This window comes from Salmo trutta, chromosome 14, assembly GCF_901001165.1.
Source record: "Salmo trutta chromosome 14, fSalTru1.1, whole genome shotgun sequence".
NCBI lineage: Eukaryota > Metazoa > Chordata > Actinopteri > Salmoniformes > Salmonidae > Salmo > Salmo trutta.
The window spans coordinates 65821635-65964927 of record NC_042970.1 but is presented as its reverse complement, the minus strand read 5'-3'; the positions used below and the strand labels follow the sequence as shown (position 1 = coordinate 65964927).

General features: G+C 42.4%; 8 protein-coding genes across 17 annotated transcripts in view; 4 read left to right on the top strand and 4 right to left on the bottom strand.

The window, feature by feature from the left end:
- The window catches only part of LOC115208680 (keratin, type I cytoskeletal 18-A), a 25969-nt gene extending 4387 nt beyond the window's left edge, over positions 1-21582 (top strand). For all 3 annotated transcript variants that reach the window (XM_029776931.1, XM_029776934.1, XM_029776932.1), the window contains exons 3-10: positions 937-1019; positions 4474-4627; positions 6982-7263; positions 10361-10495; positions 11789-12009; positions 14403-14662; positions 16023-16125; positions 20970-21582. In XM_029776931.1, coding sequence (XP_029632791.1) covers positions 937-1019; positions 4474-4627; positions 6982-7263; positions 10361-10495; positions 11789-12009; positions 14403-14662; positions 16023-16125; positions 20970-21201 — 1470 coding nt within the window. In that variant the 3' untranslated portion in view covers positions 21202-21582. The remainder of the gene's footprint in view (positions 1-936; positions 1020-4473; positions 4628-6981; positions 7264-10360; positions 10496-11788; positions 12010-14402; positions 14663-16022; positions 16126-20969) is intronic.
- Positions 21583-23358: 1776 nt separating this feature from the next.
- On the bottom strand, positions 23359-35084 carry LOC115208679 (tensin-4). Its single transcript, XM_029776930.1, has 13 exons — positions 34931-35084; positions 31561-31830; positions 29281-29647; positions 28718-29064; positions 28483-28578; positions 28093-28224; positions 27484-27576; positions 26838-26915; positions 26615-26677; positions 24882-25053; positions 24683-24751; positions 24477-24503; positions 23359-24343 (listed from the first exon to the last, which is right to left on the bottom strand). The coding sequence occupies exons 2-13, from the start codon at positions 31817-31819 to the stop codon at positions 24211-24213; spliced, it is 1836 nt and encodes a 611-aa protein (XP_029632790.1). The 5' UTR covers positions 31820-31830; positions 34931-35084; the 3' UTR covers positions 23359-24210.
- Positions 35085-36940: 1856 nt separating this feature from the next.
- On the bottom strand, positions 36941-46045 carry LOC115208678 (C-C chemokine receptor type 7-like). Its single transcript, XM_029776929.1, has 4 exons — positions 45720-46045; positions 38928-38974; positions 38256-38671; positions 36941-37915 (listed from the first exon to the last, which is right to left on the bottom strand). Exons 1-4 carry the CDS (start codon positions 45733-45735, stop codon positions 37261-37263), a joined length of 1134 nt encoding a protein of 377 aa, XP_029632789.1. The 5' UTR covers positions 45736-46045; the 3' UTR covers positions 36941-37260.
- Positions 46046-57106: 11061 nt separating this feature from the next.
- LOC115208677 (SWI/SNF-related matrix-associated actin-dependent regulator of chromatin subfamily E member 1) lies at positions 57107-65526 on the bottom strand. Of its 3 annotated transcripts, none has more exons than XM_029776926.1 (11): positions 65420-65526; positions 64299-64351; positions 63906-63958; positions 63288-63392; positions 62322-62402; positions 61857-61988; positions 61487-61658; positions 59847-60019; positions 59511-59612; positions 58606-58846; positions 57107-58402 (listed from the first exon to the last, which is right to left on the bottom strand). In XM_029776926.1, the coding sequence occupies exons 2-11, from the start codon at positions 64303-64305 to the stop codon at positions 58179-58181; spliced, it is 1290 nt and encodes a 429-aa protein (XP_029632786.1). In that variant the 5' UTR covers positions 64306-64351; positions 65420-65526; the 3' UTR covers positions 57107-58178. The 3 variants fall into 3 exon arrangements, with proteins under 3 accessions (XP_029632786.1, XP_029632788.1, XP_029632787.1); XM_029776928.1 differs by lacking the exon at positions 65420-65526 and adding an exon at positions 65096-65304; XM_029776927.1 differs by lacking the exon at positions 65420-65526 and adding an exon at positions 65102-65304.
- Positions 65527-70557: 5031 nt separating this feature from the next.
- On the bottom strand, positions 70558-89997 carry LOC115208676 (insulin-like growth factor-binding protein 4). Its single transcript, XM_029776925.1, has 4 exons — positions 88956-89997; positions 79381-79544; positions 78678-78803; positions 70558-74676 (listed from the first exon to the last, which is right to left on the bottom strand). Exons 1-4 carry the CDS (start codon positions 89314-89316, stop codon positions 74539-74541), a joined length of 789 nt encoding a protein of 262 aa, XP_029632785.1. The 5' UTR covers positions 89317-89997; the 3' UTR covers positions 70558-74538.
- Positions 89998-91433: 1436 nt separating this feature from the next.
- Positions 91434-108330, top strand: LOC115208675 (zinc finger protein Aiolos). Of its 4 annotated transcripts, none has more exons than XM_029776921.1 (8): positions 91434-91631; positions 93819-93883; positions 94092-94247; positions 100793-101170; positions 101629-101796; positions 102565-102681; positions 103586-103705; positions 107001-108330. In XM_029776921.1, exons 2-8 carry the CDS (start codon positions 93832-93834, stop codon positions 107660-107662), a joined length of 1653 nt encoding a protein of 550 aa, XP_029632781.1. In that variant the 5' UTR covers positions 91434-91631; positions 93819-93831; the 3' UTR covers positions 107663-108330. The 4 variants fall into 4 exon arrangements, with proteins under 4 accessions (XP_029632781.1, XP_029632783.1, XP_029632780.1 ...); XM_029776923.1 differs by lacking the exon at positions 91434-91631 and adding an exon at positions 92790-93022; XM_029776920.1 differs by lacking the exon at positions 91434-91631 and adding an exon at positions 92790-93080.
- Positions 108331-111555: 3225 nt separating this feature from the next.
- Positions 111556-114677, top strand: LOC115207131 (lysozyme G-like). Its single transcript, XM_029774117.1, has 5 exons — positions 111556-111761; positions 112015-112098; positions 113522-113716; positions 114006-114144; positions 114238-114677. The coding sequence occupies exons 2-5, from the start codon at positions 112075-112077 to the stop codon at positions 114369-114371; spliced, it is 492 nt and encodes a 163-aa protein (XP_029629977.1). The 5' UTR covers positions 111556-111761; positions 112015-112074; the 3' UTR covers positions 114372-114677.
- Positions 114678-115015: 338 nt separating this feature from the next.
- LOC115208674 (protein AF-17-like) lies at positions 115016-142217 on the top strand. 3 transcript variants are annotated; one of them, XM_029776917.1, is made up of 20 exons: positions 115016-115507; positions 116870-116949; positions 117138-117192; positions 117498-117607; positions 119622-119725; positions 119869-119962; positions 120317-120436; positions 120562-120648; positions 121100-121250; positions 121484-122326; positions 122943-123109; positions 125691-125808; positions 126772-126838; positions 127475-127623; positions 129705-129923; positions 130166-130242; positions 131987-132351; positions 132696-132753; positions 138699-138878; positions 139115-142217. In XM_029776917.1, exons 1-20 carry the CDS (start codon positions 115399-115401, stop codon positions 139148-139150), a joined length of 3189 nt encoding a protein of 1062 aa, XP_029632777.1. In that variant the 5' UTR covers positions 115016-115398; the 3' UTR covers positions 139151-142217. The 3 variants fall into 3 exon arrangements, with proteins under 3 accessions (XP_029632777.1, XP_029632778.1, XP_029632779.1); XM_029776918.1 differs by lacking the exons at positions 138699-138878; positions 139115-142217 and having other exon boundaries at positions 132696-135433; XM_029776919.1 differs by lacking the exons at positions 132696-132753; positions 138699-138878; positions 139115-142217 and having other exon boundaries at positions 129705-129841; positions 131987-132124.
- Positions 142218-143293: the final 1076 nt, after the last annotated feature.

Genomic DNA, 143293 nt, shown 5'->3' with positions numbered 1-143293 from the left:
ATCGTGGGACGTCATCATGTAATAAAACGGACTCACTGAGCTGGTGGCAATCTGACAAGCATGAACAGGCAGAATATTATTATGCAGTCTTTTAAATGAATGTGAAGTGGATCAACCTCAAGTGATCTTTTTCTCTCAGAATAAAGAGTAATTCCAACTGGCTTGTCTAAATTGATAAAAGGGATACTTTGGGATTATGGCAATGAGGCCCTTTATCTACTTCCCAGAGTCAGACGAAATCGTGGACACCATTGTTATGTCTCTGGGTCCAGTATGAAGGAAGTTAGAGGTAGTTTCCTGAGTCAATGCTAACTAGCGTTAGTGCAATGACTGGAAGTCTATGGGTATCTGCTAGCATGCTGGTAAATACCTATAGACTTCCAGTCATTGCACTAACGCTGGTATCCACGAGTTCATCTGACTCTGGGGAAGTAGATAAAGGGCCTCATTGCCATAATCCCAAAGTATCCCTTTGTCTTATTCTTATCTCTGTTCCAACTTCCTTTCTTTGATGAACTTTCAAAGGCTTCTATCTTGTGCTAGTGTATTAGCCTTGTCCCATACTCTATGTGCTATAGCCAACTCTTCCATTGGTCAATGTCATGCCACACAGTATGAGATGAGGCTAGCTAGTGTAATTCAAGGAAGCGAAACCTTTATTACAGTTGTTCTATTGTGATAAGCCTCACCCACATGTTTTCACATTTTGAGAAAGACCCCGTTTGATGCAGCACCTGGTAATGTGAACTTCCAGTGTACTGAGGTGTATTCGTATGTGATTTCATGTTTCATTGTGTTTTTTTCTACCTATTGGGCCAATGACATTACATGGATCAACAAGATTGAACACATTCTGAAATCGATCATGTTTTTCACGCATCTTATTCACTTCCTTGTTATTTTGTCTTGTGTGTTGACTGTGTTTTGGTTCTGTAGGTTGGTAAACTGCTGATGGAGAATGCAGAGCTGGTGCTGCAGTCTGACCACATGATGTCCAGGGCTTCTACCATCCAGGCCAGGTCAGTAGTGTTTGGGACAATCTAGGTGAGGCCTAGAATACTATACTAATACAGTAACACATACCCTCATAGTATTTATTTTCATCATATCTAAAGAAAACACAGATATACCATAGCAGTTGTGAATGCCTTCTGGAAACATCTATTTTAAGAGCAAAAATCTATCAAATCCTACACCTACTATTAGTATAATACTAACAACCAATTTCAGTCTATAACACTTTAAATGCACCTCTTGAATAACAGTCAGATATTTTATTTTCCCTTGCAGCGATACTTTATCTCTTCTATACTGTAGCAGCAGTACAGTCCACACTTTGTTATAACTAGGCTAGTTCCCACTCCTGTTCAACAACCTGCATACAAATCGCAGCCTGGCTGTGTTGTGCCTGGTCGGCACTTTCCCATCTGTATTGATGCAGAGTGACACACCGGCCCCTCTGCTACTGCCAGAGATCTGCGTCCCAAATGGCACCCTAATTCTTATTTAGAGCAATACTTTTGACCAGGGGCCATCAGGGTACCCATAGGGTGTGGTCAAAATTTGTGCACTAAATAGGGAATAGGGTCTCATTTGGGACGCGGTTGGAGATCCATTAACCCCTGAAAGGCAAGGGAGGGCAACAACATGCAGGCAGCTATGAACTATGAATACACACCTCCTCTATTTATATACTGTGTCCTGCTGGCCTTACCTGGGCCACTGTCACGATGTTGTCTGCAACTCTGTGTCACAAGGTTTATATTGTATTTCAAAAAGATTTATATATTATTTGTGTACTTTTTGACATTTTACTGCATTGTTAGGAGCTAGTAACATAAGCATTTTGCTGCCCCCGCTATAAGATCTGCTAAACTGTGTACGCAACCAATAAACTTTGATTTGATGTCTGTGACTTTAGCATCTGTTGGAAAGTGAGGACTATTGCAACTACTGAATGACTGTTGCAAGATGTTTTTCCTACTGTATGATAAGGTCTTTTCTATGATTGGGTTAGATCTGATGAAGGGTCACTAAAACACATGGGAGCATAGATTGCAGTGTGCAGTCTATTTACCTTTACCTGAAAACACTTTTATATCTTAAAACCTTTTACTGCAGTGGGCTAAATCAGGGTCACACAGAGTGTTTCTTGGTAGTCTTAAACAAATCTACTTTGAAACAAAAGTATACACCTCACACACATGGTTATGGGCTTAAGAAAAAAGAAAACACCTGTACCATGTCAGATATATGAAATGTATTCCATTTTGAGTTTGCATCCCAATATTACACTTTATATGCATCACAGAAGACTGAAATATAACAAAACCATTTGACATACTGTAGAAACACTGGATTTACGTCAGTTAAAAAAAAAAGTTTACTTAATTAAGTAAGACAATTTGAAAAATATGAATAATATTTCAGCCATGAGACCAAAGAGGGTGCTTTGAGTCATTGACTGAAGGAAAGGGCTAGGCACCTGCTTAGATACAATGGATGTGCGGCTGTAACATTTCCATATACTGTGTCACAGTGTTTACCTACTGTACAGTCGTGGCCAAAAGTTTTGAGAATGACACAAATATTAATTTCCACAAAGTTTGCTGCTTCAGTGTCTTTAGATATTTTTGTCAGATGTTACTATGGAATACTGAAGTATAATTACAAGCATTTCATAAGTGTCAAAGGTTTTTACTGACAATTACATGAAGTTGATGCAAAGAGTCAATATTTGCAGTGTTGACCCTTCTTTTTCAAGACCTCTGCAATCCGCCCTGGCATGCTGTCAATTAACTTCTGGGCCACATCCTGACTGATGGCAGCCTATTCATGCATAATCAATGCTTGGAGTTTGTCAGAATTTGTGGGGTTTTGTTTGTCCACCCGCCTCTTGAGGATTGACCACAAGTTCTCAATGGGATTAAGGTTTGGGGAGTTTCCTGGCCATGGACCCAACATATCAATGTTTTGTTCCCCGAGCCACTTAGTTATCACTTTTGCCTTATGGCAAGGTGCTCCATCATGCTGGAAAAGGCATTGTTCGTCACCAAACTGTTCCTAGATGGTTGGGAGAAGTTGCTCTCGGAGGATGTGTTGGTACCATTCTTTATTCATGGCTGTGTTGTTAGGCAAAATTGTGAGTGAGCCCACTGCCTTGGCTGAGAAGCAACCCCACACATGAATGATCTCAGGATGCTTTATTGTTGGCATGACACAGGACTGACGATAGCGCTCACCTTGTCTTCTCTGGACAAGCTTTTTTCCGGATGCACCAAACAATCGAAAGGGGATTCATCAGAGAAAATTATTTACCCCAGTCCTCAGCAGTCCAATCCCTGTACCTTTTGCAAAATATCAGTCTGTCAATTATGTTTTTCCTGGAGAGAAGTGGCTTCTTTGCTGCCCTTCTTGACACCAGGCCATCCTCCAAAAGTCTTCGCCTCACTGTGTGTGCAGATGCACTCACACCTACCTGCTGCCATTCCTGAGCAAGCTCTGTACTGGTGGTGCCCCGATCCCGCAGCTGAATCAACTTTAGGAGACGGTCCTGGCACTTGCTGGACTTTCTTGGGTGCCCTGAAGCCTTCTTCACAACAATTGAACCGCTCTCCTTGAAGTTCTTGATGATCCGATAAATGGTTGATTTAGGTGCAATCTTACTGGCAGCAATATCCTTGCCTGTGAAGCCCTTTTTGTGCAAAGTAATGATGATGGCACGTGTTTCCTTGCAGGTAACCATGATTGACAGAGGAAGAACAATGATTCCAACCATCACCCCCCTTTTGAAGCTTCCAGTCTGTTATTCGAACTCAATCAGCATGACAGAGTGATCTCCAGCCTTGTCCTCGTCAACACTCACACCTGTGTTAACGAGAGAATCAATGACATGATGTCAGCTGGTCCTTTTGTGGCAGGGCTGAAATGCAGTGGAAATGTTTTTGGGGGATTCAGTTCATTTGCATGGCAAAGAGGGACTTTGCAATTCATTGCAATTCATCTGATCACTCTTCATAACATTCTGAAGTATATGCAAATCGCCATCATACAAACTGAGGCAGCAGACTTTGTGAAAATTAATATTTGTGTCATTCTCAAAACTTTTGGCCACGACTGTACATGCACAGTATGTGTAGCTGTTTCACCACCCATGTAAAGTACCCTGACTAGTTGACCCAGAGTAGGGAACATTCAGTAGACCTACATTGAAAAACACTTCCCTATGTAACCATCACCACCTCTTGGTAAAGTGTAGGCCTATAGCCGCTTTGCATAGACCACTGTGGTCAAGGCTAATTACTAGTCAATATCGCCGACTGAAACATGGTAACAGGAACTACCTGTCCAGTAACAAACACACATTTTTCTTCAGTTTTCCCATTTCAAAAAGTTTTAAAACATTTTCTATTGAGTGCTCTAATGAACACAACCCAGTTAATAAGATGAGATGTGTTCTGTGTCCTGTCATAGATGTGAGTTGGAAGAGAGGCAGACCAAGTGTCTGGAGCAACAGGTGGCTCTGCTGAGGGAGAACAAGACGAGGGTGGAGCATACCAATGTGCAGCTGGAGGCGGAACTACACAACTCCATGACAGAGCTGCAGGACATGCACCAGGACTATGTGGTACGGTCTTGTGCCAGTGTCCGTGCGGTTCCGTACACCTGCATTCGTTCAGTAAAAACCTCCGTAAAAGGTTGAATAAATACTTTTACATTAGTTTGTAAGATAGCCTTGACTTTTGGCTATTTACGGTATTACAAAAGTAACATTGAATTGTGTTTGGTTGACAACGCAAGCAAATACCAACATTTAAATGAGATGTGTCTAATGCTTGGATCATTTCATCTGAGCCACTGCCCACTGGGCACACCATGTCATTTAAACATGGATATTTGGGTAATATTTGGTTGAGATGTTGATCAGTGAGATTACAACCTATACTCACCCACTCAAAAAGACAGACAAAAGTTAGTTGAATTTCCAATGGGTTATCATTATGCTTTCAAACATATAAAAGCACAACCAAATTCCAATGAAAAAAACATATCTGTTTTTTGGTTTAGTTGTCACCAAATATCTCTCACTTCGCTTTAAAACCCTTTGAGGTTACATCATAGTTAAAATGCACACTTTATATAATTAAATAAGAAGAAATGTATAGTTGCAGTAACCTCAAAATGTGGCCATGGATGTGTTACTCATTTTAAGGTTGAACGTTACATTAGTTTGTAAGATAGCCTATCTGAGCCACTGGCTTAATCATTCTTCAACTTGAGTTGGAGACATGAGTCCAACATAATTTGTTAACATGTCGCCTATTGTATTTAAAAATAATATTGAATTTTGTTTGGTTGTTAACGCCCATTAATCAAAGTTTGTTTTGATTCAGTCATTTTCTTTAACTTTGATTTTTGGTTGAGATGCAGACGTGAATCCAACTTATCAATGATTCATTTGTAGACAAAATGGAATAAAAGTCAAACTAAGTCATTGTCACAGATGGAACTATCCAAGCAGAAGATACATCTCCTTCAAATGTTGATATTTGGTTGTGTTGACAACCAAAAACATTCCAATATCACTAAATATCATTACATTTGAAATCAACCAGAGCTTGAAGCCATTGGACTATTTTATTGTCGATTTTTAGTTCTGGGTTGAATTGAAACAATAACTATTGATGAATATCATAGCTAAGCAGGGCTGGGCTTGGGAGACCAAACGGTAGCTGTAGATATATACATTCTCTAGTAGGAGGTGCTGCACAGCCTAAGTTACAAATTCAACACATTTTATACAAGGTTTGTCTATGTTGAAATTTGGTTACCATGGTTACATAATCCTGTGGTTGAAGTTTCACCCTCAAAACAACATATTACGTTGATTTCTTTTTTCAAATCCAATGTATTTCCCACGTAGATTCCGCATCACAACATGTTGAAAAATGACATTGAAACAACGTTGATTCAACCAATTTGTGCCCTGTGGGAAGTGACTCTGGCAGGGGTTATCCAACTCTATGTCTTGTTCCAGTTAGGAGGAAATTCGTTAACTTTTTAATGATCGGCATCCAGTGTGTTTGCACAGTATACTCCATCTTTGAAAATTCCCATTGTCTCATTCTTTTTTTAATGTTTATGTGCGGAGGGGAGAGAAAGGTGAGACAAAAAAGAGAGAGGTGAGAGAAGAGAGAGATAGAAAGAGAGAGAGAAGAGAAAGAGAGAAGAGAGAGAAAGCAAGAGAAAGAAAAGAGAGCGAGACAGAAGAAATGTGAAACAAGTGAGAAAGAGAGAGAGAAAGACACAAGAAAGCTACTGTAAAGAAAGAACAACGTCTCAGAACACCTTCTCCTTATTAGCCCATTAACCAGAAGAATGCTTACTCCTGTTTTCTCACACCTCCCCTATTGATCTCAGTGGAAAGGCGTGTTAGGTTTCACACCATCCTTTCCCTTTCAATGCTTTCCTGTCATCCTCCCACCCTTCTCTCTTTCTCTTTTACTAACCCCTTTTTATTCCTGCTGACTAATACTCCCCTTCCCTTCCTCCACTCAGGTCTTTACGTGATCCAGCTTCTCTCTCCCACGCACGCACGCACGCACGCATGCACGCACGCACACACGCACACACACACACACACACACACACACACACACACACACACACACACACACACACACACACACACACACACACACACACACACACACACACACTGTCCCAGACTCACAGGCTCAGGCTCAATAACAGACTCTACCCCTCCCCTGCATTGCGTGTGTCTGCTCTCATACTGTTCTCTCTCTCTCTTGCTCTCTTCCTCTGCCCTCGTTCTCTCTCTGTTCCCTTTTCTCCTTCTCTCTCAGATCCATCACCTCTCGCTGTCACACACACACTCTTGTATACTCTCTTACATTCATATATCTCCCTGTCTCTCTCTCCCTCTTCTCTCTCCCTCTCTCTGGTTGGTTCATTGTGCAGGCAGCCCGTGCTCTGCAGCAGCAGCAGGCCGACTCCTGTGATGCGCTGCTAGTGACGGCCACAGCGTGGGAGGAGGATGGCACAGGGATGGAGCTCTCCCAGCTCCTCGACCGAATCAGGACGCAGTGCGACCGCCTCAGCCTCACCGGCCTAAATCAAGTCCCAGATGACCGACACCCCGGCCTGGCCGCCGCCCCAAATCAAACTCCATGCTCCGCTGCCGGGCCGAGCCGTTTCGGAGCCACACTCAGACCCCGAGCCCATGGAGGATCTCTCCCACAGGTACGCAGTGTCTCACTGCCTTCGTCCCTCCCCCTGTTTTCATTTCCTTCCTTCCATCCATCCCTCTCTCTGTCTTTCCTTTCATCCTCCCTTGGCTCCCTGCCACCTAGTCACACCCTGATCATAGCTCTATCTCTGCTGTTTCCAGGCAACACAGTGATATGTGGGAAGATAAGAAGAGTTGGTTTGTTTTGATTTGTTGTACTGAATTGGTGTCGGAGCTCTGAGGTGGTCTGAGGTCTGAGATGGGTTATTTACCTCTCTCCCTCTTTCTCTCTCCTTCCCTCTTTATCCTCATCACAGCCCTACCCACACAGAAAGGTGCCCCATAGACAATCCATTACCTCCAAAGAAGAGATCAACTTTTACTACGATATTGAAACGGCGCTCCTCTTTAGATATTGATACGTCGTAAACCACAACCGCAGCATTGCAATACATCACTTGTAACGAGCCTCTCTGATCTGCTTCCTGCGAAGTCCTTATAAGGCATCAGCTGAGGACAGTATTCTTTTCAGTCTTTGAAATAGGAGCATTTGGATTTCAGTTGAAAAGGATAACTTGCAATTGGCTTGTAGCATATAGCCATCTTCCATAGCTGTTGGTTTCGACAACATCACATCGGATGGGGACAGTATTTCAGGCTTTGAAATAGTAGCATTTTGATTTCAGGGAATATGATATATTTAGCAAATGACCTATAGCTTTCTCTCATGTTGTTTTCAACAATAACGCAGCCCGTCTAGTCAGTTTCGCTTATTACCCATGAGATTATATTTCCGCTCATATTTCAGGTTTTGAAATAGGAGCATTTCGGTTTCAGTGGAATAGGGGGAAAAGAATGAGTCACTCATCATGGCTGTGTTGTTTCCGTCTGGTCAGTTTTACCGTCTGTGGCACACTGGTTGCATCCAAATTGGCACCTTATTCCTTGGCACCAGGGCCCGTAGGGCTCCGATAGGGCTCTGGTCTAAAGTAGTGCAATGTTTAGGGAATAGGGTTCCATTTGGGATGCAGCCAGGGACTTTGATGTGACAGGCGTGATTAAGCATCTTGGCCCATGGCTGCAGGCAGGCAGCGACTGGTACTTAAGCAGCGTCTGCTCTACAGAATGACTTTGTTTGTTGCCCTCCTAGTTAGAGGCCCTTTATGTCAGAGTGGACTGGAGTCTGGAGTGGAATACAGCCCTGTTACAGCCTGGTTCCAGATCTGTCGGGGAAGCATAGTTGGCTAAAGCACATACAGTGCATTCGGAAAGTATTCAGACCCCTTGACTTTTTCCACATTTTGTTACGTTACAGCCTAATTCTAAATTAGAATACATTTTTTTTAAATCCTCATCAATCTACACACAATACCCCATAATGACAAAGCAAAAACAGGTTTTTTGAAAATGTTGCAAATGTATTAAAAATAAAAACAGAAATACCTTTTTTAAATAAGTATTCAGACCCTTTGCTATGAGACTTGAATTGAGCTCAGGGGCATCCTGTTTCAATTGATCATCCTTGAGATATTTCTACAACTTGATTGGAGTCCAACTGTGGTATATTCAATTGATTGGACATGATTTGGAAAGGCACATATCTGTCTATATAAGGTCCCACAGCTGACAGTGCATGACAAAGCAAAACCAAGCCATGAGGTCGAAAGAATTGTCTGTAGAGCTCCGAGACAGGATTGTGTCGAGGCACAGATCTGGGGAAGATACTCCTCAGTAAAAAGCACATGAAAGCCCGCTTGGAGTTTTCCAAAAGGCACCTAAAGACTCTCAGACCATGAGAAACAAGATTCTCTGGTCTGATGAAACCAAGATTGAACTCTTTGGCCTGAATGCCAAGTGTCACGTCTGGAGGAAACCTGGCACCATTCCTACGGTGAAACATGGTGGTGGCAGCATCATGCTGTGGGGATGTCTTTCAGAGGCAGGGACTGGGAGACTAGTCAGGACCAAGGGAAAGATGAACGGAGCAAAGTACAGAGATATCCTTGATGAAAACCTGCCCCACAGCGCTCAGGATCTCAGACTGGGGCGAAGGTTCACCTTCCAACAGGACAACGACCCTAAGCACACAGCCAAGACAACAGAGGAGTGGCTTCGGAAAAAGTCTCTGAATGTCCTTGATTGGCCCAGCCAGAGCCCAAACTTGAACCCGATTGAACATTTCTGGAGAGACCTGAAAATAGCTGTGCAGTGACACTCCCCATCCAACCTGACAGAGCTTGAGAGGATCTGTCAGGTTGGATCAAATACAGGTGTGCCAAGCTTGTAGCATCATACCCAAGAAAGCTCAAGGCAGTAACCGAAGGTGCATCAACAAAGTACTGAGTAAATGTCTGAATACATAGGTAAATGTCATATTTAAGTTTCAAAATCGAAAATCGAAAAACCAGTTTTTGCTTTGTCATTATGGGGTATTGTGTGTAGATTGATGAGGACATTTTCTTTAATACATTTTAGAATAGGGCCTGAATGGGGGTCTGAATACTTTCCGAATGCACTGTACATACTGTATGGGACAAATTCACTAGCTATTATGTTATGCTTCTTACTGTAAAATGACTGGTGAAGGTTAACACTTACAACAATTGCCCCTAATACGTTCTTGTTTACATGGTAATTACAGAGTAATTGATGTCTACAGGTTCGAGGAATCCACTAAGCACAATCGTCAGTTTCATGTTTAACTAACAAACTTGATTCAACATGTTTGTGCCCTGTGGGAATCTGTGGGGAAAATGATTACAGGTAGATTTATAAAGGTGTGAAGCCTATTTGCGTACCAGATAGTTCATCAGTTCGTGTTAACGCCTAGGGTGTCAGATTACCCTCATCGACCTGTCCCATATGTGCCCGGAATCCTCTGGCTCTGTGCCAATGTGTGTGGGTACCAGTTTTTATGAATGTGTGTTTGTGTGTGTCCCTGAGTTCCATGTGAACTGTTCCTGTTTGTGTTTGTGTCAGCATCTATCTCCATCAGAACTTTATTTTTGTGCTCTTCCATGTGAATGATGTGTGTAGGTGCGTGCATGCGTATTTGCGTGCGCACGTGTATGTGTGTGTGTGTGTTATATGACTTCCTTCTCTCTCCCCCAGCTCAATGCAGAAGAGGCAGCATGGGCCCAGGTGAACCTCGGAGGGACTGCCCTGAGGGAGGCGCGGGCAGAGCTAGCCGAGGCCAGGAAACAGTGGCACTGCCTGCAGGTGGAGATCGAGTCCCTACATGCTCTGGTGAGCACACACACACATGCACAGACACACCACTGTAGCCTCAGCATTGCGGCAGACACATACAGTACTTTCCTGTCTCTGCCACACACCCATAATGGATCAGTAGAGTTTGGAGAGCATTCATCTTTATTGATTCTGAAACACTATTGGTGATTCTCTCACTCTTGTTCTCTTGCCTCTTCCCCCTCTACCCCGTCCCCTCTCACTCTCTCTTCTGTTCCACCTTCTGTGTCATCCTCTCATCACCTTTTGTCCCTATCCACCCTCTCCTCTATCATATTCCCTCTTTCCCCTCTACGCTGCCCTCCCTCTTCATTGCTGTGCTTTACCTTCTTCATCCACTCTCTGCTCTCTCTCCCCCTCTCCATTTTTACAATTATTTAATCTCTCTGATCCTGCTATTTCCCTCTCTCCTCCATCCCCTCTCCCCTCTCCCCACCTCTCCCCTCTCCTCTCCCCTCTCTCATCCATCTCCTCTCCTCTCTCCTTCATCTTCTTTCCTCTCTCTCCTTTCCCCTCTCTCCTCTCCTCCATCTCTCCCCTCTCTCCTCTCCCCTCTCTTCTCTCCTCCATCTCCTCTCCCCTCTCTCCTTTCCTCTCCCCTCCTCCCTCCATCTTCTTTCCTCTCTCTCCTCTCCATCTCCTCTCCCTTCTCTCCTCCATCTCCTCTCCCCTCCATCTCCTCTCCCCTCCATCTCCTCTCCACTCTCTCCTCCATCTCCTCTCTCATCTCCCCTCTCTCCTCTCTCCTTTCCATCTCCTCTCTCCTCCATCTCCTCTCCCCTCTCCACTCTCTCCTCCAACTACTCTCCCCTCTCTCCTCCATCTCCTCTCTACTCCATCTCCTCTCCCCTTTTCTTTCCCATCTCCCCTCTCTCCTCTCTCCTCCATCTCCTCTCCACTCTCTCCTACATCCCCTCTTCCCTCTCTCCTCCATCTACTCTCCCCTCTCTCCTCCATCTCCTCTCCACTTTCTCCTTCATCTGCTCTCCCCTCTCTCCTCCATCTCCTCTGCCCTCTCCCCTCTATCTCCTCTCCCCTCTCTCCTCCATCTCCTCTCCACTTTCTCCTTCATCTGCTCTCCCCTCTCTCCTCCATCTCCTCTGCCCTCTCCCCTCTATCTCCTCTCCCCTCTCTCCCCTCTCCTCTGCCCTCTCTTCTCCATCTCCTCTCCCCTCTCTTCTCCATCTCCTCTGCCCTTTCTCTCCCTTTTCACCTGCTCCCTATCTCCTCTCTCTGTCCCACATCATTTTCTCCTGTCTACCCTCTCTTCCCCATCCTTCCCTTCCTCAGGAGAAAGGTCTAGAGAGTTCCCTCCACCACACCAAGCGTCAGTACTCCAGCCAGCTGCAGGGCCTGTCAGAGGTCATCCAAGGCCTGGAGGGCGAGCTGGAGCAGGTGAGGGGCGGCCTGGCCACGCAGCAAGAGCGCCACGGTCAGCTGCTCAATACCAAGATGAGGCTGGAGAAAGAGATCGCCACCTATAGGCGCCTGCTGGAGCGCGAGGAGGGCAGGTGAGGGGGCTAACGGTCACAGACAGGGGCTGTATGGGCCCTCAACAAAAATGTTGCACTAAAAAAGAAATAGGATGCCATTTGGGACAGATCCTGGGGCAGATGTAGCAGAGGAGGTTTGGTGAACTACATGGGGATGAGTAACCTTTCCTGAGATTTGACATGTGTAACCCCCAGAGCAAAAGGCTTTACTCTAGAATGGAGCAGCTGAGCTAGATTCGATTTCTGGTCAATTACACAGACATAGATGCTCACAGATGAATACACACTTACTAAGGGTGAGGTAGCTGATATAAAGTATAACGTTATATTGTGATATTAAACCGTTTCAAGCTACAGGGCATATTCACAGCAATGAGCTGGCAGGTCTTCATCCTAAACCGTAAACCTGAACTATAAATAAGAACCATAAAGCGCTGAGAGGTATAGAATTGCATGACCCGAAATTAACTTCTGCATTAAGAATGAAGATGGCTGAAATTAACAGGCAGGATAAGCTTTCGTACAACATTAAAATGTCCAAACAGAAATTGTATCACAGTGAAGTTCTTAACGAGACAGTGAAGGAACTTTAAGGTATTTTGCTAGAGAAACTTTTTGAGGGTACTATACATTTTAAACAAAAGGGATCAAAAGTGAAGGTTGTGAATCATTAGTCAGTATGAGAAAGATGATCTCAGGATCTGTGAGGACATGAGGAAGGGTGGAAACCCTTTTAAGTTGCATGAACTCTCCTTCAGTTTTTAAACGAAATGAAGATGCCCCAGTTGCTTTTAACAGAACATGAAAACATGCTATAAAAACTCTCCCATGAGCGTTCCACGCCTATAATGATCCATCTTTTGTTTCCCATGCACATTCAGACAGTCAAAACCTCATCAAAAAAGCACCACCTTGTTCCCAAACATTTCCAATGAAATTAAACATCCAAAACCATCCAAAAGGAGCTTAAAGGATGAAGTTAACTTAAAAAAGGATTCTTCTTATTTTATCCCTTTTGTTTCTCTGTCAAAACAGCTACATTTACTTGTCGAGTCTGTCTCTTTTGTTGAGGAGTGTGACAGATGACTTTCTTTACTGTTGCAGCTTAAGAAAGCCTTATCTGCATAGAGAATCAAAAATAATTGCAGGTTGAGACAGAGATGTTCTGGCGATGACTCAATATAATAGTGAATCTGTTGGTTACTGGAAATTCACCAGACTTGTGTTAATGTACACTGAGTATACAAAACATCAAGAACACCTGCTCTTTCCATGACATAGTCTGACCAGGTGAATCCAGGTGAAAGCTATGATCTCTTGTTGATGTCACATGTTAAATCCACTTCAATCAGTGTAGATGAAGGAGAGGAGACAGGTTAAATAAGGATTTTTAAACCTTGAGTGGGGTATGGTAGTAGGTGCCAGGTTTGTGTCAAGAACTGCAACGCTGCTGGGTTTTTCACGCTCAACAGTTTCACGAATCAAGAATGGTCCACCACCCAAAGGACATCCAGCTAACTTGACACAACTGTGAGGGAGTGCCCTTAATGTTTTGTACACTCAGTGTATTTACCTACATACAGTACAGGCAGACAGACAGACAGCCATGCAGGAAGGCAGACAGGCAGGATGACAGGCAGGCAGGCAGACAGACAGGCAGGCATGCAGGAAGACAGGCAGGAAAACAGGCAGACATGCAGGAAGACAGGCAGACACATTTCTCTGCATTGTGTGCACAGATATAAGACAGTTTTAAACTGCCAGCTGTTCTGTACCAGACATTCCCACATTCACCTCATGGCTTTCATTCACTCAGATCTTTAATGTCGTTTCCTCTTAACATTTATTAGGGAAGATTCCATTCAATTTACAGGCCTTAAGATAATACTCAATTATCATCACTGAGGCATTCACAGGCTGGTCACACGAATGCATTCAAGCACAGACAGTTCCCGGCCATTATGTTTGTACATCGCAGATCTGTCCGCACACTCACCCCAGCAGGCCTCATAATTATGTTTTTATTACCACCTTTTATTTACCTGGGAGGTGCCCAGCATTATCTAGTTTTATGACCATCCAGGTTGAGAAAGATGACGCTCGATGATGCATCCTAGATCTTCTCCCAGTCTATTGGATTTATATCTATATTCTCAGAAGATCACAATGCACTTGCTCAACTCAAGATGACAGGCTCTGTATTGTATCAATCTGCTCTGTCATATCATGATTTGGATGTGCTGACCACACTATAAGATATCCTTACGCCACGCAATTTCTTTGAGTGCACAGAAATGGCTATAGTTATCCATCAAATATGTAGACAGCATCTGAGACAGCTGCCGAAGGAGTGTCCCCCCCACACAGATTCCATTGAGTCCTACTCACCATGTTTTCTCATCTATTCACAGGTACCCAGGTGGGCGTAACGGACAGGCCATGGGGCTGCGGCGCTGGAGGGGCCCCAAAAGAGAGCCAGGCCCCATAGGGGAGGAGCCCAAAGAGAATGGAGTGGAGGAGAACGGCCTCAGTGACCCCGCGGTGACCCCTGAGGAGCCACTGTCCGAGCCCCTGCCTGAGAGACCTCAGCGGTGGTCTGTGACAGAGAACGGCCTGAGGAAGAGCCCTGCACTAACGCTGTATAGGCAACAGAGCCTGGTCATCCTTACAGGTGGGGGACGTGGTCAGATACATACACACACAGAATGGTATACACATATTCATGTTAAGGGTCATATACACACTCGTATACACACAATCAGGCAGGAGTACCATACACACACATTCAGCATGCTAAATACACTATATATACAAACATTTGAGGATTTGGATATTTCAGCCACATCCATTGCTGACAGGTGTATAAAATCAAGTACACAGCCATGCAATCTACATAGACAAACATTGGCAGTAGAATGGCCTTACTGAAGAGCTCAGTGACTTTCAAAGTGGCACCGTCATAGGATGCCACCTTTCCAACAAGTCAGTTCATCAAATTGTTGCCCTGCTAGGGCTTCCCCGGTCAATTGTAAGTGCTGTTATTGTGAAGTGGAAACGTCTAGGAGCAACAACGGCTCAGCCGTGAAGTGGTAGAGAACACAAGCTCACAGAACGGGACCGCCGAGTGCTAAAGCGCATAGCGCATAAAAATTGTCTGACCTCGGTTGCAACACTCACTACCAAGTTCCAAACTGCCTCTGGAAGCAACGTCAGGACAATAACTGTTAGTCGGGAGCTTCATGAAAAGGGTTTCCATGGCCGAGCAGCCGCACACAAGCCTAAGATCGCCATGCACAATGCCAAGCGTCGGCTAGAGTGGTGTAAAGCTCGCCGCCATTGGACTCTGTAGCAGCGGAAACGCGTTCTCTGGAGTGAGGAATCCTGCTTCACCATCTAGCAGTCCTACGGACGAATCTGGGTTTGGCGGATGCCAGGAGAACGCTACCAGCCCCAATGCGCAGTGCAAACTGTAAAGTTTGGTGAAGGAAGAATAATGGTCTGGGGCTGTATTCATGGCCCGGGCAAGGCCCCTTAGTTCCAGTGAAGGGAAATCTTAACGCTACATTATTCAATGACATTCTAGACGATTCTGTGCTTCCAACTTTGGGGCAACAGTTTGGGGAAGGCCTTTTCCTGTTCCACTATGACAAAGCCCCCGTGCACAAAGTGAGGGTCGTACAGAAATGGTTTGTCGAGATCGGTGTGGAAGAACTTGACTGGACTGCACAGAGCCCTGACCTCAACCCCATCGAACACCTTTGGAATGAATTGGAACACTGACTGTGAGCCAGGCCTAATCGCCCCAACATCCATGCCCGACCTCAATAATGCTCTTGTGGCTGAATGGAAGCAAGTCCCTGCAGCAATGTTACAACTTCTAATGGAAAACCTTCCCAGAAGTGTGTTGGCTGTTTTGGCAGCAAAGGGGGAACCAACTCCATATTAATGCCCATGATTTTGGAATGAGATGTAGTGTATGTGTGTGCGACCAATCAAATTTGATTTGATTTGAGTATGTGTTTTATGTGCAGAGCCAGAGAGAGACAATGATTTGAGGATTTCCACAGTGAAGACCCAGGAGATCCTCCAAGGCAACGTGGTGAGGGAGAGTGCAGAGGGCACTGGTACCGTGGAGTAAGTATTTATCAGACCTAGGGCTGTTGCGGTGACCGTATTACCGCCACACTGGCGGTCACAAGTCATGAGGGCAGTCAAGTTCCACATGACCGTTTAGTCACGGTAATTAGGCTTCTCTAAGCTCTGATGCTGCTGATGGTCATTAGTAGCCTAACAAACTTGCTAACTGCCCCTCTAATCACTCTGACATCAATAAAAATGAAATAGAAAATCTAATCAAACACTTCATGAGAGCCCATGAGCTCATGTTGCACAACATTTCTATAGGCTATGCAATTGTGTGAGAAAATAGAGTGATGGCCTCTATTAAAAAGATGATCCCATAAGCTTTCTACAGGCTTGACCTACTATATTTATTTCTCAACTTTCCTAATATTAAGCACATTGCTTCTCTTCACAACAGTATAGCCTACCTGGCTGGCATAAAAAAAATTACCACAGGAAAAGCGTCCTCCATTCGCTATTTAAGTGCACAGATAACATGTATTCTTTCCCCTGCCCGTTTCGACACAAGTGCATAATAATGGTCCATTCTGAATCAAAACAAATTTCACACATACACTACCGTTCAAAAGTTTGGGGTCACTTAGAAATGTCCATGTTTTTGAAAGAAAAGTTTAAAAAAATTGTCCATTAAAATAACATCAAATTGATCAGAAATACAGTGTAGACATTGTTAATGTTGTAAATGACTATTGTAGCTGGAAACGGCTGATTTTTTATGGAATATCTACATAGGCGTACAGAGGCCCATTATCAGCAGCCATCACTCCTGTGTTCCAATGGCACATTGTGTTACCTAATCCAAGTCTAGCATTTTAAAAGGCTAATTGATCATTAGAAAACCCTTTTGTAATTATGTTAGCACAGCTGAAAACTGTTGTTCTGATTAAAGAAGCAATAAACTGGCCTTTAGACTAGTTGAGTAGCTGGAGCTTCAGCATTTGTGGGTTCGATTACAGGCTCAAAATGCCCAGAAACAAATAACTTTCTTCTGAAACTTGTCAGTCTATTCTTGTTCTGAGAAATGAAGGCTATTCCATGCAAAAAATTGCCAAGAAACTGAAGATCTCATACAGCGCTGTGTACTACTCCCTTCACAGAACAGAGCAAACTGTCTCTAACCAGAATAGAAAGAGGAATGGGAGGCCCCGGTGCACAAATGAGCAAGGCAGTTAACCCACTGTTCCTAGGCTGTCATTGAAAATAAGAATTTGTTCTTAACTGACTTGCCTAGTTAAATAAAGATAAAATAAAAATATATTTTTTTTATTTTTTTTATTTCACCTTTATTTAACCAGGTAGGCTAGTTGAGAAGTTCTCATTTGCAACTGCGACCTGGCCAAGATAAAGCATAGCAATTCGACACATACAACAACACAGAGTTACACATGGAATAAACAAAACATGCAGTCAATAATACAGTAGAACAAAAGAAAACAAAAAGTCTATATACAGTGAGTGCAAATGAGGTAAGATAAGGGAGTTAAGGCAATAAATAGGCCATGGTGGCGAAGTAATTACAATATAGCAATTAAACACTGGAATGGTAGATGTGCAGAAGATGAATGTACAAGTAGAGATACTGGGGTGCAAAGGAGCAAGATAAATAAATAAAAACAGTATGGGGATGAGGTAGGTAAATAGATGGACTGTTTACAGATGGGCTATGTACAGGTGCAGTGATCTGTGAACTGCTATGACAGCTGGTGCTTAAAGCTAGTGAGGGAGATATGAGTCTCCAGCTTCAGAGATTTTTGCAGTTTGTTCCGGTCATTGGCAGCAGAGAACTGGAAGGAAAGACAACCAAAGGAAGAATTGGCTTTGGGGGTGACCAGTGAGATATACCTGCTGGAGCGTGTGCTACGAGTGGGTGCTGCTATGGTGACCAGTGAGCTGAGATAAGGCGGGGCTTTACCTAGCAGAGACTTGTAGATGACCTGTAGCCAGTGGGTTTGACGACGAGTATGAAGCGAGGGCCAACCAACGAGAGCATACAGGTCGCAATGGTGGGTAGAGGTATGGGGCTTTGGTGACAAAACGGATGGCACTGTGATAGACTGCATCCAGTTTGTTGAGTAGAGTGTTGGAGGCTATTTTATAGATGACATCACCGAAGTCGAGGATCGGTAGGATGGTCAGTGAGGGTATGTTTGGCAGCATGAGTGAAGGAGGCTTTGTTGCGATATAGGAAGCCGATTCTAGATCGATTGAATAGCATGTCTTTAGTTTTACTTGCGTTTAAGAGCAGTTGGAGGCCACGGAAGGAGAGTTGTATGGCATTGAAGCTCGTCTGGAGGTTAGTTAACACAGTGTCCAAAGAGGGGCCAGAAGTATACAGAATGGTGTTGTCTGCGTAGAGGTGGATCAGAGAATCACCAGCAGCAAGAGCAACATCATTGATGTATACAGAGAAGAGAGTCGGCCCGAGAATTGAACCCTGTGGCACCCCCATAGAGACTGCCATAGAGGTCCGGACAACAGCCCTCCGATTTGACACACTGAACTCTATTAGAGAAGTAGTTGGCAAACCAGGCGAGGCAATCATTTGAGAAACCAAGGCTGTCGAGTCTGCCAATAAGAATGTGGTGATTGACAGAGTCGAAAGCCTTGCCCATAGGCCTATATTTTGATAAGATTTGTATCAAAACTAAAGTGGCCAAATAACTTCTTAAAATTAAGCACATTAATCCACTTTACAAGGGGTGTAGAGCCTAACTGGCATACATAAGCAGCGAGTGAGTTTCAAGTTTGGGGAAGATAATTTACGCCATAAGAATGCACCTTAATAATGAAAGCATTACATACATAATCACATTTGCGGTCACTTTTGATATTGGTGTTTTCCCGCTAATGGAACATTCGCCCTTATAGCCTACTGCCGTGTGTGCATTGCTGTGCTTATAATGTGAATAAACAGCCTAATAGTTGATCAACATTTTAAGCTAAACGTTCTGATCTGTTGCGTCAGCCACATTGCATAAAACAGTTTTTGTTGATGCTAATGGTTGTATTCATTTGGAATCTATCACATCCCACAACTGTCCCAGACTATGTTTGGAATATTTATTTATTGCACAGAATAGATAAGACTTTTGTACTATGGGGGATAGTAGATTGACATAGGCTAGTGCTTTTGCTTGTCGTTAGGCCTACTAATCTTGTTGGCTGACAAAAAGTAAATGTGGACAGTTCTTCCAATATCTTCAATATGCACCTTGGAATTGGACAAGCAACTTTGTTCAAATCATCATTAGAGTGGCGTCATGCAGCCTTACAACGTATTAAACATCAACACATATAGCCCAACGTTTGTAGAACAACTAAAGTTACGTTAATAACTCTAAATGAAGCATATAGGAGTACCTATTTCTTTGTTAACCGCTCAACACAGAATAGCTGCATGTGAGCACTTCCTCAAATCGTTTGGAGGAAATATCATTTATATTTTATTCAGGTTTGTTCTATTGTATTCTTCATACTATAAAATAATATAAAATAATGCCACGGAATTCTAAGCAAGTCTTGTCTGCTAAATGAACTAGTGTAGCCCACAGCTATATGGCATAGCCAGATCTGGGTCTAACATAAGGTCAACTCAGAGTTTGCTATTCTGTTCTTGTGAAATAGACAAAAAAAATCTTCATATCATGTTTATTTATACTTGTATAAAATAAAGATTGGGTTTATTTTTAAGGTGTAGGCTATATTACATGGATTTATTAGACTTTTTAAAAATGTAGATGTTCTAAAGGTCTGCATCAGTGGCTTGTAGGCTATGTGTGGAAGCCAGCAGATGCTAAATGTGTTTATGTTAATTAATGGTCAATTATCGTGAGACCGGCAGTTATTTGGTTGACAAAATTTCGTCATCACCACATCCCTAATCAGACCTATTAATCGTGATCTTTGACCCAATGACACCACCACACCTGCTTCAGACAGTGTGAAAAGTAATCGTGCCTTAGTGCCCAGAAAGTGTCAACTACAATGAAGGGAGCAGGGATGCTTTACTTATGATATTATTAAAGAGACTATTATGGGATATGTTTTCAAACTGTCAAATGAGGTATTCTAAATATAATTCAGGACAAAGTGTTACCACTTTTGGTAGCAGCTGAACGCATCTTTCACATGAACCACCTTTCCCTGTGTGTTGTCTTTGTTAGACTAATGATGACACCAACACACACACCCACCCACAGGGAAGTACCTCTGCATGCCTAAGCCAGGAGTGATGAACAGCAGTTTATTCAGTTGCGAAATGTGGCATAAATTTGGCATGAGCTCTCGGTCTGGGGGTTGTTGGGAATCTTTCTCATTGAGAGACATTCCTTAATGAGCTCCATTAGATGTGGAGAGACACCGGCGTCTGTCATTCCTAAATTCTTTTTTTCACACATCTGGTGTTAAAACCACACGCCGTACCAACCGGGATGGGAATGGCCGCATAAATAGTTTTGCTTTCAGAGTCATCGTCGCCCAGTTGTTTTACTAACTGTGTCATCTCGTAAACTTTCCTTGACTCTGAATTAGATAATTATCACAATGAACTGTTAACAAGGCATGTACAATCCTTGTGTGTGTTTGGGAAGGGTTCTCTGACTTATACCTGTAAAAGTCCCACCCATACAATCATATAGGACTAATCATCAGTTAGAGATATCATATTACAATTTACCCCAGGTTTACTGTGGCCAGGGTACAATTCACAACACCAGCGTTGTAAATGATTGTTTGTTTGATTGTTTCTATACATGTAGTCAACATTTCTAGTTGTAGTCTAGCATCTATTGCATTTTAAAACCTAACTCATTGTTTTCCCAAACCCCGCCCCCCAGGACGGACAGGATCGACAAGGTGATTAAGCAGTGGGAGGGCTCCTTCTTCAAGGGGAACCCCAAGCTGCGGAAGAAGTCGGTGTCGCTACGATTCGACCTGCACATGGCGGCGGCGGATGAGGGCTGCGCCCAGACCAAGCAGGACAGCCTGCCCGACGTGGAGGTCCGCCTGGTGATGAAGAGGTCCCGCAGTATCCCCACCATCGCGGCAAATGTCGAAGCAACAGTATAGTCGAGGCAACAGTATACCTATCATTGATAGGTGATATCATCATAGAATTGCCTCCCTCATAAATGTTGTGATCTGGCAACAGCATCCCTACCCTTGACTGTGATATCACCATGAGATCAGCATTGCTTCCCATTGACGTAGGTTGAAGATGGGAAGGTTAAGACAATGAAGTAATTCCATGCGGAAGCTTTCGAATATATGGGACCGACCAGCTCCATTAACAACTATTGGCGCCATTGCTAACTAGCAACGCTGGTCCCATGAATTGCAAAGAGTTATGAAATATTATAAACTGGGTGGTTCAAGTCCTGAATGCTGATTGGCTGACAGCTGTGGTATATCAGACCATACACCGCGGCTATGGCAAAACATTTGTTTTTACTGCTCTAATTATGTTGGCAACCAGTTTATAATAGCAATAAGGCACCTCAGGATTTGTGGTATATGGCCAATATACCACGGCTAAGGGCTGTGTGCAGGCACTCTGCGTTGCGCATAAGAACAGCCCTTAGCAGCGGTATATTGACCATACACCACACCTCCTCGGGACTTATTGCTTAATTAGAATCCTCTTGTATTAACCTGTATATTTTGAACCTAGCCATTGACCAGAGTAGTATTGTCATGTCATCAAAGTTCCTGCAACTCCACTATCACCCAGAATCATCATTGTGACATCAGCATTACCAGCAGCCATTTTGCAACCCCCATGACCAAACCATCCTGGTGACATCCCTACCAAACCACATTCATGAGGGGTTAATGTGCGATTCAGAAAAGTGAACGTCATTAATTTGATATATCAGCATTTCTCAATCATGTATAAAAGTAGACAGTCATATTGCCTACTTACGATTTTGCCATCAAGGCAAATGTGACAACATGCCATGTTCAAGAGATTTGCCCTGTGGTCAATAATACATCATACCAGTATATAATATTCACTGTTGTCACCACATTTAACAAATGTATAATCCAACCATCCCTCAGTAACAACTAACACTTTATACAGGTGGTGAAAAATATAAACATGGAAAAAGGCTGAGCCATCAGAGTTGTATGTGGCTTTCTACTGTGGACTATTTAAGGGTGGTTATTTTCTTCTCAATTCGCTGTGTGTAAAATGCTAATGGTTTTGCTATGCTGTCATGGATCAACCCAGCACTGACAGTTTGCCTATGGCTGAAACCTGCTTTTTCCTTATAATGCTGTAAGTTAACTGTAGTCTATATATTATCTATATATGGACAATATGGCCACAGTCAAAACAAAGCAACGAAGGTAGAGATGTACAGTAAAAATAAATGCTATTTATTTCCCCCACACTGCTCACTGTGACCTGAAATTGCAGTGAGGCTTCTTCCTGGAGAGCAACCCTCCTGTAGGTTTTCGTTTCAACCCCAGTTGTAACTAACCTGATTCAGTTTATCAACCAGATAATTATTAGAAGCAGGTGCGCTAGACTAGGATAAACGCGAAAACCTACAGGACGGTAGCGCTCCAAAAATTGGAGAGCCCTGTTCTAATCTAACCTGCCACTTGTATCGCAGAGATATACCCTGGTTTAGCCAGCAGGGGCCGGTATTTGTAAATAGTTGCTCCACAGTATATCCTGAATGCTTTATTTTGGTATTGTTGTGTCGTATACATAATATCTATATGACTGATTACACTCTATAAGACAATATCTTTATTTTTATTTTTTTTGCTATGTTTTTGAGAAGGCACCAAATATATGACGCGAAAATAATACCATTGTGCGTTGCAGTTGGGTCCCTCCTGTGTACAAATGTTCAAAACAATTATCTTCTATGCAGTTCTTCGTGCGCTTGACTTGCTCTGCTTCGTGGAGTACTTGGGACTAAATCTTCTTTTCGTTTTTTGGAGCTCTTTAACGTTAGAATGAAGAATTATGCTTTTATCTAACAATGTATTCATTTAAATAAAACACCAAAAACGCGGACTTTAGTGGGTTTTTTTTATCAATATAGAATATTATATTTCTCTAGTCATGGGTTTTGCACAAATGCTGCGAATTTTTCAGATAATGTATTTCCACAGAGTCAGATTATTTAATGTATTTCCAGAATATTGCATGTATTTGGCAGGTATGTGTTTGGGGTATGGGTGCACTCTGCAGGGACAAGACACAAACACTCTTGTCACTTGAAGTTTATTACTATCCTAAATATCAAATAAATATGACAAAATATGAAATAGATACGTTTTGTATTTAATACACAAGAATATACAACATCTGAGAAAATAGATATGATAAAGTTAGTGCAGGAAAAAATATAATTCTTGTCATGAAGCATAGCAACAGGCTATACATAATAAAATTACCCATATTAGGGCCAAATCTAACTTGCATGCCCATAACTCACATTTTCTCATGCATTAGTGTAAATGGGAGAGTTTTGCCAAAATACAAGTGACACATGGATCTCAAGTTAGAATTTGGCCCTGAGAGGATATCTCTACTTATCTAATGAACCTCTAGTGCTTTTCAACCTCGTTATGATAACTACTACAGATTTATATCACAGTTTCCTGTAGAAATGAAGATAGCTCCAGTTACTGTGCCCTCCACATAACCAGGGGGTGACTATTAAATAAGGTACTGATCTACAGTTCATCAGCAGTGTACTTTGTGGAACCCTTTCCATCCAAACTATACAATGTTATAGCTTGCAACATCTATGACCTATCGATTTTGAACTCTACAGTATCTTCCTACCTTGTATGAAATTAATTGGGGTACAACATTTTTATGAACGGACACCACAGTCTTAGCTTTGGTGGAAATAAAGCTTTTTTGGCCTCAGTGGGTCATCAGATTTGCAACATGCTACAGGAATCCCTGTTACGTGTCTTTATGACACATCAGAGTATCTGTATCAGGTCTGGCTCTGGGCGCCCTCGTTGACGGAAGTGACTTAAAGGGTTTCCGGCATTCAGTCTGGTGATATTGTCTTATCTCACCTTCCCAAACTGGACAGAGTGAGGTTATGGTTTGAAAATGATGCCCTGTGTCAACTCAATGGTCGGATTACAGGGCTGAAGAGGGTCGTATTCTGCGAAGACGTGGCACACATTCTCCATACCCGCTTCAGTGCCCTTTGCCACTATACCAAATATCCTGGAGGGGGAAAAAATAATCAAAATAAAGTTGGATATTTGCCTACATTGTTGTTAGCTTTCCTTCACAAAATCATACCTATTATAATATTGGCATATGCATGCTGAAGCTATCTAATAATGAAGAACATTACCTTGCTGGTTTGGAACTCCTGTGCCACCTGTGAAGATATAAGGGGTATAATTAGAGATTAAAACTATGTTTAAAAATGGATAGGGATACAGTCCATTCAAGTGGACTTTATTTCTGATTTGTAGGCCCAGAGTTTTTCCTGACCACATGACCTTACCAGGAAAACTCAGGGCCCTTAAAAACAAGCTTTTGAAAGAATCAACTCACAGTCTCTTGTCTGGATCTTCACCACTGTAGCTGAGCAGGTGTGCAGGGTAATGACGTCTGAAGAAGAGTCTAATGGGAACACACACATTCATCAGGTTTCATTTAATCAAGAAAGGTCTTACAAGACATTACCATAATTTGAGCATCGTTGAATGCTCAAAAGAAAACGTAATTCAGAAAAATTCCATATTTTTCTTACTTTCTCTGGATGTCTGTCAAAGTGACACCTTTGGGTGACACCTTCAGGTTGACTATGGTGGGTGTGATGGTGCCCTGGGCCATCGTGAAGGTGGAGGACACAGCCTTTTGTACAGCGCACGGCCCTGTCAACATCTCAGTGGGGATTGCACTCAGATAGAGGAAATTGCAAGCTAGGGAGAAGACAAGAAAGATCATGAATTAACTTGAGAGAAGAGAAACCAGTGCGATGCTTTTCATCACAGCTGTCTACTGCGGCATGTAGGACAGGAGGACAACCACTACATTGCACTGCAGATTTCTACACTTACCAGTCATTTCCTAAATATTATAGGAGTCCAAATGCTGTGTGCAATGTAGCCTACTGTGACTGTTTATACTGTAGCATAAATTATTTCATGCAAGAAGTTGCGACATTGTTGAAGCTTGTGTTGCACTCATACCGCACTGTATAAAATCTGTCCAGTTTAAGCAGATTCTTAATTAATAAGCAGGTGAGGAGTTTTTGTATGAGAGGCAATGAGAGAGCTGAAATTAGGCAAGATAAACATGAACTGCTATTTTGATACGTGCGGCTTATTTGATCAAATATAAGTTTCATAACGTTTAGGTTGTTACAAGTGTGATTCACGTGACATCCTGGCAACTTCGAGAAAACTTTATAGAGTTGTCCCTGTTGAAATTCGAGACATATTGAGGCTAGCATATAATCTCACTCTCCATTGAACACAGGCAGTTGACGTCAATACCCCTCATCGAATATTCAAAATAGTTTTTGAATAACTAAATGTATCCACCAATCCAAATAGCTCTGTGGACAACGAATCCATTGTTGAGCAGTAGATATATATTTTGTCAATATCGTGCTTCTACACCTGCATTGCTTGCTGTTTGGGGTTTTAGGCTGGGTTTCTGTACAGCACCTTCAGATATCAGCTGATGTAAAAATGACTTTATAAATACATTTGATTTGATGATATCCACATTTCTGTCTGTATCAAGAATACTGCGATGATCCATATAATTTGCGGGAGTCGCGAGAGGTCAGGTGGTCCACTCACCTGTGAGCTTTCTTGGCATGCACGGCTTGGGAATCCCTAAAAACATGCCACTTCAATTCAAGTGACTTTTTGTAGCAGGTTAGAAAGCATTTTCGCTAACCCTTAAACTGCTGCTTAAATGATCCTAGCCTACTACACCAAAGTCGGAGCTGTATCAAAGTGGCGTGTTTTTAGGGAATCTGCACGGTTTATCTGAAGATGACGTTCGCTAACTTTGTAAACATTTAAATATGTTCCTAAAGTATATTACGGGGAAAATAACTTAGTTGAACTGTAACAAGTTCAAGATAACCAATGCAGAAATGTTTACCCTTTATGGGAAAATATTGCAGTATAACTGCAGTATGCTGCAATTCTTTCTTCCAAAATACCAGTCAACTGCATTTACTGCAGTTTCAAAACGGGCAATATTTTTTTGTAAGGGCGAGTTTACTCAGGTAAGCCATTAACAGATCATTAGCTAATATTACAATGAAACGCTGGCTGCTATAGCTAGCTAGCTTGGACTATTTCTTTAGCCAGTCACCATTAAGGCCTACCAAACGTGTCCATGAAATTATGTTGTTGCATGTTATTCTTTAGAGGCAGAATAATATAAAACTAGCTAGCTGATAGGCAAATTGATACCACAACTAGATAACCTAATGATGAATGCTGGGGGCTCAATTCTCACCGGTCTTGGTCTTGTCTTCTGGTGCTGATCTGTCAGTTGTTCCCTCCTGTACTTTGTTTAGATCTGTAGACCAAACAGATACTATTCAATTGCCTGGTTTAGAGATAAAAAGGTTGTCTTATATGTGGAATATGGAATATCATCATACAATTTATGTAAACATCATCATCTGTGGCTTGTTGCCTAATAGATTTAGGCTATTTGTTAAATTATTATAGCATACCATGTGACTGGAGCAGAAGTTTGCAGGGTAGGGCATATGCAGTGATGGTGTGTTGGAAGACCAGGGCAGACAGACTACCTGCAAGGGGATAAAAAAAAACAGTCCAGTTGTTTTAACTAAAAGTGGTTGAATATACATATCAAATGATAAAGTATTAATGTTGTTTCAAGGAATGTCCACAAGAGGGGATGGGTGATCTTTCTGAGTCATGGCCTTAAATCCATGCATCAGAGTAGCCTTGATGAGGCAACAACAAAGCAACCTCGACATCACAAATGTGTTTGAGATCTACATAGATTATCACAATCAGACTCAACTTTGTTTTTTGTTTTTCTATAGTGCGATTGTTTGAGTTGCGGTACAGCCAATATAAATCTAATCTACTTTCTTTCTTACAGGACATAGGATAGAAGCCCACATCTCTCAAAGCCCTGAAAAGCAAACAGCTCCATCCCTCTGCCTCCAAGTTTTCAGGACACCGACCAGACATGGCTGACTCAAGTCTTGTGATTCATACTTCTCCTAAACCAGGATCTGGGCCTTTTGTCAATATTGACAGATTGTTCATTCATGGTAAACAAGGAAGTATGGGATTGATAGATTGTCACACTATGAATGAACAAAGTTGACGTAGCCTACTTCTTACCAAAGTATGGTTCCTGTGAGGAGCCCTTGATACGGACGCCCTTGGCCGACGATTCAATGAGAAAGTGCCTCACGAGCTCTGAGCTGCCCTCCGCTACAATAAAGAAGCCAAGTGTCAGGAAAAGAGACAAGGCAGATGGGCAGTGTAGTATTTACTGTAAACGACTCTGATATGACAGTTAGATAACATACGGACAGATGCCTTTGATTCTACTGTGACTGTGGTATTGTTGATGATGTGGTGTTGTGATAATAGTGTAATATTGATAATAGTTACTGTTGATATAAGAAGCCAGGATCTAAACACTATAATAAAATTCCGGTAATTAAATGCTATGGAGTGTTTGCACTGCCACAGAGGTAGACATTATGAGTAATGAGCGGCCTCCGGTTGCACCACAGATTTCAGGATAAACACAGACAGACATACCTAACTCACTCTGCTACTGACTTGAGTGGGCAAGTCCTATCAGGTCTTTTCAAGACACACTGGTATTGATCGTGTGCTTTAGTTGTGTATACTCTGTTTATAGGACTGTGTGATGTGGTGTGTGTGTGGTTATTCTGAGCAGCAGTGTTGAACGGGGAGAAGGACTTCAGGATTGTTTACCTGGCTGGCCAGTAGGGTATATATTGATGGGCACCTGGTCCACCTTCATAGCCAGCCCGAAGGAGCCTCTGAAGGACGTGCTGTCTCTCACCACGAAGGTCCCCGGCTCCTTATCTATCACTATGGCCTCAGCTACAATCACACAGGTACAACAGATACAGCTCAGACAGTGCAGGGTTATCCCCATAGAGTCACCATTGTTTGTCACTCTGTTGTAGACCGAGTATTAATACAATTATTCATTTTAGTCTAAGATAACTTTTGGTTTTCTGTTAAAACAAATTTGCTTTGCGTCTTTAACTTAATATAGGACATAAAATGCAACAACGTACATAAAGTTGTGGCCAAATAATATAATATATACTCCCCATTTCTTCTCAAAATGCTTACCCTGAACTCTGTTGATGTGTGGGCGGAACCAGAACTGAGAAGTGTCCATGACAAACTTCATGGAGTGCTGGTTGCCTTGGAAATGGCCTTGGAAAGCTGAGGGACCATGAAAATAAAATGCACATTATTTTATTATTGAATACGCACAAACCTTTTCCCAGCAGAGGGCACTGGACAGAGATTTTAGATTTTAAACAGATTGACAAGGATCATCATCATCATCATCAGGACTCACAGTGAGAGGGAGATGGCGAGGATGGCCTGGAGCTGGGCCTCTGCTTGATCTGTATGTCTGGGACCATTGCCTCTGGAGGTGACTGGGGGCTGAGCTCCCGCTCTGGAGCTCCGTTGACCAACACCACAGGGATGTCTGTCAGTGAACCGGCCAGGGAGGCAGGGCTGCTGTGAGGGCTGCTGTGGATCCCCTGGAAGTGGCCGAGTGGTGATGGGCCGGTCGGCAAAGGCTTGTTGGTGAACGGCCTGGTTGAGGACCTGGACACGTCGCTGAAGGAGCTGGATGTGCGGTAGAGGAGGAGAGACTCGGGGCTGTCGCCTTCACTGTCACTGAGCAATGACTGATAGCTGTGGAAGAGAGATGAGTTGAAGAGAAGATGTTTACGGCACTGTGGAGTCCAGACAAAGGATTGGTAGAGCTGTCAAGTGTCAAACTGTGACAACACCAGTTAGTGTTGCTCTATGGAGTCAAGACTGGTCTAACTTGCCATTATCTTTGCATAAAACTAAGATATTAAAGTAATTTCCAAAAGCATGTATTAACAGAGTGTGAAGGGTTCTGACCTGCCCATTATGTAACTGGTTTCTGAGCCGGGCGACGTGGAGAGCATTGAGACGGCACTGTTCCTGTGAGAGTGTGACATGCGCAGGGTGACCGGGGATGAACACATGCCCACATCGCCTCCCTGCATTGAGGGCAGCCGCCGGCGGACGACACTTCCACACGGCAGTGGGGGGCGAGAGGAGGCATCAGAGAACACCAGGGAGCTTTGGGGGCTGCACCTGGAGCCAGAAGCAGAGGAGAGTGGGATGGGAATGCTGCAGGAGGGGGAGACGGAGGAGAAGGAGGAGGTGGAGATGTTCCTTGGAGAACCGCCTCTGGGGACCAGCACACAGTTGGAGACGTCTTCATCTGGAGAGGAGAAGTCATCTGGAGAGGAGGGAGAACACCAGAGGAAGTTGGAGCAAATGGTGCTAAATATCGAATTGATAAAGGGAATGGAAAACCTAATAAGTCTATGCAATTTCTTATATTGTTAATGTTATGTTATCTCAGAGGAGAGAGGAAGAACATCCAAGAGAAGTGAGAAAGGAATGTTCAGTGGCCTTTTCGGCGAGCAATAAGTCACACAATTCATGGGATTTTTTTCTTCTTGTGTTTCTAACATACCGTCACTTACAAGAAATGATCACACACATTTAAAATTGGAGGTTTCCTTCCCCATAATATGAATGAGAAGGGTTGAAATAGTCTTCTTGTGATCAAAAATCATATCCATTGCGTGCCGTTACAGATAAAATGTATTGCCTTTTCAAGACCCACATACTCTACAGTCAGAGCAGATTGTGGAGACTCGTTTAATCTCATACATGTACTCACTCATACATCCCATTCCTTTCCCTTCTATGGCTGTGTGTCTGTATTAGATGGGCGTGGCTTTATTATGTCAATACTACACTGACTATACCAACATTCAGAACACCTTCCTAATATTGAGTTGCACCCCCTTTTGCCCACAGAACAGCCTTAATTCGTCTAGACATGGACTACAAGGCATCGAAAGCGTTCCACAGGGATGCTGGCCCATGTTGACTCCAATGCTTCCCACAGTTGTGTCAAGTTGGCTGGATGTCCTTTGGGTGGTGGACCACTCTTAACCAGTGACATCAATAAGGGATCATAGCTTTCATCTGGATTCACCTGGTCAGTCTATGTCATGGAAAGAGCAGGTGTTTGTAATGTGTTGTATACTCAGTGTATACCACACAAGTGTTTTCCTGGGAGGCTAATGACAGAAGGTTGAAATTCATCCACGTCATGCAGGCTTTTACTTGTTCAAGTGAGTTCCGACCCTCCCTATTCAAATACACCAAGCAAACACTGTGTTCCTGCTGTGAGGGTGAAAATGCAGTACTTTGCCATGGAGAATTTCCTAGATAAGTTTCAACTTGTCCCCCAAAAATGTTGTCTGACTGTATGATCTACCCGCCTGTCAGTAACGGCGGGAACCTATTGAAATAGATGAGTCTGTTGCCCCATGCCACTGAGGTGAGGTGTCCTGTGGTGAGGGTGAGTGAGAAGGGCGGGCCACTGTTATGTAGTGACGAGACTTAACGTGGAACGGTGACAAGTACTAAGGGGGAGATCCATTGATGAGTAACAGTAACTATATCCATCACAATTACTGTAACCTCATTCAGTACATCCCACGCCATTTTCTTTGGTTGTCTAAGAATGAATACTTCTATATATGGGATTGTGCTCACTTCTGTTTTTCAGTTCTTCAGACCATGTCAGACAGTGACTGTTAAAGGTTGACTGTATTTAAAGCACCGCTGTGTGTCTGCCTCAGATGTTCTGGGTGTGGTATGTTTTTTTGTCTGGGCAGTAACCCCAGACAAATGTACTCTATTTTGTAACATTAAACTGATGTGAAATTATGGGTGGATTTTTTACATAGCCCCGGGCCATGGGTACATGAATGGGGCACAATGGAAGTTGTTAGGTTCTCAGGCTTGGTCTCCAGCCAACGTAACTGCAGATGTTTCTAGCCATGTTTAACGACGGAAAAGTACCCTAGGTCTAAACTCTTTCATTGACTAAGTTTGACATTTTTCTATGTTCAAAACTGTTGAATTGAATGATCGAAAGTAATTCCGTAGGCGTAGGCCTCCTGACAGGTCTACGTAGAAATAGCAATTTAAAAAAAATATATGCACATAAACTACAGTTTAAATAAAGCATGTGAGCTTGTGCTGAAAGAATGTAAATAGGCCTAGCCTATATTACAGCATGTGAATAACTATTGGGCTTTACATGCCCTCTCTCACTCATTGTCCTACCTGTGTGGAGGCTGCTGGACTGGGACCTCTTGTTGAAGTGGATGGGCTCAAACGTGGGGTCCAGTTCCAGAATGAGCTGGTTCAGGTTATTTAGGGAGATGTCCAGGTCATCCTGTTCACTGCAACTCCCGTTGGGGTCCATCATGACACTCGGACTGCACCCCAGAGCCGCCTCATGACCGGAGTCCAGGCAGGTACTCTGACCCACCCTCAGAATGTGATTGGGTATTATGTGGGACATGGCTCCAGCTATAGGCATCACGTAAATCTCTGAAACAGACACACCAGTAGGATTAACTCACTCTAATATATCTACTGCTGTAAATATCGTTCTTAGTATAGCTTGTGTAAATTCATCCGATGCATATACAGTACCAGTCAAAAGTTTGGACGCACCTACTCATTCAAGGGTTTTTCTTTATTTTTTACTATTTTCTACATTGTAGAGTAATAGTGAAGACATCAAAACTATGAAATAACACATATAGAATAATGTAGTAACCAATAAAGTGTTAAATATATTTTACATTTTAGTTTCTTCAAAGTAGCCACCCTTTTCCTTGATGACAGCTTTGCACACTTGGCATTCTCTCAACCAGCTGCAGCTGGAATGCTTTTCCTATAGTCTTGAAGGAGTTCCCACATATGCTGAGCACTTCTTGGCTGCTTTTCCTTCACTCTGTGGTCCAACTCATCCAAAACCATCTCAATTGGCCCAAGCAAGTCTCTTTTTCTTATTGATGTTCTTTAGCAGTGGTTTCTTTGCAGCAATTCAACCATGAAGGGCTGATTCACGCAGTCTCCTCTGAACAGTTGATGCTGAGATGGCTGTTACTTTAACCCTTTGAAGCATTTATTTGGGCAGCAATCTGAGGTGCAGTTAACTCTAATGAACTTATCCTCTGCAGCAGAGCAAAAAATGGGTCTTCCTTTTCTGTGGCGGTCCTCATGAGAGCCAGTTTCATCATAGTGCTTGATGGTTTTTGCAACTGCAATTGAAGAAACTTTCAAAGTTCTTGAAATGTTCCGCATTGACTGACCTTCATGTCTTAAAGTAATGATGGACTGTCATTTCTCTTTGCTTATTTGAGCTGTTCTTGCCATAATATGGATTTGGTCTTTTACCAAATAGGGCTATCTTCTGTGAACACCCCTACCTTGTCACAACACAACTGATTGGCTCAAACGCATTAACAAGGAAAGAAATTACACAAATGAACTTTTAACAAGGCACACCTGTTAATTGAAATGTATTCCAGGTGACTACCTCGTGAAGCTGGTTGATAGAATGCCAAGAGTGTGCAAGGCTGTCATCAAGGAAAATGGTGGCTACTTTGAAGAATCTCAAATAAAAATATATTTTGATTTGTTTAACACTTTTTTTGGTTTCATATGTGTTATTTCATAGTTTTGATGTCTTCACTATTGTTCTACAATGTAGAAAATAGTAAAAATAACGCAAACCCCTGGAATGAAAAGGTGTGTCCAAACGTTTTGACTGGTACTGTACATATAGATTGAATTTGGATTACTGTTACAGCGCTTTTTGAGTTGATATTTGGATTCGCTCCCACGTCCCATATTAAACTTTGATTTGATTATAGGCGAGATCACTAACATTGGTGTGTCAATGGGATGAATGGCGGTTATTACACTGTGTAAAACTGACCTAAATAGGACAGCTGTGCCTACCCTACACTTGACCGTTGCTACTGTACAAGTTATATTTACACTTTGCTAAAATGTACATGTATGTATACAAATCTCCATTACAGAGAAAATGTTTAGTTACCCACCAGGGAAAAGTTATTAAAACTGTCTTGTTGTAAGGAACGTAATTTCAACCAGAGTTGCCTACTAGCAAAAAGCTGTCAGTTAAAGGACATTGCAATTCAACAGAACCCAGGTAGAACGCTCAGTACTAAAAGTTCAGATATTGTAGATGATTTACACGTTTGTTTTATGATTCACATCATATTGCGTTTTCATTGGATTCACACACATTGTTATCGTGACACAATGTTATCTTGAGTGAATTAAGTTCAAATATCACTCTTCCACATTGTGTGAACTCCACCCAGCCTTTCCCAGTCTCAATAGACCTGCAGCTGTCCCGTGAACTATACGAACCTTCCACAAACTTTCATTGTATTGTTGATAGTATTGTCAACAAAGGTCAACTCTTTGTGAGCCCAGTGAAAGGAGCTGCATCTAAATATGAGTAATACTTAATTATATGAGACCTGTTTACTGTTGGCTTAACAGCTACTGGCTATTAACAAATACTCATATCCTTCTCTTCAGGTTTTCTGCCTACCAGTTGCTTACCAATACTGTGGTTAGCTTTACAGCATCACACATGCAAGAGTATAGGTAAGGGCCATAGTAATTTTGAAAGTTACATATTTGACCTAGAAGTATGACGCAGTCTCTTGACAATGATAGTTGAGGGGATAAAGGAAGCAGTCAGAGGAAGGGTGTGGATTGTGTAAGAGGGAGATAGACTCTACCCCCTCCTCCCCCTCATCTCAGACAGGGCAAGGCACCCAGTGAGTCACAGGGCCAGAGGGAGTCACCATGACAACACAACCCTTGTTGTCCCCCCAACACTTCCATTGCTGATACAGCAATCAGAGACCATACGTTTTCTATCCTGATTTACCACTGGTATTTACAGCAATGAAAAGATGTACAGATGTTACATCTAAGAACTGCTTCCTATTTTCTTTTTATTTATCCTTTATTAAACTAGGCAAATCAGTTAAGTACAAATTCTTATTTACAATGACGGGCTACCCCAGCCAAACCCTTCCCTAACCCGGACGATGCTGGGCCAATTGTGCGCTCGGGAGGCCCTATAAAGACCCCCTTTAGTGTTGCTGTAGTGTACAGTAGCCTACTATTTCCACATTCCAGACAGAGTGAGGAAAGTTGATGCCTGAGGCTCACTTATGTGACACACTTCAACATCGTTCTATCAGCCTTGGGGGCAACACGTACTGTAGTTGCAGTAGCATGAGGTTGTAGCATTAGATTGCGACCCTGCGAAGGACGTCCAATCTCTATGTGCAGGTAGCGTGTGCATGAGGTCCTGACCCACCTTCACCGCAATATACTTAAAAGAATAATAGATATAAGTCTATTACTGAAAAATCCCTACCCTAACATTTGGAAAAAAACTATTATCTATCATTGATGAATACAGTACTAATGTTTTATGATACTTGTTTGCATAAATCTTTTTTTTCTCCAAAGTGTAACAGCAGAAGTATAAGTAAACACAGTATACATATTCTAATTAAATGCATTCTTAATCTCCCTCTGTCACGTATGAGATTCTGTATTCTGAAATATAGTTGAGGTATCTTACCTGTTTTTGTTGTTCTCTTGTCCTCAATGTGTAAGGAAAGGGATTGTCTATATCCCTGAGGTTTCAAAGTAAATTAATCCAAGAGTAGAATGCTTTTATTGATAGCTCCCAACTCCTCCTACTCTCATCCAGTCAGCCGACTGTTTCACACGCCCTTGCTTGCAGCTCTAATATTCTGGGTTAGGTCTGATGATGTCATCAATTGTAGGATATTAATTTTAGGCAGAAACAGGAATTATAAATTATTATGAGGAATATAATTCATGGATATTTTGAATTTTCTAAGTGGATTTTACAGATCTGTAACTAGAATGAGTGAAATGTAAAGGATGGGTAGTGTTCTAGAGAACACATTCGTGAAGAGGGCACGAGTGTAACCCATCTCTTTTACTGTATGTTTTTGTGCAAATTTTGCACTCAGAGATACAGTAAATTGGCCAACTTCCATAAGCTATACATTTTATGTTGAAAGACAATACATGTTCTATAAAACTTTCTTTTGAATTATCCATGTCTTACAGTTGATCTCCATGTCTTTTAGCATCTGTAAAACAAAATGCTGTGGAATCAATAAAAGCTTATCTTATCACTATTATAGTTGTTAGAAAGGAGTATTAGGTAACTTTCAGAAAGGATGTAAAGGGATAACCCATTTCTTACAAACAATAGTCTATTGTCATTTGCATTTCTGGGGAACTGAACTCCCAAGGTTTGTTTTGAAACGAGGAAGTGAATGAGATGATGTCTGACTTGTGCTAACCTCCTCTGTAACCCCCTAGTTTGAATACAAACAATTTATTAGCCATGCCGTATGATGTTCTTTTTGTCCTGTGGAAGCCTTCAAGGCCACACTTTATTTGGATAGTCCATCTGTAGATGTTCCACAGACTATGCAAATAAAGTGTTATGGGCTTCAAAGACCCATATTGAAGCAAGGTACTGTAAATTGGTTGAAATCTAATGTTAAATAGCCTAGAAGTAGGGTTCCCACATGAAAAAATACTACAGTTTACTATAGAATACTACAGTACTTACTATATAATTCTATAGTAAACTGTAGTATACTGTTAATCAGTTCAGTGACTGCCTAAATTCAACACACCTGGTCTTCCAGGTCAGTTAAACCAAAAACATGAAGTGCCTGTGGCACTCCAGGACCAGGGTTGTCTACCCCTGCTGTAGAATACCATACCACACTGTAGAATCCCTCGATCCTGTGTAGTACTTAATATATAATGTTGTAGTATATAGTAAATACTACAGTATTAACCGCAAAAGAAGCACTGTAGTAAATACTACAGCAATGTCAGTAAAAACACTACTTTTTTTTACTATATTAAACACTGCAGTGTTCAATTTGCATATACCCTGCCCATTCCCCTCCCCTGTATCGCAATTTGTGCCACCCATAAGTGAGAAACATACATGCCAAGTATAGACCATATATTAATTTCCCTTCAGGTTATTGAAAAGAGCAGAAGCACTGAACTAGCTGTTCAGACCCCAGTCCTACCTACTTACAGGTTATGAAAAATGTGCTGTTTTAGTATTTCTCCAGTAGGTTTCTTGAAGGAGAAAGCCTCCACTTCTATTTCAAAGATAGTAAAACAAAAACACCATGTCTGCAAAAACAGTAATACTACTACAGTATGCTAGTCTTCAAAAACACTACAGTAAATACTACAGTATACTACAGTCTGCAAAAACACGACAGTAAATACTACAGTATACTACAGTCTGCAAAAGCACTACAGTAAATACTACAGTATAGTACAATATGCAAAAACACTGAATTAATTACTATAGTATATACTTTTTTTTTACTTCAGTATTTATACTATAGTTAACCGTAAATACTACAGTATACAGTATACTACAGTAAATACTACAGTAAAGTATGCAAAAACTCTGCAGTGAATACCACAAAAACACTACAGTATTTATACCATAGTATACTTTAGTATTTTTTCATGTGAGTTGTTGAACAAGTGGTCAAATGAGACCAGAGTACACCTTTTTGAATTCTTATTTATTTACAATACTTTGGAAATAAGACTACAAACAACACTGAAATAATACGAAGACATTGAGCATTTTGAGTATTACATTGAGTATTACATTGAGTATGGTACAGACTTGATCTAAATCAATACCTGGTGGCGACAAGTAAGTTGCCTGATACATTAAACATATATGTCCTTTAGACCTTTTCAGTGACCTATAGAACACTTACAAGAAAACAATTTAAATATAATCAGAAATAAACATAGGCTGTGTACAAGGTCTTGTCCATGTTGAAAAGGCTGACAGATTAGGCAGCATTGGCAGCTTTAGGGGGAGAAAGTGGTTGTGGTCTCGGTTTCCATGGCGGCCGCTGAGCTCTTCTTGCCGCAGGTGTACTGGAAAAATCTCTCCTGGCTCATACAGCCCAGATCCTTCAGCAGCTTCAGGAGGTCGCGGCGGAACTTCACCCCGATGAACGCATACACAAAGGGGTTGAGGCAGCACCTCAGGAAAGCCAGGCACTGGGTGATGTCAGAGGCGTAGAGGAGGCTGTTGTCGTAGATGCAGTCCTTGCTGCCCCCCTTAGCCGCGTCGAGAGTGGTCAGCAGCAGTACCAGATTATAGGGCACCTGGCAGAGCAGGAAAACCGCCACCAAAGTGAAGATCACCTTGATGGCCTTGTTCTTCTCAAAGCTCCGGGCCTGGCACAGGGTCTTCACAATGGCGCCGTAACAAAAGGCCATGATTAGGAGCGGCAGAACGAACCCCAGGACCATCTGGCTCACCTGGATGGCCACGCGCACCTGGTCTGAGCCGGCGGTGTAGGGGGTGCAGGTCTTGTTGCTGATGTTGGTGTAGGACATCTCGGGCACAGAGAAGACCAGCGCCATCACCCAGATGACCACAGAGGTCACCTTGCTAATGAACACTGCCATGGAGCGGTGGCGGTGGGCAGAGACGGCCTTGGAGATGGCGAAGTACCTGTCGGAAAAATGACAAAAAGTAGGCTTTATATAGCAGGCTCATATAATATTTTAGTGAACCATATACAAATATTTACAGAGATAGAAGCAGATCAGCCTATTCGGTCACAGCAGAGATAAGAACAGATCAGCCTATTCGGTCACAGCAGAGATAAGAGCAGATCAGCCTATTAGGTCACAGCAGAGATAAGAGCAGATCAGCCTATTAGGTCCCAGCAGAGATAGGAGCAGATCAGCCTATTAGGTCACAGCAGGATGCACACTGCAACACGTTTCAATCAGGCTTTTATTTAACCAGGTTAGTCTTTGAGAACGCTTTCTCATTTGCAGTAACGTACCTGTCCACGCTGATTGAGGTGAGGAGGAACATGCCGCTGTAGAAGCTGACCTTATAGATGGTGTGCATGGCCTTGCAGATGAACAGCCCCAGCACCCATTCCGTCATGGAGTTGGTCGCCCAGAGGGGCAGCGACACGGCGAACAGCAGGTCGGCGACAGACAGGCTGAGCAGGAACACATCGGTCCCGGTCTTCAGCCGGTTGAAGTAGACGTAGGTACCGATCACCAGGATGTTACCAACCAGACCGAGGAAGCAGATGAAGGAGTAGAAGGTGGGCATGAACCAGGAGCGGAAGTAGCGGTTGGATTCCTTCTGGCATTGCTGGGTCCAATACTCATAATCCAAGTCAGTCTTGTCCATAGTGTAATCAGTGATGAACTCTGTAGTCATTTTTTCATTCTGAGAGAAGCAAGTCTGAAAAAAAGGCAATGGGACATACTGTAAATCAGGATAATTGATGATTGACTGGTGTAATCGTATGCCTTGAATTCTAATAAAATGTAATTCAAATAGATTAATGTTCAGGTTCAGGGAACTGGTTCCAAAATAAAGCAGACACAATGTACCCTGCATCTGGCCCCTTGATAAACTGGCATGCTTTCAGATACTTCATACAAATGATATTGTATGATATGGTATACTGAAGACTATGTTCATCCATTGTTCTTACCTCAAAGTAGGTCCAGATCAGCAGAGCTGGTACTAAGATTCGTATATCTGAAAATCAGATAAGGTGTGGTTAAAGCTCTAGAGTATCAGTTGATTGATAAATAGACTGATATGTTAGTTGACTACAGTGCCTTGCAAAAGTATTCATCCCCCTTGGCGTTTTTCCTATTTTGTTGCATTACAACCTGTACTTTAAATGGATTTGTATTTGTATTTCATGTAATGGACATACACAGAATAGTCCAAATTGGTGAAGTGAAATGTAAAAAATTACTTGTTTAAATAAAATCCTTAAAAATGGAAAAGTGGTGCATGCAAATATATTCACCCCTTTCCTATGAAACTCCTAAATAAGATCTGGTACAACCAATTACCTTCAGAAGTCACATAGTTAAATAGAGTCCACCTGTGTGTAATCAGTGTCACATGATCTGTCACATGATCTCAGTAAATATACACCTGTTCTGAAAGGCCCTAGAGTCTGCAACACCACAAAGCAAGGAGCACGACCAAGCGGCACCATGAAGACCAAGCAGCTCTCCAAACAGGTCAGGGACAAAGTTATGGAGAAGTACAGATCAAGGTTGGTTTATAAAAAATATCAGAAACTTTGAACATCCCACGGAGCACCATTAAATCTGTTATAAAAAAAATCAAAAGAATATGGCACCACAACAAACCTGCCAAGAGAGGGCCTCCCACCAAAACTCACGGTCCAGGCAAGGAGGGCATTAATCAGAGAGGCAACAAAGAGACCAAAGATAACCCTGAAGGAGCTGCAAAGCTCCACAGCGGAGATTGGAGTATCTATCCATAGGACCACTAAGCCGTACACTCCACAGAGCTGGGCTTTATGGAAGAGTGGCCAGAAAAAAGCTGTTGCTTAAAGAAAATAATAAGCAAGCACGTTTGGTGTTCGCCAAAAGGCATGTGGGAGACTCCCCAAACATATGGAAGAAGCTACTCTTGTCAAGTGAGACAAAAATTTAGCTTTTTGGCCAAACGCTGTCTGGTGCAAACCCAACACCTCTCATCACCCCGAGAACACCATCCCCACAGTGAAGCATGGTGGTGGCAGCATCATGCTGTGGGGATGTTTTTTATCGGCAGTGACTAGGAAACTGGTCAGAATTGAAGGAATGATGGATGGGCGCTAAATACAGAGAAATTCTTGAGGGAAACCTGTTTCAGTCTTCCAGAGATTTGAGACTGGGACGGAGGTTCACCTTCCACCAGGACAATGACCCTAAGCATACTGCTAAAGCAACACTCGAGTGGTTTAAGGGGAAACATTTAAATATCTTGGAATGGCCTCGTCAAAGCCCAGACCTCAGTCCAATTGTGAATCTGTGGTACGACTTAAAGATTGCTGTACGCCAGCAGAACCCATCCAACTTGAAGGAGATGGAGGAGTTTTGCCTTGAAGAATAGGCAAAAATCCCAGTGACTAGATGTGCCAAGCTTATAGAGACATACCCCAAAAGACTTGCAGCTGTAATTGTTGCAAAGGTGGCCCTACAAAGTATTGGCTTTGGGGGGATGAATAGTATTGCACTCTGAAGTTTTCAGTTACTTTGTCTTATTTCTTGTTTGTTTCACAGTAAAAAATATTTTGCATCTTCAAAGTGGTAGGCATGTTGTTTAAATCAAATGATACAAACCCCCTAAAAATCTGTTTTAATTCCAGGTTGTAAGGTTACAAAATAGGAAAGATGTGAAGGTGGTAAATACTTTCGCAAGCCACTGTATAAGAACAACCTTTGGAAAGAGTTCAAGACACGTCACTTATGATGATGCATAGGAGTTGATGTCCCTTGTTATTAGCATAAATTGTTTTTCTAAGTGTCAATAATGAATTTCAGTTGTCTCAACTGTTAGGTATTTAGCTTGTACCGCAGGATTCCCCAATAAGTGATCAATAGGCCAAATTCATCCCACATGTGATTTTATTTGGCCCCCAAGTTTTCTGAGCATAAAGTGTTTGTTGTTGGAAATCACCAGGAAATCAGCTCAAAGTGTTTGGGATTTCTGCAGTTAATTTGCAGTGTGCAAATCATGTATAACTATGTTCTGGACCCGTGACCATTCACTCAAGGAAAAATATTCACACGGATGAATGGAATTGAGGAGCCCTGTTGTCCAGTGTGCAACAAAGACATAGCAAGGACATCTGGTGATAACAGAAGGGGATGCACCAATTGATTGGTTGTTCAAAGATATGATAGCATACCCAAATATGAAAAGCATTAAAACTATCATTTTTTTAGAGACAAAAAGAAAGAAACAAACAAAAAACACGATCAAAAATACCCCTTTGGCTTGTCCCCCTGAGGCCCATCTGCTAGCCTGCTAGCCCCAGCCTGCTAGCTGTCTGAAACGCCGTGCCTCCAGCTCGCCTAGCTACTCACTGGACCCTATGATCACTCGGCTACACATGCCTCTCCCTAATGTCAATATGCCTTGTCTATTTCTCTTTTTGTTCGTGATTTTTGTATTTTTTCACTGTAGAGCCTCCAGCCCTGCTCAATATGCCTTAGCTAGCCCTTTTGTTCCACCCCCCACATATGCGGTGACCTCACCTGGCTTAAATGGTGCCTCTAGCCCTTTCACACATACCATCACACGGGGTGTGATCGTTCTACAGTGGTCCCTGAAGCGTACGATCACACCCCGTGTGATTAGAACACTCATTTAGAACGCTCATTTAGAACGGCCAGTTTCGAATGACGCAACAATCAGCATTTGAGCTGGCCACACTTTTTTCAGAAACTATTTACACAAACAGTCCTTACAAAGTTATGTCCAGAATGTGAGCAGTTTATTTTTGGATGCAATGTTCAGATATTCACAGAAGTATCTATAGCATAACACAATCATCCTAACTGGAAAAATGTAGGCTACATTTGTCCTAGCGCTAACTGAGGAAAGATTGACGCAACACAAGCAGTCATATTTTCTAACTCTCGGCTGACGTAAACTATACCATGAATTAGCTAATAGCAATTACTATGTATAATTAATCACATCACGAGTGAGCTCACCATTGATCGAAATAATTAGGTAAAACACTTTCTAGAAATTGAAAATAATCCGTCGATTAGTTTCAGCGCGCAGAAACCGAAGATAATAAGAGAAGACAAGATGAGTTTGGTCTGTTTACAGTATGCATGTTGAAGGGGTGTGTCATCTACTGTCGTTCACATCCCACCATTAATTAGTGAACTCTTACTCACCTCATTTTGTTATAACATCTTTGGTCAAACGGATGATTACGTGAAACCCAGAATGCATTGTATGTCAACAAACATGGCTCCATACACATAGCTGGAATAGCTATAGCTTAGCTCATCATAATCAGTACAACCTTCAATACATTATTTTACACACATACTATGCGCCCATTACAATTTATGCAAAAATCGGAATGCATGATTTATCACGGGTAATTGAAAAACGTCAATAAAATACTAAATATATCAATAATACCACACAAAACATTTTCTGATAGTGATTTATTGATAAAAATGGCGCGTGCAGGCAGTCAATCACGGTAACCTCTCACTCCCACTCTGAGCCATTCAGTGTTGTTGTTTATGAAACAATCACATCCTGGAATGGAGAGAACGTTCGAACATCACGTGCATAAAAAAACTCACGCTGAGGCGACCGTTAGAGATATTTGGAACTCACTCGTGAAAGGGCTAGAGACAAAACCTCTCTCATCGTCACTCAATGCCTTATCTCCACTGTACTCACATCCTACCATACCCATACTCTGTATATTATGCCTTGAATCTATTCTTCCGCGCCCAGAAACCTCCTCCTTTTACTCTCTGTTCCGAACACATAGACGATCAGTTCTTTTAGCCTTTAGCCGTACTCTTATCCTACTCCTCCTTTGTTCTTCTGGTGATGTAGAGGTGAATCCAGGCCCTGCAGCACCCAGCATCACTCCCATTCCCCAGGCGCTCTCATTTGTTGACTTCTGTAACCGTAAAAGCCTTGGTTTCATGCATGTTAACATTAGAAGCCTCCTCCCTAAATTTGTTTTATTCACTGCTTCAGCACACTCCGCCAACCCAGATGTCCTAGCCGTGCTGAATCCTGGCTTAGAAAGGCCACCAAAAATCCTGAAATTTCCATCCCTAACTATTATTTATTTCTGACAAGATAGAACTGCCAAAGGGGTGGAGTTGCAATCTACTGCAGAGAAAGCCTGCAGAGTTCTGTCATACTATCAGGTCTGTGCCAAAACAATTCAAGCCTCTACTTTTAAAAATCGACCTTTCCAGAAACAAGTCTCTCACCATTGCTGCTTGTTATAGGCCCCCATCTGTGCCCAGGACATTGATCACCCCCCATCTATCTTCAGAGTTCGTACTGTTAGGTGACCTAAACTGGGACAAGCTTAACACCCCAGCTGTCCTATAATCTGCCCTGCCTTTCTAAAATCTTCAAAAGCCAATATAATAAACAGATCACCGACCATTTAGAATTCCATTGTACCTTCTCCACTATGCAATCTGGTTTCCGAGCTGGTCATGGGTGCACCTCAGCCACACTCAAGGTCCTAAACGATATCATAACCACCATCAATAAAAGGCAGTACTGTGCAGCCGTCTTCATCGACCTGGCCAAGGCATTCGACTCTGTCAAACACTGCATTCTTATCGGCAGACTCAATAGCCTTCTCAAGTGACTGCCTCGTCTGGTTCACCAACCACTTCTCAGAGTTCAGTGTGTCAAATCGGAGGGCCTGTTGTCCGGACCTCTGGCAGTCTCTATGGGGGTGCCACAGGGTTCAATTCTCGGGCCGACTCTTTTCTCTGTATACATCAATGATGTCGCACTCACTGCTGGTGATTCTCTGATCCACCTCGACGCAGACGACACCATTCTGTATACATCTGGCCCTTCTCTGGACACTGTGCTAACAAACCTCCAAACAAGTTTCAATGCCATACAACTCTCCTTCCGTGGCCTTCAACTGCTTTTAAATGCCAGTAAAACTAAGTGCATGCTCTTCAACCGATTGCTGCCCGCACCCTCCTGCCCGACTAGCATCACTACTCTGGGCGGTTCTGACCTAGAATATGTGGACAACTACAAATACTTAGGTGTCTGATTAGACTGTAAACTCTCCTTCCAGACTCACTTTAAGTATCTCCAATCCAAAATTAAATCTAGAATCGGATTCCTATTTCGCAACAAAGCCTCCTTCACTCATACTGCCAAACATACCCTCGTAAAATTGACTATCCTACCAATCTTTGACTTTGGCGATGTCATTTACAAAATAGCCCCCAACACTCTACTCAGCAAACTGGATGTAGTCTATCACAGTGCCATCCGTTTTGTCACCAAAGCCCCATATACTTACTACCCACCACTGCGACCTGTATGCTCTCGTTAGCTGGCCCTTACTACATATCTGTCGCCAAACCCACTGGCACTAGGTCATCTATAAGTCTTTGCTAGGTAAAACCCCGCCTTATCTCAGCTCACTGGTCACCATAGCAACACCCACCCATAACACGCGCTCCAGCAGGTATATTGCACTGGTCATCCCCAAAGCCAACACTTCCTTTGGCCGCCTTTCCTTCCAGTTCTCTGCTGCCAATGACTGGAACGAATTGCTAAAATCTCTGAAGCTGGAGTCTTATATCGCCCTCTCTAACTTTATGCATCAGCTGTCAGAGCAGCTTACCAATCACTGTACCTGTACACAGCCAATCTGTAAATACCACATCCAACTACCTCATCCCCATATTATTACTTACACTCTTGCTCTTTTGCACCCCAGTATTTCTACTTGCACAACATCATCTGCACATCTATCACTCCAGTGTTAATGCTAAATTGTAATTATTTTGCCTCTATGGCCAATTTATTGCCTACCTCCATTTGCACACACTACACAGATTTTTCTATTTTTCTTTTCTATTGTGTTATTGACTGTACGTTTGTTTATGTGTAACTCTGTGTTGTTGTTTTTGTCGCACTGTTTTGCTTTATCTTGGCCAGGTCGCAGGTGTAAATGAGAACTTGTTCTCAACTGGCCTACCTGGTTAAATAAAGGTGAAATAAAAAATATATATAAAAAAATCTCATGATCAGAAAACTGGAAATTCACAAACTTTCAAAACAGAAGTGACTCGGTTACAAAACGTATCATGAGTGAACAGGGGCTGTACCTGCAACCATCTCAGTCTTACAAACCTGGTTCCAGTTTCAGTATTTCTATACTCAATTGATTTGAAAGACTTAAAAAGTGAATTAACAGTTTAAAAACATTAATTAAACAAGGGCAGCAGATGTCAGCGATTCACAGATATTGTGTTAATAAGAAGTAGAAGCTCAATTTAATGATTACACCCTACTGTAGCTATACAGCTGTATGGCTTGTTATCAGCCTTTCCATCTTAGCACCCTACATCACATACACTATGTTCACCTAACGGAAGCACATTTACTAGTTTCGTATTTTATTGTCTACCTGCATGCAGCAATTGACTGGACACAATGTTTTGCTAAACTTGCCCCATAGTAGTGCCTTTTTAGTAATTTAATTCAATATAACCCCTACTTGTACAAAACATATTTATCTATTTATTTATTGGACAAATAAATCTTGGAACAAAACATATTTATATTCCTTTTGATAAAAGTGTTTGTTCTTATTAGTTGAAAAATTGCAGGAAGCTAATATCCTATGAATAATTAACTATTTAAGATGTTTAAATCACTTTTCCACAGTTATGAAATTGTATGAAACATTGAATGATGTGCTCACCTTTGACAGCGGTCATGTTGATTGAGAGTTACTACTGCACTTTCTCTCAGTACACAGGTTGTGAAAGTAGAGAGACAGCCCGCTAGTCTAGATGAGGCTGTGTGAGGCGCTAGTTTTCCCTTTGAACTATACTAAACAAAGTGCCCCTGGTTCATAGTTACTCTCCCAGTGTCTTGTAAAAAACAATGATTAGGAATGAGAGTGTATGCAAATGTTGTTGGTTTTACGCATTGTGCAGGAGTGTGCAGGAAATTGACGAATGAACAATTTGAGGTATTATAATCTATATGACAGTACAGAGAGATAGAACTTCATCCCGCTTGTCGTTGGTGATTTACTCCCTATTGAACGTTGCTGTTGAACTGTTGCATACAGCTATTGCACACTATGAGAGGAAATTAGTGTTCATGTTGTTCAGCACAGACACTCAGACACACAAAGATCTCAGTGACCACAGGGGTTGAGGGAAAATGTATTGTCTGTTCTATTTTCAACACACAGTCACTAGAAAGGTAACACCGTTACGCTTGTGCAATTGAGACTTATTTTTCTTTGTAGTCTACAGTGAAGAATAGGCTACATCAGTTCATTGAGAACACAATATATAGGTCCTAAATTGGTATAGATTTGGTTTCTCATCTCGCCATTACAACCCCATTACTTTTTTTTTTATTACATTTTTATTTCACCTTTATTTAACCAGGTAGGCAAGTTGAGAACAAGTTCTCATTTACAACTGCGACCTGGCCAAGATAAAGCAAAGCAGTTCGACACATATAACAACACAGAGTTACACATGGAGTAAAACAAACATACAGTAAATAATACAGTAGAAAAAATAAGTCTATATACAATGCGAGCAAATGAGGTGAGATAAGGGAGGTAAAGGCAATAAATAGGCCATGGTGGCAAAGTTAATACAATATAGCAATTAAAACACTGGAATGGTAGATTGGACAGTAGATGAGTGTGCAAAGTAGAAGTACTGGGGTGCAAAGGACCTAAATAAATAAATACAGTAGGGGAAGAAGTAGTTGTTTTGGCTATTTATAGATTGGCTATGTACAGGTGCAGTGATCTGTGAGCTGCTCTGACAGCTGGTGCTTAAAGCTAGTGAGGGAGATAAGTGTTTCCAGTTTCAGAGATTTTTGTAGTTCGTTCCAGTCATTGGCAGCAGAGAACTGGAAGGAGAGGCGGCCAAAAGAGGAATTGGCTTTGGGGGTGACAAGTGAGACATACCTGCTGGAACACGTGCTACGGGTGGGTGCAGCTACAGTGAGGGAAAAAAGTATTTGATCCCCTGCTGATTTTGTACGTTTACCCACTGACAAAGAAATGATCAGTCTGTAATTTTAATGGTAGGTTTATTTGAACAGTGAGAGACAGAATAACAACAAAAAAATCCAGAAAAACGCATGTCAAAAATGTTATAAAATTATTTGCATTTTAATGAGGGAAATAAGTATTTGACCCCTCTGCAAAACATGACTTAGTACTTGGTGGCAAAACCCTTGTTGGCAATCACAGAGGTCAGACATTTCTTGTAGTTGGCCACCAGGTTTACACACATCTCAGGGGGGATTTTGTCCCACTCCTCTTTGCAGAACTTCTCCAAGTCATTAAGGTTTCGAGGCTGACGTTTGGTAACTCGAACCTTCAGTTCCCACCACAGATTTTCTATGGGATTAAGGTCTGGAGACTGGCTAGGCCACTCCAGGACCTTAATGTGCTTCTTCTTGAGCCACTCCTTTGTTGCCTTGGCCGTGTGTTTTGGGTCATTGTCATGCTGGAATACCCATCCACGACCCATTTTCAATTCCCTGGCTGAGGGAAGGATGTTCTCACCCAAGATTTGACGGTACATGGCCCCGTCCATCGTCCCTTTGATGCGGTGAAGTTGTCCTGTCCCCTTAGCAGAAAAACACCCCTAAAGCATAATGTTTCCACCTCCATGTTTGACGGTGGAGATTGTGTTCTTGGGGTCATAGGCAGCATTCCTCCTCCTCCAAACACGGCGAGTTGAGTTGATGCCAAAGAGCTCCATTTTGGTCTCATATGACCACAACACTTTCACCCAGTTGTCCTCTGAATCATTCAGATGTTCATTGGCAAACTTCAGACGGGCATGTATATGTGCTTTCTTGAGCAGGGGGACCTTGCGGGCGCTGCAGAATTTCAGTCCTTCACGGCGTAGTGTGTTACCAATTGTTTTCTTGGTGACTATGGTCCCAGCTGCCTTGAGATCATTGACAAGATCCTCCCGTGTAGTTCTGGGCTGATTCCTCACCATTCTCATGATCATTGCAACTCCACGAGGTGAGATCTTGCATGGAGCCCCAGGCCGAGGGAGATTGAAAGTTCTTTTGTGTTTCTTCCATTTGCGAATAATCGCACCAACTGTTGTCACCTTCTCACCAAGCTGCTTGGCGATGGTCTTGTAGCCCATTCCAGCCTTGTGTAGGTCTACAATCTTGTCCCTGACATCCTTGGAGAGCTCTTTGGTCTTGGCCATGGTGGAGAGTTTGGAATCTGATTGATTGATTGCTTCTGTGGACAGGTGTCTTTTATACAGGAAACAAGCTGAGATTAGGAGCACTCCCTTTAAGAGTGTGCTCCTAATCTCAGCTCGTTACCTGTATAAAAGACACCTGGGAGCCAGAACTCTTTCTGATTGAGAGGGGGTCAAATACTTATTTCCCTCATTAAAATGCAAATCAATTTATATCATTTTTGACATGCGTTTTTCTGGATTATTTTGATGTTATTCTGTCTCTCACTGTTCAAATAAACCTACCATTAAAATTATAGACTGATAATTTCTTTGTCAGTGGGCAAACGTACAAAATCAGCAGGGGATCAAATACTTTTTTCCCTCACTGTATGGTGACCAGCGAGCAGAGATAAGGTGGGACTTTACCCAGCAGGGTCTTGTAGATGACCTGGAGCCAGTGGGATTGGCGACGCGTATGAAGCGAGGACCAGCCAACGAGAGCGTACAGGTCGCAGTGGTGGGTAGTATATGGGGCTTTGGTGACAAAACGGATGGCACTGTGATAGACTGCATCCAATTTGTTGATTTGGGTGTTGGAGGCTATTTTTTAAATGACATCGCCAAAGTCGAGGATTGGTAAAAAAAAGCTTAAAATAAAATAAAATAGGCTTAGATGTTGATGAAATTGGCCATGCCGTCTCCGACTGAGTTTACATCTGATGTTAGATTAAAAGCCATTAGACATTGATTTTAATTGTATTTTTTACTTTTGTCTACTATTTTCTATTGTCTGCAGTTTATCCCCACTCCTGCCTGTACTTTCAGGTGGAGCAGGGATGAAGGTAAGGAAAAGCTCAGTGTCCGGGTCAAACAGATACCAAAGGGGTTCAACATGGAACCAAAAAGGGTTACTCAAAGGGTTCTCATATGGGAACAGACGGAGAACCCTTTTAGGTTCACCTTTTTTTCTAAGAGTGTACTAATATGTTGGATGAAAAGGCTGTATTACAAAGTCTGTATTAAAATGAAATCTTTAGCATAGAAAATAACATACTTTGAGTAACATTTAGCTAGAATAAAAGTACAAATATAACTAAAAAACAAATACTGAAAAGTATTTACTGCACAAGTAAATAACAAACAAGATGGATGCTCATTCTGTGAACAGCATGCATTGAAGGGACTATTTTTAAATGTCTTACCAATTCTGGGTGTTTGCCAAACCAACAGCTTCAAAACAGGCCTCCCAGAGCAAGTGGCTGATATGTAGAGTACTTCTAAGGTGAGATAGACTCATTACAGTCAACGCTTCATGTGTGTTTAATCCAAAATATTATACATATACTAATGTTTCTTCATGTCCCCTTTGACAACTTCGACAAATAAGTGATTTACACTAAAGTCTCAGTAATTTCTCCAAAAGTCCCTTTCACCAATACTCATACAGTATACGTTTGTCATTGTGTTTACCACCACAACACTTTTGTTTAGGCAGTGGTGGGAGTTCCACTGCTGTCTTGGTTTATCTTGGTCAATAATGGGCACGTTCAGTCTTATTCTCCCCCACTCTCCACCAACTCTGCACAAGCTGCACACCTGTCTGCCTGTGCGGTTGCGGCTTTGAGTTTTCAAGGCGCTCAGGAAAAGAACCCAGCATAGAAACAGTAACCACAATTCTGTGCAACAGGTGACTGCTGCAGAGGGACGACTGTGCATCTCTGCACCTACAGTAAAGCTGTGACAAATCTCATCACTATTGCAAAAGGCTGATCATAGAAATATAATTATTATAACGGACAATTATGAGCTACAACAATTTGACTGGTACACTCATGGGTAAACTCAATAGGTCACCGGCCCACCCATCACGGATGTTGATTTGAATGAGAATGTCTTTTCTACCAATTAAAATGATATGGGGCTGCTGGTATGGTTCCTGCACATGGAATCTAGCAGCAAAAGTGACAGACATTTTTTTTAAAGTGTGCTAGCAGGAAGACGACTGTAGCTGTACCTTTATCAGTTTATATTCTAGCGGTCTCTTTTATCTGTTTATCTTTTACCTGTCTCTTTTATCGGTTTATCTTCTACCTGTCTCTTATCTGTTTATCTTCTACCTGTCTCTTTTGCTCACATCAGGTCAATTCAATATAAATACTGTTGGTTAAAAATGTTCACTAACAAATGATAACACTACTTCAGACAGCAGGAAAGAGTGGTACAATATTAAAAACAGGAAACCCACTTCCTTGTACCTTGCAGATCAGAGGACACAGACCAGTGGACCACATCTTTAACAAATAGCATCAAATCTGTCATCAGTATTGGGTGCCATAGATTGTGTATGATAAGCTGTTGGATAACACAGTGCCACCGACGCGACCCGCTACCAAGGACTGTGGGTTCTCCTCTGTGGCTGACGTAAGTAAGACATTTAAGCGTGTTAACCCTTGTAAGGCTGCCGGCCCAGATGGCATCCCTAGCCGAGTCCTCCAGCTGACCAGCTGGCTGGAGTATTTACGGACATATTCAATCTCTCCCTATCCCAGTCTACATGTCAACATGCTTCAAGATGTCCACCATTGTTCCTGTACCCAAGAAAGCAAAGGTAACTGAACTAAATGACTATTGCCCTGTAGCACTCACTTCTGTCATCATTAAGTGCCCTGAGAGACCAGTCAAGGATCATATCACCTCTACCTTACCTGACACCCTAGAACCACTTCAATTTGCTTACTGCCCCAATAGATCCAGAGCCCTATCCCATCTGGACAAGAGGACCCTCCAAGCTCATCATTAAGCTTGAGGCTCTGGGTCTGAACCCCGCCCTGTGCAACTGGGTCCTGGACTTCTGCCTGTTCACATCTCCACCTTGCTGATACTCAACACTGGGGCCCCACAAGGATGCCTGCTCAGCCCCCTCCTGTACACCCTGTTCACCCATGACCGCATGGCCAGGAGAGGAGGCTGTTGTAGCGGCAGGGGGGGGGACCAACTCCATATTAATACCCCTGATTTTGGAATGAGATTAACTCTAACTCAATCATCAAGTTTTTTGTTTACCCCCTTTTTCTCCCCAATTGGTAGTTACAGTCTTGTCTCATCGCTGCAACTCCCATACAGACTCAGGAGAGGGGAGGGTCAAGAACCGTGCCTCCTCCGAAACACAACCCAACAACCCCAAGCCTCACTGCTTCTTGACACAATGCCCACTTAACCCAGAAGCCAGCCACACCAATGTGTCGGAGGAAACACCGTACACCTGGTGACCACGTTAGCATGCACTGCACCCGGCACGCCACAGGAGTCACTAGTGCGCGATGGGACAAGAACATCCCTGCCGGCCAAACCCTCCCCTAACCCGGACAACGCTGGGCCAATTGTGCACCACCCCACAGGTCTCCTGATCGCGGCCGGCTGCAACAGAGCCTGGACTCGAACCCAGAATCTCTAGTGGCACAGCTAGCACTGCGATGCAGTGCCTTAGACCACTGCGCCACTCGGGAGGCCACAATCATCACGTTTGCAGACGACACAACAGTAGTAGGCCTAATTACCAACAATGACGACATAGCCTACAGGGAGGAGGTCAGGGAGTCTGGTGCCAGGAAAGTAACCTCTCACCCAACGTCAACAAAACAAAGGAGCAGATTGTGGACTTCAGGAAACAGCAGAGGGAGCACCCCCCAATCCACATCGACAGGACCGCAGTGGAGAAGGTGGAAAGCATCCAAGTTCCTCTGCGTACACATCACTGACAAACTGAAATGGTCCACCCACACAGACAGTGTGGTGAAGAAGGCGCAACAGCACCTCTTCAACCGCAGGAAGCTGAAGAAATTTGGCTTGGCATCTAAAACCCTCACAAACTTTTACAGATGCACAATTGAGAGCATCCTGTTGGACTGTATCACCGCCTGATACGGCAACTGCACAGCCCGCAACCGCAGGGCTCTCCAGAGGGTGGTGCGGTATGCCCAACGCATCAACGGAGGCAAACTACCTGCCCTCCAAGGAGACGTACAGCACACGATGTCACAGGAAGGCCAAAAAGATCATCAAGGACAACAACCACCCGAGCTACTGCCTGTTCACCCCGCTATCATCCAGAAGGGGAGGTCAGTACAGGTGAATCAAAGCTGGGACCGAGAGACTGAAAAACAGCTTCTATCTCAAGGCCATCAGACGGTTAAATACTGTTAAATAGCCATCACTAGCACATTAGAGACTGCTGCCCTAAATACATAGATATGGAATCACTGGCCACTTTAATAATGTAACACTTGTCACTATAATAAAGTTTACATATTTTGCATTACTCATCTCATATGTACAGTTGAAGTCGGAAGTTTACATACACTTAGGCTGGAGTCATTAAAACTCTTTTTTCCACCACTCCACAAATTTCTTGTTAACAAACTATATTTTTGGCAAGTCGGTTGGGACATCTACTTTGTGCATGACACAAATCATTTTTTCAGAAGCAAAAGAAACGCACACCTATTAAGGCGAGGTGCTGGCTAGCGGAGTAGAAAACGTGAAAATAAGGGAGAGCCGCACACCCTAGGAGCTCAGATGCAAAAATGTAATGTCCAACGTTTCGACAGCCAAGCTGTCTTCATCAGGGTATGATCACAAACACTGTGAGATGACTCGTTTATATAGTGTCAAAAGACACACAGGTGTCTGTAATCATGGCCAAGTGTGGCCTAATATCATTGGTCAACTCTGAAATATAAAAATGGCATACAAAGAACATACAAAAAAACAAATGGATAGCATGCGATCATAGATTCATTTTAAACTACACAAGCTTACAAACAATTACAATGGCAAAGTCACAATAATCACAAGAATGGCTTCAGATCAAAGTCTACGTTGAGACCGAAGGGAGCAAGGGTCTTTAAGTTAAAGATCCAGGCAGCCTCTCGTTTTAACAATAAATTGTCGAGGTCACCCCCTCTCCTAGGGAGGGTGACATGTTCGATGCCAATATAACGCAGAGACGAAATCGAGTGGTTTGCTTCCAAAAAGTGGGCCACAACTGGGTAAGTCAAGTTTTTGCACCTAATGGTGCTACGATGCTCTGAGATACGTACTTTTAATTCACGCTTTGTTTTACCCACATAATTTTTACCACAAGGACAAGTTATAAGATAAATAACTGCCTTAGTGGTGCACGTGATAACACCTTTGATTGGGATCGATTTCCCTGTTTGAGGATGTTTGAAGGATCTACATTTATAAGTGCCATTGCATTGAGCACAGCCATTACACTTGTAATTTCCATCCAGTAGTGGCGCAAATAGACGTTGTTCAGGAATATCTTGGGGTGGTAAATCAGAGTGTACCAATTGGTCTCTGAGATTTCTGCCCCGCGAGAATACGACCAAGGGAAGGTCCGAAAACACATTACTGAGACTATCATCGGATTTTAGAATGTGCCAATGTTTGTGAACGATTCCCTTAATTTGTTCAGAGTGCTTTGAATAGCGGGTAGTTAGAACGCAAGAATGCGTCTTTTTGCGAGACTGACCTTGAAAAAGGTCATGTCTCGTTTTATTTTGAATTTTCTCAATGGCAATATTAATCTGATCATTTTTGTACCCCCTCTCCTTGAACTTTCTGTGCGTCTCAGCCATATTTCTGTCGAAATCAGATTGTTTTTTTGCAAATTCTTTTGATTCGACAGAATTGGCTGTAGGGCAAACTTTTTTTCAAGGGAAGTGGGTGACAACTGTCAGCCCTCAACAAACTGTTATGATCAGTAGGTTTCCTGTAAAGATCAGTGTATAGAACATTATTTTCACACAAGATCAGAAGATCAAGAAAACTGATTTGACGTGTATCAGATTGCATAGTAAATCTCAAATATTCAGAACAGGAGTTAAGAAAAGCATGGAATGACTGGAGCTGTTCTGCATCACCCCTCCATAGAACAAAAATATCATCAATATACCGTTTCCAAATAATGATGTTAGGCAAGAAAACATTTTTGAGAGGATTGAAAATAGACTGTTTCTCCATGTAACCCACATACAAATTAGCATAGTTAGGAGCCATGGGGGATCCCATAGCAGTACCCTTCATCTGAATAAAGAAATCATTTAGAAACATGAAATAGTTATGTGTGAGTACTATTTCAGCCAATGTTATAATGCAGGCACTGGAAGGTAGTTCATTAGGGTCACGTTGCAGGAGAAAATGTTCCATGGCTTCAATACCGCCTTTGTGTGGAATATTTGTGTATAACGACTCAACATCAAAAGTAACTAACAAGGTATTCTCAGGAAGAGGATCAAGAGATTCAATGATAGAGATCATACTGCTGGTGTCCTTTACAAAGGAGGGGAGCTGTTCTGCGATTGGTCTAATAAAAAAGTCAACAAAAGTAGATAGAGGGGCCGTTACTGCATCAATGCCCGCTACAATAGGGCGCCCTGGAGGTTTTGTAACATTCTTATGTAATTTCGGCAAAGTATAGAAAGTGGCAATTTTAGGGTGTTGAACAGCCAGAAAGTCATGTTCTTTTTTGGTTATCTGACCAGAACTTAAATACTTTTTGGAAGCAAACCACTCGATTTCGTCTCTGCGTTATATTGGCATTGAACATGTCACCCTCCCTAGGAGAGGGGGTGACCTCGACAATTTATTGTTAAAACGAGAGGCTGCCTGGATCTTTAACTTAAAGACCCTTGCTCCCTTCGGTCTCAACGTAGACTTTGATCTGAGGCCATTCTTGTGATTATTGTGACTTTGCCATTGTAATTGTTTGTAAGCTTGTGTAGTTTAAAATGAATCTATGATCGTATGCTATCCATTTGTTTTTTTGTATGTTCTTTGTATGCCATTTTTATATTTCAGAGTTAACCAATGATATTAGGCCACACTTGGCCATGATTACAGACACCTGTGTGTCTTTTGACACTATATAAACGAGTCATCTCACAGTGTTTGTGATCATACCCTGATGAAGACAGCTTGGCTGTCGAAACGTTGGACATTACATTTTTGCATCTGAGCTCCTAGGGTGTGCGGCTCTCCCTTATTTACAAATAATTTTTCCAACATTTGTTTACAGATTATTTCACTTGTAATTCCCTGTATCACAATTCCAGTGGATCAGAAGTTTACATACACTAAGTTGACTGCGCCTTTTAACAGCTTGGAAAATTCCAGAAAAGGATGTCATGGCTTTAGAAGCTTCTGATAGGCTAATGTACATAATTTGAGTCAATTGGAGGTGTTCCTGTGGATGTATTTCAAGGCATATCTTCAAATTCAGTGCCTCTTTGCTTGACATCATGGGAAAATCAAAAGAAATCAGCCAAGACCTCAGAAAAAAAATCTGCTTCATCCTTGGGAGCAATTTCCATACGCCTGAAAGTACCGCGTTCATCTATTACAAACATTAGTACGCAAGTATAAACACCATGGGACTACGCAGCTTCATACCGCTCAGGAAGGAGACGTGTTCTGTCTCCTAGAGATGAACATACTTTGTTGCGAAAAGCGCAAATCAATCCCAGAACAACACAAGGACCTTGTGAAGATGCTGGAGGAAACAGGTACAAAAGTATCTATATCCACAGTAAAACAAGTCCTATAACCTGAAAGGCCGCTCAGCAAGGAAGAAGCCACTGCTCCAAAACCGCCATAAAAAAAAGCCAGACCACAGTTTGCAACTGCACATGGGGACAAAGATCGTACTTTTTGGAGAAATGTCCTCTGGTCTGATGAAACAAAAATTGAACTGTTTGGCTACAATGACCATCGTTATGTTTGGAGGAAAAAGGGGGACGCTTGCAAGCCGAAGAACACCATCCCAACCGTGAAGCACGGGGGTGGCAGCATCATGTTGTGGGGTGCTTTGCTGCAGGAGGGATTTGGAGCACTTCACAAAATAGATAGCATCATGAGAGAGGACAATTATGTGGATATATTGAAGCAACATCTCAAGACATCAGTCAGGAAGTTAAAGCTTGGTCGCAAATGAGTCTTCCAAATGGACAATGACCCCAAGCATACTTCCAAAGTTGTGGCAAAATGACTTGAGGACAACAAAGTAAAGGCATTGGAGTGGCCATCACAACGACCTGACCTCAATCCCATCGAAAATTTGTGGGCAGAACTGAAAAAGCGTGTGTGAGCAAGGAGGCCAACAAACCTGACTCAGTTACACCAGCTCTGTCAGGGGGAATGGTCCAAAATTCACCCAACTTATTGTGGGAAGCTTGTGGAAGGCTAGCAGAAACGTTTGACCCAAGTTAAACAATTTAAAGGCAATGCTACCAAATACTAAGTGAGTGTATGTAAACTTCTGACCCACTGGGAATGTGATGAAAGAAATAAAACCTGAAATAAATAATTCTCTCTACTATTATTCTGACATTTCACATTCTTAAAATAAAGTGGTGATCCTTACTGACCTAAGACAGGGAATTTTTAGAAGGATTAAATGTCAAGAATTGTGAAAAACTGAGTTTAAATGTATTTGGCTAAGGTGTATGTAAACTTCCGACTTCAACTGTATATACTGTACTCTATCGTATTCTACTGTATCGTAGTTTATGCCGCTCTGACATTGCTGCACAAAATAATTACGTATAATTCCATTCCTTTACTTTAGATTTGTGTATTGTTGTGAAATGGCTAGATATTACTGTTAGCGCTATAAACACAAGCATTTCGCTACACCCGCAATAACATCTGCTAAACACGTGTATGTGACAAATACATTCGATTTGATTTTAATCCCAAAATGGAATAATCCTCTGTCACGTCCGCCTGAGTGTGGGAATAACCGTTAATATGAACAAACACGCCACCTTAAATGATTACCTTTCTATACACAATGCGTGAGACATTGAAAACAAACCTATCATCAACAACTACATGTCAGGGTAGAAAAGTTTATTGGTATAAATATGTCAAACAAAATCGATTTTAAGACAGTATGCTGATGACTCACTCTGCTCTTCAAGTTGCTTGAGGATGAGATGGAAAACCACTCACGTTCACGCAAACCTCGCAACACTGCTTATTACATTGCATATTAACATTTAAGAGTTTGTTCTGGGTTGAACATTGTACTACTGGTCATAATAACATAACACTGAAAGGTTGTTCTAAGCATACAGCTTTTGATTTGATTGACAGCTAGCAGACTTTGGAACACTGACTGGTAGAACTGTACAGCATGGATGAACTCATAGCATACAACAGGTTGGTGGACGGATGGACTGGGCCCAGGACTCACAATACACAAGAATAATATTAAATAATGAAAACAACTACTTATTTCTATTAACTCCTGAGACAATACTGTCACTTAATACTGATACTTAGAGTAAACATTAAAGAATATTGGGCAGAGGAGAGTCGCCCCACCCCTTCCACTACTAAGCAAACTCTTCCATTTGAGGAGTTGCGACACCATGCAAAAATAACATTGAAAGCAACAATAACATTACACTCCAAAGAACAAGTAATTAAACATTGAACAACTTATTTTTTGCGACAGTTTTTACAACCAGCCTCAATTGGTAAGATCTGGTGTCTGCCAGATATAGTACCATAGAATAAGACAGGAGATATGTTTTGATATATTGACAGGTGATGGATGGTTGCTTTCGACTGGCACTGTGGTCTGTGATGGAATTACGGTGAATTCACGTGGGCTTATTGTGACTCAGTTTAGATGTCATTCACTTTAGTTGGGATAATTACTTTGCTTTGTGGACTTGAAGCGCTTTGCAAATTGACAGCAGGTCTATTTTGACCCTGCCAACAGAGCTCTGAAGATTCAACCAATTGCATAAAACTTCCTAGCAGAAATAAAACCCATCTAAACACAGCTTTTGTTCACATAGATACTAATGTACAATGTGTTATCATCAGAGTGTGACTGTAGAGATGGAGTGATGCATCATGGACATTTCTCGGCCCAAAGGTCATAGATCGAAACCTCAGTGGGCGGTAGGACGTGCCCTGCTCGGCCCCTCTGAGGCTGCTGGCTCGCTGGGCGGGGCGTCCTCCGTCACGGCAGAGGTGGTCTCCGACCCCGTGTTACTGTCACTGGTGCCCTCCTCCATCACCCCTTCCGGAACACTCTCCTTGTCCTCCGACGGCGCCCCCTCCTCAACCTCACTGGCAGGACGAGCCATCGACTCCTCCGAGGCCTTTGACTTCTCTGTAACCAAGAAAGCAGGAAATATTAGGACACAGCAAACACGTTTGGACCAATGTAGTGAAAATAACATTGTAAAATGCGCTCAGCAGACAATCTCCCAAAAGAAGCAGCTACCCAAGAGAGAATACCTAACTCAGGGGACCTGACCAGAACCATACATTAAAAGACCATACGGTTTAGTGATTAATAATGTTGGGCCTCACCACCAGTATCCATGGGGCCGGGTTCCGTCTCCTCTCTCTCCTTGTTGCTGCTGTCACTGAAAGACTCCTGCTGGCTCTTGCTGCCATTTGACGGGTCAACTGGTTTCTCCTCCTCCTCCAGGCAAGAGGACGTGGACGCCTCCTTCTCCCGCTCCGACATACGCCTGCGGGATGCATCCTCTGCCACGGCGACCTCTGCAGATATCTTCTCCATGTCCACCTCAACTTTCATACAACACAGCTGGGCACAGCGTGGCAACATGTTGAGTCTCCCCACCGGGGGATTCATTCTGGGGATTAATGCTCTTAATCTCACAGTCAATCTCACACCTGTGCAACTGTGATTAGTAACATGGACTGTGATTAGCGAGTACACCGTGATTAATGTTGACACCTTGATCAGATTGGGCACAGTTCCTGTTTCCTCTACAATCATACTACATTGCAAGGCAGTTAACCCACTGTTCCCTGGGCACCATGGATGTCGATTAAGGCAGCCCTCCGCACCTCTCTAATTCAGAGAGGTTGGGTTAAATGCGGAAAACACATTTCAGTTGAACGCATTCAGTTGTACAACTTACTAGATATTCCCCTTTCAATCATTTTATTTCATTGAATTGCCCATTGTGAAGCATAGAGGAAGTAAATTGACTCTAAGTAATTGGCGCCACCTGGGGTATGGACTACACAGTGCATTCACTATACAGTGCAGTATCTGGATTCAGAACTGCAACGAGTCAGTTGACAAATTCTAAGTGATGACGCCGCATGTTAGCCAGGACACATGGATAAAGTTAGCAGCTGCGGATCTCTACAATGCAGAAGTGGTCTGAGGTCAACACTGTAATATTTACTATGTGCAACACAATGGATTGCATACAAGTTCCTGGATGATGATCCCATACCCTTTTCAGCTCGCTGGTGAAAGACTCTGTGGCATCGATGAATTTCCTTTTCTTGTCCTGGTGGCGGTCTTCAATCTGAAGTAGCTCCGCCTCCAGCTTCCTCTGTGGACCAGACACACAGAGAGAGACCTGCCAATTTACCTGACTGATTACCTGTTTTTAATGATTACTCAATTATCAAATAAGAAGAAAGAATCTGATATCCAGGTTACCATGACATTAACACCATGACTGGGAACATCCAACTTTAATAGTGCTAAGTAGAGTAATATCTGTATTTATGTAGGAAGACTGATAGACGACTGACTGAAGACTGACAGACCCAGCGTAGCGTACCTGGTGCACCATAAGAGACTGGACCTGCCGTTTTAAGACCTGCATGCGGGCGGTAGTGACGACGGAGCGCACGTCGGGGACCACGCTCTCGCTCAGGATCTCGCTGATCAGCCGGTGGTTGCGCTGGAAACGGGCGGCAGCCGAGTGCTTCATGGAGAATCCGTCGTCGTAATCTGGGAAGGAGAATGGAAAAGGCATGTGGCGGGTGCTGTGTGTCTATCAGAGCTCAATGAATACAACTGTCAATGGGTAAAGAGCGGAGAGTTGCCAGCCAACAAGTATAGATGTGGTCGGCCTCAGGAAAGAAATCTGATCTGGCATATCTTAATCGGACATAGCTTAACATTGACATACCTACGTTTGGTTAAATCATTTATAGCAGTAGGAAATGTCTGCATATTTGGCTGTTTGCAAGTTTGTTGTATGAATATACTTGAATATACACATTTGCAAAGGAAGTTTCAACATTGTTGTGGTGAATGGTATTGATATTAATGTGTGGGTAGAGAGTTAAAGATACATCTTTCTCTCTAACTCTGAAAAACCTTACTCATTTACTCCAGAAACGTCTTAGTGGTTTTTACTGGCACCCGTGCTCTTATTATTTCCCAGACACATTTGAGGATATTGCGAAACTAAGTGAACATCCAAGCTCTAAGTACATGACACTTTTCTTTTAAACGCAGAGTCAAATGAAGCTGTCCTCTATAACACTTAACATCAAAGTAAGTCATAAATGTAGGAGAAGAAATTGTCTCTTTTAATAAGCTCAACTTCTTATTGAACACATGGAGAATTGAATTCCACGTTGGGCCAAAAGTCATTCAACTGACAAAAAAATCCCAAACTGCAGTGAGTAAATAAATAAAGTGATTTATTGTAGTAGTCAAACACCCATTTCATTTGAAGTCTGTGACGAATGCTACCCTTTGAAAATAGCAGTGGGGGCAAGATGGTGCATTTGATTGTCTGTGCATTTGGGAGCAAGAAATACAATTTTGGCTTCATATTAACATCGTACATTTTGTGGTGGAGAAAGACGCCATTCGAAAACTATCATCAGCTTCATCCCTGTTCCATCGGTTATTCTTCACTTATGATTTTTTTGGTGCTTTTTCTCCAAAACCAACGGAACAATTTGTTCAGACTCTCCCCATTCTCTGCATCTATAAAGCAACTGATGTGGCAAATCTTTCTGAAGGCCTCAATGTAAAGCTTGTTGAGAAATTAACCCATAGGGATACTAACTATCACATTTTTATATCTTGGGTGTTTCCAATTACCACAAGATGTTTTATGCATTTTCTGTTGACCATTATCCAGCTCGATACGAGACAAGCATCATTTCCTATAGGGTGTAATTCAGAAGTCCAGTTTTGATGTATGTTTCTATGTGATGTGAGTTGCCTTCTTTCTTACTGGAACTCAGTGAAGCCATTGATCTCAAATACAGGGCCCAGACTTATACTACAGAACTGAAATGGAGTGTGGCCAATAAGGTGAAATAGCAAGTGTGACAAACATGAAGAGGTAGTGTAGGGATAGAAATTGACACCAAGGTGATGTCACAGTTGCTGAAACATGGTGTGGGAACCAGAGTGACTGACATGGTAATACTAGTAGTGCTGAGAGTGTCTTACCATCTGGGTCGTCTGCTGGCTGGATACTCATGTACGGCTCGCCCTTGTCGAGACGAGACTGGCGCTGTCGGCTTTCCTCCTCCAGAGCGGCTTCGGCGCGGCTCTTAGCGTTGACGTAAGCCAGGTAGGCTGGAGAGTTGTGGTAGGCCTTCATGCTCTCATTGTACTCAATCTGTAGAGGAGACACAAAGATGTGACACGTGCCCCTTCAATGCAAAACAAACTATTCAACATTGAAGAGAAGTTACTCAGTATTTTTACAAAGGAAAGAATGATGACTGGAGGGACCCTTCTGACAACTGCTGGAGACACTTGTTACTGGTCACCCATAACAACCCCGTAAATAAACACCCCGGTAAAACAAACCAACCTTCTCTGCTTCGTAATCATTCAAGTAATCCTGTTTCTCCTCATCAGTGAGGTCCCTCCACATGCCACCGATTATCTTCCCAATTTCCCATAGCTTCAGATCAGGATTGGAGGCTTTTACTTGATCCCAAACCTGGTGATGAGAACCAGACAGGGGCTCATTATCTCTAAGCAGATAGGTCACAAACCTATAGAGGCCGTGTTTAAACTCCATCTCCAGGGAGATATCCCATAGTCTGTCTGTAGTGCTCTTAATGGCTAGGCTGCTGTATGTCTAGTTTCACAGTTCACACCTACCTCCATGGACAGGCAGATGATGTGTAGTGTACATTAAGAGTGCTCGTCCCTAACCCTGGCTAAAGTGCGGTGTGTTGTAAGGGTATACTACAGTATTTTAATATGTCTTGCAATGGTGTGCACGATGGAGCAGTTTTGGTTTAAGTAATGTTACGTGTAGACAACTTACCTTGCGACTATATCGCATGTATGGCATCAACGGCTTGTCTGGTGGCTTGGGTGGCTTTGGAATGTTTATTCCTGAAGAATTCTGGGAAATAAAAAGGCACTTATTAGATTCAAAGTCAAAGTTAGGACACCAACAGGTGCTAAAAATGTCTAGTTATACAATTATACACTATGCAAAGTCTCGACTGAGAACCACCCTGCAGGACAATATGCATCCGCATAGTTGATCATCCAACCTTCAACAAAGTATATGTAAAAATCCCAACAAAGATGCATCAAACTACAACACCCTCAGTTCAATCACCTTCATTTAATTAAAGCCTGTTTGAGCCCAGCCAGTGCACAGAAGTCACACAGAGACCATGATTGAGTAACGCTGATTGAAGAAAATACAAAATCTCCCTAAAGCTGAGATTTGCACACTGCGTGACATGATGCCATTATTAGAATCCGAGTACCAACCACAGCTTACATGCAGCGACTGTATTATTCCTGTAGCAGCCCGAAACCCATGCCAAGCATTGGGTCTATAATGCCATGGCAACGCTGATGGCATGGGTTACTTAGCATGGCTGTCAGCAATGCAGACTTTGAAGGGCAGGATCGAGCGATTTTTGAATACACACAGATGGACACTTGGCCAGTCTGCACTAGTATGATGAAGGCAGCAGAGGAGCGTTGGGATGGCATACATCTCAGAAAGCCTTGGTAATGGAAAGGGTTAGACGAATCATACTGTCTGTCTGTTCAAGAATGTCTGCTCTTATAAGCCCTGGAAAAAGTACTATTTCTAAGCAAAGCCAAAGAGCAAAGTTGTCAAGAGCTGTTATAGCTCATATCTGCATATACGTTATTACTGAGTTTTACTAAGCAAGCTAGATTAGGCTGTTTCAATCAAACTAGATAGTTATTTTCCTTCTGTGTCTCGCATGTTATCCCGGTGTTTTCTCTACGTCATTATTCCTACCGTTGCCCGACTGTTGTTGCTTGTTGTCCCTCCCAGCCTGTAGTTGTTGTAAGCCAGATGGCTGTAGGGGTTGTACCCCACAAACCCGGGGGTGTTGGGCAATTGCTGATGGAAACAAATGAGACAGAAACACAGATGAGAAATGACACAAAATAATGGGGTAAAGCATGACAAAATCAATGAAAAACTGGTGAAAACATGAATGTTGAAAAGCTGTAAAAATCAACTGAAAAAGACTTGCACTCATGCTAAACCAACAAGAAGGCTAATCAAGACGGCAATGTTATCTATACATTAGTGTTGTTTGTAAGGAAAATAATGTATAGTCTACAGTATGTTGTATATGGTACCTCACATCTTAGGGAGTGGAGCTTATTATCTGAGACTGCAAAGCTTATTGCATTGACCAATTCTACTGTGGTAACAGGACTATCTGCAGGGTATACCGTATTAATTGGCCAAATGGATTCCACTTTTAAAAACAAGTTAGCCCCCAAAAATGTGTGCCTCTCAAAATGGACAGTAGCAAGTTAACATTGAAAGATAATAGCTGGCATGAATGTTATTATTGGACATCCCTTTCCAAATGGCTTCCCATGTGCCATCAGAAGTACTTACTGTTGTAGGGGCTGGGGGAGGGGGAGGGGCATATGGCCTTTCTCTTTCTCTTTCTGTTATGAATGAAAAGGTGAGATGTTAAAATCGAGGCAAAACGGCCCCTTTTACATCTCTCAATGTTGATTAAATCAATCCCATCAAGGTAGATCTGAATTTTGTGATTTTCTATTTCTCTCTCAGCAAATACATGACGGATAATTATTAACCTATCAATTATAATACAAGGAAATCATATAGCCTACCAGAAACTAATATTTCATGCAGAAACTACATTTATTTTATTGTGATAACTTTTGTAGCCATAGTTGCCCAGCTTTGTCAGAGACCTAACAGAAGTACTCATATTTTCATTATCTGATGGCTAAACTTGTATAATTGCAAACAATTTCTTACTTGACATCTTGGCAGAGAGGAAGAATTCTATCAGTTTATTCCAGTCATTGGGTCTGTAATAAACACATTATAATGGGGGAAAGCATTTAGGTGTTTCATTAACTTCATTTGTTATTACAGTACTTTTACAATTGAATAGGAAAGAAAGTAAATAGCTTGAGAGGGAGAACAAAAGAGATGTTGGTGCCAAAATGATGTCAGGCGACGTATGTGCGACATCACAACAGTGTCAGTGGACAGGCATGAACATGACAGAGGTTTGATGTGACGACTAGCAAGCTGTTCGCGTCCAAAAACATCGCTTACACTATTTGGAATGGCATTTACTTATAATTGCACATACGCAAATAAATCAGATAAATGGAAATGCATTTGCTGACAAATAAAGAGCTGTCATCTTGCGTAGTTGGCTGACACCCAGCTGTGCTAGCTAGCAAGGCTAGTAACGTTGAGCTAACTACTTCATTAGTAGTATGCAGCTACTAGCTATAGCTAGCCAGCTGGCTAACTTGGACCATCTGATCAGCAGATGATGAGCATGCAAACGTAGATAACACAAACAGTTAGCTTGCTAACTTGTGGAGAAGACGAATAATCTGCCGTTTAAATTATTTAACAAACGCTAAAATACAGAATATTGTATTTGATACTCCGCATACGTTGTCAGGTAGCTAGCATTAGCTAGCTACTAAACGTTCAGATTTAATTAAGCAAGCTAACGTTAGATATCTAGCTGTCACTGAAACATTTCAATTTTTATTTGAGACGTTAAAACAGCAGATTAACAGTGACTATACCCGAACCGTTTTGGATGTGGATTTTGCAGTGGAAAACCTTGGATCAGAGAATATAGCAAGCACCATGCTAGCGTGATAGCCACTACCTCATACGCTATATATGAATAAGCGCTATTTTCTAGCTAGAGCTGTCACAATATAGTCACATCATCACCTTGCATGTATCCGTAAATCTGTTATTCAAACAAAAGTGGCATTTTACATAAATTCTTGACATACAGTTGAAAGACTATTCAACAAAAATCAATTAATGAATATTATTGCTTTTCATATTTTGGTTAGTTCACATAGCAAGCAAGTGAAAGTAATGGCCAGCAAACTCACCCCAAAATCCTTTGTCCCCCACCAGTGTGTGTGTGTGGCTAGAATCAGGTTTAGTTAGCTAGCTAGCAGAAACAGTCCTCAAAATTAAATAAATAAATGATATGGGGTTCACACAGATTTCAGTCGAATTTTCCAGAACTATTCCTTTCTCCTCTGTTAAGGGCATAATGTTTGCATTACACCCCAAGGCTAGCCTACTCTAAATTGAATCATCTAATTTAATTGCTAACATTTTTCAATCAATCTATTACTAAAATAATTGCTACATAATGAATACACATTTGTGATGATTCTGCATTATAATACTGAATTTGAGACTATCAAATTCATAATTAACCAATTACTGTTTTGGAATCAAATATTCTGAATCCACGGGTTCAATATAGTGAACTATGAAGGAATCAGTGATGAACATGAACATACAATAAGGAGGACATTGCAAGAATTCATTAACAATTTATAATTGATACATAACCCATATAAACTGCACTAATTGAACTATGCTGCTGCAGTTACATGATGACAGGTCTTGTCATTGGTGCACTGATCCAAGGTTGAGCTGCTGCTGCTTATGGCAGAAGAATGCATCTTGCTAATTCATTCTGACCATACATTTTCATATTTCATTGCTTGCAAAGAGCTATTATCCTTAGCTTCAAATTCCATATGATAAAAATGCCAAAAAATATTTATTATGTCACCCAAGCATGATATTTAGCTGCATTCATTCTGCATCACTGACAAAAAGGGTTTTGAGAAAAGCCAAGGCTGGTCCATTTGTATCTTCTATATTGTTAGCAGTGGTGTCCCGTCATTCAGGGCAGGTGGGGCTTACCTTTTTTGCATGTTATTTTGGCATTAATACGTGTCACATATCAGTTTGCAGACAATGTAAGAGGTAAAAATAATAATTATTGAGTTAATAAAGTCACATACAAACATGGTCTCTTTTTTGCTTTCTTGAGTAAGGCAGCTCCAAAATACAGGTGTTTCAGCCTAGCTAAATGCTTTCTGTGGTGGTGGGGCAGCCAGCGAAAAATACAGAGCGTAGGTGTTGGTAATGTTCTCTAGTTACACCATGATTAGCTCAGTGTTCTGTCACTCGTGGGGACAGTACGTCACCGCCAAGTCTAAGGGTAGACCTCTAAAATTCAAGACCCTTGGGTGCTGCCATAGAGTTACATTAGAAGTGCCGATCCAAGAAGGCTCAAGGTCATCGGCCATTGGACATAAACATTACACAACAAGTTGGAAATCGCAAATTCAACAATGAGTGGTTTGGAAGAATCAGTGATACTGGCTAACTGCAAGCATTGCAAAAACAATCACTATCTTGCTATTCAGCGAAGTGGCTGTGTGGTCCCAAATCTGGGATTAAGTGTCTCTTTTCCAAGTTTAAAATGGTAAACATTCAACATTGGCCATGCTGTCAATGAAGCATGATTGGTGCCGCGCTCAAAACAACTGTTAACTCGGAACTGCGAAAACTTGACTTCAGTGAGTTGAAGACAACTGGGAATTCCAGAAAAAACGAATGAGAAATATGTTTTGAACGGTCATCCAACTCGGAATTGTAAGTCGGGAACTCTGGCCTTTTTCTAGAACTATGACCTGAAGACAATGACGTCATCATGATTCAACCTTGTTTTTTTCCCAAGTTCCCAGTTGTTTTGAAAGCACCATAAATCCAAAGAATGCCAGACTTTGATGACAAAATTTTCCTACGAAGGACCGCCGTACCACCTTCCTGTTCAAGTGAGCACAGAGTCCAAAAATGTATTGTATGCTGTTGCATAAATTATGTAATATGCCAGGGAGATACAGTTGAAGTCGGAAGTTTACATACACTTAGGTTGGAGTCATTAAAACTCGTTTTTCAACCACTCCACAAATTTCTTGTTAACAAACTATAGTTTTGGCAAGTCAGCTAGGACATCTACTTTGTGCATGACACAAGTAATTTTTCCAACAATTGTTTACAGGCAGATTATTTCATTTATAATTCACTGTATCACAATTCCAGTGGGTCAGAAGTTTACATACACTAAGTTGACTGCCTTTAAACAGCTTTGAAAATTCCAGAAAATTATGTCATGGCTTTAGAAGCTTCTGATAGGCTAACTGACATCATTTGATCAATTGGAGGTGTACCTGTGGATGTATTTCAAGGCCTACCTTCAAACTCAGTGCCTCTTTGCTTGACATCATGAGAAAATCAAAATAAATCAGCCAAGACCTCAGAAAATAAATTGTAGACCTCCACGAGTCTGGTTCATCCTTGGGAGCAATTTCCATACACCTGAAGGTACCACGTTCATCTGTACAAACAATAGTATGCAAGTATAAACGTCATACGTCATACCGCTTAGGAAGAAGACGCGTTCTGTCTCCTAGAGATGAACGTACTTTGGTGCGAGAAGTGCAAATCAATCCCAGAACAACAGCAAAGCCTTGTGAAGATGCTGGAGGAAACAGGTACAAAAGTATCTACTTCCACAGTAAAACGAGTCCTATAACGACATAATCTGAAAGGCCGCTCAGCAAGGAAGAAGCCACTGCTCCAAAAAAAAAACGCCATAAAAAAGCCAGACTACAGTTTGCAACTGCACATGGGGACAAAGATCATACTTTTTGGAGAAATGTCCTCTGGTCTGATGAAACAAAAATAGAACTGTTTGGCCATAATGACCATCGTTATGTTTGGAGGAAAAAGGGGGAGGCTTGCAAGCCGAAGAACATCATCCCAAACGTGAAGCACAGGGAGTGGCAGCATCATGTTGTGGGGGTGCTTTGCTGCAGGAGGGACTGGTGCACTTAACAAAATAGATAGCATCATGAGAGAGGAAAATTATGTGGATATATTGAAGCAACATCTCAAGAAATCAGTCAGGAAGTTAAAGCTTGGTCGCAAATGGGTCTTCCAAATGGACAATGACCCCAAGCATACTTCCAAAGTTGTGGCAAAATGGCTTAAGGACAACAAAGTCAAGGTATTGGAGTGGCCATCACAAAGCCCTGACCTCAATCCTATAGAAAATTTGGGGGCAGAACTGAAAAAGCATGTGCGAGCAAGGAGGCCCACAAACCTGACTCAATTACACCAGCTCTGTCAGGAGGAATGGGCCAAAATTCACCCAACTTATTGAGGGAAGCTTGTGGAAGGCTAGCAGAAACGTTTGACCCAAGTTAAACAATTTAAAGGCAATGCTACCAAATACTAATTGAGTGTATGTAAACTTATGCCCCACTGAGAATGTGATGAAAGAAATAAAAGCTGAAATAAATCATTCTCTCTACTATTATTCTGACATTTCACATTCTTAAAATAAAATGGTGATCCTAACTGACCTAAGACAGGGAATTTTTAGTCGGATTAAATGTCATGAATTGTGAAAAACTGAGTTGAAATGTATTTGGCTAAGGTGTATGTAAACTTCCGACTTCAACTGTATGTATACTGTAGCTAAGAAAGTAATACTAAGTGTATGTAGTAGGCTGTTAGTAGTCCATGTGCCTCAGCCTAATAATTTGGTCTATTATTATAATGCAATTATAATGCAATTAATGTATTGTTTAGTGTTGTGTTGTGTAGTGGCTCTGATGGCATGCATCCCACTGTTTCATTTTTTTGTTTTTGCCCCACCAAGATTTACATGTTAAAATCGCCACTGATTGTTAGAACTCAAATACTTTGCATTCTTGCTCACATTCTTTGCAATCTGTACAATGTCAACAGTAATGCTTTATTTGCTTGTTGCCGTCTTTATAATAACACAGTAAGCCTCTTCTGACCTGGATTGACATTTTTGTCATTTTTTCTTTATGGCTCTGCCATAATCCACTTGTTGTTTGATTTGTTAGGCTATTGATCATGGTGTGACCCTCTATTTGTATTGTCTTCCAACACGACCTTGAATACAGTTCAAATACCATGAATACAGAAAAAAACGTTACTATTTTCTCTGCGACAGTTATTTAGAAAGGCCCATTGAGATAGCACTGTTCGATATCTATGGATAGGCCAGCTTACTATGGATAGGCCAGCTTATTGACCTCCATCACTGCATCACTTACTTGATGTGTGGCACCTGTTATGCAGTACTCCATTATATTTCGTAAGTATTTCATATAGCCCATTGTTCATGTACTGGGCAGAAGTGTGCAGAGATGGATGACCCCTAGACTAAATGCCAGATGTAAGAGCTTAACTGACACATCCCCAGGCCTCCTAGGCACAGCTCTGAGATTCTGGATGCCTGCAGGCTGGGAAAGTCCAATCCCATTTTAAATCAAGCAGAGGATTCCATGTATATCCCTATTGACTTCCCATTTTGGATTAGGCACAGGATTTTTCTCTGAAAGTTCTGGAGTATTCTGATTCAGGCACAGTTCTTCTTAAGCCTGTAAGGCTCACCAATAGACTCAGGCAGTGGAACTAAGCAGCCTTGAAAGTTTACTCTGGTGGTGGACCGTGCAGGTATTTTTAGAAGCGGTGGCAGTCACATTATTATGATGTATCATTCCTAAGGTATTCGTTGGACATGCCTTGAGTATTACTGTTAATGACGTGTATATTTAAGTGGAGTTAGAAAATATATTTCTGTTAACAAGTCTTCAAAAGTTACATCCGGCAAAATACATTCTTGACATTTTTCAGATGTTCAGTTGACAGAAACTTCAGCCTTTCTGACTCGGTTCTTTGACCTGTAGCTATGATTGTGTGGTGGACCTGGAAAATAGTAATGAGATTATGTTTTTCTTAGCCTTTGATGGTCCAGACATAATGATTGAAACAACCCGTTTAGAAGTGCACCCTCAGTTCTTGTGCAATCAGTATGGCCTACACTTAGCACAGTATGCACTTTCCCTGAACTCAGTATATTATTTTTTACCTTTATTTAACTAGGCAAGTCGGTTAAGAACAAATTCTTATTTTCAATGACGGCCTAGTGGGTTAACTGCCTTGTTCAGAACAACAGATTTTTACCTTGTCAGCTCAGGGATTTGATCTTGCAACCTTTCAGTTACTAGTCCAGTGCTCTAACCACTAGGCTACCTGCCGCCCCAGTATCTCCTGTGTGGTGGAATATTTTACATGCCATGCAGCCGTTTAGAGAGGAAAAGAATCAGGCGAGAGATCAGATGCTACACGTTTATGATTTCATTCGATCTAATACAATGTATACAATTCTCTCATAGAGTAAACATTTCTAAGGTAGTCAAATCATTATTCCATAACAAGCACAAATTCTTGCTGCGTTTTCTTCACTGTTTGTCAAGCATGGCCCTGTTCTGGACCACGCATACAAGATCTTGACATGTTTAAACCCAGTATATAGTTAGGCTACACATGCAAAAGTTACCTTGAATCTTTTTACAGTAGAATTAACAGGTAAAGTCCTAGGCAAACAGGAATATCCCTCAGAAATACAAAGACAGTAGAGCAAAAGTTAGAGATCAAGTAATATAGTGTAAGTATACACAGTTGAATGTAAATTAAACACTGAAGGTCTTGGATCCAAAAGGAAAAACAGGACCATTGACTTGAAACATAGCACTATTTTACCTAGAGATAATATCTACAGTAGCACAGAAATGGAATGTTCTACTGAATGACTCATGTGACATTTAACCTTTATTTAACTAGGCAAGTCAGTTAAGAACAAATTCTTACTTAGACTTATGTATAGTGTTTTATTAATTCAGTACATGACAAGGGAATATAATGTAATGTACACAAAGCACTCCTATAGTTTTTGGGGTTTCGTGCGTCAAAATACCCTTGCTCATAACATCGTTGGAGATGCCTTTCATTGTTCATGTCACTTCATTGTGTTTGGAATACAATCAACTCATCAGCTACAGTATATCCTCCTTCCTTAATACCATTTCCTATGTCTTTCTAGTTGGGAATGACATCAGTAGCTTTGTTGAAGTTATGTGTGATTATGGTTAAGAGCAAGGAATTTTTACAATGACAATTCAAATATGACCAGCTTTTGGAAGATGGGCTTTTCATTGGGGGCTGCTGGGGAGGAACTGCTCTTATGTACTCTAGGGGAACAGTGGATGTCATGGTGGAATGTGGTGGAAAGCAAGAGCATCCCGTTTCATTGAATAGCCTCAGAGAGCCAAAAATACATTTTAGGGACTTGTCTATTGAGAAAAAGCTAATATAAACTATTAGTGATCATCAAGAGGCTCAGTTTCAAGGTTAATGACCCAGAAGCAGGCAAAAACTGGACGTGTGTTCATCCAGCCCACTGGGGATGTTTGTTTGTTGGTCACAGTTTTGGTCAAAGTTTACCATATGTAGGTTAAGTAAATGTCTACAGGTTAGTAATTAGTTCAGAAGATCATTGATTGAGGGACTGCTAGGTCCATTGATTGAGGGACTGCTAGGGACTGCTAGGTAAACTACAACAGTATTACCATACAATATCCCATAGATCCTTTGGATAACTTTGGCAGTTTTTTTATTATATATATATATTTTTTTTTTACAAGGAAGCAAGTTACAGATACAGTACAGTTGGCTAAGTCCGCAATAATTGTCTTTGGCCCGGCTCATGTCTGGTCATGTCACACATCGACCCAAATCTCTTTGATATTGTGATTCTGAATGGCAATGTAATACAGCTGGTTTTCTATCTACTTTGTCCCCAGGCTGGGAGGTGTGAATGTTCAATGTTGCCTAATGAAATGAGATGTTTCTGTCCCAACATTTACTACCCATGGTAGCAATGACAGCACAACCATGAGAAAGGGCGTTGCTATGTTGGGCTTAGTTGGACTTGCTACAGTATGTGTTCTGCTGCTCTGGATAACAGCCAGAGGAAAGGCCTTGAATGACTTCTAGGCTCCTCTGTCAAACCAGAGGGGTATGTGAGAGAAAGAGTGAATGGTAAAAGTTGTGTGCCTTACAGACACAATGTGGCTTTGTGAGAGCAAATCAGTGCAATCCCAATGTAGCTTGGACTCTCTAGCGCTCTATCACTCACACTGTCTCTATTCCCTCTCCCTCTAGTCTATCTACTCACATCTCTGCTGACCAAAAGAGCTGCCTATCATTTGTAGGAGTCAGTTTTTGGACAACCCGTCCTGCACTCTTCTTTCAGTTCTTGAAAGAGGAAGCAGGACAACTGCTGCCCACGTCCGTTTGGTTTACACCCTCGGCACTGTCCCCTCGCTCTACATGAAGCTAACTGTGCCAGTGTACTGTTAACACCAATAATGAATGTCCAGGCGAGATGAATCCTTCCTGGAGTCAATTAGTAACCCAACTCTCTCAGGGGAGGATTAAGTGCACTATCCATTTCTAGAAATTACAAACGACCGACCTCACTGAACTCACTGATCAGACTGTCCTGTATTCAAGGGTCGTCTTCTCTCCTGTACTCCCTGTGGTCCACAGGTTTAGCCTGAGTCAGTCAATCAACCAATCACATCATAGATCATAGCCCGAGGGAACCAATCATGATCTTTTCCACCCATTTGCAATACAGTACAATCAAATCGCCGTAGGGATGTTAACAGTCTTGTCCATGTAGTATATGTGGAAGGTATGTAGAGTATGATGCACTAGTAAGTTTGTCAACATAATAATACAAATCAATGATTCCTTGGCTCATATACTGCTTCATCGATGATGTCAAACCTGATAACTGGCTCTGCCAGAGTAAAAGTCAAGGGTGTTCACTTATTTATACTGGAGGGAGTCCATGTATGACCAGGATGCTATCTCTCTGTGAGGTTTCTAATGTTATTATATAGACATCTGATGTTTCTCCAAACATTTCAACTAGCTAGCAATTACAGAGGCTGTCTAGAGCGTGTTTTTTCATCATGCAGTCATTAAGTCCTCTTCTCTTATAGCCGTAAGAAGTTTTCACTAGCCACACATGCTACAATCATGCAAAGTCACTACATTAGTCCATGAAACAGTCAGGCGGTTAACTCTAGTAATGCTCCCACTGATATCTCTATATTTACTTGTATATTTTATTTCATCAATGTAGTATAAAAACGTGGAGATATTTGTGTGACAGCTAGACAGTATTTGTGGTCAGTCACACATTTAGGCCATTCTAAGATTGTCCCCCTCATCTGGGAGTTTGTATCTCTGTCTCCTTCTAAAAACAATCCCCCAAAAACCACAGGGGGAAAAAAACATTTTTGGCACAATGAGTGTATAGCACCACTATAAGCTACACAATACTGCCAACAAGCAGTCTCTTGGTTGGAAAGAAATCCTGTATATAGAAGCATATTCATACAAACATGAGAGCAGCAGCACTGGCGTCTTAGCACTTCAGCCCCAGCTGGAGAAACAAGATTATCCTATCAGCAGTGTACAGAGTCCTGAGCCCAGCTATGCTGCCAGTCCCCCTGGACAAATAAGCCAGAGAGAGAGCTCCCAGTCAAAGAGAAGGGGGGATGTGGAGAGGAGGGAGAGAAGGGGGAGAGCGATAAAGCACATCTATTCTGGGTCCCTCTCAGAGGTACAGTTTATTCTTTCAAAAGTAATCTCTCTTTTCACGACATGTCTCCAAATGTTGTGAAAAGCTGTGGCTTATCATCAATTGGTAATTCTCTCTCTCACACACACTCCAAATATTCATTATTTTCTACAGCTGCTGCTGAATGGTCGATGTTGAGCCATGTTAGGACACTTAACTCACGCGTAAAGTTTTTATGTTTTTTTGTTTCAAAGATGCTAAGAGATGGAAATCAGAGTTCAACTAAACTATACAAAACCAATGTTGTCCTGTTTTGAGAAGAATGATTACAACACTTTTATTCGGGGGCCTGTTGTTTGCCACCTGTTATTTAAAGCAAGAGCATCTTCCCAACTTCACAGAATCGTAAAATACACACATGTGCTCAAAAAGATGCATACAGACATACACTCACACACGGAAACAAACAATAATAAAATAACAAAATTCTATGGTTTCCTTTTATCTTTTTCATATCAAGCAAGTACCGTTAGCCTCACGTGAAGTGAGGCTTTAGGGTTAAGTCCTTTCCTTCCATAGTTGTAACTAAACAGCACCAGTAGAATTTGGCTGGCCCTAAGCCCTAGCCCTGGCCCCCCAGGAGCCCTGCCGGTCCCCTCCTCACTCTCTCATGGTTGCAGTCATTAGCTGGTGGCAGTCCAGTTCCCCACGCAGCTCCAGGGGCCCCGGAAGCCTCATGCCCGTCTTCTGGTCGACACACCAGCACTTTCCCCGCTGCCCGTCACGTGCTGGCTGGCACTGTAGACACAAGAAACAAGACAGGTTTCAGTCACAAGCCAAATGATATACTAGTTTATACTATTTGACAAAAACAGAATCATTTCAAACCTTGATTACATTGTGATATGATCAGATATGCCTCTCTATGTATGCATGGGAATACTTGGGAACAGATTTCCTAAATTAAAATCACTGAGCTGATTTCCCGGTGATTCTATAGTATTTTATGTCCAACAACGAAATATATATTTTTGTCTTAGAAAACTTTGTCTCAGAAAACAACATGGAGCCTGAGGAAGACCAGTGGAATTAGTCGTAAATCTGTTCAGCTATCATTGTCACGTCCTGACCCTTGTAAGATGTAATTTTCTATAGTAGAGTGGTCAGGGCGTGACGGGGTGTTTTTGGGTGGTTTTCTGGTTATTTTTTTATATGTGGGTTTCTAGGTTTCTATTTCTATGTTGGAGTTGTTGGGATGATCTCCAATTAGAGGCATCCGGTTCTCGTTGTCTCTAATTGGAGATCATATTTATGTAGGGGGTTTTTCCACTTGTGTTTGTGGGTTGTTAAATTTTGAGTAGTGTTATTTTCTCTTCATCACGGTTTGTTGTTTTGTTGTTACAAGTATTTTGGTGTATTGCAAATGTTTCACGGAATAAATAAATATGTGGAACTACAACCATGCTGCGCATTGGTCCGATCCTTTGAACAGCCGTGACAATCATTCCACTCCTTGCCACTCCTGTCATGCTAATCTTTGGCATATGACACAGAGTACAAGGAATGGAACGTTAGCTAAACAGACTGGTACCCAGGCTAGTGTGGCCCATGTACAGTTGAAGTCGGAAGTTTACATACGCCTTAGCCAAATACATTTCAACTCAGTTTTTCACAATTCCTGACATTTAATCCTAGTAAACATTCTTAGGTGTCTTAGGTCAGTTAGGATCAACACTTTTTTTTAAGAATGTGAAAGGTCAGAATAATAGTAGAGAGAATTATTTATTTCAGCTTTTATTTCTTTCATCACATTCCCAGTGGGTCAGAAGTTTACATACACTTAATTAGTATTTGGTAGCATTGCCTTTAAATGGTTTAACTTGGGTCAAACGTTTCTGCTAGCCTTCCACAAGCTTCCTTCAATAAGTTGGGTGAATTTTGGACCATTCCTCCTGACAGAGCTGGTGTAACTGAGTCAGGTTTGTAGGCCTCCTTGCTCACACACACTTTTTCAGTTCTGCCCACTCATTTTCTATGGGATTGAGGTCAGGGCTTTGCGATGGCCACTCCAATACCTTGACTTTTTTGTCCTTAAGCCATTTTGCCATAACTTTGGAAGTATGCTTGGGGTCATTGTCCATTTGGAAGACCCATTTGCGACCAAGCTTTAACTTCCTGACTGATGTCTTGAGATGTTGCTCCAATAAATCCACATAATTTTCCTCCTTCATGATGCCATCTATTTTGTGAGGTGCACCAGTCCCTCCTGCAGCAAAGCACACCCACAACATGATGCTGCCACCCCCGTGCTTCACGGTTGGGATGGTGTTCTTCGGCTTGCAAGCGTCCCCCTTTTTCCTCCAAACATAACGATGGTCATTGTAGCCAAACAGTTCTATTTTTGTTTCATCAGACCAGAGGACATTTCTCCAAAAAGTACGATCTTTGTCCCCATGTGCAGTTGCAAACCGTAGTCTGGCTTTTTTATGGTGGTTTTGGAGCAGTGGCTTCTTCCTTGCTGAGCAGCCTTTCAGGTTATGTCGATATAGGACTCGTTTTACTGTGGATATAGATACTTTTGTACCTGTTTCCTCCAGCATCTTCACAATGTCCTTGCTGTGTTCTGGGATTGATTTGCACTTTTCGCACCAAAGTACGTTCATCTCTAGGAGACAGAACACGTGTCTCCTTCCTGTGCGGTATGACGGCTGCGTGGTCCCATGGTGTTTATACTTGCATACTATTGTTTATACAGATGAATGTGGTACCTTCAGGCGTTTGGAAATTGCTCCCAAAGATGAACGAGACTTGTGGAGGTCTACAATTCTTTTTCTGAGGTCTTGGCTGATTTCTTTTGAAGCAAAGAGGCACTGAGTTTGAAGGTAGGTCTTGAAATACATCCACAGGTACACCTCCAATTGAATGAAATGATGTCAATTAGCCTATCAGAAGCTTCTAAAGCCATGACATCAATGTCTGGAATTTTCCAAGCTGTTTAAAGGCACAGTCAACTTAGTGTATGTAAACGTCTGACCTACTGGAATTGTGATACAGTGAATTATAAGTAAAATAATCTGTCTGTAAACAATTGTTGGAAAAGTTACTTGTGTCATGCACAAAGTAGATGTCCTAACCGACTTGCCAAAACTATAGTTTGTTAACAAGAAATTTGTGGAGTGGTTGAAAAACAAGTTTTAATGACTTCAACCTAAGTGTATGTAAACTTCCGACTTCAACTGTAGATGTTTGGAAATGTACGCCCATGTATGCTCATATACGTCCATGTAGGTATCTGGAAATGGCAAACAGTTTTATACTACCCTTTGTTGTTGATTTCAGTGAACACCTGGGTTACATCCTTGCACGCACGATAGAAGAGAGCAATATGTACTGCAATAATTTCTTTACCATGTTGCACGACTCTCCTCAGCTCGGGAAAAAAAACAATAACAACGGTGGTAGGGTGGCCAGTGGCGATGTTCCCCCCACTGCAGATTCCATCTTTAAGGTACCTTAAAATTCAAACCTGAGGTACCTTCAAAATCAAACCACTGTTATATTTGACATTGTTCCCTTAGTTAATAACTTTCTCTCAAGCCCCTCAATCTCACCAGTGTGAATATGAATCAATTGAAAAGAAACTCAAAGTTGTATGAATCATAACCACTGAGTGATAAGTATCTGTACATAACCTGGGGTGGTTTTGAAACACCCCATCAGCTTGGCTCAACTTTCCAATTGAGATTCCTCCTGTGCAATGAAAAGATGCCCGATGACCTCTCATAACCTTAGTTATGCTCACAAAGGGTGCTGTAAAGTTCTACCACAATGCAATTATAGATAAACAGTAAACAGATGCCTTTTACACACTATAAAGAGCAGACAAGGGTACTTTAACTGTGTTACACAATCAAGCCTAACCCCAGACTCTGATGCCCTTGGCATGGTAAGCCTTTTATCACTGACTGACTCTGCTACGCCTGTTGCTTTGTAGCGTATTCAGCTCTACAGAGCAACAAGCCTTATCTAGCTCCATGTTCTCAGATTCGTCCCAGTCTTATCTACAAAGTCGCCCATTTCAGACATAGCAAGAAATAATTGCTTCGAAAAGCTAATGACATCTATCACAGCAATGAAGCGATTACTGTCAACCATTTTGGGTTAACCACTGTGTTGTATATACATGGTTCAGCTCGAATTTTCTTTGATAAATCACTGCTTGTCTGTAGATGTAGAGTCTTGGCAGGAGAAAATTGCTCACATAAAACAATGCTGTTACACAGACATTTTGTGTTTTGGCTAATAGATCAGTGACGAAGTTAGAGGGGATTGTTTGCGTAGTGTGTTCGTATGTGCCTGTCTGATACCAGACCGAGTGAATGATAGATGATCGGATCTCGCTTGCTAAAGACCTTCTCCATAGACTACCTGGATAAATGTCTGCATCCAAAATGGAACGATATTCCTTATAGTGGTCTACTTTTATGGTAGTGCCCAATATTTACATTTACATTTAAGTCATTTAGCAGACGCTCTTATCCAGAGCGACTTACAGTAGTGAATGCATACATTACATTTCTTTTTTTTTCTTTTTTGTACTGGCCCCCCGTGGGAATCGAACCCACAACCCTGGCATTGCACACACCATGCCGAACCCACACCAATATGGCTCTGGTTAAAAGTAGTGCACTATATAAGGAATAAATAAGGTGCCATTTCGGAGTATGTCAAGGAGTACTTCCTGAATAGTGCATAATACAGAGAACATTGGATTAATAACTACTTGTCAGTCGACAAACCTGCTTGGCATGGAAGTCTCCGTTCTTGTCACAGTTGGGTATGGGGATGCTGTAGAGATCCTCGTGAGTGCGAGTGTTGGACACCAGTCGGTCCAGCGCTCTCTGCAGCTCAGCACGACATGGAGCCTGAGGAACACCGGTGGAATTAGTCGTAAATCTGTTCAGCTATCATTCCACTCCTTGCCACTCCTGTCATGCTAATCTTTGGCATATGACACGGAGAATAAGAAGTGGAAGGTTAGCTAAACAGACTGGTACCCAGGCTAGTGCGGCCCATGTAGATGTTTGGAAATGTACGCCCATGTATGCTTATATACATATACATGTAGGTATCTGGAAATGGCAAACAGTTTTATACTACCCTTTGTTGTTGATTTCAGTGAACACCTGGGTTACGTTTCATGAGATGACCATTAAATGTTGAGTGCTGCAAATAACGAATAGGTTACATGCCGTTTGTAACCTAACTGCTAAACTCAGGGATTTTGATCTTTAAAATAGTCATTGAAAACACCTGTTAGACCTGTGTCGGTCTAGTAACTAGACTCAAAGAGACTCTAGTTGAAAGTTATGGGGTGACATTATTTTTTACATCCAGCACCTGCTCAAATACTTTAAATGTTCGTATGTAATGTTTTCCTATACGTGATCTTTATGTGTAATCTTTTCCTATACGGAGGTGAACGGTGGTTGGTGTGCTCACCAGGGCAGCCTTTGGGTCCTCCCTGGCGTTATTGCTTCTCTGATTGGTGGATTTGGCGGGGTGGCGGGCCAGGGTCTTCTGGATGCAGCGCTTGTCCTGGGGACTGCAGCGGATGTTGCTGTTATTGGGATGCTCAGGGATGATCTCATCCTGTCTGTCCATCGCTGTGGGATACAAGAGTTAACGTTGAGTCACAGCACTACAAGTCACAGACTTTTTATTTAAACCTTTATTTATCCAGTAAGTCCTATCAATGCCAAGAAACCTCTTTTACAAGGGAAACCTCTAGAGCTACAACCAACACAACACATGAAAGACTCGCAATCCCAACCCGTACAAAGTCGCAAATCATACGTGTCACAACACAAGAGTTAAAACAATAGACCATGACATTTTTGTAAATTACACTGCCTCTCAGAGGCTTTACGCAATTTGTTGATTGCATGAAAATGTATAATTTAATGTACCTAATTTACAACATATTACTGATCTGACCCAACGCAAATGTTGTCATACCAACACAGAGCTATCTTTCCATTAATATGTGTATGGGACCAATAACATTTGATTTGATTTGATGAAAACACAATGGGTAATTGTAGGCAAAGTACCGGGCTTAGCATCAAGGACAAACAGTGGTGTTCCCACTCAGGGGGGTAAAGTTCAGTAATCTCAATTTGGACCTCAGCTCTCTTGGTCTTCCTTTAAACCACTGGCACCATACTTATGCCAAGGAGAGCTATTGATGCATTTGAAAGGACCACCCCCTGTCTCCTCACTGCCTGGCTACCCATTGTGGCCTGTGCCACATTTACCTTGCAATAATCATTGGCCCTGAAGGCAGCCAGCTGTTTCCTAAGGAAACTGCCCCCCCCCCACCCCTCCACCTCCCCTACAGCAAAAGAAACCCTCACTGTGCCAGATGGAGATTGGAAGAGGGTATTTTGCAGTGTCACAAGGTGCCGGTGGGCAAAGGTATGGAGTGTGGAGAGATTTACAGCTGTTTTGTTCTGGCTTGACTGTTCACCTGTGGCCTTTGCATGGTTGGTTGGTAACCCAAACAACTTTTTCCCCCACCAACTGTTCTTTGCTGTTCTGCTTGTGACCTGTGGCATTTCATGGGTTGGCACTGCAACCATAGCACCCAGAGCCTGGGCTTTAGTGCTGCCTTGAGCTTTGTCTGTCAGATCACTGGAAAGATCAAAGCACAAATGGTGTCTCACGTCAGTGTGGCGTAATACTAGTTGCTTCTGGGAACCTACTTTCTCTCATAGTCAGATCTTCTGCATTGCCCTCTCTGACCTTTCCACGTTTTCCAAGGGAATTTACTCTGTAATTAGGATTAAATAGCAATTAGCTTTCAACAGGTTTTGTTGTGAAGTTATTTTTGTTATTGAACAACGGATAGACTAGCCTACTCATGAGGTAAGCTGACCTTTGCCTGTTTCAGACTTGGGGTAAAGGGCTTTGCCATTAGCTATTCTAGTCAGATTTTACCAATGAGACGAGAGGTTTACATTTCTATACCGTACCTCTCTATGTGAGGTTGAGGTGAGGGAGTTGCTCTGAAGTTGATTGACAGGCTGTGCTCTGCTGACCGGGGGTTTGTATATTTCTGTTGGCCTTACTCATCAGCACTTTACGACTTCAGCTGTTTTCCCGTCTCCCCATAAGTTGTTCTTTCCCTCTTTTGCCATTTAGCGGTTTGCCGAATCCATGCTCTTTTGGAGTGCCATTTCATACAAGCCCAAAGTTATTTAAAAGTGGGTCAGGGGTGCCATGTCCTGTTTGCTGCCACCGCTGTTCTCTAGGGAGGAAGCTGCTGCTTCATTGTGTGGTTTCGGGAGGATTGTATCAACATCTCAGCTTCAAACACAGGCAGGCTAAGGCACAAGGCAGGCTGCAATGATGAAGAATAGAAAGGGCGGGATGCACTCCAGGAAAAAATCCAAGTATAATCTTCTTTTAATAAAAAATTATAATGTTAAACAAACAGAAAAAACAGGGCCAACCATTTCAGCTAGATTCATTTTTCAAGAGTTATGATGAAGAACACAAGTAGGGACAGTGTGCAGTACGCACTCGCATCCAACCCCAGCCACAGGTGCATAGCCAAGATAAAGAAAGACTCGATTTTAAGACTGTTCTGATAAAGGTTCCATCATTTCCCTCTGTTTTGACAGCGTTTAAAACCCAAAGGCCATGAACATGTCAACAGGGAGGTTCATGTAAAGTTAACGTGTGTTCAAGAGCTGCTGGATCCCTCAAACCATCGTCATCTTCCGTCATATCATTGAATTAGTGCAGACAAGTCTGCAACCGACTGAGTTGCAAACCATTTTTCAGTCATTTTCTCTGACTTAACCTTCCTCCAGTGAGGTGTTTGCCAGGGAATGTTGGTGGTGTGTTCCCACTCCCAGCCCACAGAGGTTCAGAGGGTGGCATGGAACTCCAATGTTCCAGTTGCAGCTGTCACTGGGAGTCTGGATGGAGCATGTGTACTAGTCTCAACACTGTCCTGGGGGACATGGCTCCGTAGGCTGGACTTTGTTACACTATAGCATTATAGTATGTCAGCTAGTGAGATGCTTATCGTCAGCCGTCATTGCATCAGTGGAAATCTGGGTGAGGAGACAGTGGGCGTTTGGCACGCTTAAATGTAAACAGTGCACGTTTGACACAACTTGTCTCCCACTGCATATCCTATGTCAACTCATTGCTCTATATGTAAGCTGGCATTAGCAAGAATGTGTACAATCTGTTTAACTAAAGTGTTACCGTCCACTTTTTGGGGGGTATTTTAAGCTTATTGGTCCATAGTGCTTTGTGTGGCATATTTCTATACTGTAAAATAATACATGTGGACATTATTACAATAAAAAGGGTTGTGCTCAACTACCCTTCCCTTTTTTTCTTAAACTTTCATTTTACTTCTCTGCTTAAACCATATAGCAGCCATAAATAGAGGTAGGTACCCCACAAAAGTAGGCCAAAATGAATTATCCATGAAATAGGAACTGAACCATAATTACTGGTTGGTTTGGGTTGTTTTTGCTTATCCACAGTAAGAATATCCCACAAAACAGGATCATGCACAAAAATACAACAACATAAAACATTACAGCAACACACTGCTCATGCCAATAGTAACATTGTTCATAGTGATTAAGCACGTTTTGATTGCAGTATATCTGAATCTCTAGTGTGTAAACCGTGGGTAAATACATACAACAGGCTTAATTCAAAATTAATGAGCGACTGTTCAAACAATGCACCACTGGCTGAATCCCCTGCCAGATGTTTGTAATATAAGTGTTCGCATGGGATGTTTCCAAACAAAGCATGATGGGAGCGGTTGCTGTTTAATACGTTCACGCATGAACTCACACAGTTTATGAGGGACATTGATTTCACTGTGCTCCGAGGATTAGGCGTATTTGAATTTGACGGCCAGCTAGCGAGCGCTCATCATCGCTCTGTGTTACTCAGCGTCAGTTGGTTTGTTTGTGTATCTCTGTCTCCACAGCTCCAACACCAGGAGGGGGTCCTAAATCCATGGTTCCATGGAGGGATCAATTAGCTAATCACATTTACTGAGTTCTGCTGCAGAAAGCCCAGCTGTACAAATGGGATAAATACCCAAAGTAAGCAAATAATAAAGACCAAAACATGCCATCAGGGACATCTGCAATTGGTTTGCCCTATTCCCCAACATATCCTCATTGGCCACAGAGAAATGATTGAATCAGTTTCATAATTCCAGTGAGCACACAGACAAGTGTTTTCCTCACATCATAAGAAGAACAGGAGTTGTGGATGGTTGACAAGAACAGATGGTTGACTAGAAGTGCCACCGATAGGCCTGCCTAAAATGCAGATACATACTGTACATCAGAGACATGTAACTCCTTTAAGATTACCACCAACGTGAATGGTATTCTCAACACCTTACTTCAGTAGTGACATTTCCATTGACATCTGTATCTGCTTGTAAATACTATACAAGTCCAAGTTTAAAAGGTTCGTGAACCATTTTGAATATGACACCAAAGGAGACCCAGTCGGAATGTTAGAATGGATTCCAAGCCCTCATAATGATTTCTAAGAATTAGGATTGCGAGAGCGTTTCTAAGAATCAGTTATTAAGGAACTGCATTAGACCTGCAGGACATGATAAGATGCAGAATGTACTCCAGTACTTACAGTTGCTATGGAAATTGAGTTTACGAATACTGTAGCTTTGAACTTGAAGGAAAGTAACAGAAGGCGTACAGTAGATTGAATCTGGACATGTATTCCTCAGATTTAAATGGTCTGTGCGTCGGTCCATGGAAATGGCAGGCTAGCTTTGGGAAAAGTGTATTTACAAAACATATGAAAATGTTATATTCTGAGTATTGACCGTTTCATTGGGATATGAGGCAGCATCTCAGTCTCTGGGACTGCGGCTTGATGGTAGCATTTCATCTGTACACATACTGTCAATTCAGGATCAGTCATACACCTTCCTCCTACGGTGTCCTTTTCTTTGGGAATCCGTTCCATTTTTCAAAAACCCTCTTCTATTTTTATCAGACATGTTCACTGTTGCTAGGTCTGGGGCAGTGCGGGAAGCGTCTCAAGGAGATGTACCCCTCGGTTTAATAATGGATAAACCCGGCAAATGTGCCACAAAGGAACTCGTATACTTGTGGCTTGGGTTTTTCTCTTCCTCCCTCTCTCTTCCTCTCTCTGTTCTCTCTCTCTCTTTCCCTTTTCTTCCTGTCTCTCTGGCGCATGGGGTTTCAAAGGCGCTGCACTGAAGTGTTGATGTAAGACTTATTGAGTAGGGCTACGTTGGGGGGTACTTTCCTTCATGACAGGACCCAGGGCGGTCAACCAAAGCTCAACACTGGGATAGTGGGATTCCAGAACACTGAAAACAAAACATCCAAACATTTCGACACCATTTAGCATTTCTTCAATCGCTGACACCCCCTATCTTGTCGAGAGAGTTTACGAGAACTCCCAAACCGCTGAACATTCACACTTTAGCCCACTTCTGCTTCAGCGCTGCTCGCCTCAAACAGACAACACAATGGTGTGGATGGCGAAGTCAGTCAGTAAACAATGTTTAGGGAAAAACATTCAGCCAGATTAAGCAATGCAGAGGACAGTACGAAGCCAAAACCAAGACAGTCAACCTTTTATCATGCACTAAACAGCTTTCCCCCTCTCTCTGATTCCGTTTAGTCACGCTATGTGCTGGCCTAACCTAGACTGGCCTCGCACAGAGCAGAAGGCTCTCATTTCTGCTCTGGCAGCAAGCGTGCCGATGAGCTCATCCTAGCAGAGCTGGACGGTGGGCGATGCGCTCCGGGGCAGGGGGGAGAGGAGCAGCAACTCACCCAGGCCCAGGCGGAAACTGGTACAGTAGTGCTGGAGACGACTGGAGACTTGAGTCTCTGGAAGTGCATCCAAAATGGCACCATATTCTCCCTAAAGCAGAGTGCTACTTTTGACCAGAGCCCTGAAAATAGGGTGCCATGTCAGACGAAGCCTGGAAGTTGAGGGCTGTTCAAGTCTGTCCAAAGTCTTGCCTTGCTGTACTGCTTGGAACTGGGAGATAGTTCACTGCCATTACCGATAATCTTTGGAGGTCCCGGCAGCGATGCTGCTGGTGGAAGAAGCGATGTTGGAACAATCAGTGTGGATGAGATCTGGAACAAATGAGTTAATTGCTTCGTTCGAGGTGCGTTTTTACGATCGCTACTAAACTTCTTTGGCATAATGGAATTCGCCACCGTGAAAAACTGCCTACGAGTTCCCCCTGCTTTGGAAGGAGAGGGAGGAAGAATTAAAAAGCAGGAACAGTTTCATCTGCTGCAATCTGAAGAATACGATGGAACAGGAATAGCAGATAAGCCATACAGTATTAGATGTTAAAGTGGAACCAGACCTCTGCTGCTGCAGTAGGAAGAAGAATCTGACTACCGTGAGAGGAAAAAGACAGGAGTTGTATCAAGATGTCTGCAGAGGGACGTGAACAAGACATCTCCAGTAAAAGAGGAGTCAGTCAGTCAGACATCTGCGGTGCCAGTGAAGAGGAGGAGGAGGAATGGGGCCATGAAGAGAGTGAGAATGAATTACTGATTGCAGAGAGCTCTAATAGCCTGAGACTGGCCGCTCTCCATTACAGAGTAATTTCATACAGGCAGACAGGCAGCTTTTATTACCTCCTCTTGTTAAACACACACACACACCCACACACACACACACACACACACACACAGTTCCCTGCAATACAACGCACACACACGCTTCACCACGTATTAACATGCTGAGATCGATAACAGGATACACACAGATATGGACATACATTCACACATATGGTGCATACGCCCACATATACTGCAGCTACATCAATACACAAACACATGCACTCACAAATATATACAAATACACTTATAATCCATTCTTTCACATTCAGTTCACACTCACACAGACACTACATGACCACAAGTATGTGGACACCTGCTCGTTTGAAATCTCATTCCAAAATCATGGGCATTAATATGGAGTTGGTCCCCCCTTTGCTGCCATATCAGCCTCTACTCTTCTGGGAAGACTTTCCACTAGATGTTGGAACATTGCTGCAGGGACTTGCTTCCATTCAGCCACAAGAGCATTAGTGAGGTCGGGCACTGATGTTGGGCGATTAGGCCTGGCTCGCAGTCAGCGTTCCAATTCATCCCAAAGGTGTTCAATGGGGTTGAGGTCAGGGTTCTGTGCAGGCCATTCAAGTTCTTCCACACCAATCTCAACAAACCATTTCTCTATGGACCTCACTTTGTGCAACAACGCGGCTGAGTCATTGTTGCTCCTAGACATTTCCACTTCACAATAACAGCACTTACAGTTGACCAGGGCAGCTCTAGCAGGCCAGAAATTTGACGAACTGACTTGTTGGAAATGTGGCATCCTAGGACATGCCCTGTTGAAAGTCACTGAGGTCTTCAGTAAGGCCATTCTACTGTTAATGTTTGTCTATGGAGATTGCATGGCTGTGACCTTGATTTTATACACCTGTCATCAACGGGTATGGCTGAAATAGCCAAATCCACTAATTTGAAGGGGTGACATACTTTTGTATATATAGTGTACGTACGTGTACACACACACACACACACACACACACAAATACACTGAACACACACACAAAAACACATGCATACATATACAAACCCACACACAGAGCACGGAAATTTGATCACGCTCTCCGCATCCGATGAGAGTACGACCTTTAAACAGGTCAACATTCACAAGGCCGCAGGGCCAGACGGATTACCACGATGTGTACTCCGAGCATGCGCTGACCAACTGGCAAGTGTCTTCACTGACATTTTCAACCTCTCCCTGTCTGAGTCTGTAATACCAACGTTTCAAGCAGACCACCATAGTCCCTGTGCCCAAGAACACTAAGATAACCTGCCTAAATGACTACCGACCCGTAGCACTCACGTCTGTAGCCATGAAGTGCTTTGAAAGGCTGGTCATGGCTCACATCAACACCATTATCCCAGTAACCATAGACCCACTCCAATTTGCATACCACCCCAACAGATCCACAGATTATGCGATCTCTATTGCACTCCACTCTGCCCTTTCCCACCTGGACAAAAGGAACACCTATGTGAGAATGCTATTCATTGACTACAGCTCAGCGTTCAACACCATAGTGCCTTCAACGCTCATCGCTAAGCGAAGGACCCTTGGGACTAAACACCTCCCTCTGCAACTGGATCCTGGACTTCCTGACTGCCCGCCCCCCTGGTGGTAAGGGTAGGTAACAACACATCCGCCACGCTGATTCTCAACACGGGGGCCCCTCAGGGGTGCGTGCTCAGTCCCCTCCTGTACTCCCTGTTCACTCATGACTGCATGGCCAGGCACGACTCCAACACCATCATTAAGTTTGCCGAAGACACAACAGTGGTTGGCCTAATCACCGACAACAACGAGAAAGCCTATAGGGAGGAGGTCAGAGAACTGGCCGTGTGGTGCCAGGACAACAACTTCTCCCTCAACGTGATCAAGACAAAGGAGATGATTGTGGACTACAGGAAAAGGAGGACTGAGCTCGCCTCCATTCTCATCGAAGGGGCTATGGTGGAGCAGGTTGAGAGCTTAAAGTTCCTTGGTGTCCACATCACCAACAAACTAACATGGTCCAAGCACACCAAGACAGTCATGAAGAGGACACAACAAAACCTATTTCCCCCCAGGAGACTGAGAAGATTTGGCATGGGTCCTCAGATCCTCAAAAGGTTCTACAGCTGCATCATTGAGAACATCCTGACTGGTTGCATCACTGCCTGGTATGGCAACTGCTCGGCCTCCGACCGCAAGGCACTACAGAGGGTAGTGTGTACGGCCCAATACATCACTGTGGCCAAGCTTCCTGCCATCCAGACCTCTATACCAAGCGGTGTTAGAGGAAGGCCCTAAAAACTGTCAAAGACTCCAGCCACCCTAGACCTAGTACCGGAGCGCCAAGTCTAGGTCCAAGGGGCTTCTAAACAGCTGCTACCCCCTCACACTACTGCTACTCTCTGTTATTATCTATGCATAGTCACTTTAATAACTCCACCTGCATGTACCTCAACTAACCGGAGCCCGCACACACTGACTCTGTACCTGTACCCCTTGTATATGGCCTCGCTATTGTTATTTTAATGCTGCTCTTTAATTATTTGTAACTTTTTTTTCTTATTCTTATTTTTTATTTATTTTTGAACTGCATTGTTGGTTAGGGCTTGTAAGTAAGCATTTCACTGTAAGGTCTACACCTGTTGTATTCTGCTCATGTGACAAATAACATTTGATTTGATACTTCCATACACACACACGCCCAGCCATACTATCCCCACAGTGCTTCCCTCTCTGAACGATCTTTTCTGCTCTGTCTAAGGCAGAAGGTGTCCTTTTACTGTGTACAGCCGGGCGCAAAACAGCGGGGGACTGTGTGCTCTCGGGTCAGGCCATGCGTGAAGAGCTGGTGTGTGTGCTCTGGGCCGAGGCTTAGTGGAGATTAGAGCAAACAAGCAGCACATTGCCACACCCTCCCCAGCTCAGGTAAGAGCAGGGAGCAGGGAGAGAACACTCTGGCCCAGCCCCGGCACCCTGGCCCTCTTAACTGCGTATGGTCCAACCGGACCAGCTATGATCCAACATGAGAGAGGGAGAGAGAGGAAGAGAGGGTGTGAGAGAGATACCAACCAGTCCGCCAGGCTTGATTTACAGTTACGTCATATTATATACAGTACTAACCTGGAAAACGACTGAGGCTATTGTTGAGGTGTCCTAATTCTGGGTAGGCGTGCCAGTGCGCCACTAAGAGTGTTGCGTACAGTAGCCTAAAATACAATATGGAGAGTCGGACCGCAACTGAAGAAAAGAAGGTGGGATAACATAATGCATCACCCATTTTTAACAGAGGGTGACCACCAGTGATGCCACCTGCACATACAGCCACATCAGTGGATAAATATTAAAGATACCGGTAGCCCACAACCACTCCTTCCCTCTTGTCTCACCTGAGTTCTCTTCCACATCCCTCTCGTCGGTGCACACTCCCTGGCCATGCATGAGCGAGTGGAGGGGCCTCTCCACGTTCCGCGGCGGGTAGCAGCGGAGCCCCGTGCCGCAGCGGGGCGAGTAGACGCCGCAGTGCACCCCCTTGGCCAGGGCGCAGGTGGGGCAGCAGCCACAGCCCGCCTCCCTCACCGTCTCTTCGCAGCTGCCATCAGGCAGCTGGCAGCTGGCCAGCCGCTCCTCAGAGCACACGGGGCAGCGGATGGCCTCCTCCGTCAGACACAGGGTCGCCAGCGAAAGGGCACCCACCGCCCACAGGCCCCAGCAGGGCGGCGCTATAGCCGCACCGCCACCTCGCACCATGGCAGTCCCGAAGGCGTGATCTCAAATCTTTGCCTTCGATTTCTCTTGCACTTTCCCGCAGTTCGTTTGTTAGTATTCCTTCTGTTTCTCTGCTCTCTCACCCACAACTGTTTGTTCTCTGCTTTAGTTTTGGAGGGTAAGGAGGAGGAGGGAGGCGGTTGGAGGGTTTGGTCTTTGATGTTGCCCGCTGGTTGGTGTTTTGGGTGGCAGGGGTTTTGGCAGGAGTTGGAACACAATGTCCCCGCTGTTATACCTCGCCTTTTCTTAGGCTCGATTTCCTAGCCCTAGGATGTTTGGGAGGTTGGAGAAAGAATTCAGGTAGATCAAAGAATGTTAAATATCTAGTCCTTGCTCTCCCATGCGACGAAAGTCTTTAAGTCTTTGAGTTGTACAAAGTGGTTATTCATATGTTGGGAAGTAGAACAAATGTCCACTGGTCTATTTAGGTGAGTCTTTCTCCCTTCAAGTAGAATTCACACAGAACCCACGAAGCCTCTTATAGTGCAAAGAGAAAAGTCTGTGGTTTGCCAATGTTCAGGTGTAGGGAAGGGGCATCAAGTTTTTCAAGTCGAGTAGCAATTTCGTCTTCCATATGGGGTGCAGTGCAATGGGTTGCTCCTGAGAATGGCTCTACACGAGTGGTTCCTCTTGGAATTTATACTGCTGGCCAATGGACACGCCTCCTTCTTCAGGGGGAGAGGAGCTGAAAGGCACAGGGAAGAAATGCCAGGCTAAAGCGCTCTCGCTCTCTCTCTCTCCCTCTCTTGCTGTCTCTCACTCATGCTCTCACACAGAGACACACACACACACACATACTCTCTCCCTTACTTTTTCTCTCTCAATCTTGAATGCTCACACAGAATTGCAGGGAAGACAGACTGGGCTGAACCACCCTCCACACACACACACACACACTTTCACTCTCTCTACCCACTCTCACTCTCTCTATCCCTATGTTGAATATTCACACAATGAGTATCTCACTTTTTGTCCCTTTATAACACAGAATCACAGGGACAAAATATGTAACTAAAGCCTTCTCCTCTCTCATATTCAGACTGAAGAGCTGGCAGCACCTTCACCCTAACACAACGACTGTGTACACAAATTGCTAACTCGCATCATTACAATAGCTTGCCTTGAACCACTAACCCCTACTCCCCCCCTCTCTCTCACCCCCCCTCTCTCATTCTCTCTCTAAATACACACTAGCCTGAACGTGCACTTGCACACTGACACACAAACACCCACACAGAGAAAAACATATCTGGAAAGCTATTATTCTCACTCGCAGTAAAAGGCATTCATATACACACAAAGGGGATAAAGAAAACCACTTCCATGCCATCTTAAACTCTCTTTCACAAACACACACACATACACCTCCAGCTAATGACAAAGCATTGTTGAAATAACAAAGCTTGGGCAACCTCATGTCCCTTTCCTGCACATGGCCGTGGTTAGCTTGGCCAGTGTGTGTGTTGTGTGAGAAGACGAGTCCATTAGGCACCAGCATCCCGCTTTTCCTCACTCTGCATCTGCCCTTTACTCAATCACTCTCTCTCTCTCTATTCAATTCAATTCAAGGGGCTTTATTGGCATGGGAAACATTTGTTTACATTGCCAAAGCAAGTGAAATAGATAATAAACAAAAGTGAAATAAACTCACTCTATCTCTCTCTCTCTCTCTGTCTTTCTCTCTCTCCAACTAGCTGTGCGGGGCAGCTATAAAAGGCAAATTGACAGTGCCGTCCACGCAGTAGCCCTGCCCCCACAGGTCTTAAAAAAGCCTCCCCTTTCCAACAGAGGGAACTTTGAACTATACCGCTAGCTGTGAGTGTTTCAATTGTGGGTGTGTGTTTGTAAATTAGAGAATGTAAATTAGTAGGCCGCCTACGTGTGTGTTAGTGTCTGTGTATTTTGTGTACATATGTGTATATGTATGTGTACAGGCTCTTTCTCATTCACAACTATTTGTTTCCAAAGCTTACAGAGGGCTGGGACGACGCCAATTCTCTTTTATGTTCCTCTGCTTGTGTTTTACCATGGTAACCCAGCATGTATTGTAATGCCTTTGTGTGCTTTCCTTCCCTCTTTTTTTCATTCTTCAGACTGGTGGCATGCTGCCATAGGCTGGGCCATGGGCCATGGGCCAAACCTCACTAGGCAGTGTAGTACCACTCAGGTGGGTGGTACATGTTGTTAGCGATGAGATTCCTTCCTTCCTCTCTTAAAAATGAGCAGAAAACGACAGGGTATGCAACAAATGTCTCAGCATTCTGCAAGATATCAACGTCTAGTCACGCACAGTGAATGTAAGTATTTTTCACTTTGGACTACATCAGTAGTCCTCTTTACTAATGTACTGGGCCTCATTTAAATTCAGTACAAATCCCCACATGAACCATTACTGCTTTTTGGTAATACCTTTTGTAATTTCTATCCAAGTCTCTTGGTATAGGGGCCATTAAGTAATGAATAACAAACTATTACAATATTGGAACGCGTACTGTAAATAGTACAATAAAACCTTTCTTCAACTATTTGCTTTTGGCATGTCAAATATCTTGTTCAAGACATAACTTGAATAAGTGAAGAAGCCTGTACTGTCACAGTAGTAGAGAAATCCACAGGTGTCATCAGTGGAGGTGTTTATTGGTCTCCCATCTCTCATGAAAAAATAAGGCCAACTGTAGTGTGTGTGTGTGTGTGTGTGTGTGTGTGTGTGTGTGTGTGTGTGTGTGTGTGTGTGTGTGTGTGTGTGTGTGTGTGTGTGTGTGTGTGTGTGATCTGTATGTGTGTGAGAGACAGGGATACAGCATTAGGTGCTGCCTGGGTCAGTTGGTGGATAGTTAGCAATGAGGCCGGGAAAGGGGGTGAGTCAGTAATGTGCGTTCTGCTTCAGCCCTCACAGCAAATTTCCAGATATGATTGTGATTCTGTTAGTCAGTGTCATACAATACACGCACACACCTGATTGCTTGTCCCAAGCTGCAGTAAAGCACTTTTTGCTGCTCTGTATTAGTCCGAAATGTCCAATGCCACAGCTCTAATGAGCACATATTCACACACACAGTATAGGCTATAGAAAGCGATGATCCTGTTATAACCAAAAGGCTTCCTGTGGTAGACAGAACAAAAGGCTGTTTGAACCGGTAGACAACAACACTTCACATGAATACATCAATATCCATTACCCAAACAAAAGTTTCTTCTGACAGCATTACCATGCTTGGTCATGGTCTATTCATACAATCAGTGGATAAACTTACTGGCAAATGATTAAATAATTGGTTGGCAGTGGTACATGCACAAAAACACTTTAAATGGAAAGAGGAAGCAGTAGCAGTCTTTGGCCACAAGGTGGATTACTTGTATGTTATATGGAGCCCGTCGTTGAACATCTATTGTAATATCCTGTTTTGATCAATCGTAATCATTCATATCATAATGATAAATCCATGCATACCTGTATAGCGCATATTCACCACTTCAACAGTTTCATTTCACCTCCATTCTTAAAATGTCTTCAGTCTAGTCTTCCTATACCATTACAAAGTATTTCCATCACTTCGTTTTGGCAAAAATTAGTCCCTGTTCCTTTAAGACGGTCTCCAAAGTTTAGCGTATGACGTCAACCTTGGCATATCCATACCGCGAGCCGATCCAGTGGCGGAGAAGGGAATCTGAACGGCGGGAGAGACAGGTGAATTTAAACTGGACGTGAGCGCTTCAGTGTTAGGAGGAAGATACATAAGTTACAGGTAGGACATTTTAAAAAGAGATGATAAAAACTGCTGTTTTCTTCCTTGAATTAAACATATTTTTAATAGGAATGGGAAATGGGAATAGGAAGATAAGCCTACTGTATAAAAAACGGAATTGTTCATTAAAATAGGTGCATTTAGCTATAATTCTAAAAGTCTTATGATAATGGGAGTTTTATATTATTTTAGGCATCAACTATTAGCTTTAATGTATCCTCAAAAATAGATGTAGGTGTGCTGTAAGAAATAGGGCTTAACTTGGTCAAATATATTAACTACTTCAATGGCAAAGTGTCTTTTCTGTTGAAAATAAAATAGTATTCTGGAGAATAGTATGGCTACATTGCCGTAGAAGTCGGACGTCTCTTTCACAGTTTTCTATTTGCATCAATTTGGCAGGAAATGCATGTTCAGTGTGCTGATATTTTTTCTTCTTCATTTGAATGAACTGCTAGGGTTGAGCAATGGACCATTCACGAGCAATTTACCACACTTCTTTTTGTAGTTTTCACGGTTATTTTCAGATTTTGTTTTGAATTTATATACATATTGCATTGAGTATGCCCTACTTAATGGCTTCTTGCATGAAACGTCACTAATTCTATGGGAATATGCCAAATTAAATGAATATTATTTTGCATACAATAACTGATTTAGAATTTTCTGAGGTAAATGTTCACTTCTGCAGTAATGGGTTGATTGACACACTGCCTCTTTTGTGTTTTATTTCCACAGAGAATCATTGAAGATGAACACAGAGGAAAAACAAGAGCTCAAGTCATCACAATATGAAACGATGGGTAAGACAGCTTTTTTCAACATAGTAGTGAAAGTTCTAAGACTTCTATTCCATACCGTAGGCTAATATTGTTGCAAAACCGATGTTGTGCGCAGTGCAATGGTCATAAGTTGACTTTCAAAAACAATGGTGGCCCAAATAACGTATACGGTTTGAGATGTGTGTTAGGCTCCGTATTAAAGACTAAGATGGTGATGGTCTCTTCACAGACGTTAGCAGCGCTGTGACAGATGAGAGGTCACAGACAGAGGAGGCGGAGGGAGAAGAGGCAGGGGAGAGGCAGGGAGAGGAAGAGGAGGCCCCAGAGAAGACCTCAGAGAGTGGAATGGAGTGCTCAGAACCCACAGGAAACAAGGGAATGACAGGTACGAAACACATGTTGATGAGAACATTGTCCCAAAACCATGCTGTATTGACTAATTTACCCACTTGCGTTCAATACTCAACCGACCTATGGGATGATATGCAACAAGCCATTGGGCTTAACAGAGGCTGTGAACAAAGGGGGTCAGACGCCCAAGACCACCAAAGTGTTAACCAGTCATTGACTCCATTTTACAAGTTACGGGAGTTGCTGGTAACACTTTATTATAAGGGTCTCTAATAAACAATTTATAAGGCATTTATTAATCATTACTTCCACATTTATAAACCATTTATTAATCATTGGTAATCATAAATATACATACGTTTTTTTGCAGTCCCTAATCTAAAGTGAGCGCAATTTATACTCTATGTCTACTTTATAAATGTTTTGAGTGACCAGTGTAATATCTCACAAAAAGACGGGCATGCAATTGGTGGACACTCCTGCAGTACCTGGTAAAATAATAGGTACACAACACAGGATGTTTAAGGAAATATATATACATGTGTGAATAACTAACTTACTAACATTTACAGATGTGGGAGCAATGATAAATAAAATGGTGAGTAAACTGTCTTTAAATGCCTTATAAATGGTTTATTATGGACTCTTAAATAAAGTGTTACCGATTTGGTGTAAGAGTCTACTGGAGCTACTACTGGAGGCCTTGCTCTTCCTTATTTTAGTATTTTGCCACAGCTACACGGTCCGGGTGTAACCATGTAGCTCTGAATTTCTACTGAAGCGTGCCCCGAGGTTCACTGCTCTCAGGTCCTGGACTCTATATGGGGCCTCTCTCTTTGCAAAGTTTCCATCGCACCTCTGAGCGCTTTGCATGACAACGTAGCACGGTTTTTCAGCACATCAGCCACCGCTGAGACCACAGTGTGGTTTCTGGATGGAATATAACTTGAGTCTCGACAGGGGTTGGTTGACTCTCAGCAGGGGCAGGCATTGCAGGCCAGAGCCCAGGACTTGAGGTGTACACAGTTGCAGTTGTTGGATATATAGACTGTAGGACTTGGGGGATAGCCTATACTCTGCAGGGCTTGAGATTTACTTATATGGTATGAGGTGCACACTTGCAGGATTTGGGGTACACACGTGCAGGGTTTGGGTCTTAAACTTGCAATGCTTGGGGTGTAGGCCTACTCTTGCTGGGCTTATTGGTGTGGGGCTGGGAGATAATTTCACTATATTCTTCTCATTTTTGATGGTTTGGCAGCATTTGACAGTATTTTATGTTTCTGAATAATACAAGTTCCAAATATATTTCAGGAGTAGTGCATGACCCTAGAATAACAACAAATTCTGATCGCTTTTATTCGCGATCAAACTAGGACAAAACTGACAGTGAAGTAGTCCAATGTGATGAACTTTTAAGTTATTTAGCACTGTATAAAAATATCTTTAAATATGGTTTTGTAAAAATCCAATTGTCTATTCACAATATATCAGCCAGCCCTATATTGGTGTACATTTGCTGGGTTTGAGTTATGCACTTTTAGGACTTGGGGTGCACACTTACGTGGTTTGGGGTATACACTTCTAACTTGAAAGGCAATGCTACACTTTTGGGGAGGGCTATGCTCTCAATCTATATGTTCAGAAGAAGATGAAGCATGGTTGTTGTTTTCTTTTCTTCAACGTTGACTGAGAGGTTTCTCTATGCTCCTTTGTCCTGCCCTGGTTCTGGTTTCTGAGCATTGAAAGGAAATGCCTTGCTGTTATCTCAGAAAACATCTCCTAAATCTTTCTCTGACACTCTGCCTTGTCCTAAATTAGCCTAACCACACTAGGAGATGTGCTAGTGTTAATATATTAAAATATTCTACAAATGTAGAAGTGGAGATGTGCCATTTATGACAAAGCCTTGTATAAGTTTCTGTCTGATGATTGGCCCCGTGGAGCTCTGCTAACCAAGCTAGCACATTTGGTGCCTTGGAAGTTGTGGGAATGTACAGTTCCAGTAAAAAGTTTGGACACACCTACTCATTCAAGGGTTATTCTTAATTTGTACTATTTTCTACATTGTAGAATATTAGTGAAGACATCAAAACTATGAACTAACACATATGGAATCATGTAGTAGCCAAAAAAGTTGTAAACAAATTCTTCAAAGTAGCCACCCTTTGCCTTGATGACAGCATTGCACACTCTGGCATTCTCTCAACCAGCTTCATGAGGTAGTCACCTGGAATGAATTTCAATTAACAGGTGTGCCTTGTTCAAAGTTAATTTGTGGAATTTCTTTCCTTCTTTATGTGTTTGAGCAAATCAGTTGTGTTTTGACAAGGTATGGGTGGTAAAGACCAAGTCCATATAATGGCAAGAACAGCTCAAATAAGCAAACAGTCCATCATTACTTTAAGGCATGAAGGTCAGTCAATGCGGAACATTTCACAAACGTTGAAAGTTTCTTCAAGTGCAGTCACAAAAACCATCAAGTGCTATGATGAAACTGGCTCTCATGAGGACAGCCACAGGAAAGGAAGACCCAGAGTTACCTCTGCTGCAGAGGATACGTTCATTAGAGTTAACAGCAGCCAAAACAATGTTTCAAGTAACAGACACATCTCAACATCAACTGTTCAGAGGAGACTACTAAAGAACACCAATAACAAGAAGAGACTTGCTTGTTCCAAGAAACACGATCAATAGACATTAGACCGGAAATCTGTCCTTTGGTCTGATGAGTCCAAATTTGAGATTTTTGGTTCCAACCGCAGTGTCTTTGTGAGACGCGGAGTAGGTGAACGGATGATGTGTGATTCCCACCGTGAAGCATGGAGGAGGTGGTGTGATGGTGACACTGTCGGTGATTTATTTATAATTCAAGGCACACTTAACCAGCATTGCTACCACAGGATTCTGCAGTGATACACAATCCCCTCTTGTTTGCGCTTAGTGGGACTATCATTTGTTTTTCAACAGGACAATGACCCAAAACACACCTACAGGCTGTGTAAGGGCTATTTGACCAAGAAGGAGAATGATGGAGTACTGCATCAGATAACCTGGCCTCCACAATCACCCGGCCTCAACCCAATTGAGATGGTTTGGGATGAGTTGGACCGCAGAGTGAAGGAAAAGCAGCCAACAAGTGCTCAGTATATGTGGGAACTCCTTCAAGACTGTTTTTATAAGCATTCCAGGTGAAGCTGGTTGAGAGAATGCCAAGAGTGTGCAAGTTGTCATGGCTAATTTGAAGAATATAAAATATATTTTCATTTGTTTAATACTTTTTTTGGTTACTACATGATTCCATATGTGTTATTTCATAGTTTTGATGTCTTCACTATTATTCTGCAATGTAGAAAATAGTAAAAAATTAAGAAAAATCCTTGAATGAGTAGGTGTGTCCAAACTTGACTGTTAATGTATATTTTTGGTTTCACATTGGTTGTGGGAACGAAGCCATATGTTTCCTGACCGGTAAAACTGAAAGCTTTTTAAACGTTATGAGAATGTTTTATTTTTAAGTTGCAGGGAGGTTATGAGAATGTTTTACTCTGGTTTCTTGAAAGTTTTCCTGGGTGGTGTTATTAAAGCTCTGAGAATGGAAATTATAGGTTATTTGTATGTGTTTTAATAACTTCCTTAAACATTTCACAAAATGTTTCATTTAACACTGCTAGCTTATTGTGGGTTAACTTCTTTGAATCCAAGCACAGATAGGACACATGAAAATCCATTTCCTTAAGCAATAATTATGCAAACACGTTTATTTTTTATTGTGACACACCATCAGTGAGATTTGAACCTGTAATACTACTGGTTTCTATCCATGGAATTAGTCCACTGCACCACCAGGATGGAGCTAGCATGTCATGCAAGCACTCATTAAGATCAGGTGTGACCAATTAGTGGGCCCGGCCAACACACCTGAACACCATTAACAAGATAGAGGATAGAGAGATCTTTGTTGATGCTGAGGACGGAATGTAAATATAAATCTCTGAACGTTACGAAAGTGTTCATATGTTTTTTTATGGAAAGTTTTCTTCACGTTCTGAAAACAGAATGTATGTTTTTAAATAACCTTCTTAGAACGTTCTCTGAACGTTACAACATTTTGGTTCTCGGGAACAATTTGAGAACATGTTTTTAAATAGAACCATGAGGAAACCTGTTGGAAACGTAACTGCTGAAGTACTGAAATTCTCACAGAAGAACATTGTTTCTTAATGTTATTGGAACAATTTGAGAACATTACTTTAACCCTCCTGTTGTGTTCATTTCATGTTAATTAATTCTGTGTTCCCGGTCCAAAATGACCACCCCATTATAGCTGATTATAAATTCATAATAATACATATATTATCACCTAATGTTGTGTTAGATCTTTTTATCAACTTAAGTTATTGTGAACATTATAAGTTTTGAACTTCTATTTGCTATTTATGGCCTGTAGGCCTCTTTGACCTGAGCTCATACAACTCGTTTTTTAGTAAAAAAAAGCAGAATGTATGGATTATTTTGACTATAGCAAATACTCAGATGAAACATATTGTGCTATTTATCACAGACTACTTTGTGTCAAAGTTTAACAAGGACATTTGTTTTGAAACCATTTCACATTTTTAAATAGTGACAGGATTTTATGTCATCAACCCGGGGTATGGCGTATCTCGTTGGCCCTGGGGTCATCCTGATATCACTTTCAGCCGACAGCCGACCTCTCCTCTCAGGTGGGGATGAAGACCAGGACAAATTCCAATTCTTTGACTGGAATGTAACAACAATCTCAGCAGGGCCCTCTTCCTCATCACTGGTTGTCTCTTGGTCTGGATCATATTCAGTGGTGTCTTCAACTTTTGACACTTCCTCCTCTAATGCATCTTCACTGTCAGTTTCCTGGCCTCTCCTCACCAGTGTCATGATCAAAGATATGATCAAGAGCCTCACATACAGTATATCGTTTGGTCATTGTGCTGCCACAGAATGAATTGTGAGCAAGGCCTCAAAAAAGCTTTATATACCAGAGTTGCGAGAAAGGTTCTATATATTATTGAAACAATGTTGCGATTGTTTGTGAGAATGCCAACAGGTGTGGTTCCTATGGGGGAAATATTCTATTGGGGAAAGGTTCCCATGGGGGTTGCCATGGAAGCCAAGAAGGGGAGTGAGGCGTGTGTGTGTGTGCTCAAACACAAATGCATGTGGGGGTCTGGGAGAGGAAGTGTGTCCATCTGATCAATGGGCATGTGCCTGAACTCAATTTTATACACTAATTGTAGTCTCACCCATTCATTTCTAATGACCGGTCATTTTTGACCGGGAACACAACAGGTGTACAAAAGTTAAATAAAACAGCCAAAATGTTATTAAAAAATCTTTTGTGTTCAGATGCCCTGTGTGGACAAAGTCATGGAACCTTATGACAATCAGATTAAATTAACAAAATTTTTCAGAGAGAAAACTTGTAAATCGGTCCAATTCGACCGGAACACAGCAGGAGGGTTAAATGGAACCATGTAGGAAACGTTATATTGAAGTAATGACATTCCCGAAGAAGAAAGTTGTTTCTTAACATTCTCTCACCAATTTGAGAACATTCCCAATGACAAACCATTTGGAGAAGGTTCCTAGAACATTACTAAGATTAAAATAAAATGTAACCATGTTTGAACTTTTAGGAAACATTCTGTTAAGGAAATGAAACACCAATAATTGTATACTTTTTTGTTGTTGTCAAGTTCCTTAAATGTGCTGAGAATGTTCCAAAGCCAAGCAACTATCCTGCACCATTCCCATAAAGTTGTGGGAAGGTTGTGTGTAAAATAACCATAGGACAGACCACGCTCTCACCAAGCTCTATGAAACACCTGGTTCTCAGAATGCTGTGTGTTAGCTGGGAAGCTTTTTTATGTCCATATTTGCAGAAAACTGCATGTAGAATCATTAGATAGGTTTTACAACATAGACCGGCATTTTTCTCTTCGCACACTGGCAGTGGACAAAATAATAACTTTTGGGGTTTAAAGTGGCAATCAGCAGTAGAAACGATAACAAAGCCACCTCCCCACCCCTGGTTCTGTTAAAAGCAGAGGGATGGGGCTGGAGAAATGTAATCACTCTCAAATTCATAGGCAGAGCTATGAATGCAAGAATTGACCATCCGTGATATCAAAATGATAGTTTTAACCATGTTTTGAGGCTATACAGTGTTTGTTTACATGTTCTTTGTTTACAAACATTGGCGTAAAACAAGCTTATATTTTGGGTTCTGATAGGCTACGACAGTTGAACTAAGCTCATGAGGCATTTGCAAGTTATATTCTTCAAGAATCAATGTGCACATATAATTAATTTATAAGTCCAAAAATGAATGTAGCAACTGCTGATTGCCCCTTTAAAGTCAGTCAGTCTGTTTATGAAACTGGTCAGCTGAAAAATCCCCAAAATATATTTTTTTATGTTGTTTTACCACCATAGACCAGTCATAACTAGTTTCATGCAATTAGCTCCAGGTGGTCATGAAGTCAAATAACCAAGGAGGGAAATATATTTAACCCTCTCTTTCTCTCCCCTCCTTCCTAGATGGGGTTCCCGTGAAAACTGAGAGGGAAGAGTATGACGACAATGACGATCAGTACCCCAAGAGTGAAGAAGAAGTTGAACGAGACAATTACCTTTATGAAGAAGAGGAAGAAGAGGAGAAGGAAAGGGATGAGGAAGACGAAGGAGAAGAAGAGGGGGAAGGGGAGGAAGAGGGAGAAACCCTTAACGAACCACAGGACCTGTCTCTTGCAGATTATGTAAAGTATGAGAGCACAGGCCCGCAGGATGCCCACACCAACTCCTCGTTGTATGCAGCAGTACCCCGCAGCCAGGCAGCAGGCAAGCTCAACTGTGACATCTGTGGCCTGTCCTGCGTCAGCATCAATGTGCTGCTCGTGCACAAGCGAAGTCACACCGGTGAGCAGAGTAACACAGCCAAACCAACCCTGATCTTAAATAATGGTGTTTTTAGTTTTATAACACTGTGGCATTGTGACTTTGATAAACTTAGCAGATCAAGGTGTTTGATTAAAATATTTGTTTCAATATCTACAGTGACTTATGCGTTACACTTTGAATGGACACATTTGACTTTACATGTACTCTACATTTCTTGCCCTAGTACTGATAAAATGCAATTTCAACATCTGCTGTAACACAGTAATTACACTTCACTCAATGGTCTGCTTTATTAGACGTGTGGAACAAACCAAGTGTTACTCCTATTCAGTCACAGTATTACTGAGTAATACATACCAGTAAACGTACCACAGTAGCTCAACTATATGCTACATAACTACTGTACCAGTAAGTCTTGGCAGTGTTGACAGAGTTTTTCCATGACATAGGATCCCTCTGTTTTGACCTACACCCAGGTGAACGTCCATTCCACTGCAGCCAGTGTGGTGCCTCCTTCACCCAGAAGGGAAACCTGCTTCGCCACATCAAACTGCACTCTGGGGAGAAGCCCTTCAAGTGCCCTATGTGCAGCTACGCCTGCCGCAGACGAGACGCCCTCAGCGGACACCTGCGCACTCACTCAAGTACCTATCCACCATCTGTGTGCCACCTGCGTTTACACATGTATGACCACACATGCATATTATAATAACACAAACTCAGGTATTTTCCACCTGTTCGCACTTACTCACACACGTACACAAAATATATGTGTACACATGCAAACACACACACATAGGTACCTATAACCTGTCTGCACACAGTTATTTAGATATACCACTTCACGTGGTATATCTTCAGGTGTCATTTAAAGGAGGTTCTTGAGGCCTCCCGAGTGGCGCAGACCCAGGTTCATTTCTCGGGCTGTGCCACAACCGGCCGTAGCCGGGAGTCCCATAGGATGGAGCACAATTGGCCCAGCGTCGTCCAGGTTAGGGGAGGGTTTGGCCGGTGGGGCTTTACTTGGCTGATCGCGCTCTAGCGACTTCTTGTGGCAGGCCGGGTGCCTGCGGGCTGACCCCGGTTGCCAGTTGAACGGTGTTTCCTCTGACACATCGGTGCGGCTGACTTCCGGGTTAAGCTGGCGGGTGTTAAGGAGCGTGTTTTGGCGGGTCATGTTTCGGAGGACGCATGACTCCACTTTTGCCTCCCGAGCCCGTTGGGGAGTTGCAGCGATGAGACAAGATAAAAAGATTGGGGAGAAAAAGGGGGTAAAATACAACAACAAAAAATAAAGGAGGTTCTTGCAGAGATCGTAGTTGCCCTATTATTTAAGAACAGCCTCAGTAAGCAAAGTGTATGATGGTTTGAAGTGGGAGTTTGTAGTTTTAACTGAAACTCTTTTCTCACAGTAGAGAAGCCCTACAAGTGCAACCACTGCGGTCGCAGTTACAAGCAGCGCAGCTCCCTTGAAGAGCACCGAGAGAGGTGCCATGTGTACATCCAGAACAAAGGCAACGCTGAGAGAGGTGAGAGGCCCTGGGACACTCCTACATACCCTCTGTTACACACACACACACTGCAGACACCACACACATACACACTTACACAAATGCACTTTAGACATACACACATACACACTTTACTCATGCAATCACACACACACACACACACACACACACACACACACACACACACACACACACACACACACACACACACACACACACACACACAACATTCACAGGCACTCACACTCAGATGTGTGCACATTCTGTTATCCACTCACACATTTGTGTACACACGCATACACACATACACATTAGCTGGCTGCAGAGTTGTGTAGCTTCATTCCATTGAGTTCATGGTCGTAAGTTAGCCCACCATTAGAGCAAAAATAGGTTGTGGCTGTTGCTGTGGGAGACGTTGTGATGTAAGGACACCAGAGGGGAAGTCAGTCAGAAGAGATGTAGGACAAATGTCTCAGTGTCGTGATCTGACTGCACACCCCCCAGAAGTCTGTTTGCCTGCCATGGTGGACAGCCAAGACGGTTGCGACACAAACAATACTCTGTTGTTTTGTGGTCGGTTGAATGTCGTAAGTACGGCAGATAGCGTGTGGTGAGGAAGCACATCCTCGACCTGCGGTCTTCCTCCTACAGGCCTCACTAGTCGATGAGGCAAAACACCAGGAAGTGAGGTCACAGGCTTTGTTATCTTGGCTGCGATCAATTTGTCATTGGTTTCTCTGAGGGTGAGTTTCATTTTAAAGTCATTTTGTTTGTTAGTCCTGTAAAAGAAAAAGATAATTTCACAACCTCAAATGCTCGAAGGCAGTGGACAGTTGCAGTACAGTGGACAGAAAGCACACACTCTGTCCTTACTGTACCTCTGTACTGCTAAGAGACCTCTCTCTCTCTCTCTGTCTCTCAGCCGGTGAGGATACCCACGTGTCCAGGACTACTCACATGGGTACGGAGCGCGCTCTGCTACTGGACAGGTTGGCGAGCAATGTAGCCAAACGCAAGAGCTCTATGCCACAGAAGTTCACTGGTAAGACCAGTCTGACTCATTCCTCACTTACAGTTCAACTGTCTCGCAAGTTGTCACCTTGGTAGGGTTAACTAGGCATGGGCGAGTGTGTGGGCGGTAAAAACCGTGGATATATATATATAAAATCATTCCACCAAAATTAGCAATTGCAATTTTGATTTGATTATTACTTTGTGACTAGACGGGTGGTTGCTTACTCTTTTGAGAAATTGCTCATTTGGTAATTCAATAGCAGTTTGATTAATTGTATGTCTGTGTGTAATGGGTCTCTGATCACTGGCTTCATTGCTGCACCTGTCAGGTTTTTACAATAATTTGACGCCTTGCTACTTGCTGCTACTGCTATTATTTTAATAGTGTATACTGTCAGTTGCATTTAATTAAAACAAATGTAAGTTTTAAGTGTATCATATCTTTGTCTGTCTAAGCTACATGTCTGTCTCTTTCGCTGTCTCTCTATCTGTCTATCTGTCTCTCTATCAATGCAGTTCTCCTGTCCCCCCTTGCTTTGCTTGCCAAGCAGGAATTTTGGGCAGAACGGCAGCCTCATCTGCTGCACCGCGCCATAGGGTGGTAGACCACTGCCCTAATTTCCCTGCCTGATGTATATTTTAGGTGGGTATGGTTAACCACGCATAGGAATAGAATGCCAATAACATGAAGCAATCGTGGGAGATGTGCCTTTTTTACACTGGAACTGTCTCACACAAACTGACAAATATAAACATCCAAGTTGTAGTGCTTCATTGAAACTTCTACACTACTACTACTGCTGAGTGTTTGAAAACCGTCAGTTTCAGTAAATTAGTGATTTGTCATCACGTTGACTTCCCAAACCCTAAGGCGTTGTATCCATTTCCTATACCCAGGTCACACTTTCTTGTCAAGCATCTCCGCTTATCATAAAGTGTTTAGTTTCAGAATTCGAGTCGCTGCAAAGAAACAGCAAGTGTCTGGCCTAAAGAGATCCTCCTTTCACCCATCACCCTGACAAATGAACTGAAATCTTGCAATATAACGACCACAGGAGGAAAAGAGAGGTGGTGTGTTCGACCACAGGGTTGAAAACAGGCGAGAGCGCGAAACGTGAGCAGATGCCTCCGTCTCCTCTTGTGGTGGAACAGCAGCTGCAGCAGTGGAGACTGAGAGGCCTCTTCGTCTCCTCCTCGTCTCTGTTGCTGAGTTCTAAATGTCACCCTATTCCCTATAGTTCACCAAATGGCACCCTATTCCATAATGCACTATATAGAGAACAGGGTGACGTTTGGGACACAGATTCTCTGTCCTGTCACGCCCTCTTAGTGTTCGTTCTGTGGTAAGAAGCTCGTTTATCTACAGGGTCAGCGTCTGCCTGCTAGTTCTCTATTGTACGAGCTATCAAGATTTCAATTGTACAGAATGTGCTTTTTTTCTTCAAGTGTGACTGAGCTTGCTCTTTTGCTGCTGAAGCTCCTTATAGCTAGTAGAGGTGGCTATCTTGTGGCTCCCTCTCCACTGCACGTCTCTGGCTCTTTTCTGTCAGCGAAATGGTTACTGCAGAACCATTTATATAGAGATACAGTGGGGGAAAAAAATATTTGATCCCCTGCTGATTTTGTACGTTTTCCCACTGATAAAGAAAGGATCAGTCTATAATTTTAATGGTAGGTTTATTTCAACAGTGAGAGACAGAATAACAACAAAAATATCCAGAAAAACGCATGTCAAAAATGTTATAAATTGATTTGCATTTTAATGAGGGAAATAAGTATTTGACCCCCTCTCAATCAGAAAGATTTCTGACTCCCAGGTGTCTTTTATACAGTTAACGAGCTGAGATTAGGAGCACACTCTTAAAGGGAGTGCTCCTAACCGCAGCTTGTTACCTGTAAAAAAAGACACCTGTCCACAGAAGCAATCAATCAATTAGATTCCAAACTCTCCACCATGGCCAAGACCAAAAAGCTCTCCAAGGATGTCAGGGACAAGATTGTAGACCTACACAAGGCTGGAATGGGCTACAAGACCATCGCCAAGCAGCTTGTGAGAAGGTGACAACATTTGGTGTGATTATTCGCAAATGGAAGAAACACAAAAGAACTGTCAATATCCCTCGGCCTGGGGCTCCATGCAAGATCTCACCTCGTGGGGTTGCAATGATCATGAGAATGGTGAGGAATCAGCCCAGAACTACACGGGAGGATCTTGTCAATGATCTCAAGGCAGCTGGGACCATAGTCACCAAGAAAACAATTGGTAACACACTACGCCGTGAAGGACTGAAATCCTGCAGCGCCCGCAAGGTCCCCCTGCTCAAGAATACATATACATGCCCATCTGAAGTTTGCCAATGAACATCTGAATGATTCAGAGGACAACTGGTTTAAGTGTTGTGGTCATATGAGACCAAAATGGAGCTCTTTGGCATCAACTCAACTCGCCGTGTTTGGAGGAGGAGGAATGCTGCCTATGACCCCAAGAACACAATCTCCACCGTCAAACATGGAGGTGGAAACATTATGCTTTGGGGGTGTTTTTCTGCTAAGGGGACAGGACAACTTCACGGCATCAAAGGGACGATGGACGGGTCATGTACCGTCAAATCTTGGGTGAGAACAGCCTTCCCTCAGCCAGGGCATTGAAAATGGGTCGTGGATGGGTATTCCAGCATGACAATGACCCAAAACACACGGCCAAGGCAACAAAGGAGTGGCTCAAGAAGAAGCACATTAAGGTCCTGGAGTGGCCTAGCCAGTCTCCAGACCTTAATCCCATAGAAGATCTGTGGAGGGAGCTGAAGGTTCGAGTTGCCAAACGTCAGCCTCGAAACCTTAATGACTTGGAGAAGATCTGCAAAGAGGAGTGGGACAAAATCCATCCTGAGATGTGTGCAAACCTGGTGGCCAACTACAAGAAACATCTGACCTCTGTGATTGTCAACAAGGGTTTTGCCACCAAGTACTAAGTCATGTTTTGCAGAGGGGTCAAATACTTATTTCCCTCATTAAAATACAAATCCTTTTATAACATTTTAGACATGCGTTTTTCTGGATTTTTTTGTTGTTATTCTGTCTCTCACTGTTAAAATAAACCTACCATTAAAATTATAGACTGATCATTTCTTTGTAAGTGGGCAAACGTACAAAATCAGCAGGGGATCAAATACTTTTTTCCCCCACTGTATATGTATATATATGGCCGTATGTATATATATAGAGAGATATACAGTTGATGTATTTTTGGCTCTGAGTTAGTTGCCCCACCTGCACAGTGCTGAGTGAGTGCTGAGGTGTCTCTCTCTGTGTGGGTGATCCAGGGGACAACGGCGTGTGTCTGGACCTGAGCTTCAACAGGGAGCTGATCCACCGCTCTGACGTCATGGACCCTCCCCTCACCTCCCCAGGATCCGAGAACCACCACATCCACCAGCCCCTCTACACAGGCCAGGACCCTGACTCTGCCTCCCCCCACAGGGCCTACCCCATCCCCCTGAGCCGTGCTGACATGAGCCCCCTGGCCCTCACCAATGGTCACAAGCTGGAGCAGCAGCAGAGCACCGGTGTCGCCTACCTGCCCCGGCCCAGCCAGGGCCACCCTAGTATGGACTCACTCCACGCCGATCGGGCTCAGCTCTCCCAGCCTCTCATCTACAACCTGGGGCACCTGCTGGGGCCCAGTCCCCACAATAGCCTCTCACACCCCCATACCCAAGCCCACGCGCTCCCCATGCCCCCCCTAGAGGCTCTGAGGGTGGTAAGGAGCGAGGGGGAGGTTGGGGTAGGTACAGGAGCGGGGGCGGTGTACCCCTGCGGTCACTGCAGGGTGTGGTTTCTGGACTACGTCATGTTCACCATCCACATGGGCTGCCATGGCTTCCGTGACCCACTGGAGTGCAATGTATGTGGCCACCGCAGCCGGGACCGCTACGAGTTCTCCTCACACATTGCGCGCGGCGAGCACCGCCTGGAGTTGAAGTAGTGTAGACACACGTGCACGTGAACACACACACACATACACCCATTCATGTAGTCAGCCTCCTAAATGGAATAATGCATACACATTTATACCCTTACACACATGAATTGTCTATATACATTACATACACACAAAAAGTATCTCAGGGACTTTCCTTTTTGTTTTTAATTAGCACCAGTATTACCACACACACACACACACACACACACACACACACACACACACACACACACACACACACACAAAGAAATGTAGCATTTCAGTAAAGTAGCATTTAAAATGTTTTATAGAGTTTATTTTTCCATCTAAAATGATGAAAATGTATGTTTTATGTGGGACTACATTTTATTCTGCTTCACTAAGCCACGGAATAACTTAAAAATATATATTGTTTATTTTATTTTTGATGACTATTCAACAAAAGTGTCAAAAGTGTCAATCGAAGTGGTAATAGGCAGTCAATATTTGGCATTACCTTTGCCATGCCTGCTGCTTTTAGGATGTAATAAACTACAGTATGTCCAAATGTCCTCTGTATGTACAGCAGTAGTAGTAGGACACAATACTGAGTACATTTGACGTTCACTGTAAGCTGACTGACAGACTCTGCTGTACATTTGTTTTCCTGTTAACTGTGCTGAGGTTCGAAAATAAAACAAGACAATTAAAGCTAATGTGTGGACTTGTACCTTGTGAAAGAAGTAGCAAGCGCCACTACCGAAAAATACATCTTCATAATAGTCTATGTGCAACAAAAAATAAATAACTATCCTTATGATCTCAAAGGTCATGTGTTTCGTTTTAGGCTGTGGTTTGAGAAGTTCACAGCTTCAAAGAAAGACATCACTTCACAATACACTCCCCTCTTCACAACTCCTCAAAGTCAAACTGTTTCTCTGTCCTGGATTTCAACTTACAGTATTTATCTAGCGCTCCAAGAAGTTAAGGAGATGTGCTATGAACACGTGCTGTGAGAGACTGCTCTGTAGACATGTTCTGTGGCTCTGCTTATTGCACAAGTAGACAGTCATTAATAAAGAGCATGTAGGATTGATAGTAGGAATTATAATTTATTGCGGCTTGATTCTTTTTCATTAATACCAATGTTTCGGCTGTATTTTATGTACATACAGTGTGACTTTAATGGGGAACTGTGCTTGCATGTAAAAGTTGGCTAAAGATATGGCAGGTGGGAGCAACATGTAAAAACACGCTTGATTTGATTTGGGGGAATGTTCCAATCACCTTATGGGATTTTGAGATCCATTGTCCAACCCGGAGGCTGGTGCGATTCACTGATAGATTTCATTCTGCTTTTGTGGCTAAAACAGGTCACTACTGTGGTTCGTCACCCAGTCAATAGTCTTGCTCTCCTGCTACGCTATACGTCTACAGTTCAACTCAATATGAAACTAGAAGTCTGGCACACAGTAAGCAATTCCCAAAGGGCAGAAGGTCCCTTAGGAAAGAACTTGCCTACCCCAATCCAGATAAGAAATACTCAAACCAATCGAAACTGCTTATGTCCACCTTCACCTTAGTATCAATCAGTCACACCAGTAACCTCAGGGCCAACTCACATACCTCATAACAACAGGTGTAGACTAACAGTGAAATGCTTACTAACAGGCTTTCCCAACAACACAGAAAGAAAAAATTTGAAATTATAAAAAAATAAAAAAATAATAACACAAGGAATAAATACACAATGAGTAATGATAACTTGGCTATTTACACGGGTTACCAGTACCGAGTCACTGTGCAGAGGTAAGAACGAGGTCATTGAGGTAGATATGTGTATATATAGCTAGACTAATCAGACTCCCTAGTCGTATCGGTAACAGTAAACAGGCAATAAGTTGACGAGCCAGCCACATGTCAGACAGACCAGGGACACAGTCAGTCACGACTCACTGCTCGGGCTGGCTTCAGACCACCAGAACAGGTGTGATTCTCATCTCATCCAGCTGCTGACATCTCTTTATCTGTCCTTTCCATCAGCACTCATTTCCCCTTTCTCTCTCTCTCTCTCTCTCTCTCTCTCTCTCCCTCTCTCTCTCTTTCTCTCTCTCTCTCTCTCTCTCTCTCTCAATGCAGAGTTGAGTGAAGAGACTTGATACTTATAAAGCAGGCTGAGCGCTCAATGAATATGCCCAGATATGCTTATCAGGATGTTCATTGTAAAGATGACAGGTTTGTATGTCTCTACATTAAAAACAATGATGCTAAATATATATTTTTCAATGTTGAGAGTAAACTGTAATAGAAACAACAGAACTGACTCCTAGGTTGAAAGGAGAGTATAGAAGGGTAGAGAGGTGGGGTGGGTGTCAATGGTAGAAAAGCATACATCCAGTCATTGTTACTTCCCTTGTTTGATGACCCAGTCCTTTGTCTAACTTTCTCTATCTTCCCAAGTGTCCCTGTAAAGTTCCCTGTCTCCCTCTCTTCTACAAGTTTAAAACAAGTTACCCAGCAGCATTTTACTTACACAGACAGCAGTGGAGGCTGCTGAGAGGAGAACTGCTCATAATTTTGTCTGGAACAAAGCAAATGGGATGGCATCAAACACCTGGAAACCATGTGTTTGATGTATTTGATACCATTCCACTGATTCTGCTCCAGCCATTACCACAAGCCAGTTCTCCCCAATTAAGGTGCCAACAGCCTTCTGTGAGATACAGAAGTAATACATTGACCATGGAGAACATACGATGCACAATGGAATAGTCACAGTGACATCTACTGACTGAATCAAGGTCTAACTTATTTGCGTCCAAGAAATTGCTTTGATTGATAATTACACAAATAAAGAGTTTGAGAAGAATATTGATAGTTCACAAAAGTAATTATTTCCATAAATAGTTCTCAAGGTAAGGAAATGATATAGAATTTTGTTATCAATGTTAAACTCCAATTAATCTACTCAGTCTGCAACCCAGAATTTGTAAGGTTCTGGTTAAAATAAAACAGACAGAATTCCCAGCTTACAATAGTCAAAATGTTTATTCATGAGGACACTCTGCAGTTCATATACAAAGACCTCTATTTTATACCAGGCACATACACACAAACTTTTAGGAGAGTGATCTCCTTCTCCAGAGTTCTCAACACTATCTCACTACCTCTCATATCATAAACTCTCAGAGTTCTAGCTAGGTCAAGGTCAAACATAGTTTAATGGTTCTTGGTGTTTTCTTAAACACACACACATTCCTCTCTTATCCTAGTCTAACCTCGTTAGACTTTATGTTTAACAATTTAATTACTCATTATACATGCTACTTAAACTATATCACTGATAGTTAGGTTTCAGGGTAGAATTATTTAATCATTTATCTTTAAACATAATTATTTGATCAGGAAACAAATGTGTAATTTTGTAATTTAGGTGAACTATCCCTTTAATATCCCTGTGGTCCATTTTATTGGCTGGGGGTTATTTAAAATTAGGCACCTTGCTCAATTTAGATTTCAAGCATGCATTTCCTACTATGTCCACTCAAATCATTGTTTTCAGTTTGTGTAACGGCTGTCGGGAGAGAGAGTAGACCAACGCGCAGCGGAGTTAGTGTTCATCATGATTTTAATGAACATAAGAACACTATACAAAACTGAACAAAACCACGACAGCAACACAGTCCTGTTAGGAAATAATCTAACAGAAACAATTACCCACTAAAACCCCAACGGAAAAACAGGCACTTATATGTGACTCCCAATCAGCAACAACCAACAACAGCTGTGCCTGATTGGAAGCCACACGGCCAAAATCAATGAAACAGACAACATAGAAAATGAACATAGAACGCCCACCCAATGTAACACCCTGGCCTAACCAAAATAAAGAACAAAAACCCCTCTCTATGGCCAGGGCGTTACAGTTTGACCTAGTAGGGAGGATTGGGATGTTTCTGGACTCAGACATGATTTCTATGAAGTCAGATGGTTCATCAAGACCTGCCTATATAAAGGGACTGTGTCCACGCAGATGTACAAATGGAACTTTCTCAACAAGGTCAGTTATCAGTGAAACAGCCACGCTTGTATCATTTTGAGGATCTTCCAGTTTCAAGAATTTTACGAGAAAACATCAACATGGGTGAGCTTTATTCAGATCTAGCATGAATTCTGCATAATATTGTAATTGTAATTTACTAAAACCAGTTAAAAGATCCTGTCATATCTTTCTGTATTTGTAGGATGTGAATTGCCTGTGTGTGTAGCAGAACTCTCTAAACATTGTGTTTGGAATATAAGCCCACAGCAGGGCTTATTGAAAAAGAACCATCAATGATTATGTTGTGATATGAGTTAGTATGCACTCAAATAATAAATAATTGTCTTTATTTTAGCAAATCGTTACGGCGACATTATGGGAGTTGACACTACCGGTGCCTCATGGGCAACAGCAAATGCTGACGGGAAAAGTTCCAGTGGTATGTGGTTTCTGACAACCGTTTTATTTATTTATTTATATATATATATATTTATATACAAACAATACCAGTCAAACGTTTGGTCACACCTTCTCATTCAAGAGTTTTTCTTTATTTTTACTATTTTCTACATTGTAGAATAATAGCGAAGACATCAAAACTATGAAATAACACAAAAAGTGTTCAACAAATCAAAATGTATTTTATATTTGATGTTCTCCAAAGTAGCCACCCTTTTCCTTGATGACAGCTTTGCACACTTTTGGCATTCTCTCAACCAGCTTCATGAGGAATGCTTTTCCAACAGTCTGGAAGGAGTTCCCACAAATGCTGAGCACTTGTTGGCTGCTTTTCCTTCACTCTGCTGTCCAGCTCATCCCAAACCATTTCAATTGGATTGAGGTTGGGTGATTGTGGAGGCCAGGTAATCTCCCGAGTGGCGCAGCGGTCTAAGGCACTGCATCTCAGTGCTAGAGGCGTCAGTACAGACACCCTGGTTCAAATCCAGGCTGTATCATAACTGGCTGTGATTGGGAGTCCCATAGGGCGGCGCACAATTGTCCCAGTGTCGTCCGGGTTTGGCCGGTGTAGGCCGTCATTGTAAATAAGAATTTGTTCTTAACTGACTTGCCTAGTTAAATAAAGATTGAATTTAAAAAATATATATAATAATCTGAGGCATCACTCTCCTTGGTCAAATAGCCCTTACACAGCCTGGAGGTGTGTTTTGGGTTATTGTCCTGTTGAAAAACAAATGATAGTCCCACTAAGAGCAAACCAGATGGGATGGCGTATCACTGCAGAATTGTGTGGTAGCCATGCTGGTTAAGTCTGCCTTGAATTCTAAATAAATCACAGACAGTGTCACCAGCAAAGCACCATCACACCTCCTCCTCCATGCTTCACGGTTAATTGAAATGCATTACAGGTGACTAACTCATGAAGCCAAGAGTGTGCAAAGCTGTCATCAAGGCAAAGGGTGGCTACTTTGAAGAATCTGAAATATAAAATCACTTTATTTGTTTTAACACTTTTTTTGGTTACTACATGATTCCATGTGTTATTTCATAGTTTTGATGTCTTCACTATTATTCTACAATAAAGAAAAAGATCCTGGAATGAGTAGGTGTGTCCAAACTTTTGACTGGTACTGTATGTATAAATTCAGTACACATAAATAATCAATATTGCTAGTCTATATGTGACATGGTTATGTCTTCATTAATGCCCAGGTCTATCTGTATGTCTCAAGGTGCAGCTTGTTGCAGTTATGGGTGGGGCTTGGCTGTTGATTAGCATGTTTTTAGCTTATTCCTGGGCAAGACCTAAACCATGTCACACATACATTCATCTAATAATTCGATGTCATAGAAAAGCAAACACAGAATGGTAATGTTCTTATTCTTCTTTGTAATCAATCAAGGCGTGTCAGCATCTCATGATGGCAAAGCGTGATCGCCCCTACGTGGACAAGTACAAGGGCCGCATCACCAGTGCAGGGCAAAAGTATGGAGTGGACCCAGCTGTCCTCGGTGGTATCATCTCTAGAGAGTCCAGGGGTGGGACAGGACTGGTCAATGGCTCAGGGGACAATGGAAATGCCCATGGGCTAATGCAGGTAATATAAACATTTGTGTGAGAATGAATGTGAGACTCTGGATCAGGGGTTGGAATAACATAATTACAATCATGATTGTATGCAGGTTGTAGAGACGTCATTTGTACACCCATTATTGTAATCTGGTTGTTTAATTTCAAATGATTTGTTTTTTTACCCGCTGTGCAACTGCTTCCCAGGAGGTCATGTCTAATGTGGAATGACTTGTTTGATGAGAATTGTACAATACTATATGAGTCTACAGAATCTATATCTACAATTCTATTGGAGATCTCTATTAATTTTCTAGGTTGACAAGCGCTACCACAGTCCAAAGGGGGCATGGGACAGTCAGGCGCATATCGACCAAGGCGCACAGATTTTGGCTGGCTCCTATTCAGATGTTGAGAGAAAATATCCTCATTGGACCAAGGAGAAGAAGCTGAAAGGTATTTACTGACTCACGTCTAGATTGACCTGATGAATCATACATGTTGTAGTACTGTATGCAACTACTAACCTATTGTGTTTATGTTTTTCAGGGGCGTTGGCAGCCTACAATATGGGGGCTGGCAGCATCTCCTCATATGAGCAGGTGGACGCTAAAACCACTGGAGAGGACTATTCCAATGACGTTGTAGCCAGAGCTCAATATTTCAAAAAGCATGGCTATTAAAGTCTCACTGGCAGTCTGTCATTCCAAGGAAAGAGAATTACATCTTCTGTTTTTGACTTCTGCTATAAAATCCTATTAAAACATTGGATTACAATGTAATTTTATGTTCATAAACAATAGTTATAATCTGTAGGATATTACAGACATTATTACATTGTTTTTTTTTTGCACATGTTTATGCATTAATCTCTAACATTATAGTTCACTTACATAAGTAATGTAAGGCTTTGCAGTCTAAGGGTTTACAACAATGCTTTACATTACACGTCACACAAGTGCCTAATAAAACGCTTTATAAACCTACAATTGTATTTCATTGACCTCTAATTAAGCAACCATCATTATGAGACTTTATAATGCCTCTAGTAGAACATACGTTATCTGATTCTGTTTTATGGACTTATTATGATAATACTTTTTAATATGCCTACATATTGGACATAGTTGTTATAAAGTCTCTAAATATGTCGGCAAAGTAGTTGACCTGGACTACATATTGCTGAACGATATTAACAGTTTCCCCAAACTATGTCTGGATATTCCATTTAGGCTAGTAGGCCTGGACATTTCTGTTTTCTCTGATCCCTAAAGATGGCGCTATGCATTTAAAGTGCTTTTATCCACAGTTCAAAGAGAAGAGGCATGCTTTAGTCTACACTTGTCATTATTGCTTTTCGACAGCAGGAGATCGGGCTGTTTTGTCATAATGTAGAAAGGGAGGATATATATTGTCATTGAGCATGGACAACAGAGAGCGTACAACTTCAAGGGATGGAAATATTGTCATCTTCACACAGTGAGACTATTCTGCAGATGTGGGCATGCGCACTGCATCGGTTCTACGGGGGACGGGAAGACATCACGGAAAACTCGCTGTACCCGAACCCCACGCTGAAATTCATTCTTGATTGCAGTGTAGCACGACTACCGACTACCATGTTTGATACACCGTTGAAGTCAAGGACTACTTGACACCCTGGCGATTTAAGTCGCCGCAAAACCGTATAAAATACCGTATGGGAACAGTATGCGGGAAATGGTTGGAGGTTGCTGCGTGTGTTCCGATGAGCGAGGCTGGGCTGAAAATCCTCTTGTATACTGTGATGGGCACGGATGCAGCGTCGCTGTGCACCAGGGTAACTAGCTTGCTATATTACAATGTAATTACGGTATTGGGGCAAGGATGGGGTGGTGCGTGCCTACGTGCGTGCGGGTCTGTCTGTGTTTATGTGGGAGGGGGTGTTTTCCTTCAGCACGCGTTGACGTGGTGCGAGCGCGAGAAGAGACATAAAATTACATCAAGCCTTTATGGCGACGACTAATGCGGTTTTGGTAGAATGGCTATTATTCGATACAAAGTTACGCATCGTTAGGAAGCATTTGCTACTACTGGAGCAGCAGACTAGCTGGTTTATCGGGCCTTGCGGATGAATTGTTTCCTCAACGATATATCCACATTCTTTGTTGACATCTTTGTATCTCAGCAATGCAACAATGTATCCACTCAATATGTCCATGAGTTTTGATTTGAATAAGAGCCATTCATTATGATTTAATGTGTAAACATTTACAGTTGTAAGGCTATAACAGTTCTACACACCTTCACAGTATATCCCCCCATGGCTTTTATTTATTGTGTTATGTAGGAAACATCAATAACAATATCGTATGTAGCTGACACACAATACGATCTGAGTTTACAAGCTGTTATTAATGTCATATTATTATAAATCAGGCTGTCTTGCCAGGTAAAACCACTATGGCTGCGTTCAAAACACCACCACTCTTTGAAAAAGGTGACCTACATCAGTAGCCTATAAATATTGGGATCATCTCGGGAATATCTGTGACAAGAAATATATAAATCATTGTTACACTTAACTTTATGCCCTGGCTATGCCTTCTCTCAATTCAGTGGCCTTGTGGTAAGAGAGTCTGTCCTGAAAAGGTTGGGAATTTGATTCCCGGCCGAGTCATACCAAAGACTGTAAAAATGGGACCTGCTGCATCTCTGCTTGGCGCTCAGCATTAAGGCGATAGATTGGGGGTAAAGCCCTGTGATAGACTAGCATCCTGTCCAGGGGGTGAACTTGTACATCAAGCTGCTTCACGCTACAGAAACAGGAGATGGGCTCTTTCTCCTATGAGTCGTTCCGGCTCGCACAAGCCAAGGCTCCTGCAAGGCTACTTACTTACTCTATGCTTGCTCTCAACAGTAAAAAAAAAAATACAAATTAAAAGTTGAAGGTATACCAAGAAGTTAGTTAGTTACTTAACTAATAAGTTAGGTAACTGTTTTTGTTCCTTTGTTTGTGTCTCATTCATTTGAGTGGTAGACTAAAGATGTCTGTATTTGTGTCTTTATTTGTGTGTGTGTGTGTGTGTGTGTGTGTGTGTGTGTGTGTGTGTGTGTGTGTGTGTGTGTGTGTGTGTGTGTGTGTGTGTGTGTGTGTGTGTGTGTGTGTGTGTGTGTGTGTGTGTGTGTGTGTGTGTCACAGCGTGCTATGGCATCGTCCAGGTGCCCACTGGACCATGGTTCTGTCGAAAATGTGAGTCTCAGGAGAGAGCTGCCAGAGTGGTGAGTATATATGTCCAGTATATCAAGATATTATCCGTGTACTCATTCAAATCAATGTAATGTACTGCATGTCAATCAATGTACAGCATATCCCTGCCTGTTGTAGTAATACCACTGGTAGTACAGCATTCTATTGAAGCTACTGTGCGTAGTTGGTTATTGTGAGGTGTGCTCTCATTTCTCATCAGAGATGTGAGCTGTGTCCTCACAAAGATGGCGCCCTCAAGAGGACAGACAGTGGAGGTTAACTACTGGACGCTGACTTTCTTTCCTCTATTCTTCATCCACCACTTTCCATCAATCCCGCCATCCTCCACGTTTCCCTTGTCTTACAAATATATGATGTGTTTGTGTTAATGTGTGTGTATGCACGTCAGGGTGTGTGTGTGCGTGCGCGCGTGTGTGTGTGTGTGTGCGTGTGCGTGCGTGCGTGCGTGTGTGTGTGCGTGCGTGCGTGCGTGTGTGTGCGTGTGTGTGTGTGTGTGTGTGTGTGTGTGTGTGTGTGTGTGTGTGTGTGTGTGTACTAATGTAAGCTGTTCTCTCTCCAGGCTGGGCCCATGTGGTTTGTGCGCTCTATATTCCCGAGGTGCAGTTTGCCAACGTTCTCACCATGGAGCCTATCGTACTACAGTACGTCCCTCACGACAGATACATCAAGGTATTCTTCACTGTTCACTTCAACTTTTGATAAGCTTGTTTGTCTTTTGTGAAGGATGTTTTGACCGTCATTTAAAATGAATTTTATAGGCCTATGAAGATTTAATCAATTTGGAGATATTGTTTCTTTAGCCAGAGTAAATGGTTGTCCATCTATATGCCTATCTTCAATATTCCACACAAACGTGTGGGGGCATTTTTGCCCGATTCTGTGATTTGCAAGCAGTCATTAGTATACAGTATATTTTTTGCACAGGCAAAGCTTTCATGAGATCACCCAGAGTTTTTCCTAAGCCCTCTCTTTCAAGTCCTCTCTGCAAGTTATCTCTTTTAGAGTTGGCATCTGGATGGTCATGTGCCATGTATCCCACCACAGTCTGCATGCTTTTAGGCCTAATGGTCTTGAGTGATCGCTATTGTGGAAAAATCTATATACAGCATATGCCCACCAGACAAGATTTTTGGAATGAAAGCTTTTATATGATTGGATTACAGTTCTATTAGAGTCAATGGGAAGCTACGTAGACGCTTGCTGCTGTACAATAGTGAGTGCTTGTCTTGTAGTGGTCTCATGTTACAGTGTCAGGGGCAGCTACAGTAAATGGCTTGGACTTCTCTCCATTCATCCGGATTTGCTGCCCTGCATTCTTAGAGAGCGTTTGACTGGACAATATACGTGTCCCAAATAGCACCCTATCCCCTATGGGCTCCTGGTCAAAAGCTTTACTACACAGAGAATAGGGTGCCATTTGGGACGCAGGCAATGAGTGAAGGGTCAATAAGCCCACCACCCTCCCTCCTTTACAGTAGCTCCAGATGCCGTTTCTCTGTTTCCCTTTGGCCCATGATACTTATGGCTCACAAGAGGAGAGGAGGGGTAGATGAAGGGAAGGAGGGGTAGAAGAGAAGAAAGGTAAGGAGCCCGCTGTTCCTTTGTCCAGCACCTGTTGCTAGGCAGACAGCCAGCCCCCTCTGTCTCTGTCTGGGTAATAGCTGTGGGGGAGCGAGGTGTGGAGGGGGGCAGAATGTTTCATAACAGGCTGCTATCAATGACAGGCTGGGGTTGGCCTCTGGGCACTGGTGAGGCCCATACAGTTGAACAGTATCACACAGGCTGTGTCCCAAATGGAACCCTATTCTCTATGTCGTGCACTACTTTTGACCAGAGCACAGTGCACTACTTTTTAGCCCTATAGGCCCTGGTCAAAGGTAGTGCGCTCTTTAGGGAATAGGATGCCATGTGGGATACACATACAGACATCTAGATTTGGCTCGTTCCGCCAATTAGGTACCTTTTGAGTAGTCTTAACTTTTTATTTCACTTAATTGTATCATTCTGTCATAAAGAGCACATGTTCAATGTAATAGAAAACACTTTTTCCCATCTCCAGAGGTTAAATTTAAAAAAAAAAATACTATTTTAAGTGCCTATTAGGTGCCAAATAAAGTAACATGGTTGACGTTTTCATCTAAAATCAGCCATAAATCTCCTTGTGACGGGGAATAGAAGTTTGTACACAGCAACAGATAGGGGCAATTATATGCTTACTTAACTTAAAAACAATTTTTTAAATACATCTCTAGTCTATCTCTGGATGTTATGCTCGACCTACTAAGAAATGTTGGGGTTAAGTGGGTTCAAATCTTCATATAAGTCACAGAGGATGCACAGAGAGACATGTCATATTGCTGAATTTTGGCACTTTAGCAAGTCTTTATTCATATTAAAAATCAGATGTATTGAATGTTCCATGTGGTCTATATTAAGGGCACTTCATTTACAGTAAAATAACACGCTTTTAAAAAGCAATATTTAAGCACAATTCCGATTTAAGAAATCAAAGGGATGCAAAAAAGCACTCATTTCATGGAATGACCGATTTCCCTTCCGTAGCGAAGTCTGCCCGTTACATCTGTGAGTGATTTCAGGTGGACATGACATCTGATGTTGATAAGAGGAGATATGTTCTGGTCAGTCATCATCCTTTTTCATCTTTCTTCTCCCCTCTCTTTAGACGTGTTATATCTGTGAGGACCATGGGCGAGAGAGCAAGGCTGCTTGTGGAGCCTGCATGACGTGTAACCGCCAGGGCTGTCGACAAGCCTTCCACGTCACCTGGTGAGTGGTCTGTGTGTGTGTGTGTGTGTGTGTGTGTGTGTGTGTGTGTGTGTGTGTGTGTGTGTGTGTGTGTGTGTGTGTGTGTGTGTGTGTGTGTGTGTGTGTGTCCTCTCCCATCTGTCTGACTGTCTGACCCTGTGCAGTGCTCAGATGGCTGGCCTGCTGTGTGAGGAGGAGGGCCCTGAGGCTGACAACGTCAAGTACTGTGGCTACTGCAAGCACCATTACATCAAGATGGTAAGAGACTGGCAAATCTATTCAAGTCTGTTTTCAGCTTTCTAGGAGATCTCCAATTCTTCTTTATTTAAATGGAATGAAATGTGGAAATGTGTTGCATTGTGTAATAAGAAGGCTTTGGAAAGGACTTACGACTTCCTCTTGGATTTGTAACGTCCATTCACGTACTGCATTGAGGAAGGCAAGGAGACAGCTTTTCAAGCCGGCGTGGAGAAATAGCTTCTTTCCCCTAGTTGCCCCTGTAGCTCTAGCTATTGCCCGTCTAGCTATTGCCCCTATAGCTGTACTTGCCTCTGTGACCGTTACGGTTGGCAGCAGTGTGACTCTCTGCCTCTCCTCTGTGGGGTCCTGTAGCAGAGGAAGATGCGCTCCAGTGGAGAGAACACAGAACGCAGCTCCTTCGGCCACTCTAGGGGGCGCTCCACGTCCCCCGCCCAGGACAAACACGGCTCCCACCACCACAGGCTCAGGAAGGTGAGTGTGTGTGTGTGTGTGTGTGTACATACTGAATGTGCATTTGGCTATTGCTTTGTGTGGCTTGTATTTCTGTATTTGCATAAATGCTCAAATCCTCAGCCTTTCCCTTTGGTTTCATTCAGAGTCACAAGGACAAGATGAGGCAAAAGGAACGGCATAAAAAGTCATCTGATGGTCTGGGGTCCTCACTATCCAGCAGTATGGACAAGGTAAAGCCAACCCCAATATTTACACCCCTAAATGCCCTCAGTCTCTGTCTCTTTCTTTCTAACCTCTCATCTTTCTCTCTCTCTTTCTCTCTCTCTTTCTCTCTCTTTCTCTCTCTCTCTCTCTCTATCTAGTCTAGTCTTTCCCCACCTCCACCCATCCTATCTGTCTTCCTTCATTGTTCTAGTATAACCATTTGGGCTCCTAAATAGTTTGAACTATTGCTTATTGCTAAGTTGATACATTTGAGAAAATGGTTTTATTCAGGTGAGGTCCTTGGTTGAACTCTCTAACAGGACCGTATTACAATACTTTCTAACGCGCGTAAATGGCTTTAATCTATGACATCAAACCCCTTCTCAATCTATAATGACACACTTTCCCCCGTGACCTATAATGACACACTTTCCCCCGTGACCCCGTGACACACTTTCCCCCGTGTTGTTGATTTAGTTGTCGTCGGGTCACCACAGCAACAAGGACAGCGAGGGGAATTCGAAGAGGTTGAGCTCTCACGGCCAGGTGGGACATCGCAGTAAGAAGACAGGAAGCATTGGCAAGAGCTGCTCCTCTTCCTCTTGCTCCTCCAGTCCCTTCAACACTGGTACAAAGCTAATCCTTTATGGGCCAACCAACCGGCCATTTTGTGTCCAACTACTTCTCAGTCAGTTCTGTTTGTGAATAACCAACTCTCTAGTGCAGAACTCTTTGTTTTGGTGTAACTTCACTGTGTTTAGTCTGAACGTGTGTTTTATAATGGTTTAGGTATAACTGCACCGTATAGTGTTGTCTGGTTATTGTGCTGTGTTTAGGTATAACTACGGTGTGTATTCCCAGGTGGCGGCTCCCAAGACTTCCTCCCTTCCTCCTCTACCTCTCGTTTGGAGCGCGACCCCGACCGAGGAGCGGACGAGCATGGTGCCGAGGAGCACCGCGACGAGCGGACCAGGCGGACAGCGCCTGAGGAAGATGACGAAGAAGAGGAGGAGGAAAAGGAAGAAGAGAAAGAAGAGGAGGAGGAATTGGACAATAGTAAATATCACAACAAGGCCTCTCTGCAGCCCCCGGCCCTGACCCCGGTTGACGGACCTCACGGAGGGTCGTCGCAGGGTCACGAGAGGTCAGAGGGCGAGGCCAACTCCTTTGAGACCAAGGTCACAATCTCCACCTTCGGCTCCATCATGCGCATCACTTCCTCCTCGGGTGGGCTAGGCGGCGGCAGCAGCAAGCTCCGCAAAATCTCCTCCTCCTCTTCCTCGGGGGACTACAAGCTTTCCAAGTCGCTTCTGAAGTCCCCGCACCTAGCCACGCCCCCTATACTGGAGGAGGCCGACCTAGAGGAAGACAAGGCCACGCCCCCACCACCACTGCCAACACACCGGGAGAGGAGGCACCGTGGCAACAAGAAGAGCCGGCACGGACCGGGGCGCCCGCGGGGGAGCAAGAACCGGGAGCGGACGGAGAGGCGAGAGGAGGAGTACCGTCAGAACCATCCCCACACGGCTCCTGCTCCACCTCCTTCCCTAACCTCCTCCTCCACCTCGTTCTCCTCGCTCTTCCCCAGCTCCTCCACCCTCCCCCACACAGCGTACTCCTCCACCCTGCTCACCTCCTCCCTCTCCTCCTTCCCCTCCTCCTCCACTTCCTCTAGCGTCAGTTTCTCCACAGGCCGCGGCTCCGGTGAGTCTCACCAGATCTGTCTGAGTGGGCGTATCTCTGTGTGGTAGCCCTCTAGCTTCCTGTGTGCGCACGAGGGACTGCAAGCGTGCACTTGCATGTGAAAATAATACACAGCATTTCTGTGTATTGTGGCTGTGGATGATGAATGTACACATTATAAGTATGTGTATTTAGAGATGTTCAGGAAGCAAGATACCTCATTTAGAAAATGGCGGCCAGATTTAAGCTTGTACATATTTGCACTACAGAGAAAGAAAAGGATGAAGAAGTGTAACAGATTGAGTACAAATAAGAGGGAAGAACCCTTGTATGAATATGACTTTTTGAGCAGAACTAGAAGTGCAGACTGCACATACGTAGTACATCTTAGGTAGTTAGTGATCTGTGCGTCGTAAAGAGATTTGTTAGATTGTGGTTTTGTGTTGTGTCAACAGAGAGAGCATGTGCGTCAATGGTTGGGTTGACATCCTGCTTTTGCTCTACTCTGACAAGATATGACCTCAACACTTTTAGGTGTGCGGTTGTGTGTGTGTGTATGTCTGTACATATGTGCATGTGTGTGTTCTATAAATGAATTGCATTTATGAATTGAGTCTGATATTACTCTCTTGGTTAGGAATCTACACCAGTCACAAGGACCCTCTGTCTTTGAGTGGCGGTGTCTGTAACACCCCTCTGTCGCTGGGCGGAGGCATATGTAGCACCGCTCTCTCTTCAGGACTCCTGCCATCTCACGTCTCCACACTGTCACTTCAACCAGTCAACTCTGCCCTCAACACCCAGGTACTCCAGAAATCAACATCATGTCTGCGTTAGAGCCTTACCCATACCCGCGGCATTCAGGCCCTACCCTACCCAGGCCCGGCCCTGGCCGAAATCAGAAATAACTTCCTGCGTTAGTCAATCCGCTAGCTGCTCCTCTCTGTCTGTCAAGGAGCTCCCTGCTCTGCTCATGGCGGCTCTGAGTCTGAGTAGCCATAGCAACGGCTCTGCTTGGGCTACTCTGCTCAATGAGACATGAGAGAGCAGTTAGCTGTTAGATACTTTTCATCACTCTGAACTCTGTGAAATAATCTCTTATTGGTCTTATATTTGATGAGGTTGAAGCACTTCTGACATCATGTTGTGATCTTAGTCAGATGTGACTGTACTGCGCAGCAGATCACGAGCAAATGGCACAGCTTCAACATTTTTGTGATCAATTTAGTGATACCCAAACCCTTCCCGTACCCTAGTTATTGATGAATAAACGGGCCCCACCCAGCCGTAACCACATGTATAATGTCAGAGTCCGTCAAGCTCGGGTCAGGTAGCAGAACTTTAGTCTGCTTCCCAAATGGCACCCTATTACCTACAGTTGAAGTCGGAAGTTTACATACACCTTAGCCAAATACATTTAAACTCAGTTTTTCACAATTCCTGACATTTAATCCTAGTAAACATTACCTGTCTTAGGTCAGTTAGGATCACCACTTTATTTTAAGAATGTGAAATGTCAGAATAATAATAGAGAGAATGATTTATTTCAGCCTTTATTTCTTTCATCACATTCCCAGTGGGTCAGAAGTTTACATACACTCAATTAGTATTTGGTAGCATTGCCTTTAAATTGTTTAACTTGGGTCAAACGTTTCGGGTTGTCAGGTTTGTAGGCCTCCTTGCTCGCACACACTTTTTCAGTTCTGCCCCCAAATTGTCTGTAGGATTCAGGTCAGGGCTTTGTGATGGCCACTCCAATACCTTGACTTTGTTGCCCTTAAGCCATTTTGCCACAACTTTTGAAGTATGCTTGGGGTCATTGTCTATTTGGAAGACCCATTTGCAACCAAGCTTTAACTTCCTGACTGGTGTTGCTTCAATATATCCACATAATTTAACTGCCATCTATTTTGTGAAGTGCACCAGTCCCTCCTGCAGCAAAGCACCCCCACAACATGATGCTGCCACCCCCGTGCTTCATGGTTGGGATGGTGTTCTTTGGCTTGCAAGCCTCCCCCTTTTTCCTCCAAACATAACGATGGTGATTATGGCCAAACAGTTCAATTTTTGTTTATTCAGACCAGAGGACATTTCTCCAAAAAGTTTGATCTTTGTCCCCATGTGCAGTTGCAAACCGTAGTCTGGCTTTTTTTTATGGCGGTTTTGGAGCAGTGGCTTCTTCCTTGCTGAGCGGCCTTTCAGGTTATGTTGATATAGGACTCGTTTTACTGTGGATATAGATACTTTTGTACCTGTTTCCTCCAGCACCTCCACAAGGTCCTTTGCTGTTGTTCTGGGATTGATTTGCACTTTTCGTACCAAAGTACGTTCATCTCTAGGAGACAGAACACGTGTCCTTCCTGAGCAGTATGACGGCTGTATGGTCCCATGGTGTTTATACTTGCGTACTATTGTTTGTACAGATGAACATGGTACCTTCAGGCATTTGGAAATTGCTCCCAAGGATGAACCAGACTTGTGGAGGTCTACAATTTTTTTCTGAGGTCTTGGCTGATTTCTTTGGATTTTCCCATGATGTCAAGCAAAGAGGCACTGAGTTTGAAGATAGGCCTTGAAATACATCCACAGGTACACCTCCAATTGACTCAAATGATGTCAATTAGCCTGTCAGAAGCTTCTAAAGCAATGACATCATTTTCTGGAATTTTCCAAGCTGTTTAATGGCACAGTCAACTTAGTGTATGTAAACTTCTGACCCACTGGAATTGTTATATAGTGAATTATAAGTGAAATAATCTGTCTGTAAACAATTGTTGGAAAAATGTATTGTGTCATGCACAAAGTAGATGTCCTAACTGACTTGCCAAAACAATAGTTTGTTAACAAGAAATTTGTGGAGTGGTTGAAAAACGAGTTTTAATGACTCCAACCTAAGTGTATGTAAACTTCCGACTTCAACTATATATACAGATGTATGATCTTCATTTGAGCCAGTTTGCTACAGCAGAAACATAATCCTGCTGCAACAGGAAATATTAATTATTATGTGGATTTTAATTAATGGATACTTTTGTAGGGGTTGATAAATGTTTTCGTAAAGGAGTCTGAAATTTCAAAGTGGAAATTACAAACTTAATGCGCCTTTTTAAACCTCAAGTACACTACAAGTTAAAAATGTCCTGCTTTGCAGGAAAGTTCTCCTGCAACAAGGTGATCAAATTAAGATCCTACATCTGTAGTGCACTACTTTGACCAGAGGCCATAAGGCTCTGGTCAAAGTAGTGCACTATGCAGGGAATATATAGTGCCATTTGACTGAGTTTATCAACGATATCATGTTACAACTAAAATAGTATCCCACATGTATTCAGTTGCCAGGTAAATGAGATCCTAACTTTGTTCTGTGTGTGTTAAACCCTTGTAGGTACACCCATGTTCCAGCTCTTCCTACAGCCTCAGCTCCTCTCAGCCGTTTAGCAGGGTCCTTTCTACTGCCCGTACACTGCCCTCACTACTGAGCCAAGCCCAGACCTCACTTCAAGGTAACACACACACACACAGTCGTTAGTGAGATACTTATGTTTGCTATGAAGTTACATAGGGGAGAGTGGGGTAAATTGAGACAAAGGCATAAGTTGAGCCACCCTTGTTTCTAGGAAACCATACACAAAATTAATAATTTGACCAAATATTTAGGAAGAGGTCTTCATTTCAGTCTGAGACGGAAGAAATCACATGGAAAAAGTGGTAAGCAAGTTAGGTAAAAAAAAAAAAAAAACACCAAGTCAAATGAATTTATTGTGTTAGAGGTTTCATGATGCTTGTGTCTAAGCCAAAGTAGATCATTTGCAGATTGTTCTATACAGCCGTTTGGGTCTCTATAAGCTTCAATATGAGGTCCTAAACCTAGCATGAAAGTGCATCCTTGTACCTGTGTGGGATAATATAGTCAAAATGTTTGCCTTGGGGTAAGTTGAGCCAATGACCATGGGCTAAATTGAGCCAATGACCATGAGGTAAGTTGAGCCAATGGCCATGGGGTAAGTTGAGCCAATGGTTGAGCCAATGGCAAGTTGAGCAAATGGAAGTGTTTTCTTCCCAGGCAGAAAAAATCAAGGCATTATCTCTGAGATACGAGGTAACAACAGGGCCTTAGGTGTTAAGCATCTGTTAAAAGAGCCTTAAAATTATTAAAAGACAAAAATCGATTGTGATTGTGTTGAGTTGTGTTTGGGAAATGAAGATAGACATGGTTTTAAAAGGGTAGTGGTAATATTTAATTTAGTACAGAAATGTGTATGCGGCTTAACTTACCATGTCCCACAGCTCAACTAAGTTGTGCCCAGAGACCACTTTTTTTGGACAAGCTATGTTTTCAAAACAGAAAGACATACTATATTTCCCTTGACGGAGTGATGCTGAATGTAAAAAATGGCTCAACTTACCCCACTCTCCCCTACTGTAGCTACCTGGTAGTTTATCGGGATTGCTCTCTCTCCTCTCAGAGTCCGAGATGGACGACTGTCGCTTCCCATGTCACGACAACTCGCCACGAGACAGCCTTTCCTCACAGTAAGTTTCTCTATGACTCTACTCTCACTGTCACTATCAACACAATTTTCTCTCACTGTCGCTATCAACACTTTTATCTCTCACTGTCACTATCAGCACTTTTATCTCTCACTGTCACTATCAATACTATTCTCTCTCACTGTCACTATAAACACTTTTATCTCTCACTGTCACTATCAGCACTTTTATCTCTCACTGTCACTATCAACACTGTTCTCTCTCACTGTCACTATCAATACTATTCTCTCTCACTGTCACTATCAACACTTTTATCTCTCACTGTCACTATCAGCACTTTTATCTCTCACTGTCACTATCAATACTATTCTCGCTCACTGTCACTATCAACACTATTCTCTCACACTGTCACTATCAACACTATTCTCTCACACTGTCACTATCAACACTATTCTCTCACACTGTCACTATCAACACTATTCTCTCACACTGTCACTATCAACACTATTCTCTCACACTGTCACTATCAACACTATTCTCTCACACTATCACTTTTACTTTTGTATACTTTACCATTCCATTTAATTCTGTCTCTTGTGTACCAACTTTATTCCATTTCAATCGGTTTCTGTTCTCTGTAGCCGTATCCTTGTAGATTTACCACTGTTATTTTCTCAGGTCTCCTATGAGCAGTCTGCCCTTACTGTTTGACCAGAGGGAGGGCGTGGGCCCTGGGGTCAGAGGTCGCCCTGAAAACGTCCCTCCATCCAGCTCCCACATAGAGCTCCTCCTGGAGAAGCATGGCAACGGAGAGATGGGAGCCAACAGTAAGTACAGTCGGTTGCGAAAGTATTCACCCCCCTTGGCATTTTTCCTATTTTGTTGCCTTACAACCTGGAATTAAAATTGATTTTTGGGGGGTTTGTATCATTTGATTTACACAACATGCCTACCACTTTGAACATGCAAAATATTTTTTATTGTGAAACAAACAAGAAATATGACAAAAAAACAGAAAACTTGAACGTGCATAACTATTCACCACCCCAAAATCAATACTTTGTAGAGCCAGCTTTTGCAGCAATTACAGCTGCAAGTCTTTTGGGGTATGTCTCTATAAGCTTGGTACATCTAGCCACTGGGATTGTTGCCCATTCTTCAAGGCAAAACTGCTCCAGCTCCTTCAAGTTGGATGGGTTCCGCTGGTGTACAGCAATCTTTAAGTCATACCAAAGATTCTCAATTGGCTTGAGGTCTGGGCTTTGACTTGGCCATTCCAAGACATTTAAATGTTTCCCCTTAAACCGCTCGAGTGTTGCTTTAGCAGTATGCTTAGGGTCATTGTCCTGCTGGAAGGTGAACCTCCATCCCAGTCTCAAATCTCTGGTAGACTGAAACAGGTTTCCCTCAAGAATTTCCCTGTATTTAGCGCCATCCATCATTCCTTCAATTCTGACCAGTTTCCCAGTCCCTGCTGATGAAAAACATCCCCACAGCATGATGCTGCCACCACCATGCTTCACTGTGGGGGTGGTGTCTCAGGGTGATGAGAGGTGTTGGGTTTGCGCTAGACATAGCCTTTTCCTTGATGGCCAAAAGCTCAATTTTAGTCTCATCTGACCAGAGTACCTTCTTCCATATGTTTGGGGAGTCTCCCACATGCCTTTTGTCGAACAATAAAAAAGAAAAATCTTTAAGCAATGGCTTTTTTCTGGCCACTCTTCCATAAAGCCCAGCTCTGTGGAGTGTATGGCTTAAAGTGGTCCTATGGACACATATTCCAATCTCCGCTGTGGCGCTTTGCAGCTCCTTCAGGGTTATCTTTGGTCTCTTTTTTGCCTCTCTGATTAATGCCCTCCTTGCCTGGTCCATGAATTTTGGTGGGCGGCCCTCTCTTGGCAGGTTTGTTGTGGGGCCATATTCTTTCCATTTTTTAATAATGGATGTAATGGTGCTCCGTGGGATGTTCAAAGTTTTGGGTATTTTTTTATAACCCAACCCTGATCTGTACTTCTCCACAACTTTGTCCCTGATCTGTTTGGAGAGCTCATTGGTCTTCATGGTGCCGCTTGCTAGGTGTTGCCCCTTGCTTAGTGGTGTTGCAGACTTTGGGGCCTTTCAGAACAGGTGTATATATACTGGAATCATGTGACAAATCATGTGATACTTATATTGCACACATTTGGACTTTATTTAACTAATTATATGACTTCTGAAGGTAATTGGTTGCACCAGATCTTATTTAGGGGCTTCATAGCAAAGGGGGTGGATACATATGCACGCACCACTTTTCCGTTTGTTCTTTTTTATAATTTTTTGAAACAAGTTATTTTTTTCATTTCACTTCACCAATTTGGACTATATTGTATATGTCCATTACATGAAATCCAAATAAAAATCCAGTTAAATTACAGGTTGTAATGCAACAAAATAGGAAAAACGCAAAGGGGGATGAATACTTTTGCAAGGCACTGTACACTGGGATGCTTTGCGGCAGTCTATAATATATCTTCATTCTCTGAGAATTTTCAGTTTGTCTTTTTTGGGTGATGTGTCTGCCTTTATGACACAGTCTGTCATACACACCCAATGTCAAATGTATTTTTGGACTCTTTGAAGAGGAAGTGGATTCTTATCAACACAAGTCAGTCTGATACACTTGCTTTCAGATCCTTTAAAATGTGCTGTGCAGCAATGATCATTAGTGTATCCCTTAGGACCTGTCTTTGCACAAACAATACTGTGTGACACAACACTCAGTATGGAAGCTGTAACAAAAAACGGAAGTGACTCTAATACAGTGCTATTCTCTCACTCTTATTTTCTCACTTTCTTTCTGACCCCTTTTCCCTGTTTCTACCCCCATCTCCCGCCTCCCTCCACCTTTCCATCTCTCTCTCTCCTCCAGTTGTAGAGATGCTCCAGTCCCTCCACTCGCTGCAGCAGGAGAACCAGCGTCTCCAGGAACAGATCCTCAGCCTGACGGCCAAGAAGGAGCGGCTGCAGCTGCTCAACGTGGAGCTGGCCTGTCCCTTCCCCCCGCAGGTCCATCACTCCCACCACTCCGACCAGGGCCTAGTGCCCACCACCACCCACGCCCACATCAGCTTCCTCTCCTCCGCATACGGTCAGATTCAGAAAGCCCTCCTCACCCTCCACTCCTCATTCACCTCCTTTCAGAAGCTTTCCATCCTCCTTACCTCATTCGTTGTTAGAGTTAGTTTGCTAGTCTGAAAAGAGTGACACCATCCCCAAACACAGACCTTGTTTTTGTCATTATAATCTGGACAATTGTGTGTTGTGTTCTTGTAGTTGGTTCCCTGTCCCTGTATCTATATCCCTGTGTGTGTACCTCTCTTGTCCCTATAGACCCCCTCAGCACCAATAAGAGTCCCCTGTCTAAAAGCTGCTTCCTGAATGATACCTCCTTCATCACCTCATCCGAGGTGAGAAACCCTTTGTGCCCACCATACCTTACTTAGTACCGACCAATACCTGAACCCACTGTGTAGTTAGTTATACAATACTCTTACCTTTTATCCCAAACTATAGCATTTAAGGTGACATCTGAGTTTAATTTCCAATCAAAGGTGCTGCCTCTACTTGTTTGTACATTGAGTAGCAACGGTCATCTAAATTGTTAAAAAGGTTTTAAAAAATATTCTAATAAATGCAACAGAAGGACAATGGATGAAGATACTTTTAGAATGTTTATAATCCATCAGATATTGACAGAATTATACGGACAAATAATGAGTTTAGGGATTTTGGTGGGAATTCAGGTATTCAATTTATTGTAGAATTGCATTTTTGTTATTAGAATGCACTCATATATAAATGTTCTTATTGTACTAGGTATTTTGTGTTAAAATAAAGATAATTCTATGTGCATCGTTTGCATAAAAACACCAGGTTTATTTGCATATATGAGTAAATTGAAGCCCCCAAACACTACCTCTGTCTACCCTATCTGCACTCACCTGCGCTGACTAGACCGCCTCATTAATTACTGTTGTTCTCACGTTCTCTTGCATAATTCAACAAGTGTGTCAATAGCAGGATACCCTCAGATTAAAAATCAACACGCTTGGCTCTAGATTACACCTACAGTATCTAAACATACTTTGCATTTTTTTTGCGAGATCAAACATAATATCACTATAATCCGAGTGTTCATTTTCGGAAGTTGCTTTTGTTGGGTTCTGAGAATATGAAAATATACTTATTCATGTCACTAATGGAGTGCTGAGGTTTAGAGGATCTACACCAGAGGTTAAGGGTTATAGGAGGAATGTATATAGTGGGTGCAACTAAGCTTGGAATGTGTTGAGTGCAGGGAAGTGATTACATGTGGCAGGCATTAATAAGGGGAGAGAACCATGGATTGGTGATGGAGGGCGGTTGAGGTCAGATCACCTTAAGGGAGAAATAAAAGTTTATGGCCCGAATCACTAGTGTCCTGCCTAGTAGTAAAAAACGATGTTTGTACAGATGGGTAGGAGGAGACTCAGCCTATGAGGAACGGTTAAATATCAGCGCTTGTGTGAAAATGTTTTTGTCTAATGCAGCTGTATTGATCCTCTGGGAAGAATTAAACTTGGTTAAGCTTTCATAATGGCCGTTGAGTGTTTTACTCTGAGAATTAGAACCTAACGCATCTAATTTGTGAACATTTCAACTGTATTAAAGGATTACTTTTTCAAATTCCACAAAAAATGAACACCCATTCAAATAAAGTTATCTTTCTTGTGATGTAAGTGTCAAGATGGTGCGTTATATCCCTAACGAAACTTTAGCGTTTTTTTATAGAATCAGTGTAAAGACAATTTATTCCATTGAGCCCATTTTAGCCATTACCGCAGTTTGTTTGACAGGTCATTATAAACGTTTCCACGGTCGTAACGTTAACGGGGAAAAAATGACAGGCACAAGCAAGAGTATGAAAGAGTCGCAGGAATAAAATGAAAGCAATTCATCCAGCGAGATTTAAGTGACAAGTGGATTTTCATCCCTCAAACACAGGAAACAGGTGACTGAAAAAGATTTTCAGGTGGGCGCGGCATGCGTGTTATTACATTGAGGGAATGTTAATATATTAAATATGGGGAAATGAAACTTACAGATTGCACCTGTAAATTAACCATAACGGTCCCATTAGTTTTACCCTGTGTTTTTATCTTCCGACTCTAGGAGCTCCACTCTGGTAGTCCCTCCCGCAGTAGCTCCTCCCTCTCCTTCCAGAGCACTCCGCCCCCTCAGCAGAGCCCCGCCTCCTTCGGTCAGCCCTTGCTGAATGGGCTGGGTGGACGGGTTTTGACTGACAGCCTGGGGGGCCTCAGTCAGGCCAGCAGTTCCATGGTGGGTGGGCTCATGGCCTCCCAAGCAGGAAGTCCCCAGCTGAACATGAACGGCGTGCTGGGCAGCCTGAACGGGGTGATCCAGTCACCTGTCCAGAATGGCCCCCAGCCCACCCTGCCGGCCCTGCGGCCCCAGCCTCCTCCTTTGGGCCCCCAGGCACTGGCACAGGGCCTGCAGCTCCCCAAGAGCATGAGTCCGTGAGTACCTCCTCCCTGTCTGATCACCAGAAAAGTATAATGGTTGGTGATAGTGTTGGTTGATTGTTTTGGGAGGATGTTGTTGGTTGATTGCTGTTGATCAGTTGTTGTTGTTGTTGTTGTTGTGATAGCCACGGCCACTATTTTTGTGACAGTGATAGATTTTTATATAGTCTGATAGTGACAGACAGTTGATTTCTTGTTGTTACTGGCTGTGCTGACTGATTCTGGTCTAGACTGTTACTGTAATTGATTTTTGTTGTGAATAATGGGTTGGCTGGGTAAGTGTTGTTTGGACTGGAAGTGACCCATGATGAGTAATATTTAACGTGGTTGTGTTTCAGGTCTTCCCTCCTGTCTGAGCAGCAGAAGCAGCTCCTTCTCCAGCAGAACTTCACTCCAGTAATGAATTTACCATGCCCTACAAACATACTCAGACATGCAAACACTTGCAGTACACGCTCGTGATGTTTGGTAACGCAATACAACACAACCGTGATGATAAGATGGTTATCTTAAGATGTTAAGATAAAACTGAAACAGTTTTAATGGATGAATTGTCAGGACCGAAATAAGAGATACATTATTAAAATATAGCTGCGAGCAGCAATGAACGGGGTTCACAAAGCAAGCATTCGATCATGTAGGAACTATCTTCCTTTATGGGCAATCATGATTCTAAATACAACATCTGGAGTGAATCTGACGTGTGCTTCACGAGGAGAAGATGATTTTGAGCATTAGTGTTACATATGCAAAGAATGAGTTGTTATTAATAGTTTCCTTGTTTTTTTTAGATATCATTACCAAAGTCAGTGTGGTTCATCTTCGGGATGTCTATGATAGTGATGACAAGTTTCAAGTTGATAGGCCGCTGTGGTGGATTTACAGTGTTTTAAATGGACATGTAAAATCAGTTTTTTTTTATTTGAAGCTAGAGGCTTGTTAGTGGGGGCTACAGGCTGGAGCTGTATAGGGTGAGGTTGGATAGGATGAGTCTGGGGGTGAGGTGGCAGAGGTGATTGGTAGGGGGTGGCTGCAGCTACAGCCCTGGAATGGCGGCCCACTGCTGGTGGTTCAGGTGTAGCCTGAGCTTGATCAGGTGTAGCTAATGCCAACACTGGGAGCTGCGTTGGTGTACTGTTTTGGACTGGAATTTGTGCTAGAGGGTGCCATCTGAAACCTCAGCTTCTCCAATATTACTCCATGATTTTCAACAGTTGCCTATAAAGCTTGCATCATAGCTTTTTGTCGATGGGACAGTCATGACCTATTTTGGACAAGGTCATGGGTTGTCTTTGGTGTCCGGTTATGGGGTTTGGACCTGGATTAGGTTTGAACTTTGAAGTCTCCCACTTGTTCCTCCTCAGATTCTTTGTACTCATGTGCAGAGGTGAAAGTAGAATTAATTTCTTCCCATTACGGGACGTCCTGTAGTGCACCAAAAAAATGTAAGAATAACATATAGAATCCCTATTACTTCAATAGGATCTCTGTGGGCCTTGACGTAAAGAATTGTAATTTAACTTTTAAAATGTATGACCTTTTATTAGGATCCCCATTAGCTGTTGCTAAAGCAGCAGGTACCCTTCCCGGGGTCCACACAAAACATGAAATAATACAGAACATTAATAGACAAGGACAAAACTACATCAATTGAAAAATGGCACATAGCCAACAAATCAATACATATACACAAAATATCTAGGTCAAATAGGGGAGAGGCGTTGTGCCGTGAGATGTTGCTTTATCTGTTTATTTTCAAAGATTTTTGCTGTTCATCTGAGCAATATGAGATGTAAGGGAGTTCCATGCAATAATGGTGCTATATAATATTTTACACTTTCTTGAATTTGAATTTATTGTGGCATAAACACAACTAGTCATGATGTTTTCATCTGATTGTCAAATAATCACTTCAAAGGGCTCATTTACTAGGCTACACGCGCATGTTCATCCACTTGCAACATATTTCCAGCCTCTTAATAGTGGTGAATGGAAGGAGACATCTGTTACACAAAACACCAAAAAGTATTATGACATTTGGTGATTGTCACTAGGCCAGAATGTAAGCGTCCACTGCTGTCCGCGCACGTCTCGGTGTCAGCCCCTCATCTCCGCCTTGTCAAAATGACGGGGTTTTCGTCAAACCACGTCGCATTTTGGAGCGTAGGCTATACGACCCATTTGCAAGTCCATTCGCTCATTGTTCATGCCTCTGACATGCGGTAATGATAAAAAGTGGTGTAATAGCCTACAGTTTTCTTGACATTTTGTTACAGGCTCATGTTTTACCTGTAAGGCGTACCTCCACCATTTAGTTTGCCGGGACACCGTATCTTTTCCGTGCAGCCTTACTTTCACCCCTGGCTGTGTGGTTTTGGGAATGGCTCCTGTGCCTCATCTGGTTGTTCCATACAGCAAAGGTGGACTGTAGAAGGAGGTTTTGACTGGTTCAGAGTTCAAAGTGTCACTATGGCGCATCGATAAGATGCAGAGGAAATGAGGAGATGAAGCAGGAATCCAAATAGGGAGGTTTATTGAACACAAGACACAGGAGCACATGGGGAAAGGTTGCAGGATTATGTTGTGGTTTACTAGGGAAATACAAGAGGGAGATACAAACACATGTTAACATATAAACACGACTGACAAGCGCAGAAGGGATAAATAAATAACTGAAATGCATCTCGTATGCCGGACTGACAGGAAATTGTATTAAGTCATTTGGCAGCAGTATATAAACTTTAAAGGATCTTAATATTAACATTTATACATCTTCAATAATATAATGTACTCACTTGTCAGTCATGCACAACATGGACAGGAAAACATGAGATGGCCTCCCCATGCATTCACCAACAGGGACAGGAAAACATGAGATGGCCACCCCATGCATTCACCAACATGGACAGGAAAACATGAAATGGCCGCCCCATGCATTCACCAACAGGGACAGGAAAACATGAGATGGCCGCCCCATGCATTCACCAACAGGGACAGGAAAACATGAGATGGCCTCCCCATGCATTCACCAACAGGGACAGGAAAACATGAGATGGCCGCCCCATGCATTCACCAACAGGGATAAGAAAGATTGGAGGGAGAAACTGCTACTTAATTAGTCAAGGGTGCTAATGAGCAGAGTGGAGCAGGTGAGGTGAGTGGCAAGGGTGGGGCATGGCCAGGGTAGAGGGGAAACCTGGTTTCTGCCATGAGCCTTAGTAACAAGTATAGTGTGACCATCTTTGAATGCATCAGTGATATTTTCTCAAACTCTTTAGGGACTATTTTGAGTCCAAAACCAAATTTGGACAGAATCTGACTTTTAGTCCATGAGAATAAATGTTTTTATGACTATTTTAAGCATTAGCGTCACATAGTCAAAAAGTGAATTGTTAATAGTTTCCATATTGTTTTATTAACCAATCCCTTAACTTTTCAAGTTTTCCAAAATGTCCAAGATGGAGGAAAATCTGTTGTGGGTCCTTGAGGCAAATTTGTTCAGCATGAGGAAAGACACCTACGTTGTCTTCAGAAAGTATTCATACCCCTTGACTTTTTCCACACTTTGTTATGTTACAGCCTGAATTCAAAATGTATTAAATATTTGTTTTTTCCACCCATCTACACACAATACCCCATAATGACGAAGTGGAAACATGTTTTTAGAAATGTTTGCAAATGTATTGAAAATGAAATACAGAAATATCTCATTTACATAAGTATTCACACCCCTGAGTCAAAACATGTTAGAATCACCTTTGGCAGTGATTACAACTGTGAGTCTTTCTTGGTAAGTCTCTAAGAGCTTTGCACACCTGGATTGTACAATAGTTGCACATTATTATTTTAAAGCCAATTTAAGTCATAACTGTAACTAGGCAACTCAGAAACATTCAATGTAATCTTGGTAACCAACTCCAGTATATATAGTTGAAGTCGGAAGTTTACATACACTTAGGTTGGAGTCATTAAAACTCGTTTTTCAACCACTCCACAAATTTCTTCTTAACAAACTATAGTTTTGGCAAGTCGGTTAGGACATCTACTTCGTGCATGATACAAGTAATTTTTCCAACAATTGTTTACAGACAGATTATTTCACTTATAATCCACTGTATCACAATTCCAGTGGGTCAGAAGTTTAGATACATTAAGTTGACTGTGCATTTAAACAGCTTGGAAAAGATACTGGAGGCAACGGGTACATAAGTATCTATATCCACAGTAAAACGAGTCCTATAACGACATAACCTGAAAGGCCGCTCAGCAAGGAAGAAGCAACTGCTCCAAAACCGCCATAAAAAAGCCAAACTACGGTTTGCAACTGCAAATGTCCTCTGGTCTGATGAAACAAAAATAGAACTGTTTGGCCATAATGACCATCGTTATGTTTGGAGGAAAAAGGAGGAGGCTTGCAAGCCAAAGAAAACCATACCAACCGTGAAGCACGGGGGTGACAGCATCATGTTGTGAGGGTGCTTTGCTGCAGGAGGGACTGGTGCACTTCACAAAATAGGTGGCATCATGAGGGAGGAAAATTATGTGGATATATTGAAGCAACATCTCCAGGCATCAGTCAGGAAGTTAAAGCTTGGTCGCAAATGAGTCTTCCAAATGGACAATGACCCCAAGCATACTTCCAAAGTTGTGGCAAAATGGCCTAAGGACAACAAAGTCAAGGTATTGGAGTGGCCATCACAAAGCCCTGACCTCAATCCTATAGAAAGTTTGTGGGCAGAACTGAAAAAGCGTGTGCGAGCAAGGAGGCCTGCAAACCTGACTCAGTTACACCAGCTCTGTCAGGAGGAATGGGCCAAAATTCACCCAACTTATTGTGGGAAGCTTGTGGAAGGCTACCTGAAACGTTTGACCCAATTTAAACAATTTAAAGGCAATTCTACCAAATACTAATTGAGTGTATGTAAACTTCTGACCCACTGGGAATGTGATGAAAGAAATAAAAGCTGAAATAAATAATTCTCTCTACTATTATTCTGACATTTCGCATTCTTTAAATAAAGTGGTGATCCTAAGTGACCTAAGATGGGGAATTTTTACTAGGATTAAATGTCAAGAATTGTGAAAAACTGAGTTTAAATGTATTTGGCTAAGGTGTATGTAAACGTCCGACTTCAACTGTATTTGGCTTTGCATTTTAGGTTATTGTCCAGCTGAAAGGTAAATTTGTCTCACAGTTTCTGTTGGAAAGCAGACTGGTACTCAATGATGTGTTGTGTTGGATTTGCCAAAACATAACACTTTGTATTCTAGACATAAAGTACATTTCTTTGCAGTTTTACTTTAGTGTCTTGGTGCAAACAGGATGCTTGTTTTGGAATATGTTTACTCTGTACAGTCTTTCTTCTTTTCCCTGAGCGCTTTCCTTCCTCTCCTGCAACTGAGTTAGGAAGGACGCCTGTATCTTTGTAGTGACAGGTTGTATTGATACACCATCCAAAGTGTAATTAATAACTTCACCATACTCACAGGGATATTCAATGTCTGCTTTTTTTTATTTTTACTCATCTAACAATAGGTGGCCCTTCTTTGCCAAGCATTGGAAAACCTCCCTAGTGTTTGTGGTGTTTGAAATTCACTGCTCAACTGAGGGACCTTACAAATAATTGTATGTGTGGGGTACAGAGATGAGGTAGTCATTCAAAAACATCTTAAACACTATTATTAGTCCATGCAATGTATTATGTGACTTGTTGAGCAACGTTTTACTACTGAACCTATTTAGGCTTGCAATAACAAAAGGGTTAAATACTTGACTCAAGACATTTCTGCTTTACATATTTTATTAATTTGTAAGCATTTCTAAAAACATAATTCCACTTTGACATTGTGGGGTATTGTGTGTACGCCTGTGACGCAAAATATCAATTTAATCTGTTTTAAATGTGGGCTGTAGCACAACAAAATGTTGAAAAGTCAAGGGGTGTGAATACTTTCTAAAGGAACTGTACATACAAAGTTTCAAGACTAGGTCAAACGGGGTGGTGGATATGACGGTTTAAGTGAGACTGCTTGTAACAGTGCCACCTATAGGCCAATCGGTTTATTGGCCAATTTTTGCCCAAGTTGCTCATGGCCTCTAGTTTCTCTGTGCCAAATGATTAAAAAAAAGTTAACAATCTGCTTGGCTGTTAACCCCTAGTTATTCAATGAGTGTGGCCATGGCCCGGTTTATTTTGGTCACAAAAAATATATGGAGAAAAAAAACAGCATACATTTTATGCTACAGTTTTTTTTTGGCCCAGCACCGTTGGATTAATTTTGGATGTGCATATCACTACACATTTTCAAGTCCCTTATCTCTTGGGCTGTGTGTGTCTCAGGAGCAGCAGGTGGTGGTCTATCAGATGCTGCAGCAGCAGCGGCAGAGGGAGCTACAGCGCCTCACTCTAACCGGGGCCCTCACCTCCACCCCCACTCCCCAGTCCCCCAACCTGGGGGCCTCGCCCCTGCAGGGAAACCCCCTCTTCGGCCTGCAGGATAATGCACTTCACAAGCCTGGGGTGAGTGTCGATATGCAGTTGTTCGAGACTCCTTATTTGAATAGACCATTGTATATGTTAATTCTTGATCAACTGAAGCTTTAAAGAATAAACTGCTTTCTAGGAGGTTGACTTGCTTTGTAATGCTGTTAAACCTGATATTATACTGTAGCTGTATACTCCATAAATGTTGATAAATGTATGTGGGTGCCGAACATCTAAACTCACAGGTCAGTTTTGAATGTGTTTGATTTCAGGGGGTGGGAGAGAAGGGAGGAGACAAGAATGGCTGACATGTCATCTTCATGTCTGAACTGTTGCAGCTATAACAGCAGCTATAACAGCAGCTATAACAGGGGAAAGGAATGTAATTGAGCTGTTCCATCAGAAACTAATGTCACCTTTAATCTCCATCTGAAAGACTCTTGAACTCTCTGTCTTCTATCATCTCTGTCTTTCCCCCTCTTTTATGAATGTATAATGGATTCAATTTAAATGGTTATGTTTTTTTTAATGCATTGAATTCCTTTTATTTGAGGATGTTTTTTTCTTCTAGGTCTGTATGTGTGTAGGCAGCTTTCAGAGAGCATGAATGCAGTGGTCTGTAATTGAATTGCACTAATCTGTTAGCTAGACCAATTGAGTTCGCTCTTGTAGCAGAGCCAGAGACTCCGGAGTCCTGACGGTAAATGTGGAGAGTATTGTGGTCCAGCATAGAAATTGGACTCTGGTAATCAATTCCAAATCAACCCCTAGCTGCTACTCTCAAGGCATTTCCTGAGATCTGAAATTATTAGATGGGTTTAAACAATATGATTACTATTCCACCTAGCCAATCAGAAGACAAGGTAAATCAATTACCTTATCACTTTAAACCTATCCAAACCTTTTAGATCTACTGGAGTGCCTATGGGTAGGGCTAAGTGTCGACTTGGAATTTGGGTGTGAGTGTTTTGGGCCAAAGTGTCCTTAGGCCATAACTTTACTGAAGCACTGACCCTCCACTTAAGCAATTATACCCCTGTGGAACCAATGTATCCCTCCAAACATCCTTGTTGAGGACAAACTGTCTGACACCTCACTAAACATCAACTGTCTTCCTCAAGGTCTGTCTTCCTTTCATTTTCTTCCCTTCCATATATTGTACAACAATGATATTCCTATTCTATCCTATTAAATGTCACAGCTACAGACTGGCACCAAATGATCTGGGGACTGGCATTGACAGTGTAGAATGCTAACTATGCCTCAGTCCACCCCTGAGAATTTAGCGAGAATGTATGATGTTCAATATGTGTGCCGCTGCCGAGATTAATCAAACGAAACCAAACATTTGAAAATTGTCAAAGTAAATATGTAAGAAATTAATATTTTTGTTTCCTCAACCCATGTGTACTTTGCTGATATAGAACCTAATAAGGGACATTTGGTACTTACTGTTTCTAGGCTACTTGGAACTGACAAGTTAGTGATTGATTAGTATGAATATTTTGCACTCTATCCTGAAGTGTTAGTGTTTTCTTATTTGTTTCGGTTGTATATATTGTTCTTTTGATGCCCGGAAAACTAGTTGTTCTTTTAGCAATACTGTATAGTTGTCGATGCCTTAAAATAACGCTAGATTTACTGAGAAAAATCAACTCACCCTTAGCAGCCAAAAGGCAGCTTCTTTTCTCTTATCCATTTCTTAGTCTAGTTTTTGTTCTGGTTACATTTACCGTTATTTCAGATTTAGGTGAAAGCACTCTTTTCAATCTTACCATTTATACTATTGATAGGCAACGGTGATAATGTCAACAATTGTAAAATGAAAGTATGTTTATTGGTAAGTCTCAAATAATCTGTAATTGTGTCTTATTAAGATGCTGCTCAATGTTCTGTTTTTTAGAAGAACTGACAAGCAACATCCCATGTTAGATGGTACCACTTTACTTGGTCGTAAGATCTATAAAATGCTGTCATAGTAATGACATAGCGGTCATGGTATTTGTGACTATGTTCTTATACAATTGTGACTCAAACTCTTATCGCTTTCATCAGGTCAGTGTTGAATCAATTGTCATCAGCTGTTATGTTATCTGTTATTATACGACTGCCTATGACATCTGTTAGGTCATTCTAGTAACACCATTATGTACAGTATGTCTTACTACTGAGATCATGATGCCAAGTCATAGATGTTACCATTCAGAACACATAGGCGACTCGGGAACTCTAATATGTAACTTTACTGCCTGCTGCATCTACTTTCTTGTGTGGCACATAATAACAGGTCCTTCTGTGCTGGGATCAAGCTAATCTATTATCATTGGCCGTTCTCCCAGGTCTTTTAACTCACTGTTAGACTGGAATAATATTTTTCCTTTGTGGTGTTCGTTACTCATCTTATTTTATCATTTCCTAATTTAACTATGGTCAAAGATAATTTCCAAACGTGTATTAGTTTTCTGTTTGCAACCTCGATATTGACCTCCCGTACATGTGATGTCGGTAAGTATTGGAATTGTTCTGTTTTTTATAGTTAGTTGTCAGCGAGGAACTTTCAAGCGACTATGTTAGTTGGTAAAAGACTGTAGCAACGAGACTATAGGAGAATGTTAACGTTGATAACACATAAGCCTATTCCTCCATATTGACAGGACTTCCAAAGGAGGTCTGCGGTTGAACAAGTACGTCCTTATGAGTTGTTGTACGATTAAGGTAAAAATCTAGGAAAGAACATGTCGAAGAGATTGTTTTTGACTGAAAGAATACTGCGAAGGAATCTTGAAAGGGAATCTTTCCCATGTTGCACTGGGGCGATTTGGCCCAATGAAATGTAAATCATTTTTTTAATATACTTTTGTTGTTTTTTATTGTTTAAGTACAAATTGTATACTTTAATGTGTTTGTGTATAGACACATTCATTTTCTAAGCTTTGAAGTTTGGGTAACCAAGATAATCCATGTTGTTATGTATGTATGTCGTTATGTGTATCTGTTATGTATTACAGCATATTTAAGCACCTCTCTCTCAATGAAGTTTGATGAAAATGGAACTAACTTCTTGGGACATAAAATGCATGAAATGCAGTTAAGTCTCGCAAATCAGTAGCTAAATACCAAGTTAGACTACGCATAGTTTTTAAATGCATTGTTCTCAAAAAATGTTTTATGAAATTTAAATTGAGCACTGCATTTGAGAAAAGACAAGCATTGTTGTCAATGTACAGTGTATTTGTTTGAGAGAATTAATCAACAATGAATTTGCCAATATTCAGATTTAATGCCCTGTAAAGTATTTTGATATTTTTGTGTAAAAATTAAAAAGGTACAATTAAGACGACTGAACTTTTACTGTCAATAAATGTATTTTACTGAGTTGATTTGCATGTTCTCTTGGTTTCAAAGCTTTATTTACAGACTGCAGCATTTACTTGAAGCAGCCTGTCATAATTGTGTGCATCACTTACTTGAAGCAGCCTGTCATAATGCCTTCATGAACCAGTCATAACAGTGTTATGAACAGTCATAACTGAAAGAGAGCGGCTCTCCAGTTGGGCTGGTCTGTGTGGTCTGGTCTGGTCTGACACATTTTCCAGTCAGAGGAATAAGGCAACTTCACAGAGAGTTACACACAATAGAAAATGTTATTTCCAGAGGACATAGGTATGAGATGGATGTGGTTCTGAGTAAGAGAAATTATAATATTGACTGTATAAGGCAGGGATGTCAAACATAAGGCCAGAGGCGGTCAAATCCGGCCCACGGGTGGTTTGAGTAATAAAACACCTACGGCTGAGTTCTTTGGGGGGGGAGACTAACTCAATATACTTTAAAATGACTAAAACCAAATTGAAACTGTGTAGAAATGATAATGGACCTATATTCATACAGTTTCTTGACTGTTCAACTCGCTAACAAATCACTAGACGGTCAGGGAGCATCGGAAACACACAAAAAACGATGGATAGAGGACTATTTTTAGCCAATTTTGATGGCAAGGAAATACAGTATAACCAATTTTCAGTGTGGACCTCCAGACCTTGTTGAAGACAGAATGCGGCCTCTGGGGCAAAATGAGTTCGACACCCCTGGTATAAGGAGATAGTGACATAAGCAGAGGACTGCAAAACACATAGATAGCATCAACTACTATTAACAACTAGCAATCGTAACAACCAACAGTAAATGCATAAGTTTCAATAACAACATCGCTCACTTCTATCCACGCACTCCATCACTCTTGTCCACTTGGAAAGAGACTGAGTAGGCTCTGATCTAAGCCGGCAGAAGGACTGTCGGGTCTTCTGCCCCCTAGCAACCTCCCTAGCAACCTATCGGTGGCCTGCCAGGCCTGGTAGCGGAGGTCACTGGTAGTTTGGGGAGACAGTTTATGATCCTCCTAGTCCAGGGATGGGCCACTTTGATGGCAAAAAAATCTGAATTCATCATGA

Bases quoted from the DNA above. Each gene is read 5' to 3' on its own strand.
- LOC115208678 (XM_029776929.1), bottom strand. The intron at 38,672-38,927 runs GTAAGAACAATG...CCTTTTTTTCAG, and splicing joins TGATCTGGACCTACTTTGAG to ACTTGCTTCTCTCAGAATGA. The intron at 37,916-38,255 runs GTACGTTACTGC...TTTTTCCGACAG, and splicing joins ACCTCAATCAGCGTGGACAG to GTACTTCGCCATCTCCAAGG.
- LOC115208676 (XM_029776925.1), bottom strand. From the start codon at position 89,316: ATGGTGCGAGGTGGCGGTGCGGCTATAGCGCCGCCCTGCTGGGGCCTG. The intron at 78,804-79,380 runs GTGAGCACACCA...GGTGTTCCTCAG, and splicing joins AGGACCCAAAGGCTGCCCTG to GCTCCATGTCGTGCTGAGCT. The intron at 74,677-78,677 runs GTTTGTCGACTG...TTGTGTCTACAG, and splicing joins GAGACTTCCATGCCAAGCAG to TGCCAGCCAGCACGTGACGG.
- LOC115208675 (XM_029776921.1), top strand. From the start codon at position 93,832: ATGAACACAGAGGAAAAACAAGAGCTCAAGTCATCACAATATGAAACG. The intron at 94,248-100,792 runs GTACGAAACACA...CCTCCTTCCTAG, and splicing joins AGGAAACAAGGGAATGACAG to ATGGGGTTCCCGTGAAAACT. The intron at 101,171-101,628 runs GTGAGCAGAGTA...ACCTACACCCAG, and splicing joins GCACAAGCGAAGTCACACCG to GTGAACGTCCATTCCACTGC.
- LOC115208677 (XM_029776926.1), bottom strand. The intron at 62,403-63,287 runs GTAGGAATAATG...TTTATTTCCCAG, and splicing joins GCAACAACAGTCGGGCAACG to AATTCTTCAGGAATAAACAT. The intron at 59,613-59,846 runs GTACGCTACGCT...TCTGGTCCACAG, and splicing joins AGTCTCTTATGGTGCACCAG to AGGAAGCTGGAGGCGGAGCT.
- LOC115208679 (XM_029776930.1), bottom strand. From the start codon at position 31,819: ATGCCTATAGCTGGAGCCATGTCCCACATAATACCCAATCACATTCTG. The intron at 24,504-24,682 runs GTGAGTTGATTC...ATATCTTCACAG, and splicing joins GAAGATCCAGACAAGAGACT to GTGGCACAGGAGTTCCAAAC. The intron at 24,344-24,476 runs GTAATGTTCTTC...TTCCCCCTCCAG, and splicing joins AGGAGTTCCAAACCAGCAAG to GATATTTGGTATAGTGGCAA.
- LOC115208674 (XM_029776917.1), top strand. From the start codon at position 115,399: ATGCGGGAAATGGTTGGAGGTTGCTGCGTGTGTTCCGATGAGCGAGGC. The intron at 125,809-126,771 runs GTAACACACACA...CTCTCCTCTCAG, and splicing joins AGCCCAGACCTCACTTCAAG to AGTCCGAGATGGACGACTGT. The intron at 126,839-127,474 runs GTAAGTTTCTCT...TTATTTTCTCAG, and splicing joins CGAGACAGCCTTTCCTCACA to GTCTCCTATGAGCAGTCTGC.
- LOC115207131 (XM_029774117.1), top strand. From the start codon at position 112,075: ATGCTGACGGGAAAAGTTCCAGTG. The intron at 113,717-114,005 runs GTAATATAAACA...TTAATTTTCTAG, and splicing joins ATGCCCATGGGCTAATGCAG to GTTGACAAGCGCTACCACAG. The intron at 114,145-114,237 runs GTATTTACTGAC...TATGTTTTTCAG, and splicing joins CAAGGAGAAGAAGCTGAAAG to GGGCGTTGGCAGCCTACAAT.